Source organism: Corythoichthys intestinalis, chromosome 6 (genome assembly GCF_030265065.1).
Source record: "Corythoichthys intestinalis isolate RoL2023-P3 chromosome 6, ASM3026506v1, whole genome shotgun sequence".
NCBI lineage: Eukaryota > Metazoa > Chordata > Actinopteri > Syngnathiformes > Syngnathidae > Corythoichthys > Corythoichthys intestinalis.
Window position 1 is genome coordinate 23830822 of NC_080400.1, and position 127344 is coordinate 23958165.

Genomic DNA, 127344 nt, shown 5'->3' on the forward strand with positions numbered 1-127344 from the left:
TCACCGCAACGCAGGAGCATAACTCAGGCTTTACAGTGGCTGCTGCTGGCAGTTAAGAAAAACTTTTAATATCTCTCGTCTTCGAAGGGGGCGGAGGAGGTGGCATGTTGTATTTCTGTCGGGTACTGAAAGCGTGTGTGTGTGTGTGTGTTTGGGGGGGGTCAAGCCATCATCTAATCAAACGTGCGCTTGATTAGATGTGCCAGTCTGGCACATTCAGCAATTGAAATAGGGTCAAATTAAGTCTGAACATAATGAAAGTACAGTAATTCACTGAATAATGGTAGGGTCAATTCTATCCTTACAACATATGGGAAGACAATCTAAAATAACCTATATAACGGAAGTCATTATATAATGCAAATAAGGTTGCTTAAAAGTTGGTGGGGACAATTTGAGCATTCTGAAAAGTTGGTAGTATTATGTCCCTACCGTCTTTATGCAAACCTATACACACAGAAAAATAGAAGTGAAATCATTCATATATGAGATGGAGCCTATCCAGTCTGAATTTGGGAGGGACCGGTCAATTGCAGGCAAACGACCATTCACAGCTTGTGATTGAAGATGGAAAACTCAGAAAAAAACACAAGCAAGTGTGAATCAAGGTTACTATTGTTAGCAAAAACGAAAGAAGTGCCAAAAACTAGAATAAAAAAACATTTCCGCTAACTTAAATAAAAACGATTACAAAACAATAATAAATTAAAGTGCATTGCGCGTTCATTAAATTAATCAAACCATATTCAAATTAAAGACACTTATCCCTTCATTTTGTATTTTATTCCATATTTGGTATTTGCCATTTACAAGACAAAATTAAATTTTACTGAATACATTTTATTTGAACTAGAGACTAGGGCCGATTATCGACGCTGATATTTGGAAATTTGACGAATTTCGGTATCGGTCTTTTTTTAATCCAAAATTTAAAAATCTATTTAAAAGTGTGTTATTTCGGCTCAGATGCAGCCCACCTCTGTCCTGCCTGCTGTCTCTTGCATTAGTATTCACCCCGTCCTCTGATTGGTTAAATGATGATGGTAAATGGAGTTACACTTGTATTGCACCTTTCCACCTTTTGAAGGCCCTCAAAGCACTTCACACTGTATCGTCATCTACCTACTGGTGACGCAGCACCAGGAGCAACATGGGGTTTAGTATCTTGCTCAAGGATACTCAGACAGATACTCACTGCCATCAGGGCTTTCTTTTCTGTGGAAAATTTTTAATTCATTCATTCATTCATTTTCGAAGCTGTTTATCCTCAAGAGGGCAGAGAGCTATTTAATTTAACCTTTTATTCAACTTTATAACAGATCTGAGTCTAGGAAATTCAGGCACTTCTGGAGATATTCTTTTCTATTTGTGTGATTCAATAAACATGCTTTAGGCATTTCTATGAAGTTCAGTGTTTGGATGATTCAAATTTTAATGCCAATTTTTGAACTTTTATTGCAGATGAATATCGGCTCCAAAAATTGATTAGCAGACCCTCTAACTACTAATAATTGGTAACGGTCCTGAAAAACCCATATTGGCCGATCTCTAATTAAAACATTTTTTTCCCCTTTGAGTCTGTTTGAATCCTGCACCCTACCAATAACCAAATGTATAAAAAACTACCAAGTATTAATAAAAACTAAAGTGTTAGATTTGAAGCTAGGTTTATGTAAACCTAGCTTGGCTAAAAAGAACACGCAGGAAGTCGATGTAGCTTTTGTGGAGGTTGGTAGCAGCTCCCCCTAGCTTCTGTGATAGCAGCCTTCTTTATTCAGGGGCAAACAATAGGATGGGAGGCAGGCCCGGATCTAGGTTTACCCACCAGGGTGGGCACTAAGAAAACTTGAGGGGGCACCCCAAATGTGGGCTTTTTTTAAACCCTCTGCATTTCTCCAGGCTTGGGAACGGCGCAAGTAGGACACTGGCTTGTGTCCCGTTGAGGCTGCATTAATTTTGGGGGGGTTTGTTTTTTGTTTGTTTGTTTTTTTTCATTCTCGCTGTCGGCGTGATGTCACGATGACGTCATCTCGCATAGCAACGTGTCGCCATTTTGAGATGGGGGCACACACAGGTAAACATCCGTAGACAAACGCCTGAAATTCATATATTTCAGGTGTGTTTTGCGTCTTTTTTTCATTAAAAACATCTTAAACATGACTTATTATCAGGAGTCACTGCCGACAGACGCGAGGAGGCGATACAACTTAAAATTAGCGTGTATTGGCCTGCAAATCTGCCCATACAAAGTCGCAGCTGATAGCTGGATAAACAATCCAAAGGAATTGCCTGCAGTGGAGTTCGGTAACATCTACAACTACCTCACAAAGTCACCCAGTAAGTTGACCTTTACCAATTACGTGGAATATGTACTGTGAGGAACTAAGAAAACTGGTAGTATATACGGAGTGATCATTTCTGCCGTAACCGGTAATTTGCCTCCAAGCGTTATTTAGCTGTGAACACGTCACGGCAAAATAACCAATTCCCACCAGGCCAATAATATACCGATTGACCGATCAGAGCAGTTCATGGCAAAAGAAAAATAATGCTTTGCAAGTTGTCAGTTACGGTAATAATAAAAATGCTTAGTCTATTGAATCCTAGCAGCTAATTGGGGCAAGAAAAATCGATTAAAGTTTACTCACCAGTAATAAAATGTCAGCTGCAAACGTACAGTAAATGTGCCTGGATTTAGGTTCCCACTGGCGAGAATGGTCCACTGAACCATCTTCTCTTACTGTTCCTTAATTAATTGCTTTCAGCCATTTGCTTGTCCTTTTCTTCTCACGAGGAAGAATAAAGAACTTCAAATGCGGCTCCGAACTCTTCCTTGTGTTACAAACCTCAACACGGCAACTTTTAGTCATTCCGATGGAAAAAAAGACCGCAAATAAGACAAAAGTTCAACGCGTTTGTACTTTAATAAAGGACAGAGCAACTGCTTGTGACTTGTGTTTTGCCCCCATTTCAATATGGCGACGCATTGTTGTGGCTGGTGACATCATTAATGCCCGGATGTCCGACTGCGAGAATGTGTCTGGAGGAGAGAGAGGAAGCGCGCGGATAACAAATGAGGTTGGAAAAACAGCTTGTTTTTGTGATTGCTTGTTCGGCGTGGTTGCGGCCAACAGTAACCGTTAATCCTGCAATAAAAAAGTAGGTGAGACCAACTCTCTGTGCGTTCTCTATATCCAGTGCGACGCTAAATAGAGACTGTGCCGTCACGATAGTCGTGGCTATGAACACCTTTCTCGTATCAACGACTCTACAGACGTAGCTATGTCTAAGCAGGTTTATTAACACTCAAAAGGGTGAAACTAAAGAAAACAGACAAAACAACACAATCAAATTATGCACAATATATGAAATCGCATATGTACTGCCCTATCTGTAGCAAACTGCATATGAAAATATGAATAAACAATTAGCAGAGCGCCCGAGACGCCATTTTGCCGACCCTCTAACTCGTGGGTAATTAGCATATCACAAGTTTCATGCTAAGTAAATCTGTCTCACTTTTTTAGCACTGAAGTACACACAATTCACATATTTACGTTTTTAAACACATTTAAACAATACCTACCGGCGATGCAACCTCAAATTCAAGGCAAAGTGGTCACAGAGATGGTGCGAACTGACTGCGGCGGCCGTCGTCGTGTGATTCCCTACTGAACAACTACTGAACATCCGTGTGAGTTTCTTTCAAATAAAGTGCACATGGGATGCAGTAAATTAAGGTGTCCACTAGATGATGCTAATAAGACGTAAAAGCAATAAACCCAGGTATTCAATCACAAAACCCATCAATCTTTTATGCATAACAGAACACCGACATTTTGATTGGGTGGGCACGACTCACATCTGGGTGGGCCGTGCCCACCCTGGCCCACCCATAGATCCGGCCCCGATGGGAGGGGTTGGGAAAGTAACATAGAACATTGAGTAGACTACATGTGGGCCACATGGCCCAGGAGAAAGGAAAGGCTGACTAGACAGAAGTTATCCTATCAGGTGATTAACTATAAGGAAGGCATAAATGTTAACTGTATGCACAACAATTCAAACATAAAGTAAGACAAAAAATTTCAGATAAAATGAAAACTAATCAAAACTACCAAATCCACTCTAAGTAATGTAGAGATATTTATTCCCATATATTCGTTACTTGATGGATTCATTTCTATATTGTCTTCTTTGTGATTTTATTTGGATAAGATAAGAGTGCAGCTCTCAGCTTCTACTCTGAACCAAGGTCAAAGCAGAGAACATAACATAGCTGCTAGTTAAATTCCACTTTCTTGTGAGCCACTTCATGGGTTAACATGGGGGCCTGCCTATTCGCATTTGGAATAACATAAAGTGCATGCGTTGAAAAGTCGGGGCCGAATCTTCGAGAGAGGGCATCTGAGGCACTTGAGAACTTCTGTCCTGGCTGGCCAGCTTTTCATTGCTTTTTTCTTAATAAATGTGTTTAACTTAGGTGATGATTGCTTTCTTATTGTTCCTAAATTGTGTGTCGTTAGCTCCTGTTCATTCTAAAAATCAACTTTTTTCTTCTTCAGTAACGTTGCTAGCGAATGAAACATAGTCAGGACCCGGTGAAATGGATCCAGTTTGCTGTCAACAGTATTTAAAAGGAAACTGGTCAACCTAAAGTTAACTTGTCACACTGCCAGAAACCATGACGGATTAAGGGTTTACTTCTATTAATAGAAGGCTAGGAATTAAATTAGGTATGTTTTCCCCTGTTCTAAGTTAAGAATTCCTTGTTTTAATATAGAGGTTGAGAAAATGTTGATCATAAACAAGAAACCACAAGCCTCACAATCGCCGGTAGTTTTATTACATTCAATGATGGAAGAAGGAACAGCAAGTATTGCACTGTTTTTTTCTATCAAAGCCACGTCATGCATTCTGTAGAGCACTTGGTATAGTTGCGGCTCTTGTGAAAGTGCGAGATACAAAGACTAAAAGAAAAAAAAATTAAAGCAGGGGTCTCAAACTTGCAGCCTAGGAACCAATTGCGGCTCGAGGGGAAACATTTTGTATCACCAAGATGAGACTGATTTAATTTAATTTTATTTTAGTTTCATTCAGCAAGTATTGATGTCTTGAGCAGCTGAATAAAGTCAGGAAACCACATGGACGTCTGACATCGTCATTTCCAAGCTTAGCTCACTGTCTTGCTAGCACTTAGCTCCAATGTCTTGGCGAGAATAGTACAATGACGTGTAATACATGTTTTTGGATTTTTTTTTTTTTTTAATTTATTTGGAGGGTCTTTTGGGGTATTTAAGGGATTAATTCATACTTACACGGAAATCTGGGTTACATCGCCAGCGCAGGTACGGAACTCGTTCGTATACCGGGGAATACCTGTAATTAAAAGAAAATTAAAAATAGTAATAAAAAAAAAAAAAAAACAATAAACATACAATTTAACATGCCATGGGCAATGACCAGAACTATCACATATATACTGTATACAGTATATATATATGTATAAGATGTGTATTATACATATAGTAATAGATAGTATTATATACTGTAAATAATATTAAAAATAAAATGATTAAGTATTAGGAAATATGAATATAATTCTAGCATGATAATAATTATTCATAATAATAACAATATAAAAAATAACAAAATGTATTAAAATTTAAAAATTACTAATTTTTTTTTTTTTTTTAATGTGTAGCCTACGTATATTTTGCTATGGGAATTTTTTTTGTCGTATTTTCAATGTTCAAAATATCTTACGGCCTAACATGGCTCTATCGAATCATCAAGCCAGATTCTGAATTTGACACATGACGGAGAAGAACTTTAACAGCTCCGGCAAATATGAATGATTTTGATGAGTAAATAAGTTGCAAGAATCTTGAAAAACAGTTATATTTCAAGTGGTACTCAAAGACCTTTGTTCTTCTGTATACCATCACATCCTGTTTAAGCAGACTAACCATCTAGGTGATTAATGCAGCCGTGTTCTGCAAACTGAGGGAGGGAGGTGAGCGCAAGGAAGCGGGATAAAGATGCTGAAATAGACAAGCCAATAGAAGCTGGAGGCTAAGAAGGGAGGAGTAAAGAACGCAATAAGCCAAACTGAGTTGGACTCGAAATAACAGAGACACCCAGTCCTAGATACATAGCTTGAAAATGACCTCAGGGTTTCTAAGTAGATCTTTTTGACTTCCATTTGTGTTTACCTTTACCAGTTGCCCTGGACCTCCTGAGGAAGACTCAGGGCCGGCGCAAGGTCACCAGAAAAAGGAGGCGCGCGGCGGCCAGGTCCAGCAGGAAGCTCAAGCAGCGTCTCAGCGTCGCGATGAGGACTGCACGCAGGGCAAGCAACGTGGAGGTGCCCTCCTTCCTCCGGCAGCTGGTCAAAGAAACAGAGAAGATGGTGACTTTCTTTTTCAAAGGAGGATCAAGAGAAAAGGGAACAGAGGAGCAGGACAACTGTTATGATGATGATGACGACATGCCTAGCCCGTACCTGGAGAGGCCCATTTTGGAGAAACACGTAGCCGAGGGAGAGTCTCAGTCGGGGGTTACCTATGCAGTGGCGAGCATGCAGGGCTGGAGGGCTCAGATGGAGGATGCCCACACGTGCATGCCTCATATGAGAGGAGAGCTGAGCGAATGGGCCTACTTTGCCGTGTTTGATGGACATGCAGGGAGCACCGTGGCCCAGTACTGCTCTAGGAACTTACTGGACCACATGCTTGCCACAGGTACTGAAAAATATAATCAAAGTCATATTACAATCATAATAAATGTCATTTGTAGGGCACTTTTCCAGATGCTGTATAGTTAAAACAAATAAAACAAACAAACAACATCAGCAGAATAAAGCAATACATAAAAAATGAATTTTAGCAGGTTTGTAGCAGTTTCTTCAATGTAGGAAGGCGTGAACAGATGAGGATGGATTTAAAGAGTGAGTTCCATAAGATGGGGCAAGCAGAAGGCTCTGTGCCCACAAATTTGGTGTGTTATTTGTGGGGGCAGTGCAAGGGTGTTTCCTTTAGATGAGCAGAGGTGATGGGAGGTGATGTGGGGACTAGACATGTGCTGATTACCGGTTTCAAGGTATACCGTGGTATGAAAACATCACGGTTTTAAAACCGCAAAAATTTTCCGTCATACCATCCCTAAGGTATTTGCTGTTTTTCGTGTCCCAAAAATGCATGGAGAAATTCCTCGCTTGCAGCTGCAAAGCTCAACCCTCCACCACCGGTTGTTCCTTAGTGTCAGTGAGTCAGCTGTGCTACACCATGGCTGGAGGAGGCAAAACTCCTCAACTTTTTCTCCAATCGAATACTTCCTATGTGTGTACTTCCTATGTTAATGTATCCTATGTAGTGGTAGGAACCTCTGGGAACCTCTCAATGCGATACAAGGCTCAAAATAACGATTACTTTTTACAATACAGCGATACAATGGCGATACAACAATTATCCATACATAAATCAGGAAATCAATCTACATATTCTACGACACAATTATGAATGTTTGTTTCCGAGTGCCATCGACATCGCTAGAGTTCCAATTAGTTTTGCCTGGGAAGGGCGAAAAAAAACAAATATTCTAGGGCTGCAGCTATCGATTATTTTAGTCGTCAATTAATCGATGAACTAGTTAGTTCGAATAATCGAGTAATCGGATAAGAGCCATGAAAAATTAAAATACCTAAGGTGAGCCTCAAACGGTATAGAAAAATGAATAAATAAGGATCTATGTACAACAAAAGAACAATTGGCTAACTTACATAGCATAACACCGCAAGCTTAAATGCTATAAAACGCTTCTTTTTTTTTTCTTTTTCTTTTTAAACAATGCTCTTGACAAATGGTTCAGACACATATTCCTATTTAAACAATGGCTAAATATACATATAAACAAAATAAGATTGCATTAAAAAAAACATTAGCTCAAACAAAAACTTATGTTGGTCTTAACATGGAGCAGCTGGATTCAGCCATGTGAAATGAGATAGACTAGAGGGCAGTGTATCCACCCAAATCAATAAAACTAAATACAAACACTTTCAAAATTGACTATTAAAACACCACTTTAATTAAACGAATACTCGAAGCAGCAAAATTTAATTTGAATCTTTTTTTCTAATCGAATACTCGAGTTAATCGATTAATCGTTGCAGCACTAAAATATTAATTCCCCCCCTTCACAGCCAAAATGAATTATAACATCTAGCACCATCAATGGCAGGCAATGAGTTAACGAAGACACTATGCTAGTAGAAAATTTTGATTTAACAGCAAATTTTGCTAGCAACTCGTTAGTTCCTTCATAAGACACATCTTTTTAAAACGATATTGATTTTTTTGCGGGAGCAGATGGATAATCTATTAAGATACAAAGTATTGTGATATATCACCATATCAAGACGTTGTCACACTCCTTATCATGTGGGTCATGGGTAGTCAGTGCAGGTCACAAAGAACAAGGGTTATGTGCTCTCTATAGCAAGTTCAGGTGAGAAGGCACGCAGCTGAGTTTTTGATATATTATTTGTAGTTTACTGTGGAGTTTGGATGGAGAACCAGAGAGATTGATGTTGCCTTAGTGAAGTCAGAAAGTGATGAAGGCAAAAATTAGGGTTAATTTTTTGTCAGAAATGATTCCTAGGTTGCAACAGTGTGTTGAGAGAGACATGGTGCAGTTGTTGAAGGTGAGGGAAAAGTGACTGTCTATGATGAGAGCTGCACGGTCGATGATAATTATGTCAGATTTGTCATGGTTAAATTGAAGATTCCTTGCATCCAGGATTTAATTTCACTGAGACAGTTATGAAGTGTAAATTGGGCAGTGTCAGGATTTTTTTTTTTTTTTGAGATCTTGATGCTGTCTGCGTAGCAAACTAGCAATGAAATTGTAATCCATGTTTAGGGATGATTGATCAAGGGGGAGGACATAAAGAATGAAGAGGAGGGGGCCATGTACTGATCCTTGGGGGACACCAAGTGGTAAGGGAACAGCAGTTGTTGATGCTGATGAATTGTTGTCGGTCGATGAAATAGGACTGGAACCAGGAAAGTGCAGTTCTAGTGAAGTGTAATGAAGATCCAAGTCGGGAGAGCAGGATGGAGTGGTTGATTGTATCAAAAGCTGCGGTGAAGTCCAGGAGGATGAGGATAGTAAGTTGTCCATAGTCCGAAGATAGGAGAATATCATTAGTGAATTTAAGAAGGGGTGTTTCGGTACTATACTGTGAGCGAAACCACATTGGAAGAGTTCAAGCAGGTAAAAATGTTACAGGGCCATATTTAATATACAAAATATTAACTGCAACAATGTCAATTGCCTTTTCTTTGACACAGGAGGGGTAAAAGCAAGCGCAGACCCAGAGCAGGTGAAGGAGGGCATCCGCGAGGGATTCCTCGAAATTGACCGTCACATGCACAAACTGGCCCGCGAGGACAGCTGGGACCGCAGCGGCAGCACGGCAGCGGCCGTCATGATCTCCCCGCAACACATCTATTTTATAAACTGTGGGGATTCGCGCACTCTGCTCTGCCATGACGGCCAGCTGGTTTTCTACACGGAAGATCACAAGCCCTTCAATCCTAGAGAGAAAGAGCGTATTCAGAACGCCGGCGGCTCGGTCACGCTGCAACGCATCAATGGCTCGCTCGCCGTGTCCAGAGCACTTGGCGACTTCGACTTCAAGGAGGTGGACTGGAGGCCACAGACAGAGCAACTGGTGTCGCCAGAGCCCGAAGTGTACGAGGTTGAGCGGGCTGCCAGGGACGAGTTCATTGTACTGGCGTGTGATGGCGTTTGGGACGCCATCGGCAACGAGGAACTCTGCGCGTTTGTGCGCAGCCGCCTGCAGGTGTGCAATGACTTGCGAGAGATTTGCGCACAAGTCATCGACCTCTGTCTCTACAAGGTGAGAAGAAAGCAAATGTGCCAAAGGTGTCCTATCGTGGAATTCCTATTTTGTCCAGCTCTATAAACATAGGTTAAAATGAGTGCATGGCCTGGTTATAATTAGTAGGGGTGCACGATATCCATTTTTTGAAACCAATACAGATATCGATAACTTCCTGCTCCTCAAGGCCGATACCGATACGATAACCGATAATATATATATAATTTTTCAATGTATATTCACCTGAGTTTTTGAACACCTGTAGGTCAAAAATACTAGTGGTTGATTCAGCATAGATTTGCCTTTGACCGAACCATAATTTTCATGATGACATGAACATTATTATAATGAAAAAAACAAAGACAGAACAAAGCTTTGCATACTGGAAAAACAGGAGTGGAAACAAACGCACACATCCCAATCCGACACCGTGCCAAAAATATTATTAACAGGGCCAATAATATATTATGTTATCGGACTTATTGGGATGACGTCATAATTCCTATTATCGGACCGATAATTATCGTGCACCTCTAATAATTAGTATTTTTGAATTTATGTTATTTGTAATTTGATATGAATTTCGCAAGTCAAATCACTCTGCAAACGAGCACATTTAGATTCAGCACCTAATTATTAGAGTATATTTCCAGTTTGCTCTTGCATAACGCCCACTTATGTCAAGATAGCTACCTGACTGACAACACCAATTACTGCTTCATTCATGTCAAACTCAGATGAGTTTTTACATTTATTTGGGGAGAAATCCCTACGCATTTCAAACCCAGGATTTGACTGAGTTTGTAAATGGTACACAATGTATGCATTTCCTGGTTCTCTGACAGCGGGCTTTCATAAGTTTTCATATTATAAACACTTGGCCATTGCGAGCCTAATGTTCTTATTTTAATATTTAATTTCAGTCAGCTAAATACAGTATGAATGGGACTTCAGCTATAGGTAACAATATTGGTAGAAAAAGATTTGAAAGTATTTTTTGGCATTTTTTTGTTTTTTTTTACAAGCCCCAAAAAACTGCTTCAAACAAGAGTGTAGACTTTAGTTCAAACTCGCCAACACTTTGGAGACAAACAACAACCTTAAATTAATAACTCTAGGATTAGTTGCACTGTTATTTGGCAAAGTCACAACAAGTGATTTTATGAATGGAAAGCTTCGCATTGAAGAGAGTCGTGTGTGGACATGACAGCGAGGCATTACACTGACGTCTAATTGTAAGTAGATTAGTCCTACCTCCGTGTTGAGCGCATCAACTCGACACTATAAATAGGCGTGTGCAGTATTAAGGAATGTTGGGAGCTTTGACGACACATAGCGAGGATTAGCACTAAATGTGAGGCAGTAGCATTGCTCAATATAGTGGCATTATCTAACTCTTCCTTGGCATTCTATTTATTTCACCTGAAAAGCTTAGGGTGACAGCACTCCTGAGCCTTGCTGCTCCTCGGCTGTGCGATGACATCATCGAGGATGTTGATGATGACATCGGGCGCGAATAAGACAATTACCGTATTTTTCTGACTATAAATTGCAGTTTTCATAGTTTGGCTGGGGGTGCGACTTATACTCAGGAGCGACTTATGTGTGAAAACATTAACACATTATGATATCATTTCACATGTTATTTTGGTGTTTTTGGAGTGACACTGATGGTTTGGTAAACTTGTTAGCATGTTCTTTATGCTATAGTTATCTGAATAACTTAATAGCTATGGCCACGTTTGCATTCTGCCTCTGGCAATGTGTGTTCAATTGTATTATTGACTTTTTTATACTGAAATGCATGCTTTTAGTTTGTGGCGCTTTCATGCCCACGTGAGGGCGCACTCGCACTTGTTTACGTGAAGAAGACCGCTCACACGCCAGAAGAAGACGGACAGCTACACAGCTTGAGTGAGTGGGCGAGTTAGCGAGAGAGAAACACGGCTGCGAACCTACATTCATTGTTTATGCTTGTAAAATATCTCTACAGAGGCAACACCTGTGTGTATCATCTTTTCTGTTGTTGTTGTGTGTTTTCCACCCGCGATCGGACACTTAAAGCCAGTTGTGTGGTTGTTTGAACGATGTGCTAATGCTAGCGAAGGCCTACTAACCGTTTGTGTCCTTGCTGTAACAGCACCTAATTATCATTTATTTACGTTGAGGCGAACCCGTTTGGTATCGAGGACGAAATTGTTTCCACAGATTATACGGACGTCAAGCATCGTCATTTGGGAGTTTAGCTCGCTGTATAGCCAGGACCGAGCCGTAGCGTCCTGGTGAGGACAGTATATTCGCATTTCGTTGTTCATGCACTGTACACTTATTCAGCATGTTGTTCTCTATTGTATTTTTATATTAAAATACCTTTCAAGATGACAGATCTGTTCTATGCGTTGGATTTTATCAAGTAAATGTCCCCCAAAATGCGACTTATACGCCGGTGCGACTTATATATGGTTTTTTTCTCTTTGTTGGTCATTTTATGGCTGGCGCAACTTATACTCAGGTGCGACTTGTAGTCCGAAAAATACGGTATTTGAGTGCTCTAGAAAAAGGACAAATTCGATGTGTGATCATGAGACATTTCCTTTTTAACATTGTTAAAATTCAGTCTTACAGTCTTTTGTCTTCTGTTATATTGTATGAAATATTTTCCCCTTTTATGAAGTTTTTACATTTCTGTATCACTTCAGTCAAGCATATCGATGTTTTGCCCCTGCAGGGCAGCTTGGACAACATCAGCATCATCATTGTGTGCCTCCCTGGCGCCCCCCAGGTGTCACAAGAGGCTCTGCAGCAGGAGGAAGCACTGGACCGACATATTGACATGAAAGTAGAAGGTGCTTTCCTCAGACTCAAAAAATAAATATCATAAATTAAAAAATGTATACATTTATTCCTTAATCTATTCTCATTTACAGAAATCATTCAGATGACGCGGTCCAAATATGAAGATCCTGACCTTTTGCATGTGATTAAGTTCCTCGCTGATGAGGGGATACCAGGGCTTCCACCAGGTGGCGGTATAACCAGCAAGTAAGCGCTGAAACACATTACAATGAGTTTGGTTAATGCAGTATGTGGTTGCAACCTAAGTACACAATTTCATTTTGTCACCATTCAGGCGAGACTGTATCATCTCTTCATATCAGAAACACATCGCAGCTCCCCGGACTCACGAACCAATGGTGGGCAGTAAAAGATGCAGGAATATATATACTGAGGAGCAGAAGTATTTGCATCCCTTGTGATTTTGCAAGTTCACCCACTTAGAAAATAGGTAGAGGTCTGAAATTTCAATCATAGATGCATTTCCACTTAAAGAGACATAATCTTAAAAACTATTAAAACTCCGGAAATCACATTGTATGATTTTTCAATAATTTATTTGTAATTTACGGAGGTTCATACGTACAGTATTTGTACCCCTGAGAAAATCAGTGCTAATATTTAGTGCAGAAGCTTTTGTTTGCAATTACAGAGGTCAGACGCTTTCGGAAGTTCTTAACCAGGTTTTCACATATGCATACCTGTCAACCCGAGGCTGTTGGCAACAAATAGTGATGTATGCCCTTACAAATTGGTGACTAGTCTTACAACGTTGTATATAGCGTGCAATATCAAACAAAAATAAAACTCAGTTTTTAAAATAATAGGTAATATTGTGACATATTACCTGATGCAATCAAAGAACAATATCTTCAGCTACATCATGATTAGTAACATTTACCAGTGACTTTTGTTATAATTGTATGTAGCACTTTTGGCAACTTCTATCATGTCTTGATGGCTGCACTTCATGGCACTTCAGCTCGCAATTCAGTGTGACTTGAAAGCAGGGGTGAAAGTGGGCCAGAACGGTCAGGAACGCAGTTCCAGTATAAGATTTAGGGCCAGAACGCAGTTCCGGTATAAGATTCAGGGCCGGAATGCTGTTCCAGTACACGGTGCTTTGATTCTGAAAATATGACAACAACCGTCAAAACGCTATGTAAAAATTATTTTTAAAATGTAATCCGTTTCTACCAATATTTATTATTGATTTTAATTCACGGACGGCATGGAGGTTTCACCAGCTGCTGCAGTTATCCGAGTCTGACGATGATGAGTCACGTCAATGTGCTAATGCAAAGCAAAACGCCTGGCCTCATTTATCCGTTCAATTGGCTGACATACTGACATGTGATCAGCAGAGATGTTTAGCTCTGATTGGTTCAAATGTGTGTGTTTTCTGGAACAGCAAAAAAAAAAAAAAAAAAAAAGCTTGTTGAATTTATGCAACAAAAAAAAAGGGCAATCCAACATCAAATCGTTAAGAGCAACGAAACAGTTGAGGAGACTTATTTATCATATTTACTGTATTTTTATTTGCTATGATGGGGAGGTTCAAAACATCTTAGCTGTCAATGTGCACTTTGGACTTAAATTTGTTCATTTATGTTAGGCTAATTATTCATTTCCTTATGATTTAAAAGTCAAAGTTTGCGCGATCTTCAAAATATATTCCATTTCACTCTGCATAATATAGTCATTTGTATTTATTTTTCTGAATGTATGTTACTTATATCTTTATTATTTTAAAAAAATTAAATGTTTACATTAACTTCAATTTTAATAAATATCCTATGTTCTTAAGGAGTTAAAATTGAGATTTGGCATTTAGTATGTGAGGAAATGAGGGAAAATAAACATTAGGAGATGGAGGTTGGGGTTATTGCTGTTTTTGTTAACTTTTATTTTGCAAATTATTGAAAAAAATACAATTTTGAAAGAAAAATAAATAAATGAAATTTCTGGCGTCAGGAGTTCCAGCAAGAAATTCTAGCCACTTTCACCCCTGCTTGAAAGTAGTTTGTTAGTGTGTCCAATTATGAATTAAAAAGGTCAGTTGATAAAATTAACTTACCAATGCGATCTTTGAGTCAGGGAACATTTCTTTTGCTAATTCTGAGAAGTGATCAGCAATAGCTGCAGGCAAATTGTGTTCGGCAACAAATTGGCAGAATAAAATATCCGCTTTCGTCATTTTTCATTTTGCAGACTTCATCTTTATGAACAGTGTTGTTAATCTTACTTTTTAAAAGTAATTACAGTTACAAATTACTTCTCCCAAAAAGTAATTGAGTTAGTCACTCAGTTACCTGAATGTAAGAGTAATTAGTTACTTGGCAAAGTAACTGGTGTTACCTTTCATGTTTTTTCATTTTTTCAAAACAAAACAAAAACAAACAAAAAAAAACAGTAACCTTTGCTATGTTTGGAAGTCATTTAATGTTGTGAATCAACTGTTAAAATGGATAAAATTGCTCCCGCTTTTGCATTAGTTCTCTTCTGTCTACTTTCGACATGTGAAAGTTTTAAAAGTGTTTCATCGTTTAAAGATAGATTCAAGTCAAGATTTTGCCGATTTAGGAGTATTTTAGATGAAAGGTTACTTAGGTTCGCTAGGAAGGTTCACTACAACAGAGCCTTTCTGAGAAGTCTACTGCTTTAAGATGGCAACTGTTTACTCACGCCGCCGAGTCTGTCATTTCGCATGTAGTTCTATATGCATGTAATATCTAGGCGTAGATTGTAGGCTGTCGGCTACAGTCAGGAAATACTGGAGCCATCGAGCCTAGCATCGCGTTTGCTACAGCGTCACAACAAACACTCTTCTCTCTCCGTGTCTCGGACTTTTTTTCGTCATTCAACCAACGTAGTAACGTATAGTAACGCACACTGTCGCGTTGCCGAAACGGTGACAAAATCCGAACGGAGGAAAAAAACAGTGCACGAAAAACGTACAGATTTTGAACGCATGGCGTACACATTTAAAAACCAGTGCTCACTTGTACAAATTACGCCGAAACCGTACAATTTGACAGGTATGCGTATGGAAACGGGGATTTTGGCCCATTTTTCCACAAAAATCTAGTAGTCTACTAATCTCTGAGGTTTCAAGGCTGTCGTTGAGAAACACAAAGTTTCAGCGCCATCCAAAGATTTTCTATTGCATTGAGGTCTAGAGATTGGCTAGGCCACTCCAGAACCTTGATATGCTTTATACGCAGCCACTCCTTGGTCAGCTTGGCTGTGTGCTTCGGATCATTGTCATGTTGGAAGATCCAGCCACGACTCATCTTCAAGTCTCTGACTGAGGGAAGGAGGTTGTTGCTCAAAATCTGATGATACATTTCACCATTCATCCTCTGCTTTATACAGTACATTCGTCATGTCCCCTTTGCCGAAAAGCAGCTCCAAAGCATGACGTTTCCACCCCCATACTTCACAGTGGGGATGGTGTTCTTGGGTTAGTACTCATCCTTCTTTTTCCTCCACACACGGCAAGTTTGCACCAAAAAGTTCTACTTTGGTCTCATCTGACCACATGACTTTTTCCCATGACCCCTCTGCATCATACAGATGATCTCTGCCAAACGGGCCTTCACATGTACTGACTTCAACGTGGAACCTTCTGAGCAATGCATGATTTCAAACCATTGCACCGTGGTGTTCTACTGAAACTAACCATTGAAGCTGTGCATCCGGCTCTCTTCAGATCATTGACCAGCTCCTGCCATGTAGTTCTAGGCTGAGCCCTCACTTTTCACATCATGAGTGATGCCCCACGAGGAGAGATTTTACATGGAGCCCCAGTCCGAGGTAGATTATCAGTCATTTTTCCATTTTCAAACAATTGCTGCAACAGTTGATCTATTCTCACCAAGCTGCTTTCCACTTGTCCCATAGCCTTTTCCAGCTTTGTGGATCTTAACAATTTTTCTCTGGTGTCTTTCGAAAGCTGCTTGGTCTTGCCCATGATAGCAGCTGGATTATGACTGACTGTGGTGTGCACAGCTGACAATATTGAGCTCAAATGGGAGGTAGGTGGATGGTTACTCATGGGATAAACATGGACTTTTTTTTAAGGTAGACTGACAACTCTTTGAGTGTCATAATTATTGCTGATTCTCAGGGGTGAGAATACTCATGAACCCCAGTAAATTAAAAATAAATTATTTTATGAAATCATATAATGTGATTTCTGGATTTTTTTTTTTTTTTTTTTAGATGAACCCTCCCCTAACCCTCTCTGAGTAGAAATGCATCTATGATTGAAATTTCAGACCTCTACCTATTTTCTAAGTGGGTGAACTTGCAAAATGACAAGGGGTGCAACTACTTCTACTCCTCACTGAATAGTCCCAGGATTTCAAAAAAGAGTTTTATGTTGTTGTTTTTTTGTCCTTTCAGGAAATCGGTGGATCAGAAGAAGATTCCAACTAAAAGCGTCAACACAGAAACTTTTTCATTGACTTTTATGCAAGATATTTTTGGGGGGGAAATGCAAAATCGACATGACACTGACCAACAAGTACTATATGCTGGGAAGCTCGTGTAGGCTGCTAATTATATCATTCTGCCTTTACAAATACCGTATTGGCCCGAATATAAGACGGCCCTGATTATAAGACGACCCCCTCTTTTTTCAAGACTTAAGTTTGAAAAAAGACTTTTTGAACACCAAATTAATTTTTATACAGAAAATAATTACAGTACATCTGAAACAAATGATTATAACAATATATTTGAGAGAAAAAGCATGTTATTTTGCCTCATGCAAATCTTAATATCTGAACATTTAAATATGTCAACTAAAGTGCAATCACATTCGTAAATGAATGGCTTTTGAAATGTAAATAAACCAATCTATAGACCCTACTCACCTACGTCACAAAATGGGCGTGTCGCTGTTTCCGGCCGCCATATTGTACCTCTTTTTTAGACCTATTCTCATTGTTTTCAATTAGTCGAGCAAGTTATAGAGCAATTCATGGAAGCCCCGGTGTTATCTGACGCTGTAAACTCATTGGATCCGTTGCATAAAAGGCGTTGCGTGGAAAAGCTTCAGTTTATCCATTCGCCAGATCCGTATTTGATGCCTAAATCGATGTTTTTCGACCCGCTGGCTTCGCCTGACATCTGATATCCTGATATTTACAACTATCTTGTCCACACAAAATCAGCCTATTCTCACGAAAGTTTGAAAAACTTTAAGAGCTTGGAGGCTTATAAATGCTACGTTGCTGGTTGGGTGAAACAGGTCCTCGTACACGAAAATTCGGCAGGAATCTTGTGCTTGGAAGGTGAGTTGCGGAATTTTCAATTCAAAATCTTTTGTTCTTGCTAACATCCACTGTCAATTCTAATGTATTTCACATCATTTGTCAATGGAGCTAGGGCTTTTAATGTTTATATGGTTTAGCGATAGCACTCTCACTATATACATATATAATACGTAATAAATATGAGGTGCGATAGCACTACTCCAAATTGTCCCTAGTTGAATGTATTTTTTGGCTTTTGACCTCAATAGTGAAATTGTAAATTAATTGTATGACAACTGTCTGATTATCCTCTTATAATTATATATTTTCAGGTAGTTCATTCACAACGTCTGAGTGTATGTTGTCGGCGATTAGCCTAGCAATGATCTTAATTGTGGTTGTCAGCCCAAAACCCTCTAAATATATATTAAATGCATCTTACCAGATATAAAATGACTACTACATAATCTGTGGTAGTCGTTTGGAGCCCAGTTTTCTCGTCGAATTGCAGCAGTCAATCTCGGTCTCCTCTTCGGCTCTCTCGGAATACGGTAAAAATTCAAGTCTCTCCGTCTATCTTCTCTGTTTTTGCAACCGACCGCCACACACGACTTCACCATTTTGATTATTAATGTTAACGAGCAGAAAAACACGCCATAATAGGAGGAATTTACGAAGCGCTAATGCATTAACATGACTAGTATCCGGACAACATGGCGCGGGGGCGTGGCTGTGTCGTCACATGAGTAGGGTCTATTGTGATAAAACAACAAAATTGCAATAACTGCATTAACCATCAAAGTAAAGTCTAACTGTTAACTGTAGTCTTGAAACAAATCTGAATAAGGAAAAACATTGCAATAAAATAATGCAAACTGGTTAACCTTGAGAGTAGCTGAGATCTGTCATGACTAGTGCTGCAACGATTAATCGATAAACTCGAGTATTCGATTAGAAAAAAAAGATTCTAATTAAATTTTGCTGCTTTGAGTATTCGTTTAATTATTGTGGCGTTGTTATGGTTTATTTTGAAAGTGTTTGCAAACAGTTTTATTGATTTGAGTGGTTACACTGCCCTCTAGTCTGCCTCATTTCACATGACTGAATCCAGCTGCTCCATGTTAAGACCAACATAAGCTTTTGTTTGCGCTAATGTTTTTTTAATGCAGTCGTAATTTAGTTTATGGGTATATTTAGCCGTTTTTTTGTGGGAATATGTGTCTGAACCATTTGTTAAGAGCATTGTTAAAAAAAACAAAAAAACTTAACATTTTATAGCATTTAAGCTAGCGGACTTTTGATATGTAAGTTAGCCAATTGTTCTTTTGTTGTACATAGATCCTTATTTAATAGTTTTTTTATACCGTCCGTTTGAGGCTCAGCTCAGGTATTTTAATTTTTCATGTTACTTATCCGATTACTCGATTATTCGACAAACTAGTTCATCGAATAATCGACTACTGAAATAATCGATAGCTGCAGCCCTAGATATGACAGAACATCACTTCAATGATATCTGGCGCCATCTTGCGTCGTGAATGGGTATAACGTCTAGACCGCGAATATAAGACGACCCCCACTTTTTCAGTCTTATTTCAATGCAAAAAACACCGTCTTATATTCGGGCCAATACGGTATATTTACATTGACCATGACAGGTATTTGTTTAATGATTTGTTTGATAAAATGGTTGATAGAGAAACTGCTCTTTGTATAATGTAGTCAACTTCTATTTTATGGAAGAAAGCTACCAGTAAATTAAGGTTCTTGAAGCATTTTAACTCATTGGCTGCAATTGTCGGCAATAGATGTTCAATCTATTTCAAATGGATTTTATGTCTAAGACTGTCAATTGCAAGTTAAATATTACAAATATAAATGGATTTCCTTGTATATTTTAGGGAATCTGAATATGAATTTGCGTAATTAAATTATGTGTGAATATTTCAATGCAAATACTATAGGTAAATGTAAAATACTTTAACAACAAATAAACTTTACAAGTTTCTGATTGTCTTGTATTGCATTTCCTGACTTAAATAAAATCCGCTTGAGTTGAGTTCCCACCCAGTTAATAGTTGTCTGTCTCCATGTCCTGTGACTGACTGGTGACCAGTTCAATTAGTCTATAATTTGTGTTTCCATCTCATGTCAGCTGGGATAGGTCCCAAAACTTAATTTTGGATACACCTCTTATAGTAGATGCATGCCAAACGATGTGGCCCATCAGTGTATTAAGGCTCTATCAGTGATGGAGTGATAGAGCAAGAGTGATAGTTCACTGTACACAAGCACAAGAAACAATATGCTCTCCGCACGCGGCGTATCGTGGTCTTGTGATGACATACGGCAGAGACAATACTCTCAAGAAGTTAACACAACGGTGCCAAGGTTCAAAAGGTGACAAGAAAGGCACAACAGGGTAAGAGAATACATGGGAGAACTCCGGGAAGGAGAGAAATACCGGGAATTCGCACAAATGTTTAATAAAGTGAATGACAGGAATGTTTAAGTTGTTTTAATTAGGGATTATGAATTTCAGTATATGTAAAACTGCTGAGGAAAATACACAGGCTTTTTGGAGCTGTGAAATTCAAGGAATTAGTGTACTCCAGGGATGAACAATTTTTAGAATATATAAAAATTTCAATTTGATTCACCTTTTTCTTCAAAACTAGTAGTGCAGAATTTGGAGCAAATGAAATGAACTTTTCTAAAATGATGATTTTGATATTAAAAGATTAAGTCGTTGAGCATTACTGTAACGTAAAACTCCTTGAAAGCTAAGTCTCAACTCTTCTGAATCCAAACCACAGTCATTGTTCAAATACTTTTGAGTCTGACAGACAGATGAGTTGTCATGTGTCTTCAGAATGTGTTGTGAGGGTGTGTGGTGAGGATCACCACCTGTGTATTAAGTGACTCAGCAGAGCCTTTATTGGATAGAGTTTTCTTCTCATCTCCTCACTTCACAAAAGTCAGGGCGGCAAGACCACAAGCAAACAAAAGTTCTACAAGAGAAGAAATCAAAGAGAAACGATAAGGTGAGTAGCAACTGTGTTTGGTTGTTTTTAGTCAACAAGAAGTGTAAAGTGGAGTGAAGGTTTAGATTAGAATTTGTGTGAAAATGAGATATTATAAAAGCGACTGATAAGTCAACAGCTTGCGGGCCAAATCAGTGTTTATTTCAAACTAGGAGTGGGAACCTCTTGGTACCTCACGATATGATACGCGATACAAAGCTCACGATAACGATGATCTGACGATATGGCGATACAACGATCATTGATACATTGGTCAGGAAATCATTTTAGGATATTCTACAAACAACTAATAACCAGAAAAACAAGCTTCTGCTGTGAATTGGAATGAGTTTATCACTAGTAGACGTCCAATCCATTTGAACGTTCATTCGCTGCCATCCCTCCCACTTCAAACGGATTGAACGTCTATGGCCGTCAGTGGCAGCCAATGCTATGAGGTAATTTTGGGCCATTTAAGGTCATTAACCTGTTGATTTTCAGTTATTTCCTGTTGATTTTGGGGTATTTTATGGGTCACTTCCTGTTTATTTTGAGTTACAGAACAGGAAGTGACCTGGGAATCACCCAAATGAATAGGCAGTGACTCAAACTCAACAGGACTTGACCTGTAAATGCCCTAAAATGAACAGCAAGTGACCTGTAAGTGCCCTGAAAATCAGACAGAATGACTGAACGCTCTGGTTTCGAATGAACAAACGTTCCCAAGTCCGAATGGATTGGGCGTCAAGCACCGTCAATGCAGCCTTAGAGTTAATTGAGACACTATTATGGTGGAAGATTTTGATAGCAACTTGTTCGTTCATTTTTATTTATTTATTTATTTTTTTACATTGACACCTTTTTAAAACGATATTTCGATTCTTGGCAGGAGCATATCGATAACCTTTTGGGATACACAGTATCACGATATATCACCATTTCGATATATTGTCACACTCCTACTGTGTATGTTATCGTGACAAGCCAGTGGCAGGGGTAGTGGGGTGGGGGGGTCCCTGCCCTGGGTGGGGGGGGTCCCTTCCCTATAATGGTCTGTTGCAATGGTCTGCAAGTCTGTTGACAGCCCTGATTCTAAGCATTAGGAATTTATATAATAAAACAGATACAATAATCAAATAAAATTGTCAATAATAATTGGCTTAAAGTACTTTTTTTGCTAAGGGTACTTGGAGTGTTACGCCTATTAAATAATATTTTATAGAAGGAAGATGTGCATTTTAGGCTATTTTATGCTTTTTTAATGTCTTAGAAAGCCACTTCAACTTCAGATCTTTTTGATTTGGGGCCAGGTCATTGTTTTTCTACGGTTCTGCATTGATATGCAATTGATTGCAATTTTCCATTGTGATCAAGATTATTTAATTACAGAGTCTGTAATTATTATTTTTTTAAATTCCTTATTATTTAATCACTTATATTCTATCTAACAATTATACCAAGAAGTGATAGTACTGAAAGTCTATTTGTTGAAAATAGCACAATGGTGGCAAATGACCTAGACAAATTCATTGGAGGCCTTCACCACAGTAGTGGAGGTGATTAAAACACCTGTAAGAAGCAGGAAATAACGGCAAGGACGAGGAATGAGTAAATAACTGTTTCTTCTAACCTGCAGTCCAGCGCCATGCCCCTGAACGTCGGCGACACCGGTTACGGAAGCGTGGCCGGCCCGGGACTCTCGTCCAGCGGGGCCGCCAGCTCTTCGGAGACGGCCGCTTTACTCGTCCCGGAGCCTCAATTTGGAGAGGAGGCGCACGAGTGGCGGCCCATGAGCAAGGAGGAACTCGAGGAGTCGGCGGGCGGGCCGGGTTGGAGAAGGCTCCGCTGGTACCTGGTGGTACTCTTCTGGCTGGTGTGGCTGGCCATGCTGGCTATCGCCGTGGCCGTCATCTTGACCAGTCCGCGGCCCGTAGCCACGCCGCTGGCCTGGTGGCAGGAGTCGCTCTTTTTTCAGCTACAGCCTGACCTCTTCACCGGGACGCCACCAGGGAGTTCAGGGGCCGTCGAGGGTGAGACTTTAAAAAGCTTTTTTTGTGAAGTGAGGCTTAACCTCCTAAATCGCCCATTAATGATAATTGGCTGGCAACCAATTCAGGGTGTCCCCTGCCTACTGCCCGAAGTTAGCTGGGATAGGCTCCAGCACCTCCGCGACCCTCGTGAGGAATAAGCGGCATGGAAAATGAATGAATGAATGAATAAATCAGTGGTTATTGTTGAATGAAAGGACTGATTGACGTGTTCTTTGGAATTCAGAATGTAGTTGTTATTAGATGTTTTCTGCCCTCTAGTGGTAGAAATTGGCATGCCATTTGTAAAGCGGCACATGCTGAAAATTACATTTTCTCACATTTAGCGCTACACAGTGTTTAAAACGTGGTGTAAATTTTTTGAGTCACTTTTTTTTGCGCATTTACAACATTATTTGAGAGGATTATTTAGCAACTTAAATATTCATTTTTAAATAAGAAGTTTTGTGCCTTAATGTTTAAATCCAGAACAAAATATTTAATTTAAATCTTAAATTTATATCCTAAATGCTAAATCTGGAAACGGTTAGAACTAAATATTTAGCTTAATATGCAAATTCACATGACTTGAGACCGGAAGTAACAAAATAAAAGCTGGAGTACACACAATGCTCTTTAAATAGTTTCTCTTAAATATGTACAGTATTTTACCTTGCCTGGTATACTAGACTCACCGCTGTTCCAGCGATTGAGTCTGGCGACAGTCCGGCGGATCAAATTCCGAGGGCGGAGCGAGCAACAGCAAACAGACACTGGAGTGGACCAATCAGCGACGGGCAGACGTGACGTTGTTAAAGCGACAAGTAATTAGCGTGAGCAGAGAATGGAGACGTTTATTCAACATGGCTACCGCGAGCCATGTTGACTGTTGTCAATGATTTGTGTCGATGTGTTTTTGGTAATTTAAAACTGGTTTTACCGCGGATTGGAACATATTCTCGGCTCTCCCGTTCGCCATCTGTGTCGCTGTAGAGACGACTTTCGGCGCGCAAGAGTGATGTAGTAGTAGGCCTAAACTTTAATTTATTGCAAGGGCGTAGGTTTGGTCTCAACATTGGTAGGGACGATATAACCTGCATGTACAATTTTTGCGAGGGACGGGACATCAATAAGACCCAACAGATTGGGTGAACGGGGGTCAGGGCTATATTTCTCACAAATGTCAACCTAATTAATTGACTAAATGATTAATGCAAAAATAAATCCGTATTGATATATACTAACTTTCACATGTTCAGGTGACATACAGTTTGATTCAAACCTTTGTTTTCATATACTACTAAAGAAACATTTTGAAAACTTCCACAATAAATGTCTGGATTTTATTAGCAAATTTTAATTGCAATATTTAAACATAAATTAACATACACAATGAATACAAACTTGTTAATAACCTCTTAAATAGCCAGGAAAAAAAATAAACATTTTTCTTAAGACCACTCAACATTGTCCAAATAAATAACAAAAAACTTCTTAGCGTAAAACAAAAATAAATAAAACTGGAGCCTTCCTTCAGGTAAAACACAACTGCTTTTGTCCACAAGCCAGCCAAACTTAACCAAAAATGGAAACTTTTTACTTCCATTTATGATTAATGTATGATTATCAGAAAAAATGTCTGCATAGGGTGCAAATAAAACTATTTTTAATTAAATAGTGTAGAAAATAGATATTTTAAATAAATGCAAGTCATCAGCCAATCAAACTTGCATTTGAGGGGTCAAGTGGACCAGCACATTCAGCCAGTGAAAAGGGGAAAGTGTCAGTCTGAACATAATGAAAATAATTCACTTAATAATGGTAGGGTCGATTCTATCCTTACAACATATGGGAAAACAATCTAAATGACCTACATAAATGAACTCATTATATAATGCTAAAAAGGTTGCTTAAAAGTTGGTGGGGACAATTTGAGCATCCTGAAAAGTTGGTGGTGTTATGTCCCTTCCGTCCGTATCCAAACCTACGCCATTGATTTATTGCCTGCCATTGACAACAATAAACTAGAAGGACTGGCTGTTAATGCTCATGGTTCAATGCCATTGACGTCTACTGGGAGGTCTAGCAGCAATCATTTGCTGACAACCTCTGCCAGTAAAAATGGATTGGACGTCTAGTGCCGTCGATGGCAACCAGTGAGTTAACATTGATAATTCTAATGCGTATATTATGCCCAGAGATAAAAAAAAAAAATGAGTTGATTGATCTAATGGACTAATTTGCCGTGTTAAACAGAATTCGTATTTAAACAGTCCCCTTTTTATCATGCTATTTGCATTATGACAAGTTAATACTGTAATTGTATTCATATAAGAATGACATGAGCTCACCTACAAAATCCTATGACCGCAAGAGTTGCTTTTAAAATAACCACTCTTGATGACCTGTTATTGTTATGTAACTTGATGTAAATATGCTCACCGCAGAAGGAAACCTTTGTCGTGTGAGATAAACCAGCCCGATAAAAGACATGTCTATATTGCGTAGGAAGCCGTAGCTACTGGTTGCTGACAACTTCCTGTTGACGTAAATAAATAACCTCCCCGCCAAAAAACAGCAGCCACTTTCAACCACATTCAGTGCAACAAAACCCTCCAAACAAAAAGCCAAACCCAATCACTCTAATGCTAGCTTGAAAACCTAAGTCAAAATCCTGAACCCACACTTGAACCTTTAGTTGAATAATAGTTTGGAACTTGGTAACCCAAGTTTAAAATTCTTGAAACCCAAAGAGTAATCGCTAATCTTTGCCTGAAACTAGTGTTGCACCGATACTGGTACGAGCATCGTTATCGGTACTGATAAGGCACTAAAAGACGTTATCGGTATCAAGATATAACATGCCTATGATGTGTAATATTTACTTTTCTAGTTCTAGTTTGCTAGCTGCTGGTCGCCCTAACCAAGATGGCCGTCAAAAATAACTCTATTACAGTATTTTGATTACAGTAGCAGCTACTGTATGTGAACCCAGTCTTTTCATATGCTGACATTTCTACCCACATCGAAAAGCCCAGCTGCAAACTTTTAAGATGGAACAAAGAGGCGGACAGGAGTGTGACAATGAAGCCAACTTTGTGTCTTAAAAAAGCGGGAGTATGCTTTTAATGGTGGCGTACGAATAGTGAACATTCAAATTTTGCCCTCCACTTAAGAAAATTGTGGTTCTCTTAGGGGTGCAACGGTTCAGTTAGCCCACGGTTCGGTTTGAACCTTGGTTTTGGGATCACGGTTACGCTTCGGTTTCGGTTTGCGTTTTGCATTTTTTTTTTTTTTTTTTTTTTTTAAACTGCCTTTATTTTGCTTTTAAGAAAATGAAATAAACACTTAAAATGTAAACATTTTCGACCGTTAAAATGCCTCTTAGCTCTTTGGCTAGTGCAGTGACTGACTACTGAAATACACACACAGTAGTAAAAAAGTTACTTGGCAAAGTAACTGGTGTTACCTTTCATGTTTGTTTGTTTTTTTTTCATTTTTTCAAAACAAAAAACAAAAAATATAGATTAACCTTTGCTATGTTTGGAGGTCATTTAATGTTTTGAATCAACCATTAAAGTTGATAAAATTGATCCTGTTTTTGCATTAGTTCCCTTCTGTCTACTTTCGACGTGTGAAAATTTTAAAACTGTCCTTTAAAGATACACTGAAGTCAAGATTTTGCCGATTAAGGTGTATTTTAGATAAAAAGTTACTTAGGTTCGTTTGGAAAAGGTTCACTACAACAGAGCCTTTCTGAGAAGTTTACTGCTCTAAAATGGCGGCTGTTTACTAACACTACCGAGCCTGTCATTTCGCATGTAGTTCTATATGCATGAGATATCTAGGTGTAGATTGTAGGCTGTCAGCTACTGTCAGGAAATATTGGAGCCACCTAGCCTAGCATCACATTTGCTACAGCGTCACAACAAACATTCTTCCCTCTCCGTGTCTCTGACTTTTCTCGCGTCATTCAACCAACGTATTAGCGCACATTGTCTCATGCCGAAACGGTGACGAAATCCGAACGGAGGAAAAAATACGTAATGCACGAAAAACGCACAGATTTTGAACGTAACATACGGCGTACACATTTAAAAATCAGTGCTCACTTGTACAAATTACGCCGAGACCGTACAACTTGACAGGTATGAATTATAGTGGACCGTCACAGGTAGTAGCACTCTGTAGCATGGGACGTCCAACTATCAGTGGTCAGGGCGAAACTATGTGCTTTAGCGAAATCATCTTTGATGGCTTTGCCTGCCATTTCATAAATGTCGGGGATTACGTTGTTGGAGAAATATGTCCGCTAGGGAACAATGTAACGCGGGTCAAGCATTGCAAATAAATTAAGGAAGCCCGCCCTGTGTTTTCACTGGTGTCATCTTCGGGGTTGTCCTGCTCTGAGAAAGTGATATCTGTGGGTGATGCCGGCTGAGGTGCCGGAGTCATGTTATAAGTGCTGCCATTAGCATAGGGAACAAGCGGTGAGCAATGCTTGCAAATTGTTTTTGTTTTTTGTTTTTTTCAATATTTTCTCTCCCTCCGCATTGTAGTCCACAGGCAAACCGAAATGTTGCCACACCGCAGATTTGAAAGAAGCCGGTCCTTCCTCAAAATTCGGTCTCTCCACTCCTGCGCTCGCCATAGCTTTTTGTTTTCTTTCTTGTTTCACTTTCACTTCGCTCGTAAGCGAGGGAGGGTGTTACTCGGCTTCTATGACACAGGTGCTTGACAGCGTTCGGACATTTACTTGCGGGCGGGAATTTCTCCACAGCGGTGCTTCACGACACACACAGGCACACAGAGCTCGACCAATTCATTCCACAAGCTTTCGGAATAAATTATTTGCCAAACGGAAAAGGCGTGGTTCATAAAAGCGTATTGAACCGTACAGGGCGCAAACCGTTGCACTGCTAGTTCTCGTCTCATTTTGTTGGCTGATCAGTTAAGTTTCTCATTCAAACGAGAACTTTACTCATCCAAACGAGACGTTACTCGTCCAACTTCTCATCCAAACGAAAAGAAAAAACTTCCCCTGATGTCTTTTTAGGGGATTCGTAGTATTTAGTACAATACTAAAAGGATAATATATATATGTATTCTGCATTTTCAAAAAATGTTGTATTGGCATTAGACGATGTCTGAATCCATTCTGGAAGCCCAAAAATGATATCAGTGCAACAATACTTGAAATCCTAGCGAGGTGAGCAAACCCTAGTTTAAGACCCTTAAATTGGCTTGAACCCCTAGATTTAAAACTTAAGCCTCGTTAAAACAATTGCCCTGATAAAGTAAAAAAAAAAAATGTTGGTGATTTTGTTTAGGTCTGCAGCAATCGATTGTTTAAGTAATCGATTAATCTATTGATTAATTAGTTTGAATAATCGAGTACTTTAATTTTTGCACTATAAGGCGCACGTGACTATAAGCCACCACTCACCAAATTTGACACGAAAATGACATTTCTTCATAGGTAAGTCGCTCTGGACTAAAAGCTGCAGCTGTCCTCCTTGTATTATGGGATATTTACACCACAAGATATTAACTGGTAACACTTTTTTGACAGCAGCATCATACGAATGTCAGAAGACCAAATGAACCACCTGAATCTGAACCAAATGGCTGCAAAGCTTCATTGCTTCAAAAAGCTTCATTTGGCCATCTGTGCTTCCTTGGGGAGACATTCAACCTCTGCTGCCACCTGCTGTCAACACTGTTGTTGTCCAACATGCCTCCTAGCATGCATTGCAGCGCTACAGATTTAAATAACAATCAAAAATTCGTGTTCTGTGCTAATTCTTTCTTCAATTACTGTTCCAGTTGTTTCATTAATTGCTAGTTATGGTATTTGGTAACACTTTATTTGACAGTGGCGACATAAGACTATCATTATTATGACATGACACTGCCATGAGCTTTAATGAATGCTTATGACAAATGTCATTTTGTGTCATCCGGCAAATTATCTCGCTTTTGAATAGATGTAAAAGATTTGAGCTGGACATAAATGGATTTAGTGACATAATTTGCGCTATGATACCTAATGACATCTGTCCTAAGCATTCAGTAATGCCCGTGATAGTGTCATGTCACAGTTATGACGGTCATATGACGCCGCTGTCAAATAAAGTGTTACCTATTAACCCAAATAGATCAGCAAATAAGCCGCACTGGTCTATAAGATGCATGATTCAAAATTAAGGGAAAAAAATAGCGGCTTATAGTCCGAAAATTACTGTAGTCGGATCCCGAACATTTAATGCGTTGCAGAATAAATATTAGGAGATGTAAAACAAAGAAGTGTTATGCTTGCAATAATATTTATTTTGGCTTGCTGAGATTGCACTTTGAAACGCATTGAAAATGAATACAAAATAAAACCCTGAGTGTTTCTTCAAACGCTGTAGAATTGCACATTCATTTCACAAGCACAATAAATGCATTTAAGAATTGTTCAAATTCGCCTCCCCAGCCAAGCCGCACGGAAACAGCGACAGCCAAAACAAGTGCCGCTCGGCTGATGCTGCCTCGCGTGCGCCAACCGGGAAGGTGGAACGTCGCGCGTTCTCTTCTTATTTTAACCCTTTGTACTGACTCCATGTTTCAAAAGTTTGAAGAAGACTCACCGAAAACAGGTTGACAATTTATTTGTCGACAATGGTCAAAAACAAGGCAAAAACAGATGACGGAGGGACAATTCTGGATCCGAAACAAGGCTACATTTTTCCGAGCAGCAAAAATCTGTGTTATCTCAGTGTCCAGTGTTTTTAAGTCCGTGATGTAGTGGGCCGGCTGAAGGTGGGTCCGGGCGTTGCTTTGGGATCATCCCTCTCTGGCCGGTTTCAGGCTGTTTAGGTTCGTGCGTGGATGGGATGTGGTTGCCACAGCGACCGACGATGGTCTTGACGTCCCAAGCGCCTTCTATTAACTTTGTTATCCGGGCTGGCACTACTTGTTGTCGGACAAAGAGCTTTTGTCCTTGCAGGACTGATGTGCAAGTTTTGGTGCGTCAATCTTGCTCGTGGCACACACGTTGGGCTTCTATGATAAGATGGCGTTGTGTATCTATTCCGTTTCTTCAAACTATGGTGTGCTATTTATTTTACATTAGGTTTGTTAGAGTAGTGCAGTCTTACAGTGAATATGAGAAATAATACTATTCCCTGATTGATTCTATTACGTGTGTTCGAGTAATGCAAACAGTTAGACGGTGCCTATGAGAAACGGTACCATTTTTCCTTTTCCCCCTCATGAGCGCCGATAAGGTGATTCACTTTACTGTGTTCAAGGCCACTGAGTGAAGTCTGCCTAAACTATAGTTAAATGAATGTGTTATACTAATGCAAACAATTATATGGTGTGTGCGAGAACGGTACCTTTTCCCTTCAGAATAAATTTAAATACCTAAGTCTTTCTTCAAACGCTGTAGAATTGCACTTTTATTTCACAAGCGCAATAGATGCATTTAAAAATAGAATACCTGAGCTTAGCTTTAAACGGTATTTAAAAAAATAATTAAATGCAGATCTAAGTACAACAAAAGTACAACTTGCATAGCAAACGTCCGCTAGCTTAAATGCTGTATGTTTTTTCTTTTTCTTTTTTTTTTCTTTTTTTTTTTTTTCTAACAAAACTCTTAAAAATTGTTCAAACGAATATTCCTACCAAAGACTGCTAAATATTCTTCTAAACTAAATGAATAACTAGCTAATAAACATATTCGCTCAAACAAAAATTTACCTTTTGTTGGTTTTAACAGGGAGCAGCTGGATTCAGCCATGTTAGATGAGTTATGTCATATTCACTGTTGCCACTAGTAGGGCAGTATATCCACCAAAATCAGAACAACTAAACGCAAAACTCTTTCAAAACAAACCATTACAACGCCACTCTAATTAAACAATTCCCAAGAGCAGCAAAATTTAATTCAAACCTTTTTTTCTGATCGAATTACTCGAGTTAATCGATTCATTTTTGCAGCACTAATTTTGTTAAATGTAAAATGGCGAGGTTACATGATTAATATACCTTACTTGTTTTTCTTTTAATTACAGCACTGTGTGATCAACTCCCTTACCTGAAGTCTTTGGGCATCAGTGCTCTGGTCCTGAAGGGCTTTTCTGACCCCTTGAACACTACTGAAAATGGGGAGCACCCAGCGATTCTGCCTTACGTCCAACATCTGCTTAATGAAAGCAATAAAGCAGGTGAGTGAGACAAAGGCTTTTGGACGGAATGGTTCAGAATTCTTCCTTGGATCATTGGTCACGTGTTCTCTCAGGCTTCAAACTGGTTCTGGACGTGTGCGACGTGCAACATTTTGGAGATCAGAAGGTTGAAAGTGAAGGAACGTCAGACGACGCACAGGTGTATTGTGTTCTTAAAGGGAACCTCGGACTTAAAGACTTCTTGGCTCTAATAAGCCACAATTGTTCTCTTATTCCAAAATATATCAATAGAAACGCATAAAATGTTGCCATTAATTTTAAAATCTATAATTATTTTGTGCATGTTTTAACTGACAATGGTTGTATGTCTCCTTGTGCCCTGCAATTGGCTGGCAACCAGTTCAGGGTGTCCCCTGCCTACTGCCCCGAGTTAGCTGGGATAGGCTCCAGCACCTCCGCGACCCTCGTGAGGAAAAGCGGCATGGAAAATGAATGAATGAATGAATGTTTTAACTGACGGAGGGCACCATGTTCTATGCGTTGGCCTGAACTAAGAGAATAGCTGTGCTAGCTAGAAAGTGAAGCTAGTATGACTACTAGCATGATTTTGTCACATTCTGCAGCTGGTCAGATTGTTTTGATACAGAGCTGTGGGATGAGTTCCCGACATCATACCTGCATCCAATTCCAGCTCATCAGCAGTGTCTTTAAACCGTTCCTAGGCAGGTTGCTGCCATTTGACAGTTTGTATTCTCTATCCCTTTTTTGCTTGCCTTGGTTTTTTACGCGGCGAGACATCCAACACATGCGCACATCGTTTAAAAACGGAGAGTAATTACTACTTATGTTTTTGTTGAGTCTTGCATTACCTTCTCATTGCCTCAAAATACTTTTTGCATGTGTTTCCTTCTCATACTTAGTTTTAAGCATTGTGTTTTCTTGTGGTAGCTTTAAAGCAGATGTGGATGTGTTAACCATATGAGTCAGATAGTGTATTTAAACAACCCTTATTTGATGTGTTTAAGTATTTTCTTAAGGCAGATTTAGTTTGTTCTGCCTGTATGCATCTAAAAAAAAAAAAAACAAGCTGAAAGCGCACGGTAGTACTTTTGGGTGTCAAATTCGCCTCTTGTAGGACAATTTGCCAGAACACCAGTTTTGTCCTACTCTCGTCTCGTCTCATCCCGTCTTTCCTGTTCATTTTGCTTTTGCTGCTCGTTTTGTGAAATATCAACAGTGCTGTCACGTTCATTAATGATCCTCTTGGGTTCAAATTGAAAGGGATGAACAGATGACACATTTATGTCGCTACTAGTCATAGTCTGGAAGCCCGGCAGCGTAGTCCAGTGACGTCACCGCGCTGTGGGGTTAACAACAATGGCGACCTACTAGTTAAACTAATTTTACAAAAATTGTACAAAACAAAAACATTAAAATGGGTTTTAATATCAAATTATTTTAACTCATACTAACGTTTATCTTTGAAGAACTACATGTCTTTCAATCCGTGGTTTCCTTTAACATTAGTACTCTTTTAGAAGTGTCTAATTTACTAAAAGTGTGTTTATATTCTCACAGTACGCACTTCGCTTCTGGTTGAGTCAAGGCGTGGCAGGGTTTTTAATCTGTGACACAGATGCAGCCTTTACACAAAAGGTTAATTCTTTTCACCTGTAGTGATTTTATTTTGAAATCATTGAAAGTCATTTATTTGCACTGTAGTCTCTCGTGCAGTGGAGACATATTTTGGAGGAGTTCAGCAAAGAAGATGAAGAGAGGTATCGTTGCATAATTAGTGGACAAATTACGTTTACTTTATGCTAAAAGCATGTTTATATTTTTTAGGATCGTTGTGGTGAAACAAACGCGAGAGGTGCTTCCTCCACTGAAGGTCTCCAGCCAGCACCTTAATATCACCTTGGTGGACGTGGTGCTGAAGACGGTGCTGCCTGAATCGCCTGACCTGCCGTCAGACCAGCAGGTGGCAAACGCCATCGAGACTCACCTCCAGACGCCTGAGGACACGTGGCTTGGCTGGATGGTGGGAATAGATTATAAAACCCTGCCATTTGACCATTTTAATCTTCCCTATGTTGAAGACTCTAAAGTCAACTTATCTGTTTTTAGATTGGATGCAAAGCCCGGTCTGACTTGAGGAGACTGCTGCTGGTGTTGCTCATGACACTGCCGGGGTCGCCTGTGGTCCAGTACGACCAGCTGGAAGCTGCACAGGTTTAGTCAAAACTCTACATTTGAATTCCTTTTTTGAAATACTTGAAATTGAATATTATTTTTGTATTTTTTCACTCGGGGATCATCGCAGGGAGGAAATGGTAGCGAATTGCCTGATTTCACAGTGAGTAAAAGCATCATTTGTACTGTCACGGTTTGAACATTTATGTAATTTAGGGATCTACCACAAGAGGGGGCCAGCGTTGAATTTGGCCTAGTTTAGCTGACAGGTGGGGTTTCTTCTTCCTTTCAGCATAAACTCAAGTCAAGACATTCAGAAATGTCCCTCTTCAAATCTCTGAGTCACAGCAGAGCGCGTGAAGAAGCGCTCCTCTTCGGAAGTTTCACTTTTCTTCCCTTCAACAAGTCCTCAAATGCCACTGAGTCCTCTTCCTCCTCACTTCCCATCCTGGCCTTTTTACGCTCGTGGGGCTGCGTCCACTTCCTGGTGTTACTCAACGTCGGGCCGGAGGTCCGCCCACTGAACCCTACCTGGGCGCCCAGCCTGCCCGAGGCTGGCGTCTTCGTAGCCAGCTCGGCGATGGACCGCTTGGGCGCCGTCACCCTCGACAAATTGGTGCTACAGCCGCGGGAAGCTGTTGTGGTCAAGCTGTTTGAGCCAGGGAGCTACTCATAAAGTCCTCATAAATTTAATGACATTTTCTTAAATTATAATCTATGAAATGTGTGCTGTTGTATAAGTTAAATAAAAAGGATTTCATCAAAAGCTTGTTTTTCATGCTAAAATTAATCTTGTGACCTTTTAAATCTTCAATCCAGTGGAACATAGTGAAGCTGTTAAAATGACTCTTACAAAAAAAACAGCAGCATCACTGACTTTCACGCACCATACGGTGAAGATAATGGCATTGAAAATAAGGCGAAGGTTACAAAAACAAAACAATTACATTTGGCGGAAAACACAGACAAGACTGAAAAAGCAGTTTCTGCCTTGCACTCCTCTTTAAAAGAAAGTGCTGTATTGTAAGCCAAAACAACTGTTGTTTGATAGAACAATATGTCCATATGCTGCCATAGCAGATTCATGGCGCATTAAGCCCCCGAACTTTTTAATCTGTCTGTTTTACCCTGAAAACCCCCGTTTACAGATGTCGCGCAACCGCTTTTGTTTTAACCTAGCCATAAAAAGAAGGTAAGTCATCGTATTTATTATTCAAAATGTCTGTTATTTTTAGCTTAGAATCAAGAATTGATGTCTAATATTTGGTTTAAAAAGAAAACGACTTTAAAAAAAATTATTCACTTGCATATTTTAAACTTTTAAACAAATTACTTCACAATCAAAAAAATTGGCGTCTGTAAAAGAAGTCACGGCTATCTACCTCATAACTATCGCTTGATTGTATTTTTTCCCGTTACTGTCGCATTTCCCCCCCAATATTTTAGATGATAAATATTCAATCCAAACAAATTTTGAAAAATAACATTTAAAAGGGTAAATATATGAAAAAGAAAATCTCGACCACTCCTTGTCTGCAATTTTTGCATCGCGATCCTTGTTATATCACCATGTTTCACCCATAAAGTCCCCCCAAAATCCAGCTGTGGCCATTCACAGCTGTGTCTTGACACTCGGTGATATATGCTACATGGAGTTTTTTGATCGAAACAAGGTAAGTACGCGATTATATCTCGTTAAAATTGTGGCGTCTTTAATTCTGTTCTCATGTGCTCTCGCCTCCAGTTAGGGTTTTCCTGTTTTTTTTTTTTTTTTTTTTTTTAATGCCCCCCTGTTCAAAATTTTTCTCCCCCCAGAAAATTGAGATTTGAAGCTTTCCAATGATGTATCACACATGCATATCAGACAATTTTGAAATTTGGCCAAACTGGGGGTCTCAGAGTGGAACTTCAAGTCACCTGAGTGTTTTCCGCCATATACATACTTGCATTTCAATACTTATTCTTGGGTAACATTTTATTTCACATAAAAAAAATCTCATTTACAGATCAAATTCTACATTCTAGCAGATTTACAAAACTGGAGCTTGGATGTCATGCTAAAAAGCCAAAGTGAGTGTACAAAATACACAAGCTGGCAACAACAAAGTAGCATGAATACAATTTTGAAAGCTATACTCATCACACCGAACAGCTGGCTAATGTTAACATAGGGACTTTAGGGGAAAGAAGCTTTAATTTTCTTGGGTGCATCTGTTGGTGAGAGACACAGTGAATAAAATTGTTTGGAAACACTGATTTGTAAGAGGGGAATTCTAGGAAGTTCGCGGGGATGACGTGAAGGAAATCCCAAGCTTTAACCCTGAACACTGAAAGATAAACATTCGCGTTAATTCCTCCCAGTTTAAATGAATTGAACGTCTATCGCTGCAGAGGTGGATAGTAATGCGTTTCATGTACTACGTTACATTTACACTGAGTAGTTTTACTAACCATACTTTTTACCTCAGTAGATTTGTGAAGAAAAAAACCCTACTCTCACTCCGCTGCTTTGGACTACACAAATCGTTACATTTTTCCTCTATATTTTTCATATTAGATTAGATTTTTTCTTTTTGTTTTGCCAGCGATGCAAGGAGTAGCTCTACCAATTTCACCAATGAGACGTCACAACAATAATTACATGACTCCATTATACAAATCAGACGCAAGCTTGCTGTTCTATGATCACGCCAGCAGTTGTTGTGTCGAGTGGTGTCTTTAAAGCACCGTAAAAAATGTATTTGACATAGAGCGTTGCACCCAACATGATTCGAAAGTGCGGATTTTAACCTCTCCCCCGATATTAATTTGGCACCGATTGACCACGGAAAACCGGAGATCAGGTCCATTTAATTTAATAGTAATTATGAAGGAACTATTCACCATTCAAACTAGGAACTATTTTCTCTACTAGAGGGCACTCATGCTCTTTGGACGAATAATGCTTCATTTGTCATTTATTTTTCTCTCGCCGGAATTCAAATTTTTTTGTGTGTGTTTCTTTCGCTTAATGTGGTTATGTAATGGGTTATTGTACAGTATCATTGTAACAACAGTTTATATAGATAACTACTGAGAAAAAAAAAATCAAATTTTTAAGCAGTTACAATGTCACTCATTACTTGAGTATTCTTTTCACTGGATACGTTTTTTACTTGTACTTGACTACATTTATTGGATGACTACTTTTACTTGAGCAATATTATTTTGATATAACACTCATAAGCGGATTTTAAGGGGGGGCCAGGGGGGTGTCATTGCATGTAATTGACTTTTCCTATATATACGTATGTAAATATATACCTGTATGTATATACACACAAAAGTTGTAAAGCAATAAAATTGCAACAAAAATGAATGAAATGAACAAAAAAACATTTTTATAATGGGTCGAAATTATTTTTCGAGCACCTTAGACAGTCATTTGTTTTGCATATAATTTAATATCTATATTATATATATATATACTGTATATATATGTATATACATACATTATAAGGAAAAAGATATTTTTAAAAATGATTTTTCTCGTTTGACTAAAAAAAAAAATATATATATATATATATATATATATTTTTTTTTTTAAAGCAACTTTTTAGGGGATCGAATGATTTAGACACAAATGTCCTAATCATAATATGGCTCAAACACAAAAAGGATTGCTTCAATTGCTTCAAAAAATTAAGTGTTCAAATGCATATTTTTCAATCTCAAATATTTTTTCGCATTCAAAAACTTTTTTGTATGATTGAAATGTTTCTTTTTTTGATTGAAGTGATTTTTCTTATTGATTGAAATGTTTTTGAAGCAACTTATTTTTTGATTGAATAATAAAGAGAGAAATGTCCTGGCCAAAAATGTGGCCCAAACACAAATCAACATTACTTCAATCAAAAAGTTGCTTTAATTAAACAAAAACAAAACAAAAAAAACCTTGACTTCAATCCAAAAAAAAAAAAAAAACAGAAAAAAAAAAAATCAAAGAAAAATAGTTTTCACATGCTTTTTGAGTTTCAAATTTATTTTTGTATTCAAACACATTTTTTTTTTAATTGAACCGACTTTTTTTGGGGTTGAAAATATATATTTTGATTGAAGGAACTTTTTTTTCTTTTTCTTTTTTTGATTAAATAATAAAGAAACAAATCTACCTCCATATGGCTTCGCCCAGGGGATACAATTTTTGACTGGGGTAACTACATTGGCACGACACCGGTGGGCGTGCCAAATTTAATGGATGACGATCTTGGCGAAAAGTATTGCTTAAGCAGCCTGATTTAGAATTCCCCTCAAGAATGATGGGAAACAAAGCGCTCATTGTCAACTTATTATTTTAATTATTCTTTTAAGTCAATTTTATTGCTGACACTGTGTTTTTGGGGTCATCAACATGTTGTGCCCCCCTGCCCCAAAAGTCAAACTCTGCCTATTGTAACGCTACTCTTACTTGAGTACAATTTTTGGCTACTCTACCCACCTGGCATGTACTGAGACAAATACTATGACATAATTCGAATGTTACTTAACCATAACTACAGTGTATGCGTTTTTAATTCATTTAGCATTCATTAACGTGGTATTTATCTATGTATATTTATATAAAAATATTTGTTCAAATGATTAATAATAATTTTAAAGATTGCTAACAGCCTACCACAGTCCCTGAAAGGTTTGAATTGTAATTTCACCAATTTGAAAAATATTTCCAAGTCCCTAGGCAACGTTAGCGGTAATTAGCATGAGAGACCAATTTACCAAAACGAGGTAAATTCTACCACACCTCCCGCGAAGTGTGAACAAGTGTAAAACTGGCGTTCAAGCTTTTGCTAAATTTATTGAGCGGCTGTCTGATGCACCGCTGCAAACGTTATAAAGAAACAAAACAAGCTCTTTGCACCCAAAAGGTTCACCCACTGACATAGACACACATCATTTCACTTTATATCTAAACAGTGTACATGTTTCACCAATGAAACACTTGCAAATTAATTATTCATACACAAGATGGGCAAAGTGCTTTCAAATGGACCATTAGTAGACCTTCACTATCTAAGTTTTTCATGTCCTTTTTGGTCATTTTAGGATTGAATCAATGAAAGAACACTGTAAACATTCATGCATATAAATTATATATATATATACACACAGGTAATTGACTGCCAATTACAGTGATAGATGTCCAATCCATTTTGACTAGACGGTTCAAATGTATTGGACGTCTATAGCTGTCAATGGCAGTAAAACAGTTAAAAAGTAAAAATGGGGAGGGGCAGTCAGTCTATTCAAGGAGTCAGTGTGGCTTGTTTGAACAGTGCAAGTCCAAAGATGTCGAACAAAGTATTTTTAGTTCATCATTTACCAGGCGACGTGGGTAAGCCCGCATAATAGCCATTCTGCGTCAAGTCAGGAGCATGACGTTGAATCACGTGGCCCTCCAAGGACAAGGGCATGGCAACGGAGTGAGATGGGGTCTTGACGCCGGCCCCCCGGCCAAAGCGGCAGTTCAGCAGTGAGCGCAGGTGTCGTAAAACGGACTTGCGGCAGATGATGAACACCCACGGGTCCACGATGGGGTTGAAGGCGTAAAAGCGGAAAGCAGTCAGGTTCTCCTTGTCGTCGCTGAACGGGTGGATGGCGTTGATGAACCCGGCAAACTGAGAAGATGGGAAGCAAGTGTCAGCATGGATTGTTTTTTTGTTTTGTTTTCACACAATACAACAAAGACAAAATATATTCAGGGATAAACTAATAGTGTTGGCCAAAGATATGCTCTTTTGTTAAAAAGTATTGTATTCCTTTATTAAAAGTCAAATATTTCTGAAACAAAATTGTCAAACATCTCAAAAATATTTTGTATTTTTTATTGCCTTAGGTGAGGGGTTGGCAACCCGAAATGTTGAAAGAGCCATATTGGACCCAAAAAACATGTCTGGAGCCGCAAAAAAATTACGATCCAGTAGCAATTTGATTTTGTGAAGGTTTTCAGTTTAATTTTGCTATTTCCAATTTGCTATGTTAATAATTGTGATGTTTATTTACCACTGTTGAAATTCGCCTCCCCAGACAAGCCGCACGGAAACTGCGACAGCTGAACAAAGTGCCGCTCTGCCGATGCTGCCTCCGCTCGTGCCAACCGGGAAGGCGGAACTTCGCGCGTTCTCTTTTTATTTTAACCCTTTGTACTGACTCCATGTTTCAAAAGTTTGAAGAACACTCACCGAAAACAGGTTGACAATTTATTCGTCGACAGTGGTCAAAACAAGGCAAAAACAGTCGACTGAGGGAACCAAAGCAAGGCTGCATGGCAAAATGTTTCCGAGCCGCAAATCTGTCTTATCTCAGTGTCCAGTGTTTTTTAAGTCTGTGGGCCGGCCGACGGTGTGTCCAGGCGTTGCTTTGGGATCATCCCTCTCTGGCCGGTTATCGGCTGTTTAGGTTCGTGCGTGGATGGGATGTGGTTGCCATAGCGACCGACGCTGGTCTTGACGTCACAAGCGCCTGCTATCAACTTTGTTATCCGGGCTGGCACTACTTGTTTTAGGGCAAAGCGTGCTGGTCTTTGTCCTTGTTCGTTTGTCGGGAGGACTGATTGCCAGAGTTGGTGCGTCAATCTTGCTCGTGGCGCACACGTTTTGGGCTTCCGTGATAAGATGGCGTTGTGTATCTATTCTGTTTCTTTAAACTATGGTGTGCTATTTATTTTACATTAGGTATATTAGAGTAGTGTAGTTCTACAGTAAATATGAGAAATGATACTATTCCCTGATTGATTATATTACGTGTGTTCGAGTAATGCAAACAGACGGTGCCTACGAGAAACGGTACCATTTGTCCTTTTCCCCCTCATGAGCGCCGATAAGGTGATTCACTTTACTGTGTTCAAGGCATGGAATGTGTTATACTCATGCTAATAATTATATGGTGTGTGCGAGAACGGTACCTATTCCCTTCACCACTTTTCGTCTCACTCCGAAGAAAGAGGAAAACTACGATCGGCCCGCCATGATTTTTACATCATCAGCCTTTGTGTTGTGACCCGGGAATTAAATGTCTGCTTTTGCACATGCCGCATCTCGGGTAAGTCCCAGACATTATACTAAGACGCTTTCCGGTAAATGTCCGTATTATCTCTGTGTCAGTCGACCCGGGAAATTGTTCTCGCACATAAGGGCTACCCGTTCAAATCCTGGGAATTGGGTACAGTGCCCTCCATAATTATTGGCACCCCTGGTTAAGATGTGTTTTTTTAGCTTCTAATATATATATATTTTTTAATTCAAATAATATGGGACTTTAATGGAAAAAAAGAAAAATCCAACCTTCAATACAAGTGCATTTATTCAGTGGGGAAAAATCCCACGTAAAGAACTAATTATTTGACATCAAATAATGTGTGTCACAATTATTAGCACCCCTAGTGTTAATACTTTGTACAACCCCCTTTTGCCAACAAAACAAGGTCTGGGGACTGAGATGGCCATGGGAGGAGCTTGATTTTGTGTCTGGTGAACCATTTCTGTGTAGATTTGGCCATATGTTTAGGGTCATTGTCTTGCTGAAAGACCCAGTGACGACCCATCTTCAGCTTTCAGGCAGAGGGCAACAGATTTTGATTTAAAATGTCCTGGTATTTCAAAGCATTCATGATGCCATGCACCCTAACAAGGTTCCCAGGGCCTTTGGAAGCGAAACAGCCCCAATGTCGGATAAAATAGGCCCAGACCTTGAAGGGTTAAACGAACTTGAGGCCTACCACGCAAAAACCAACTGACCCTCATACAAAACAGGAACTGCGCTGCGACTGCAGTCACTGTATGTAATAAAGTGTGAGAATCTGTACTTCACCAAGATTAACAACTCTGCATTTTGGGATCAGGAAAATGTCCAAGTCAGATAGTTGTGGACACATTAGTGTAGTTCTCCCGTTATACCGAAAATGTTGCCTGCACCGCAAGCCATGCAGGCAGACAGCAGCAGCTGGAAGCTCAAACACAGCTGCTCCGTGAAGAGCATTTCTCACCTCATTCTTCAGCTCCATCAACAATTATCCATAACCTTTGTGGGAAAAAACAACAAACCCTACAATCCTTGATGATGGATTTTTTTTCAGTACTGGTGTAAATGTTTCCCTGTTGCTAGGGCCTTCAATGTGAATTAGGTGATGACAGAGAAGTAACAGTGGGAGTAGTTCTACCCTGAGTACACACTTATACTCACATGGTTGTGGTTAACCATGACAAGTCGAAGGAGTGTGAGGGAACTGCGAGGCATAAGCGACCCTCTATTGAACTAGTGTACACAACTATGGAAGTTGTCATCTTGCATATGTCACATGGTGCAAAAAGTGGAAGTACAACAGCAAATGTGTACTCAGTGATGTCAGAAAGTCCACGTGGTAATTTGAGGTAATGTTTACCTTCTTCAATGTCATAACAATAAAAAAGGTCTGTTAATTGTCATAACCAGAGTGCCAATGTGGTGCTTTGGTCAGATGTTCCAGCCCACACATAAAACAATTTTTGTAATAAGAAAAATAGCAACGCATAGTACTGTAGTGATTAAAACAGAAACACTTTTTCAATCGCTACATTGTTTTTTTTTTCCAGCTTTCAATTCAAATGTCAGTGGCAGTACATTTTTTAAAATCTTTTAGTCTTTCTTTTCTTCTCTTTTAACACCATAACAAAGATTATTTTAACTTCACTGACTGGTGCTGCAGTGTTTATCAACGCCCCCCCCCCCCGCACTATAAATCACAGTAATATTCGAGGTTTGACTTGAGCTGCAACTGACAGTTGCGAAATAGGCGCTGTACCTCCAGAGTTAGCAGAGCTCTTCCGATGTTTTTTTCAAGGTATCTGATAAATACAATTTCCCCAAAAATGCGATAAACTTCAGTGCGATTTATGTTTTTTTCCTCCTTGTGCATTTTTGGTTGCTGCCACTTATACCCTGGCAGAACTTGTCAATAAAATATGGCACTGATCATAGAAATATCACCGTTGTACTGCTGTCCTAAGTCAACTGGATGCACCTCTAGTTTTGAGGTTAGCAAGTTTAATGTTACGTTAACTGTTGGAGGTCAGACCTTTAGTAGCAAAATTAGTGGTGCTTCCCCCCACCTCCACAACATTAACGTCCGTTTACATGACTTACAGTGGCTGCTGCTGGACGAAAAAAAACCAACAACTTCTAATATCTCTCCTCTCCGAAGGGGGCGGCATGTTGTCGACATGAATATGTCGGAGTTGTGTGAGTATGTCTGTATGTGTGTATTTGTGGCGGGATGAGGGGCTTCAAGTCATCAGCCAACCAAACGTTTGTTTGAGGGGGGACAAGATAGACCGGCACATTCAACAAGTGAAAAGGGATAAATGGAAGTCTGAACATAATGAAAACAGAGAAATATCACTGTTGTACTGCTTTCCTAAGTCAACTGGATGTACCTCTAGTTTTGAGGTTAGCAAGTTTAATGTTACATTAACTGTTGCAGGTCGGACCTTTAGTAGCAAAATTAGTGGTGTTTCCCCCACCTCCACAACAATAATGTCTGTTTACATGACTTACAGTGGCTGCTGCTGACTGTAAAAAAAAAAAAAAATTCTAATTTCCCTCCTCTCCGAAAGGGGCGGCATGTTGACGACATGAATCTGTCGGAGTTGTGTGAGTTTGTCTGTGTGTGTGTGTTTGTGGCTGGATGGGGGGCTTCAAGTCATCAGCCAACCAAATGTTCGTTTGAGGGGGGGGGGGGAATGGACCGGCACATTCAGCAAGTGAAAAGGGATAAATGTAAGTCTGAACATAATGAAAACATAGAAATATCACCGTTGCACTGCTTTCCTAAGTCAACTGAATGTACCTCTAGTTTTGATGGTTAGAAAGTTTATTGTTACGTTAACTGTTGCAGGTCGGACATTTCGTAGCAAAATTACTGTTGTTTCCCCCACCTCCACAACATTAACGTCCGTTAACATGACTTACAGTGGCTGCTGCTGGCCAAAAAAAAAAAAAAACTTCTAATATCCCTCCTCTCCGAAGGGGGCGGCATGTTGTCGACATGAATCTGTCGGGGTTGTGTGAGTATGTCTGTGTGTGTATCTTTGTGGCGGGACGGGGGGGCTTCAAGTCATTAGCCAACGTTCGTTTGAGAGGGGAAAAAAATGGACCGAAACATTTAGCAAGTGAAAAGGGATAAATGTAAGTCTTAACATAATTAAAATAATTCACCTAATATTGGTAGGGTTTATTCTATCTTTACAACATATGGTAAGACAATCTATATATTTGAACTCTTTACATAATGAAATAAAGTTGCTTAAAAGTTAGTAGGGACAATTTGAGCGTCCTGAAAAGTTGCTAGTGTTATGTCCCTGAATAAAATTCTCTCACAGCCACATACAAAGACCATTGGAAGACTTTCATGTACATTATTGTACAAGTAAACATAAAATCAGAACAACGTAAGTAAAGCATAAAATGAGATAACATGTTGTACCATTTTCCTAATAGACACATAGTTATTACCGTATTGGCCCGAATATAAGACAGTGTTTTTTGCATTGAAATAAGACTGATAAAGTGGGAGTCGTCTTATATTCGGGGTCGAGACATTATACCCATTCACGACGCTAGATGGCGCCAGATATCAATTAAGCGATGCTGAACTTGAGGAGCTACTCTCAAGTTTAACCAGTTTGCATTATTTTATTGCAAGGTTTTTCCTTATTCAGATTTGTTTCAAGACTACAGTTACAGTTAGACTGCACTTTGATGCAGTTATTGCAATTTTGTTGTTTTATCATGATATATTCGTTTATTTACATTTGAAAAACCAGAAGCCATACATTTACGAAATAGATTGCACTTTAGTTTACATATTTAAATGTTCAGATATTGAGATTTGAATGAGACAAAATAACATGCTTTATCTCGCAAATATATTGTTATAATCATTTCAGATGTACTGTAATTATTTGCTGTATAAAAATTAATTTGGTGTTCAAAAAGTCTTTTTTTGAACTTGAGTCTTGAAAAAGAGGGGGTCGTCTTATAATCAGGGCCGTCTTATATTCGGGACAATACATTATTATTATTTATTTTTTTTTTTTTTAATGGGCGGGGCGGGTTGTGGGGGCAAATACTGACACCAAAGAAAAAAGGAAAATGGCAATAACAGAAAAACCAAAACAAAAAAATGCCATGTGACCTGACGGTGAAGTTTGGCCAGTGACGAGCTTTCAATGTCAGTCATTGTATTAAGCACTGCAACAAACCATGTGCTTCTTCCACTACATACCACCGTTTGTTATCCTACGAGTATGTGTCATCATCCATCATCAAGCACTGCCAGAAAGCTCCTCATGAGCTATGCCACTTTGCACTGTTTGGCTCTGTCTGCTCATGCCACCCAGCCTCTGCGCTATGAACATAAGGCCACCAATCACATCTGCCAAAGGCGGCGGGGACACGAGCGATGAAGTGTCATGTTGTCTTTAAACACCAGAGTACGAATGTGTTTGGCCTGAGACCGAAGAGAACGAGGCCAATCAAGACACAGCCTGAAGTCCATACGAGCGAGTGCCAATTGGAAAGTACACTGTTTGTTTTGTACTGTGCACACATGCAAAGTCATCTATCATCCTGTCATCTTCCACCAGCATACACAAAGTATTCTACATGTTCAACACAAATGTTTTTTTTAAACTCCCGCGATCATTTGGCCAACTTAACCATAAATTGTTCTGTTGGATGCTTTTCAAAATCAGTGGGGTGCATAAATTAAATAAGTAAATAAATCAGTGGGGCCGTTGGTTGTACATACTCGGGTTCGGTGAAAAGTTCAGGCAAAGATCACAGCGGAAAATGAAGTAAAAGTTAAATATGGAAAAATAATTTAAAAAATATATATTTATTAATGGAAACCAGAATAAATCATTTTAGATACATTAATGTATCACAAGCTTTTATAGCATATACTTACTGGGGGTAGGAGGGGGCGGGGGGTAAAAAGCAAAATTAAGACAATAAATTATTAATTAATAAAAAATAATAAAAATAATAATTGACTAATTCAGTCCAAGCCACCTTAGTTAAAATATTTTCAAACCATAGAAACTTTTAATAAAAAAAAAAAAAAGAAAAAAAAGACAATTACAGAAGAATTGAACCTCATATCATGAAACAGGTTATATATTCTACATTCTTCAAAGTATCCACCCTTGAGGTGTTTCCAAACTTTTGGCCTTTACTGCAGATACATATATATTAGGGCTGTCAAATTTATCGTGTTAACGGGTGGTAATTATTTTTTTTAATAAATCACGTAAAATATTTTACGCAATTAACACATGCACGGAATGACCCTTCATGTGTTGCCTCTAACAGTTTACAATGACGCCGTTTTAGCACACTGAGAGCAAAAAGGCAACGATATGGGAATGGACACAGGCATTCATTGGACCGGGCCTTTTATAGGCTTAAGCTTTAGCAACTCTTTCACAACAAATATAAGGCGGAAAACACAGACAAGACTGAAAGACCAGTTTCTGCTCTTGCACTCCTCTTTAAAAGAAACTGCTGGATTTTAAGTCAAAACAACTGTTGCGTTTGATAGAATAATATGTCTATATGCTGCCATAACAGATTCATGGCGCAATAAGCCCCCAAACTATTTTTAATTTGTACGTTTTACCCTGAAAACCCCTTTTGTGTCAACCTAGCCATAAAAAGAAGGTAAGTAATCATATTTGTTATTCAAAATGTCTGTCATTTTTAGCTTAGAATCATGAAATGATGTTTAATATTTTGTTTAAAAAAAAAACGACTTTAAAAAATTATTCACTTGCATATTTTAAATTTTTAAACAAATTACGTCCCAATGAAAAAAATTGGCGTCTGTAAAAAACTCACGGATATCTACCTCATAACTATCGCTTAATTGTATTTTTTTCATTACTGTCGCATTTTCCCCAATATTTTAGATGATAAATATCCGATCAAAACAAAGAAGAATTGAAAAAAAAAAAACGTTTAAAAGGGTAAATATATGAAAATGAAAATCTCGACCACTCCTTGATGTCTGCGATTTCTGCATCGCGACCCTTGTAATTGGACCATGTTTCACCCATAAAATCCCCCCAAAATCCAGCTGTGGCCATTCACAGCTGTGTCTTGACACTCAGTGATACATGCTACATGGAGTTTTTGGACCGAAAAAAGGTAAGTACGCGATACTATCTCGTTAAAATCGTGGCGTCTTTAATTCTGCTCTTGTATGCTCTCGCCTCCAGTTAGGGTTTTGCTGTTTAGAAAAAAATAATAATAATAAATAAAAAAATTAAATGCTCTCCTGTTCAAAATTTTTCCTCCCCCAGAAAATTGAGATTTTAAGCTTTCCAATGATGTATCACACATGCATATAGGACAATTTTGAAATTTGGCTAAATTGGGGGTCTCAGTCTCAAGTCACCTGAGTGTTTTCCGCCATAAGTATTTTGACGAACGATGAGGGGAAGAATGACAAGAAACAATTTTCTCTTAACACGCTTAAGTGAACACAACGCAGAAAATACTGGATACCATTTGCAGCCACCACTGACAGTCATGGTTGCCCCACTTCCCATCATGCATTTGGGCGGTCCAGTTAAGTCGCCACAGTATCATTTAGTACAGACATGTCCAAAGTCCGGCCCGGGGGCCAAATGCGGCCCGTGGACAAATTTCATCTGGCCCCCAGCCTCTGTCATAAAATCAATAACGTCTGGCCCGCACACAGACTTAATAAATTGGTCAGCAGTACTGCTACCAGCATGTGAAGTAACCTACACACAAAATGCTGCTCCTCATTTACCCAGTAAAATGCAGAAGCACTCTAACATTACCCTGTGTGACCCTTTCCTCCCAATTTTCTAAAATGGCGACAATCAACAACAAAAAAAGAAAGTTGACTGCAACTGCTGACGCTTCATGGATAGGTGGAAATTGGACTATTTCTTCACCAAAATATGCAACAACTGTGTCTGCCTCATTTGCAAAGGGACAGTCGCTGTATTTAAAGAGTTCAATGTGAGGCAATATTACCAAACAAGACAAGCTGACATGTACGACAAAATTACAGGGAAGATAAGTAGCGAAAAATTGAAGCAACTTGAAACTAGTTTAATTTTACAGCAGCAGCATTTCGCAAGAGCCCGAGAGTCGAAAGAAAATGCCACAAAGGTTAGTTGCAAGATTGTTGAAATTATTAATTTAAAAAAATAATAAAGCAAATGTGACACACAGAATGGCTTGCTAAAATTTGCTTGAATATATTGTTCTACGTAAAGGACGTCAGCAAAGGTCGGCCCCCCACATTTTTACCACACCAAATCTGGCCCTCTTTGCAAAAAGTTTGGACACCCTTGATTTAGTGAAAGCACAACAAAAATAATATTCCTATCGCTCAAAAAAATGATAATGTTCACAAAAAGTAAAGCTCAATGCAAAGAGAACTGGCATTCCAAATCGAAATAGCTATGCAAAATACGTATAAAACTCAGACTTTGGTGAAACTCTATTCAAACATTTCGTTTGGCGCAACAAATACATACTGTAGATGGCAATATTAAGTCACAATATACAAACTATCAGAGGTCTCGTACGTTGTGAAGTCAACACACAAATGATCGTGAAGTACAATGGAAACAGGGATTAAAACGAAAACATTAAGAGGGGTTTTAATATAAAATTACAATAACTTGTAGTCATATTTATCTTTTAAGAACTACAACTCTTTCTATCCGTGGATCCCTTTAACAGAAAGAAAGTTGATAATGTTAATGCCATCTTGTGGATTTATTGTTATATACTGTATATTATGTTGCATATTGTTATTTATTGTTAGAATAACAAATACAGTACTTATGTACAGTATGTTGAATGTTTATGTCCGTATTGTGTCTCGATTAAATTTTAATCGTTTGACAGCCCTAATATATACTATTCTAGTATATAGTGTATATACATATATGTATGTTAGAGAAAAACATATTTTTTTAAATGATTTATTTTCTTTGATTGACAATTATTTTTTTTTGTTTGTTTTGTTTTTTTTGATTGAAGCAACTTTTTGGGGGATTGAATGATTTAGTCACAAATGTCCTAATCATAATATGGCCCAAACACAAAAAGGATTGCTTCAATCAAAGAAAACTTTTTAAAAGAAAAATTAAGTGTTCAAATGCCAAATTTTTCAGTCTCAAATATTTTTTCGCATTCAAAAACCTTATGGTACGATTGAAATTTTTCTTTTTTTTGGATGGAGGTGATTTATCTTATTGAAAATGTATATATTTTTTAAGCAACTTATTTTTTGATTGAATAATAAAGAGAAAAATGTCCTAGCCAAAATGTGGCCCAAACACAAATCAACATTACTTCAATCAAAAAGTTGTTTCACTCAAAAAAAAAACTTGACTTCAATCAGAAAAAATAAAATAAAAAATAATCAAATAAAAATAGCTTTTACATGCATGTTTTTGTTTTGTTTTTTGAGTTTCAAATGTATTTTTGCATTCAAACACATTTTTAAAATTTTTTTTATTAAAGTTACTTTTTTTTTGGTTGAAAATATATATTTTAATAGAAGCAACTTTTTTTGATTGAATAATAAAGACACAAATCTACCACCATATGGCTCTGCCCAAGGGATACAATTTTTGACTGGGGTAACTACATTGGCACGATACCGGCGAGCGTACCAAATTCAATGGATGATGATCTTGACGAAAAGTATTGCCTAAGCAGCCTGATTTAGAATTCCCCTCAAGAATGATGGGAAACAAAAAACGCTCATTGTCAACTTATTATTATAAATAATCGTGTAAGTTAATTTTATTGCTGACAATGCGTTTTGGGGTTATTAACATGTTGTGCCCCCCCCTCACCCTGCCTATGCGTGGCGTTCAGGTGGGTAGAATTAATTGAATATAATGTACTGTTTTGCTCCTGAGTGTGTATTATCACCAGGAAATTGTCCTTGTAGACACTACAAACGTGCTTGTCTGTCAGTGTTCATTAAAACAATTTTAAACCTTTTGAATTTTACAGACGAAAACATTTTGAGTTAACGTCGACTAAAACTAGATGAAATTCGTCTTGAGTTTTCGTCAACGAAAACTAGGAGAAACACATTTTCAGATGATCAAAATATGACTAAGACTAATAATAAGTATTTTCGTCCAAAAGTCTTAGACTAAGATGCCAAAAACAACACTGAATACAAAAAAGCAACTATTCAGCTAATGAATCATATATTAACAGTGTTGTTAATAACGGCGTTACAATATAACGGCGTTACTAACGGCGTTATTTTTTTCAGTAGTGGGTAATCTAATTAATTACTTTTCTCATCTTGGCAACGCCGTTACCGTTACTGAGGACGGAAAGGCATGCGTTACTATATTGGTCGAAAAGTCTGAGGGAGACGGACTCACCGAGACGACAGAGCAGAGCAGGAGCTGGGAGGAGGCAAGAAAGTTGTGACGCCGAACAAACGCGATGCTAGGTAGCTCCAATAATACATGTTGTAGCCGATAGCCGGACAAACTACGCCCGCATGTTATGGTAGATATGGTAGACATGGTAGATATACCATGTACTGTATATAGATATAACTAGATGCAAAATAACAGCCGCCATCTTAAAGCAGTAGGCTTTTTAGGACGGCTCTGTTGTAGAGAACCTTCCTCGCGAACCTAAGTAACTTTTTATCTAAAATACTTCTAAATCGGCAAAATCTTGACTTGAATCTATCTTTAAATGATGAAACAGTTTTAAAACTTTCATATGTCGAAAGTAGAGAGAAGGGAACTAATGCAATAATGGGAGCAATTTTAACAACTTTTAACAGTTGATTCTGGGTAAAGGGTAAATTAGGGTAAAGAATTGGGCTCGGGCCAATTGTACCAAAAACCTCCACAAAAAACTTCACATAGTGTGGCCAATGTTTTTTTTTTTGAGGGGAAAAAAAAAAAGTAATTATCACCAATTACTTTGCCAAGTAACTGATTACTCTTACATTCAGGTAATTGAGTTAGTAACGCAATTACTTTTTGGGAGAAGTAATTTGTAACTATAATTAATTACTTTTTTTCAGTAAGATTAACAACACTGTATATTAATCATTTGAATAATTTGCATCTGAGTAATATAATTGAATGATTCGTTAGCAGTCAAAACCAAGATTTTCGTTAATTTAAAAGAAGTCCAGTAATTGTAATTGGCTAAAAAGCTTCCTAAATTAAACAAGATCCAATTCACTTAAAACAGAAATCGAACCAGAGAGCTAATGTTTTTCCCATCTCATGTATGTGATTAGTGCGCTTTTACCTAATGAAGCATCCGGTGACTTTCCCCTCTTAAATGCCACGGTACACAGCAACCACTGCAGCACTACCCAATTAGCAAACTCATTAATGAACATTTAACCATAATCATTTTTGGCTGTGCGTCATAGCAACCATGACTCTGTTTGTGACGACACCTCCGAGACATCTGGACACACTTTGTACGAGTCACTAGGTTTGGATGCTTTGTTCTGGTCTGAACGAGTCATACAAGCAGGCAAGTACGCCCGCGATTTTCAAGAGCATGCTAATGGATGTCTGCGTGTTTGGCATGAGCTCCACTGTCTGTAATTTCCCCAACTCGAGTCTCTGGAAGAGTCTTCACTACATGTGGTTCCTGATTCTTTTGTACTGTCCAATCAATAGGCAACACACATACTTTCCTGGCCTTTTAGTGAACATCATTTACAACAGCATGTGGAGGTTAAGATCCATTTAAAAGCATACTTTAACTACTACCACAATACACAATGGAATGAAAGCCAATACAGAAGCTGCATTCCGAACTCTCCTTTCGAAAGATGATAGTGAGATTGTATCCCTTTTCTGTCAGGAAAAGCTAAACTTTAAAAAGATTGAGACATGACAGCCATTTTTTAAACGTTTCGGGGGGAAAAGAAAGCAAGGCTATTTACGTTTTTAGGTGGGTCGACAGAGCACAGGAAATGAATCGTTACCACGGGTGAAAGTGGGCCAGAACGGTCAGGAACGCAGTTCCGGTATAAGATTCAGAGCCGGAATGCTGTTCCAGTACATGGTGCTTTGATTCCGAAAATATGACGGCAACTGTAAAAATTCTATGTAAAAAAAACAAACAAAATGCTAAGATGCCACACATGCATTTCATCTCCAAGAAAAAAACAATCTACCAACATCAGATTTACATACACAACAGTAACCATAATAAATTGCTTGTGTAGCTTAATTCGTTTTCCACCAATATTTATTATTTATTTTATTCCATGGACGGCATGTGATCAGCAGAGATAGTTAGCTCTGATTGGTTCAAATGTGCATGTTTCCTGGAACAGCCCCCCCAAAAAAAAAAAAAAAAAGGTTGTTGAATTGATGTGACAAAAAAAGGGCAATGCAACATAAAATGGCTCAAATCTCTAAGAGCAACGAAAGAGTTGAGGCTGCTTATTTATCATAATTTGTTTTATTTGCTCTGATGGGGAGGTTCAGAACATCTTAGCTGTCAATGTGCACTTTGGACTTATTATTTGTTCATTGATGTTAGGCTACTTATTCATTTCCTTATGATTTAAAAAAGTGAATGCGCGATCTTCAAAATATATTCTATTTCACTCTGCATGATATCGGTCATTTGTACTTATATTTCGGAGTGTATGTTACTTATATCTTTATTATTAAAAAAAAAAAAAAAAAAAAGGAAATGTTTACAACACTTTACATTACTTCAGTTTAATATATATCCTATGTTCTTAAGTCGTTAAAATTGAGATTTGGCATTTACTATGTGAGGAAATGGGGGAAGATAAAAATTAGGAGATGGAGGTTGGGGTTATTGCTTTTTTGTTAACTTTTATTTTGCAAATCATTGAAAATATAACATTTTGAATAAAAATCAGTTTTTGTATGTTATAGAAATAACTGTGCTAAAACAGTTTTCTTTGCATTTCAGTAGTTTAAGAGGTTTGAATCCCCCACCACCAAAAAAAAGAAAGAAAAATAAATAAATAAATAAATAAATACAATTTCTGGCTCTGTGACGACCTTTACGTCGGGGAGTTCCAGCAAGAAATTGTAGCCACTTTCACCCCTGATCGTTACTAGTTTCCGAATTCGTAATAGGTAATTGAAATACGGAAGCGTGTATTTGTTGTTCCTTGATGAGGTTATTTAACACAGGTCGGGATATTTAAAAATACTGAAAAAAAATAACTGAATTCGTTTTCCCGAAGTTTGCATTAGTGTAATGTGGATGACAATCTTCGGCAGATTCTTAATGTACAGCTGCTTGGGGGTCTTTGGCCTCATGGTGCCAGTGGTGCTGCAGTTTCGAAACCTTATGTTAATGCACCTGGAAAAATTCTGCAGACCTGAGCCACAATCATATAATCTTGGAGAGTTAAGCATAACCGTGTAACATTAACAAAAAAAAAAAAAGGAACAGAAATTGGCTTGTCTGGTCTGGCAGCAGCAGCGGCACGGTAGCTGAGTGGTTAGCACGTCTGCCTCACAGTTCTAAGATCAAGGGCTCAATCCCGGGCTTCGGCCTTCCTGTGTGGAGGTTGCATGTTCTCCCCGTGCCTGCGTGGGTTTCCTCCGGGAACTCCGGTTTCCTCCCACATCCCAAAAACATGCATGGTAGGCTGATTGAACACTAACTTGTCCATAGGTATGAGTGTGTGCTTGAATGGTTGTATGTCTCCTTGTGCCCTGCAATTGGCTGGCAACCAGTTCAGGGTGTCCCCTGCCTACTGCCCGTAGTTAGCTGGGATAGGCTCCAGCACCTCCGCGACCCTCGTGAGGAAAAGTGGCATGGAAAATGAATGAATGAATGGTCTGGCAGCAATCATTCGATCGCTGCAAGCCCTCCCAGTCAAAATGGATTGGACGTCAGGCTCTATTAATGCTATTAAAGGTGAGCATTCACACTCAGTTCCTCCAGTTTAAACAAACTGGATGTGAATATTTGTCAAAGGCAGGCAATGTGTTAAATAATATTAAATGTAATGATTTTCATTCCATTAATTCTGTTTTATTAAGTTTTATTCATACTATTTAAAGGATTAATAATAATTTTAAAAATTACTTAATTTTAATTGAGATCTGGCATCCACATACAGTGGTATGAGAAAGTATCTGAACCTTTTGGAATTTCTCACAATTCTGCAAAAATCACCATCAAAAGTGATCTGATCTTTGTCAAAATCACACAGATGTAAAAACAGTGTCTGCTTTAGCTAAAACCACCCAAACATTTATAGGTTTTCATAGTTTAATGAGGATAGCATGCAAACATTGACAGAAAGGGGGAAAATAAGTTCGTGAACCCTCTGCCTAAGTAGACTTAAAAAGCAATGGAAATAATTTTTTAACAAACAATTTAAGTTAGGTGTGTGCACAATCACTGATGAGTGGTTTAAAACTGCCCTGCCCACTGTAAAACGCACACCTGGTAAGAATTGCCTTGATGAAAAGCATTATCTGATGTGCATCATTGCTTGGTCAGAAGGGCTGTCTGAAGATCTGCGATCAAGGACTGCTAATTTGTATAAAGCTGGGAAAGGATACAAAACCATCTCTAAAAGTCTGGATGTTTAACAATTAACAGTCAGAGAAGTTGTCTACAAATGGAGTTTGACACTGTTGCTTCTTTCCCAAGGAGGGGCCATCCACAAAAGATGACTCCAAGAGTTTAGCGCAGAATACTCAGAGAGGTAGAAAAGAACTCTAGTGTGTCTGCTAAACACTTGCAGAAATCACTGGCACAGTCCAATATCTCTTAGCACACATCAACTACTGTATATGTAAAACTAAAGCCAAAAAATGGTGTTCGTGGGAGGACTCCACAGAGGAAGCCAATGCTGTCTAAAAAAACATTGCTGCTCATTTAATGAGGGGTCTCAGAGCAGAACTTCAAGTCACCTGAGAATTTTCCGCCATACCAAAAGTTGATATTGTGGCCTACAAGACCCAAAATGTGATGTTCACAATTGTGAACGGCAGGCGTTTGTGGGATTTTTTTTTTTTAATTACAAAAAATGGACACTTGTTTTACAAGGGGTGAATAAATGGGGTAGGAAAAAAAATGACAATGGAATGCATTTAAACTAAGCAAAGAGGAAGTGATGTTGAAACCAGGCACAGTCAAAGGAGAACAGGAAAGGGAGGTACTCAATGTTAAAAAAAATATACGTATATTTTGAGTTTTAAAAAATCAGCTAGCAGTTCCTCTGCACAAAGGTTTAGGTTGGCCTCTCCTGTACAATGAAAAGTTCCATTCAGATATGTATAATCATAAATCTATGATATATTACTGCAAATATTTATATACAGTATATGTATACAGTATGTGTGTGTATATATTTACTGTGTATGATTTGACAGGTAAAAAAAAAAAAATCCCTACGACTCAACATTTATATTGTAATCACTTACGGCTCATTCCCTTGTGTTCTTGCAATCTGATACTGTAGTAGTTAACTCATACGCTGCCATCCAATTGGACATCTATCACCATCACTAGCAATTTAAGAGCAAAGAACAGTGAAGGATACTTCCGAGGAAATCAAAGTCCTTCCCACCACCATGCATGGTCATGTAAGCTGGTAAACATTAGCTAGGCTTCACTGAGCCCCATAATCCTCAAACCACAGAACCTTTCACAGTGCATGGTTGTAATTATCCTCCTTTGTTTCCCTTGACTTCTTTGTTGCCTGCATGACTAAGTTGCGTAATGTAACATCAAAATATTTTGGAAAGAAAACACAAGCTTTTTCACACTGATACACACATTGATTTTTTTTTTTTTCCTGAACAAAAGTTTTGGACCACCCATCCACGCATTTACGATAATGCTTATTCCGATTTAATACAAATCAGTTTTGTTATGTACAGCTTCATTTCTAATTAAGTTTTATGATCGACTCAGTTAATTTCAATTATATTCAACGCTGACTTTCAACGCTGTAATATTAGATACTATTGTGGTTACAATTTCGTTTGCAGATCAATGACAATTATGTGACCTAAAATATTACCTAACGTTTCACTTGAGCTGGACTAAAGGATATGTCCACTTCAGGCAACTGGATGCGTAACATTTTTGTGCCACAAAGTCACATGAATGCCATTTTTATGCTTCGTTTATGTTTTTTATTTGTCATGAGGGTGTTGTATTTCACGGCTACGTGTCTCTGCCAGCTTGTGATTGGCTCATGCTCACACAACTAAATACCGACCAGGCTCTGATGCAAATAAATGTGGTCTTGAACTATCGTAATTTTCGGACTATAAGCTGCTACTTTTTCCCTTCAATTTGAATCCTGTGGTTTATAGTCCAGTGAGGCTTATTTGGTTATTTTTTTGGGAGGGCAAATAGGTAACACTTTATTTGGCAGCAGCGTCATAAGATTGTCAAAACAACGTCATAACTATGACATGACACTATCATGGGCATTACTGAATGCTCATGACAGATGTCATTAAGTGTAATCCGGCAAATGATGTCACTAACTCCATTTATGTCCAGCTCGGATATTTTATTCAAAAGTGAAATATTTTGCCAGATAAAATTAAATTGCATCTGTTATAAGCATTCATTCATGCTCATGACAATGTCATGTCTTAATTATCTTTGTGTCTAATGACAGTCTTATGGCGCCCCGTCAAATAAAGTATTACGAAATACCATAACTAGCAATTAATGAAACAACTGAGACAGTAACTGAAGAAATAATTACCACAGAACATCAATTTTGTTTGTTATTTACATCTGCGGTGAAATGCATGCTAAGAGGCATGTTGGACAACAACAGTGTTGACAGCAGGTGGCAGCAGAGGTTGACTCTCACCCCCAAGGGAGCAGTGATGGCCAAATGAAGCCTCTTGAAGCATGCTAGTTCATTTGGTGTTATGACAGTCGTATGATGCCGCTGTCAAATAAGTGTTACCAGTTAATATCTTTTGGTGTAAATATTAGGGCTGTCAAAATTAAAACGTTAACGGGCGGTAATTAACTATTTTAATTAATCACGATTAAATATTTGACGCAATTAACGCACTTGCCCCGCTCAAACAGATTAAAATGACAGCACAGTGCAATGCCAACTTGTTACTTGTGTTTTTTTTAGTTTTGTCGCCCTCTGCTGGCGCTTGGGTGCGACTGATTTTGTGGGTTTAAGCACCCATGAGCATTGTGTAATTATTGACATCAACAATGGCGGGCTACTAGTTTATTTTTTGATTGAAAATTTTACAAATTTTATTAAAACGAAAACATTAAGAGGGGTTTTAATATAAAATTTCTATAACTTATACTAATATTTATCTTTTAAGAACTACAAGTCTTTCTATCCATGGATAGCTTTAACAGAATGTTAATAATGTTAATACCATCTTGTTGATTTATTGTTATAATAAACAAATACAGTACTTATGTACCGTATGTTGAATGTATATATCCATCTTGTGTCTTATCTTTCCATTCCAACATTAATTTACAGAAAAATATGGCATATTTTATAGATGGTTTGAATTGCGATTAATTACGATTAATTAATTTTTAAGCTGTAATTAATTCGATTAAAAATTTTAATCGTTTGACAGCCCTAGTAAATATCCCATACTACAGTGAGGACAGCTGCAGTATATAGTCCAGTGCGGCGTATCAAAGAATAAATTCTGTTTTCTTGTCAAATTTGGTGGGTGGCGGCTTATAGTCAGGCGTGCCTTATAATGCAAATATATGGTAGTTACAAAATCCAAATGCTAAGAATTGCCACGCTATGCTTTAATGATTGGCCATGTAGGTCGCTAAAGGGTTAAATAAACTGCAGTGTTTCTTACTAAACTCCATCACAAGTCTAGAGGGATGCAGCCAGCAGGAATCGATGGCAGATTTACTCCTGCTTCATCTTCCGCTGTAGCATCAAAACTAATACATTCGGCCAAAGTCGATAGCTTTTAACACAGCGTTGATGTAATAAACGTCTATTAGCAGATTAGGAAGAGGCTGATGGTTTTAATGGGGGTTGGAAGTTGGGTATGTGCCTGTTAAGTGTGTCATTAATCAAGTCATGAGTGGAAAAAAAAAAGAATAACAGTGAAATTGATGGTCTTTTACATTAATATACTTTTTAATCTGTTGGTAAAAGTTATTACAGATAATTCAACAAAACTTTGGATGTAGGAAATCCTCTTTTTTTTTTTTTTTTTTTTTTAAATTTGACATGTCTTAATCATTTCATCACAATTCAACAGTCAAGAGTGGAGGAAACCACTCTACATCCATGTTCAGCTCTTTTGAAATTCTACAGAAAAATGAGTCAACCTCTTAGTTTCTGGGAAAATAGAGAATGCAGAAATGATAATTGTTGAGAAACTGTTTGTGACCCACATTATAAAAGAAGACGTGCAGTACATGCCTGTGGGAACCTTAGGAGCACTAACTGGCATCAAAAGTTGGCGTTAACATTAGCAATATGGGTGTGACAAAATATCGAAATAGTGATATATCGTGATACTTTGTATCCCAAAAGGTTATCGATATGACCTGCCATGAATCGAGATATCGTTTTGAAAAGGTGTCAGTGTCTAAAAAAAAAAAGATAAAAATGAACCAACAAGTTGCTACCAAAATCTTCCACCATAATAGTGTCTCAGTTAACTGTAAGACTACATTGACGGTGCTCGATGCCCAATCCATTTAGGCTAGGTTCATACTACAGGTCTTAATGCACGAATCCGATTTTTTCGTGTTTTTCCGACTCGAGTCAGGCATTAACTTGACGGTCTGAACGGAACAAGTCGCATAGAAGTGGACCATTTCAAATCCGATCTGAGTCACTTTCGTGTGTCGTTCAAATCCAATCTGGGCCACATTTTTTCAGAACGTGACTGGCGGTCTGAACTGTCAAGACTCCCAAATCGGAATTCATGCAGCAATTACGTCAACAAAGAGCAAGAGACACGGAGGACGGCAGCCTTGTAGGCATTAGCGCCTAGCTTGAACTATTCTTTTAAGCACGAAGCAGGCTTGACCACAGTCATAAAAAAATAAAATGAAGAAAAGAATAAGCCTTACAATTTTCATTCTGTGCGCCAAATGAGCAATATTTTATTATTGCACACATGGCCGAGTCGGGGCAAACTGACACACCCACGTCATTTCACGCACACACGTCAAGGCTCATGTGTGTGCATGTATGCGTTCTATCAGTCCATATAAACTTTGAACATAAGACTAAACGGGGATTATTAATGTCTGTTATTTGTAGAGCTGGGAATCTTTGGGCACCTAACGATTCGATTACGATTATGATTCAGAGGCTCCGATTCGATTATAAAACGATTATTGATGCACCACCCCTCCTTTTTTTATTTTTTTTATTTTTTTTATGTTTTGTACATTAGTTCCAAAATTGTTCAAAAATCCTTTCAGGCTAAACTAAACTATTATTTCAGTATCAAGTTAACATATAACAGTAAACAAATATACAAAAATAACAGAAGATAAAAAACTCTAGTCCCCATTCTGTATCAGCAGCTTTAAACTACATTCAATTAATTTAATGTTGTGAATCAACTGTTACAGTTGTTAAAATTGCTCCCATTATTCCATAATTTCCCTTCTGTCTACTTTTGTCAAAGTTTTAAAACTATTTCATCATTTAAAGATCGATTCAAGACAAGATTCTGACGATTTGGGAGTATTTTAGATAAAAAGTTAATTAGGTTCGCTACAACAGAGCCTTCTGTAGAGGTCTACTGCTTTAAGATGGCGGCTGTTTACTTACGCCGGAAAGTGTCATTTCGCATCTCTTTTCAATAATACATGTTCTAACACCGACGTCGTTTGACATTTTGTATCTAGTTCTACATATATATGATACCTACTGTTGCCGTATGTTTGTAGCAACTAGCAACTGGGCGTTGTTTGTAGCGAATGTCAGCCGCAGTCAGGTATGATTATTTTTTTTATCTAGCGGCATGAGTTGAACATGATATTTACTCTCGGTCTGTTCCTCATTGTGTCCAAAAGACCGTGCTGACTGTGTTTTACTTCCGCTTTACCTGGTATAATTCAATGATCGGAATTCGGATACTTGTTAATCGTTCTCGAATCTTCCACGGCCGAATCGCGAGTAATCTAAGAATCGGAAATTTCGTACGCCTCTAGTTATTTGTGTTCTCTTTTTGGAAATCAAAATATGATCACTCTGGAATGACATACAGCTAGCATGTGTAATTTGTTTTGATGCTTCTGCGCATGCGGGTCGCTTTGCTGAGCGCATCTCGGACTGCGAATTAGTGCGCATGCGTGATATTTGAACGGTCTCAATGGGCAAAGGCAGTCTGAACGGGCACACCCAAAAAACAAATACAGCAAAAAATCGGATTTATGCATTAAGACCTGTAGTATGAACCTAGCCTTAGACTGGGAACGTTTGTTCATTCGAAACCAGAGGATTCACAGTCATTCTGTCCTATTTTCAGGGCATTTACATGTCACTTGCTGTTCATTTTAGGACATTTATAGGTAATTTTCTGTTGAGTTCGAGTCACTGCCTATTCATTTGGATGATTCTCAGGTTATTTCTTGTTCTGTAACTCAAAATAAACAGGAAAAGACCCATAAAATACCCCAAAATCAAAAGGAAGTAACTGAAAATCAACAGGTAAATGACCTTAAATGACCCAAAATTACCTCATTGCCTGGCATTGGCTGCCACTGGCGGCCATAGACGTTCAATCCGTTTGAAGTGGGAGGGATGGCAGCAAATGAACGAATGTTCATATGTGCCACCCTCCCAGTTCAAGTGGATTGGAGGTCTACTAGTGATAAACTAATTCCAATTCACAGCAAAAGCTTGTTTACTGTTTATTAGTTGTTTGTAGAATATCCTAGAATGATTTCCTTACCAATGCATCGATAATCGTTGTATCGCCATATCATCAGATCATCGTTATCGTAAGCTTTGTATCGCAAATCGTATCGTATCGTGACGTACCAAGAGGTTCCCACTCGTAGTTAGCAACAAGCTATTTCTTGGCGATGGTGAAAACTGGGTTCATACCCAACGATTTTCATAGTCTCATATATTTGACTAAAAGTCAGATAGAGGTTTTAAACCCCTTTCAGACATGGCCTAAAGTGTTTTGGCAATTCAGACTTGTGAACAGAATCTGCTAGGTCACGCAGTAGTTTTCCACCTATTGGCCTAGTCAAAATTCCAGATCATTTGCGGTAGGTGTTGTTGTCGTAATACAAGCTGTAATGGTCTGCACAGGTAGAGATGCCCAATTGGAAAGAATGCAAAATATGACAGCTGGTCATTTAGGGCTGAGGAATAGATTGTTAAAGGTTTAAATGGAATGTGTTCGGAAGTGGAATTGCTGGTTTAGGACAGCATCACTACCAAGTTATGAAAGATGGGTGTGCATTGGACAAAAACAGTGTGTGGTTAAATGTGTGTTAATATTGTGCTTTCATATATACAGTGCCTTGCAAAAGTATTCGGCCCCCTTGAATCTTTCGCCACATTTCAGGCTTCAAACATAAAGATATGAAATTTAATTTTTTTGTCAAGAATCAACAACAAATGGGACACAATCGTGAAGTGGAACAACATTTATTGGATAATTTAAACTTTTTTAACAAATAAAAAACTGAAAAGTGGGGCGTGCAATATTATTCCGCCCCTTTACTTTCAGTGCAGCAAACTCACTCCAGAAGTTCAGTGAGGATCTCTGAATGATCCAATGTTGTCCTAAATGACCGATGATGATAAATAGAATCCACCTGTGTGTAATCAAGTCTCCGTATAAATGCACCTGCTCTGTGATAGTCTCAGGGTTCTGTTTAAAGTGCAGAGAGCATTATGAAAACCAAGGAACACACCAGGCAGGTCCGAGATTCTGTTGTGGAGAAGTTTAAAGCCGGATTTGGATACAAAAAGATTTCCCGAGCTTTAAACATCTCAAGGAGCACTGTGCAAGCCATCATATTGAAATGGAAGGAGCATCAGACCACTGCAAATCTACCAAGACCCGTCCGTCCTTCCAAACTTTCTTCTCAAACAAGGAGAAAACTGATCAGAGATGCAGCCAAGAGGCCCATGATCACTCTGGATGAACTGCAGAGATCTACAGCTGAGGTGGGAGAGTCTGTCCATAGGATAACAATCAGTCGTACACTGCACAAATCTGGCCTTTATGGAAGAGTGGCAAGAAGAAAGCCATTTCTCAAAGATATCCATAAAAAGTCTCGTTTAAAGTTTGCCACAAGCCACCTGGGAGACACACCAAACATGTGGAAGAAGGTGCTCTGGTCAGATGAAACCAAAATTGAACTTTTTGGCCACAATGCAAAACGATACGTTTGGCGTAAAAGCAACACAGCTCATCACCCTGAACACACCACCCCCACTGTCAAACATGGTGGTGGCAGCATCATGGTTTGGGCCTGCTTTTCTTCAGCAGGGACAGGGAAGATGATTAAAATTGACGGGAAGATGGATGCAGCCAAATACAGGAACATTCTGGAAGAAAACCTGTTGGTATCTGCACAAGACCTGAGACTGGGACGGAGATTTATCTTCCAACAGGACAATGATCCAAACATAAAGCCAAATCTACAATGGAATGGTTCAAAAATAAACGTATCCAGGTGTTAGAATGGCCAAGTCAAAGTCCAGACCTGAATCCAATCGAGAATCTGTGGAAAGAGCTGAAGACTGCTGTTCACAAACACTCTCCATCCAACCTCACTGAGCACGAGCTGTTTTGCAAGGAAGAATGGGCAAGAATGTCAGTCTCTCCATGTGCAAAACTGATAGAAACATACCCCAAGCGACTTGTAGCTGTAATTGGAGCAAAAGGTGGCGCTACAAAGTATTAACGCAAGGGGGCCGAATAATATTGCACGCCCCACTTTTCAGTTTTTTATTTGTTAAACAAGTTTAAATTTTCCAACAAATTTTGTTCCACTTCACGATTGTGTCCCACTTGTTGTTGATTCTTGACAAAAAATTAAAATTTTATATCTTTATTTTTGAAGCCTGAAATGTGGCGAAAGGTTGCAAGGTTCAAGGGGGCCGAATACTTTTGCAAGGCACTGTATATGGGTCGTTGACTTCGTTGACAGAGTGCTATTTAGAGTTGCCTGATATTGGTATATCGGGTAGCCAACAATATTGTTGAAAAAAAGCATTTCAAAATGATATCTGATAATATCGACATCGGTATTAGGCTAATATGCATGCTACCCTCAAAGTGAACGTAGAAGCCTTCTGCCATTGTACAAGGGCTGGTCACAGCTTAGCGCAGCAGTTATGCTTAATGACCATTAGAGTCTGCAAACCAAGATACATGGGATTTGTGCAAAAACTTAATGAACAATAAACGCATGAATTAGCCATACTATTTGAAGTCCACGACCCCATATATCGGTATTGGTTTGATATCGGTATCGGATTTTTGGAGTTGGACAATATAGGGATATCGGTAAAAAAGTAATTATCGTGCTCTTAATTAACTCTAGTGCCATTTGTGTCCTCAGTATAAATTGAGCTGTATTTTCACTAAAGTTGGAAAAATCATTCCATTTATTATTTTTTTTTTACCTGTATTATCAATTTCCGTCTGTTATAAATTCAAGGGTACAGGCTCCTAAACCCCAATTTTAAAATTCAGTTTCCTTGTGGTAAAGGCCTGTTATGGAATTTTGCTATGTCTACCGTGTGTTTCATTCAAATTGAGTCTAAAAAATAACTAATATTAGTAGGGAAAAAAATCCAAAATAATTATGATTTTATTGTCCTGGATAATTTAATCGTGTGTTGTTTTTAAATTGAAATATATTACTTAATTTGAAAAGAAAAACAAAAAAAGGTTTTCTGTTCGTCCTCAGTGTCACTGTCCACTCTGTTGTTAGTGTCCATTTAATAAAATTACCCATTTTATAATGACATCACTCTTTGATAACATCACACTAGTGGCATGAAATTAATTGTTGGTTAGCAATTAGATTTTTTCCCTCCTTTAAAAGTCAGATTTTCCAGTTTTATGAAGTACCCTCAGTGTGGTTGATCATAATTTGTCCAACCCTGTTCAAGCTATACACGTATCAGAGAAATTAATTGAATCAAAAGGTTTCAATTTCAAAAGGTTTATGTCTAAAATTATAGATTTCACATCAAGTATCTAAAATCATGTTAGCCATTATAATAGCAAAGCTAGGCTGAGGGCTAACTTTAGCATAAATTGTCCACTCTGTTACGTCCAAATGACACCCTACATATACTGTATAAAAATATATACAGTAGATAGATTTTTTTTTTAATAAACCTTCTTGAGAACATGTCATTGTTCATTCTGGTTTTAAGGTCCACTTCTAATGAGTCACTTTGCATGTCTGAAAGCAGCGAACCAGGGGTGATCCGGCACGGCCCTGTCTGAAAAGACATATTTGTGAAAATTGCGGGTCACACCACATGTTAATGCAGTGGTTTTAATGTCTGACAGTCTCTCTTAATGGAGTCTAAGCGCACTCCCATCCTGTATATCAAGCTCGTTAAGTGTGTGTGATCGTAACCTTAGTCTCAAATAATTTTTTGTCTAGTCTTGGACTTACAACAATATCTCAAGTTAACATTTGCAGTCATTAAACTCCTTTAAAAAAAAAAAAAATGCACGCAATGTTGTTTGGAATTGCGTATAAATAGAGTGCCGGACAGAGTTTGTTACACTAAGTTCAGACTGCAGGTTTTAATTCACAAACAAAATTTTTTTGGGTCATACCTGAACTTTTTGTGCTACTGTTTTCTATAGTGGCCTGAAAAGTGTTGCACATGTGTAAAGAGCATAAATATGCTAAGCAAAACAGCAAAGTGCTGTACTGTATATTTAACATGGAAGCCTGTAATTTCACTGTCCTAGAATTTATATCTTTAAACTCTTGAACAAAGGAAGTAACCGCATGACATCGAGGATTTTTCTTCGACATCCTCCTCGTTTATTGAATTTTTTCTGCTACTTCATCCTGCGTGTACAAATTGACGTCATCAGATGCCGCCTGAATTTCAACTTCAGGGTACTGGACAGTTCACATTTTGAAAACTGTGGCTCATATCGGATTTCAGGCCATATACAAAAGTTACCTTGATCGGATTTGAAAATACCTGCTTCTACAGTGCTAGCCAAAATTGCCACCCCTGCAATTTTGTCAGATAATGCCCTCAATTTCTCCCAGAAAATGACTGCAATTACAAATGCTTTGGTAGTAATATCTTCATTTATTTTGCTTGCAATGAAAAAACACAAAAGAGAATGAAAAAAAAACTAGCGTCACAGCCTGTGATGCTCCAGGTTGTGACGCTACACGCAGGGCATTCTTGGAGGCAGAAGTATAACGCGCACGCTTTTCAAAATCAACAATGGCAAGATGACAGATACTTAACCATGGCCAAATGTTGTTGTGCTGCACTAAGCAGTTGTATTTTAAACACAGAATCAGGGATTAATGTGGCGGTTGTGTTTTGCATGCTGTTGCTGAACGGGCCGTGTGAGAGTGACAGTGGCAGAGACAGTCGGAGCCTCTTGGGTTGGCCGTTTCGTGAGTCTCACTCTCCTGGACGTGCTGACAATTTGACAGTCACAAAGTCACGAAAGTGAGAGCGAAAACTTGCCTGTGTGACGCAGTTCCCCTTCGTGGTTTAATTTTCCCCTATGCATTTTTTATATACAGTGGGGCAAATAAGTATTTAGTCAACCACCAATTGTGCAATTTCTCCTACTTGAAAAGATTAGAGAGGCCTGTAATTGTCAACATGGGTAAACCTCAACCATGAGAGACAAAATGTGGGGAAAAAAAACACAAAATCAAATGGAATAATGGAAAATAAGTATTTGGTCACCAACAAACAAGCAAGTTTTCTGGCTGTCAAAGAGGTCTAACTTCTTCTAACGAGGCTCCACTCGTTACCTGTATTAATGACACCTGTTTTAACTCATTATTGGTATAAAAGACACCTGTCCACAATCTCAGTCAGTCACACTCCAAACTCCAATATGGCCAAGACCAAAGAGCTGTCAAAGGACACCAGAGACAAAATTGTAGACCTGCACCCGGCTGGGAAGACTGAATCTGCAATAGGTAAAATGCCTGGTGTAAAGAAATCAATTGTGGGAGCAATTATTAGAAAATGGAAGACATACAAGACCACTGATAATCTCCCTCGATCTGGGGCTCCATACAAGATCTTACACCGTGGTGTCAAAATGATAACAAGAACGGTGAGCAAAAATCCCAGAAACACACGGAGGGACCTAGTAAATAACCTCCAGAGAGCTGGGACTACAGTAACCAAGGCTACTATCAGTAACACAATGCGTCGCTAGGGACTCAAATCCTGCACTGCCAGACGTGTCCCCCTGCTGAAGAAAGTACACGTCCAGGCCCGTCTGCGGTTCACTATAGAGCATTTGGATGATCCAGAAGAGGACTGGGAGAATGTGTTATGGTCAGATGAAACCATCTCTCTTGGAGGAGAAAGGGTACTGAATTGCATCCGAAGAACACCATACCCACTGTGAAGCATGGGGGTGGAAACATCATGCTTTGAGGCTGTTTTTCTGCAAAGGGACCAGGACGACTGATCTGTGTAAAGGAAAGAATGAATTGGGCCATGTATCGAGAGATTTTGAGTGAAAATCTCCTTCCATCAGCAAGGGGATTGAAGATGAGACGTGGCTGGGTCTTTCAGCATGACAAAGATCCCAAACACACAGCCAGGGCAACAAAGGAGTGGCTTCATAAGAAGCATTTCAAGGTCCTGGAGTGGCCTAGCCAGTCTCCAGATCGCAACCCCATAGAAAATCTGTGGAGGGAGTTGAAAGTCCGTGTTGCCCAACGACAGCCCCAAAACATCACTGCTCTAGAGGAGATCTGCATGGAGGAATGGGCCAAAATACCAGCAACAGTGTGTGAAAAGCCTGTGAAGAGTTACAGAAAACGTTTGGCCTCTGTTATTGCCAACAAAGGGTACATAACAAAGTATTGAGATGAACTTTTGGTATTGACCAAATTCTTATTTTCCACCATGATTTGCAAATAAATTCTTTAAAAATCAAACAATGTGATTTTCTGTTTTTTTCCCCCACATTCTGTCTCTCATGGTTGAGGTTTACCCATGTTGACAATTACTGGCCTCTCTAATCTTTTCAAGTAGGAGAAATTGCACAATTAGTGGTTGACTAAATACTTATTTGCCCCACTGTACTTCAGTTCAATATGCATTGATTAGGGAGGGAGCAACCCCGCCGCTGGCTGAGCGGCGACTTAATTTATGCTTCATTACGTGCTCCCTCCCAGGAGGGAGGTATACCCTCTTCTATTTGTCCAATCAATGAGTGCAGCTTTTGTCCACATGATGCTACTCAGAAAGTTTTGTTGGCACAGTGTGAATGCCGAAGCTTTTCAACAAGTCATTTGCAAGTGTTGATGAAAGGTAGCTCTCCAACCAGACCCTGGTCCTCTTGGTCTAATGTGAAAGCGCTATAAAACAAGTCTTTAGATGTGATCTATGTGGTTTAGATGGACATCTTACAAGAGTCTTTTCCAAACATTTTTAGTCTTTGGGTGGGAGCCCAGCATATGTTTGCCCTGGGGTGTTGACACAGGCGCAGTCGGATATAAGCAGAAGGCAGGCAAGAGCATGAAACGCAATATAATATGACAATGATAAGGATCTGACATGACTGAACATAAAAAAGACGAGTTGCCAACTAAATGACTGGCTGAAGTAGCAGAAATTTTAAATAAAAGAATACCAAATAATTAATTTGACGAATTGTGCTATACCAGTAAATAGTGAGCTCATGTGGCCTTTTGAACTATTCACACGCTTTGATCAACAGCGCTTACGAAATTGCCAGTCTTTTCAATAGTCCTTCGCAGTGGTTTTTTTCGTTAACGATGACAATGATGGAAACATTTCGTTGACGACCCTATTTAATTTGACGGTGACGTAATAATAAGCTAAACACGTTTTGGATGACTAAAACATTTGCCAGTTTATGTCTGATGAGATGACACAAAAATGCTAAGTAGTTTCTGTAAGATGTTCACAATGCCTGACATTTTTTGCTGATTGCGCGTGTAGTTTGTTACAATGAATCCTAGCCGTGTTTGGTCATATTAAATGTACTGACATCTCCCCGCAATATTTTTGGTAAGATTATCGTACCGTTGGAATCTGATACCGTGCCATGTATAGTTGAATCATCATCACAGATTTTTTTTTGGATTACTCTAAAATCTTAGAATTTTCATTGACTAATTGCTTTTGAGTTTTCATCGACTAAAATTAGCACATTAACACATTTAAAAATGATTAAAATTATGACTAAGACTGATAAGTATTTTTCGTCCAAAAAACCTAAGATTAAAACTGGAACGGCTGTCAAAAAATGCTGGTCGTCAGTATGTGTTTTTCGTTTCGTGTTTTTTTTTTTTTTTTTTTTTTTTTTTTTTAAATCGCAGTTTTAGTTCAATTCTAGTTACATCAGTTGGGAGTTGAACAAATTTTTGTCCATAATGAAGAATCCAAAGCATCATCTAGTTGTCGAATAGAATCTAATATTTGCCATTTTTGAGTTTGCCAAACTGAATGTGCAATAGCATTTCTGGTCAAATAAATGACATTATACAGTAAAGCAGAGCACTAACTAACAATGCTAACCAATTTAGTACTACAGTAATTATATATATTAGAGGAGTTCCCCAAAAAAATCGATTATTGCATGCATTGCGATTCAACACGTGACGATTCGATTACGATTCATAAAGGTTCAAAAACGATGTTTTTCCTTCATAACTTTATGGCAGCCGCTCGTAGCAGAACGAAATTCAAGACACGTCTGCTGCCGGGCACCGTTAACAGGCGTGCCCACGTTATGATGGATGCTGCTGGTTACTGAGAGAGAGATTTACTCCTTTTTAAAAGACTGGAAAATAAATTTGTGTATGAGAGAGGCAGGTACAGAAGTGCAACCTGGTGGTCGCGCTTTTGTGCGCAAGTTATTTTTTTAGAGCAAGAGGGGAAGAGAGATAGTTCGTTGCTCCTTGTCATTTAGATGTCCAGCAGTAGTTTTAAGGCATTTCAATTGAAAAATGTCCTGAGTGTGTTGCTAAGACCCGTGTGCATCTAAAAGAGGTGAGTACACGAACCCTCTTGTACTGTTTAGCCTTTATTGTTGTTGTTTTTGAGATGATAATAGTTAGCGACGAGCGCTAAGCTAATTAGCTAATTCGCTAACGTGTATTTCATATGCAGAACGTGTAAAACCATGATTAAGTACAGCGGTAACACTACAAACATGCAAAATAGTACAGAATCCTGTGAAAACAAAGTATATTGGTTAAAAGAAGTCTTATTTCTAAAGACACTTTGTTTCCAGAAAATGTTGAATTAATTCCAGCTGTGTAAATTTTATTGTATTGTTGAGAGAAATAAGTACTCCCTTTAAAATGGCTAATGTTTTTGCACTTTCTTGTAAGAAAAAAAAAATAAGAAAGCAGCTTAAGGGCAGCTTTTTGTTGTATTGGCATGTTTCCATCGTTCCTGTTGAATCATTAGGATATTTTGAATAAATATTGGACATAAATTTGTTTGGCTACTGTATTAAGTAGTAATGTACGATGCATTGATAATCGTGATAACCGCGATCATCTTCAATACCACGATCATCGTTTAATAATCGGATCATAGCACCCTGAATCGTAATCGAATTGTGGTGTGCCTAAGATGGCACACCCCTAATATATATACAGTGAAAAAAATAAGTATCCTAACACTCTGTTATTTTGTTTTCCCGCTTAGAAATCATGGAGGAGTCTGAAATTTTCATCGTACGTGCATGCCCACTGTGAGAGAGATAATCTAAAAAGAAAATCCAGAAATCACAATGCATTAGGTTTTAACAATTTATTTGTGTGATACAGCTGCAAATATGTATTTGAACACCTGTCTATTAGGTAGAATTCTGACCCTGAAAGACCTGTTAGTCCGCCTATTAAAAGTCCACCCCCACTCCATGTATTATCCTGAATCAGATGCACTAGTTTGAGGTCGATATCTGCATAAAGACACCTGTCCACCCCATACAATCAGTAAGACTCAAACTTGTAACATGGCCAAGACCAAAGAGCTGTCCAAAGACACCAAAGACAAAATTGTTCACCTCCACAAGACTGGAAAGGGCTACAGAGCAATTACCAAGCAGCTTGGTGAAAAACGCTGTTGGAGCAATCATAAGAAAATGGAAGAAGCTAAACATGGCAGTCAATCTCAATCGAAGTCGAGCCCCAGGTAAGATATCACCTCGTAGGGTCTCAATGATCCTAAAAATAAGAATCAGCCCAGAACTACACGACAGGAGTCTGTTAAAGACCTGAAAAGAGCTGGGACCACTGTTTCCAAGGTTACTGTTGATAATACACTAAGACGTCATGGTTTGAAATCATGCATGGGACCGAAGGTTTAGCCTGGAACTCCAGACTCACCGCTGTTCCAGCTCGAAATCGTCTGTGCAATCAGATTTGTTTATTTGCGTGACATGTTCTTAACGAGCAACATCACTCTTGCGCATCGGAAGTCGTTTTCGCAACAACACAGATGGTGAACGGGAGAGCCGAGAATATGTTCCTATCCGCGGGAAATTCAGTTTTACATGACCAAAAACATTGAGTCGCTAAAACCAACAGTGTGTCTAGCGCTAGAAATGTGAAATAAACTTCTCCACTCTCCTCGTATGGTTACGTCCTCACGCTAGAGTTTCTTGTCACTTTACCAACGTCACGTCCGCCCATCGCTGATTGGTCCTCTCCGCTGTCTGTTTGCTGTGGCTTGCTCCACCCTGGGAATTTGATCCGCTGAACAGTCGCCAGACTCTATAGCTGGAACAGCGGTGAGTCTGGAGTTCCAGGTTACGAAAGATTCCCCTGCTTAAACCAGCACATGTCAAGGCCCTTGTAAGTGTGCCGATGACCATTTGGATTATGCAGAGGAGTCATTGGAGCACGTTTTGTGGTCATATGAAAGCAAAATAGTACTTTTTGGTTATAATTCCACTAGCTGTGCTTGATGGAGGAAGAATGATGAGTACTATCCCAAGAACACCATCCCTACTGTGAAGCATTTGGGTGGTAGCATCATGCTTTGGGGGTGTTTTGCTGTGCATGGGACAGGACGAGTGCACTGTATTTAAGAGAGAATGACTGCCCTGTATTGTGACATTTTGGGGAACAACCTCCTTCCCTCTGTCAGAGCATTGAAGATGGGTCGTGGCTGGGTCTTCCAACATGACAATGACCCAAAGCAACAGCCAGGAAAACCATGGAACGGTTCCATAAGAAGCATATCAAGGTTCTAGCATGGCCTAGCCAGTCTCCAGACCTAAACCCAATAGAAAATCTATGAAGGGAGCTCAAACTCCGTGTTTCTCAACGAAAGCCCAGACACCTGATTGATCTAGAGAAGATCTGTGTGGAGGACTGGGCCTGGTGAAAAACTACAAGAAAGGTTTGACCTCTGTAATTGCAAACAACGACTACTGTACCAAATATTGACATTGTTTCTCAGGTGTCCAAATACTTATTTGCAGCTGCATCACACAAACAAATCGTTAAAAAATCATCAGTTATGATTTCTGGATTTTTCTTTTTAGATTATCTTTCTCAAAGTGGACATGCACCAACGATGAAAATTTCAGACCCCTCCATGATTTCTATGTGGGAGAACTTGCAAAATAGCAGGGTGGTCAAATACTTATTTTCTTCACTGTATATACTGTATACTTATATATGTGTGTGTGTGATGGGGGTGGGGGTGGACATCAGATATCCAATGCAATTAACTACAAGGCAAATATTTCACCCAAAAAATAACATCCTACAGTCATATTTTCACATAGTGTTCCCAAAACAAAAGATTAACTAACCCAAAACACAGAAGACCAATCCTTGCTTTCTAGTTTGCACCATCATTCATCAAAAACTTCCTGCTCAGTCCTCGCCATTTACTGTAATGAAGCCTTGAGGCCGCCAAACTTCATTAAACTAACGAGCATTTGTTCTTCAACTCAATATGGTCAAAGCACAAATTCCAACTAATCATTTCTGCAAGTCAATGTTTGCATTCATCTCGGCAAACATGAACTGTTCGTCTATGCTGAATGGAGGATTAAATGTCCTTTCACAATGAAGGTGCATTCCGAATTGTTTAGAACACTTTAGGAGAATCATCTTTCCTCTCATTGAACTTTTCTTTTTTGAATTGGCAGGCAGCAGCTGCAGTGCGACAAAAGTGCACAAAACAATGCTGACCTTTCATAGCTTTTGACTTTCACCTGAGCCACGCCCTCTGCAAAATGCATTCAGAGTAAGACCTTTTTGTCTTATGTGAGTGAACTGTATACGTAATATGTTTCTGATATCTACGCACGTCAGAGGCCTTCATTTTTTTTCAGATTTACTCTTTCAGCAAATGCACATGCTTTTGTTTATGTACGTCTGCTTGCTGCTTAGCTTGTCAAGTTTTCCAGATTTACGAGGCGCTAACCTCTCGTCGAGGTTGCTATTTGCACAATCGTATCATACCGCAAGCTCTTCTTCCCACACAAGCATCATTTCCCCACATTCATCTCATGGAAAAAATATATTTTCTTCTTCTTTATGTTTTTTTTTGGCAGCAAAAAGAAAGAAGAATAGAGTGTGGAGTGTAGGTTGTGATGTCTTTAATGTAACAAGAGAAGCAGCAGTAACCGCAATATAAATACGAGTGTGGATTAATTTGGACTTGCAAAACAAATGACTGAATGAGGGTTGATGATGTTTGTGATATGAACAAGAGGAGCAGTGAGAGTAATTACCACTTTTGTTCAGGACATTTTGTTCCCTGATATTTAACAAAAGAACTAGGGATGTCCCGATCCGATTAATTAAAAATTATATTTGTTTTTCTGCTTCATGCTCGTACAGCGCCACAGCCTCTGACCCTCTCTCCTGCTAAGCAGTGCGGCCAATGTCCAGCTTGCATTTGGCACCTTAAGTTAACAATGATTGACAGGTTCGTAGCTTTGATCTTGCCAGAGAAGCTTGGTAGCTCTATAATCAAAGGCACAAATGTATCTATCATTGTTAAGCTGTGGCAACTCATTGTGTTAGTGAGAGTCTATTCTCAGCAGTGTGAGCGTCAAAGCGAGAGTGGATTTGTGTGGACTCACTCAATGAAGCATTTTATAAAGACAAGCATTTTTCTACTTCATTCTTGCTTAAAAATCATTCACATTATGAAGGCAGCCCAGTGGGACAGTAACATGTTTGGAACTTTTGTTAAAAAAAAAAAAAAAAAGATCTGTATCGGATCAGGACTCTGTATCGCCAGATCCTTAAAATCAGGTGAAAAATATGCAATCGGGACATCCCTATAAAGAAGGGTAAAGGATAACGTTGGATATTTTGAATATGTTTCCAGAAAAACTGAAATACCGTAATTTTCCGAATATAACGTGCACTTTTTTCCCCAAAATCAACTTGTAAAATCATGGTGCGCATTAGACACAGGTACAGGGATGGAGACAGAAATGTATATATATATATATATATATATATATATATATATATATATATATATATATATATATATATAAACCGATATTTTTTTTTTTATTGACACGGCCATGTTGTGTTGAAGAAACATGTGGCGATCTGTTGCCGACCATTACGGTACGTGACGTCACCATTTTGTTTCGGTAATACTTCACTCTGATCGGTCGAATGATTTCGTCTGTGTTAAATTCAGCTTTTTTCACTCTTCATAAAGCACATAATTTAGTTTCTTTGACGTTGATTGCAGCTCCGCAACTCGGACCATAACAAACATAATAACACAGACTTCCTATGTGTGTCCGTCAACTATATCTGTCCCTCGGGAAACCCAAACCCAAATAACAATAGTTCCTATTGTTATTGTCGTGTCGACAGCGATGAGCGCTCTCGGATTTCCGACTTACGTTCTCACTTTCATTTTACCGTATCAATCCACGGAAGAAACATGTATTCATCATAATGAAACGAGCAAGTTATACAGCAGCCTTTAAAAGAAAAGTTATATCTCTTTTGTTTTCTCCTGGATTCTGGTAGGTTGAAGAAGTTATCAGATCTTATTATTACAGTACATATTGTCAGTTTACGGTAATGTTTTGAACTACCAATGTGCTATACTTGTGCTGTGTTTCACCAGCCAGTAAAATTACATTTCTGTATCTGTACACGAGCTGTTTTCTTGTATTCTTCTATTTATTGGTGCTAAAATTAGGGTGCGTGTTATACACTGGTACAATAATTTTTCCCTAGATTTTACAAGTAAATTTGGGGTGCTCTTTATACACGGGTGCGCCTTGTATTCGGGAAATTACGGTGTTTAATTCATTTTTTGCTTCTGGGATTTGTTTTAAATTAGGAGTTTAGCTTGGACAGCTGGGTGCATCTTTGCAGTCATTCTCAAAGTGCAGTGCACAGTGATTCCTTGTAGTGCTGCAAAAAAGAATCGCGGAATTAAGTGTCCAAACTGTGAGTCAGATTGTAGTTGATTTGACTTTTAATTCACGACGGCATATTGTCTTTGTGCAGTTCAGTTGTATTTAACTTTGAAGTACTGTACAATACTTTGAGAATTGTTTTAAAACTTTTACTTTGTTAGAATTGATGTTTTAACCACTTTTATGCCAGCAACACAATGCATTTGCCTCGCATGTTATTTTTTTTCCACCTCAGCCTTTCTTTACAAAAAGACCTAATGAATCTCGTTACCGCGACTCGATTATATTGGCCCTTGCACCAACTCCATGTGGGACAATGTCGTTTGTGGGATGGCATCATGCAGCTCTAATTAAGTTAATATCGGTGCGCTGAATTGAGTCACTCACACGGAAACAGCACTAATGGAACACTGTCATCCTGACACTAAGCATGAATGATTCAGCAATTTTCGATCCTTTTAATGATTCACGCAAGCTAGAAAAAAAACAACAACAACAATGGACTACTTTCTTCAATAAACAATCTTTCCTAAATAAAGGCAGTTAATGATTTATGAGTATAATCAACCCCAGCGCTTTTAACTCACACTTTATTGAGCTGAATATTGACTGGTGGTTGCCATGTGAACAGCACGGATGCTAATGGTTGAGCTGGGTGGTTTATTAGTTTGTACCTGTCTTTAGCATGATTGTGATACAGAAAACAAAAGTGCATTAGCATTAGCGATCGTGCACTCCCAGGCCCTAACATAGAAAATGGACTGATATACATCACAGTAAAAGGGTGTCAATGGCTTACCGTAAATTTCAGTCTACAAGGGGTACCTGACTGTAAGCCGTCTCACACCAAATTTGACACGAAAACGACATTTTTTCATAGATAAACTGCACCGGGGTATAAACCGCAGCTGTTCTCACTGTCTGATTGAATATTTACACCAAAAGATATTAACCGGTACGATTTTATTTGACAGCGGCATCATAGGACCAAATGAACCACAATGAAGCTTTAAACCAATTGGCTGCAAAGCTTCATTACTTCAAAAAACTTCATTTGGCCATCACTGCTCTCTTGGGGGAGACAGTCAACCTCTGCTGCCACCTGCTGTCAACATTGTTGTCGTTCAACATGCCTCCTAGCATTCATTGCAGCGCTACAGATGTAACTAACAATCAAAATTCATGTTTTGTGCTAATTATTTCTTCAGTTACTGTTCCAGTTTCATTAATTGCTAGTTATGGTATTTGGTAACACTTTATTTGACAGTGGTGCCATATGATTGTCATTAGACAATCATAATTATGACAAGAGACTGTCATGAGCATTTATGAATGCTTATAACAGATGTCATTTAGTGTTATCCAGCAAATTATCTCACTTTTGAATGGATGTAAAAGATGTAAAAGCTGAATGAAAGACATACATGGAGTTAGTGACATAATTTGCCCGGATGACACTTAATGACATAAGCATTCAGTAATGCCCATGATAGTGTCATGTCATAGTTATGACGTCTTATGACAGTGTTATGAAGCCACTGTTAAATAAAGTGTTACCTTTTAACACAAATAAATCAACAAATAAGCCGCACTGGACTATAAGCCACAGGATTCAAAATGAAGGGAAAAAGTAGCGGATTATAGTCCGAAAAGTACGTTAATTACATAAAAGCAGCAATTGTAACCAATTTCTTCAATATTATTCGTAAACTTTACAATGAAACACTACAATGAAGACTTTGTACCTCTATGCAGTTTGATCGCCATCACAAAGCTATAAATGTATTAGCTCAATGACGCTGACTATAAAATACTGCCCATGAACTAACCTCCTGTTTCGCAAACAAATCAAAAGTTCTTTCACAGGCCATCTGTGGCAATATCACTCAGCTGCGATTGGTTAAAGCTGTTAGAATTCTACAAGCTGTCAGCCAAAATAACACGATGAGCATCAAGGGGGTTTTGTTTTTCACTGGAAGAAAAGATGGTTTAAATCAAAGGTGGCTTATATTTTACATTCGAGTCATCAATGTGACAAGCCTGAGAAAAAATGAATCCCAATAGAAAACTCCTGAAATAGACACTTCCTTAATTCTGCTCCCACACTGTCCAAATAGCTCTTGTGCATCCCTTTTTCTCTTGTCCTTCCCCTCTTAAATACAAACTTATATTTAAAATAAAAACATTTAAAGGTTTAAACACACATTCTGGGAAACAAATGAAATTACATAAGTTTATTTCCTAATTTGCTTCTCCTCAAAAAAAAAAAAAAGTATGCCAAATTAGTCACCAACTCTGGAATGCAACTCTCATGTTGCATGTTAGACTGTAAAAATAGCAGGAGAAGAAGCAGAAGTGCTCCTTGCCATTGCACAACATGGAACGAAATTGCAGAAACCCCCATTGTTGCAAGACATGGCAGTGACTTTGCACAGTATGACATAGCATAACACAAACTGTCTGAACATGACTACACACTCACAGATGCTACGCAATTACAAATAGTAAGTGTAAGTGTGCATTAGTAGCAGTACCCTTTTAAACTTGATGGGATACCCTTAATAACCTTAATGCTAATTAAAGAAAACTATACACCATACATGAACTAACCAGTACATAAAAAAAAAACGTAATTTTATAGAAAGTCTTTTTTTCCCCCAGGACTAACTAAATCATAATATTATGATAACTATGCGAAAGCAAAGAAAGATAGTATTATTTTAAGTTTTCAGTTTAGAATACAGTGTTACCTCTACATACGAAGTTAATTCGTTCCGAAGTTAACTTCGTCTAGGACCTTGTTTGAAATGGTCGTATATTGAGAAGGATTTTCCATTAAGAGTACATTACAATTCCGTTAATTTGTTCCACAGGCCGAAAGCCTACACTAAATCTTTAATAATTACTGCTGGAGCTATCGCAAATAGAAATTACACAGATGAAAACAAGTTATAAATAAAAATCAGAATAATATTATAATAATAGTAATAATAATAACAATACCTGCAGACAGTACGCGTGTTGTCTTGCACAAATTCTAAAATGATAAAAAAACCTGACGAGCTGGCAATTTCTTTGGCGACGTTACAATAATAATAATTGTCATGTTAATTTATATAGAATGGCAAACGGAGGTTGGAGGAGGACCGTCGAGATCGTAAATATTCTACGCCCGTATTGTCGAGATCACGGACGTGCACACCTCGCTCATATTTTTCTATCATTTCCATCTTCATTTCAATGGTAAGCATCACCTTTTCACTTTTTTTTTAACCACCTGGACCAACATTCTTGAACCTATGTTGATTTCTCTCTCAAGAAAATCAGCCGTGTGTCTGTCTTGCGAGAAAACAAAGAAACTGCAGCGCAGTCACAAATCGTCCTCTTTTGAGCATGTCGTAAGATGTAGAAACAAATGGCAAGTCAAATTTTACGCCGGATGTCGAAAAGATTGTGTGTCGAAGCAATTGTATGTCGAGGTATCACTGTGTATATACAGTGCCCTCCATAATTATTGGCACCCCTGAAAAAGATGTGTTTTTTAGCTTCTAATATATATTTTTAATTTATTCAAATAATATGGGACCTTAATGGAAAAAAGAGAAAAAACCAACCTTCAATACAAGTGCATTCATTCAGTGGGGAAAAAATCCCACATAAAGAAAAAATTATTTGACATCAAATAATGTGTGTCACAATTATTAACACCCCTGGTGTTAATACTTTGTACAACCCTCTTTTGCCAACAAAACAAGGTCTGGGGACTGACATGGCCATGGGAGGAGCTTGATATTGTGTCTGGTGAACCATTTCTGTGTTCAGATCAGATCTCAATCTTGGTCTCATCTGACCAAAGCAGTTGAAGCCTGGGACCGTGTGTATTTTTGTGTGAGACCAAGATTGAGCTTTTTGGCAACAAACACTCTAAGTGGGTCTGGCATGCCACGAAAGATGCGCATGCTGAAAAGCACCTCATGCCCACTGTGAAGTATGGGGGTGGGTCAGTGATGCTGTGGGGCTGTTTCGCTTCCAAAGGCCCTGCGAACCTTGTTAGGGTGCATGGCATCATGAATGCTTTGAAATACCAGGACATTTTAAATCAAAATCTGTTGCCCTCTGCCCGAAAGCTGAAGATGGGTCGTCACTGGGTCTTTCAGCAAGACAATGACCCTAAACATATGGCCAAATCTACACAGAAATGGTTCACCAGACACAAAATCAAGCTCCTCCCATGGCCATCTCAGTCCCCAGACCTTGTTTTGTTGGCAAAAGGGGGTTGTACAAAGTATTAACACCAGGGGTGCTAATAATTGTGACACACATTATTTGATGTCAAATAATTTTTTCTTTATGTGGGATTTTTCCCCACTGAATGAATGCACTTGTATTGAAGGTTGGAATGTTCTCTTTTTTTCCATTAAGGTCCCGTATTATTTGAATAAAAAAGCTAAAAAACACACCTTTTTCAGGGGTGCCAGTAATTATGGAGGGCACTGTTTATATATATATATATATATATATATATATATATATATATATATATGGGCAGCCAAACGATTAAAATTTTTAACCGAGTTAATTACAGCTTAAAAATTAATTAATCGCAATTCAAACCATCGATAAAAAATGCCATATTTTTCTGTAAATTATTGTTGGAATGGAAAGATAAGACACAAGTCGGATATATACATTCAACATACGGTACATAAGTACTGTATTTCTTTATTATAACAATAAATCAACAAGATGGCATCAACATTATTAGCATTCTCTTAAAGTGATTCATTGATAGAAAGACTTGCAGTTCTTAAAAGATAAATGTTAGGGACAAGTTATAGAAGTTTTTATTAAAACCCCTCTTAATGTTTTTGTTTTATTAAAATTTTCAATCAAAAAATAAACTAGTAGCTCGCCATTATTGACGTCAATAATTACCCCATGCTCACTCATTGTGCTGAAAGCCATAAAACCATTTGGACCCAAACGCCAGCAGAGAGCGCCAAACACCAAAAAACAAGTAACAAGCGGACATTACAATGCTGTCATTTTAATCTGTTTGAGCGGGGAATGTGCGTTAAATGCGTCAAATATTTTAAAGTGATTAATTAAATGAATTACATTTTAATTACATATTATACACACACACACACACATATATAATATATATATATATTTTTTTTACTACAAGGCACAATGGATTTTAAGGCGCACCATCAATAAATTAATATATTTTCATAGATAAAGAAGATGAGCCGTATTTGTCGGTTTTCTCTGGATGAGTCGCCGTCTCGGCGAGTAGAAGTGACAGCAGCGCGCAAACGGCGAAAGAGTAGGCTGTGTGACGTTGTGTGTGACGCAGCTCCGTGACCTGTTCAAGACGTAGCTTTATTGAGTGTGCAAAAAAAAAAAAAAAAAAAAACTTTATTGGGTCGCATGCCTGAAAAATTTGAATTGAACTGAACTACTTGTCAATATTTTTTAAAATACTTTTTACAATGTTATATTTTTTTTTCTTCACTATAATCTTTTCTATTTTATGTAGATGTGTGTTCGAGAAGCTTGATCGCATGAACGTATATACTTTTGATAAGGTGATGTGTACAACACCTAACTTCACAAAGAGATATCCTCCAAACCCTTTTTGTGTTAGATGATGTATATAATCTTTTTTCTCACTATTTTGCACTGTATATAACCTGTTTTGACCATAGTATGTGTAAAGGCCAAAAACGCCTATGACCATACCTGCTGTTTGTATTGAATTGTCAAACATAAAACTATTCAATCTTATTTTTTTCTATTAAATGTTTATCCTAACAAGTTGAATAAATATTATCAAGCTTCAAAACGGTTGGTCGAGCATGTTTGATTGTCAATGGGACATCAACATTACAAATTTTGAAAAAAGATGTTGGGATTTTTTTGTCTTTTTGGGTCCAAAATGTGGATTATAATTGGTCATTGAAGAAAACAACAGTTTGGACATGAAGTTCAAGGTGTCCTGAAAAAAGGGACCCAACTTGGCTATTGTAAACATTTTTTTCTTTGAAATATAAAGGCAACATCAAATGCATGCAAATTCGGCCAAAATAGGCTTAGGTGTTAAAGGGTTAACCAAGAATCAAGACTGTTTTACGTCAATTTGTATAATGAATTCAGGGATTTAAGCATTAATTCACAAGAATTTTCACTGGAAAAGCTCTGTTTACATAAGGCGGCCGCTAGCTACATTCACTAACAGATTAGCATTGTACTTCAACATATTTTAGTATAATAAATGCAAACTGCACTTTTTTTTTTTTTGCCTTTAAACAAGAATCAAGACTGTTTTACATCCATATTAGGGGTGTCAAACGATTAACATTTTTAATCGAGTTACTCACAGTTTAAAAATTAATTAAATGTAATTGCAATTCAAACCATCTGTAAAATATGCCATATTTTTCTGTAAATTATTGTTGGAATGGAAAGATAAGACACAAGACTGATATATACATTCAACATACTGTACATAAGTACTGTATTAGTTTATTATAACAATAAATCCACATTAAATCCACAATCCAGCATTGTACTTCGACATATTTATGTATACGTTTTTTTTTTTTTTTTGGCTTTAAACCAAGAATCGAGACTGTTTTATGTCCATATCTATAAAGAATTGAGGGATTTAAACATTTATTCACAAGAATTTTCAACGAAAAAAGCTCTTTGTCTGTGATTCCACTCGGTCAGCTTTGACGGCCTCGCCAAAAATGCAGGCCCCCTATATATCGGCCCCGCGCCCTGTGTCCCGTCACGACATTATAGTCTATGAACACACTGTATTTGTTTTTTATCTTTAAAAATATTATTTTCTCTATTAGTTATTTTATTGTTGGGTTTAATAAATGCGTGTCTTGAGCGCTTTGGTAGTATAATGCAGTGATGCAGACATAAACGATTATAGATTATACTGTTAGTGTTAGGATGGCTTTAAAATGCATAAATATTTGTCATTTCAGTACAGTAGTTGCAATGCTCCATCAAAATAGGTTGGAGGTCATTAAGCGCAAACAAAATTCGCACAGGATTATAAGGTGCACTGTGAATTGGGGGGAATTGTGCGCTCTTTGGGTGTGCTTATTATGTCTTTGGGATGATGAGACATAGAGGAAACAAGCTAGGTGGTTGTATTTCATTTGAACTTGTTTTCCCCAACCTGGCAATTTGAATAGGTTGGTACACTCCCCCTAAAAAAAAAAATCTTGGTATTTTGTTTCTTTAACAATGAGGAAAATATATTTGGAAAAAATGTCAGCGAATTCATGGATCTGCATGCCGTGAAATTTAAATATCTTATAATACACTGTATTATTTTTATAACAGCTCATGGTAAGCAGGTATCCGAGGACCCAAGTTTGACAACCTCTCCCTTAGAATACAAAAATGTCAGCGAATTCATGGATCTGCATGCCGTGAAATTTAAATATCTTATAATAAATACACTGTATTATTTTTATAACAGCTCATGGTAAGCAGGTATCCGAGGACCCAAGTTTGACAACCACTCCCTTAGAATACAAAAATGACAATGAAATTATGAGGCCATACCACACTTTAATGTCTTGTGTCACTGCAAGACCTTTTCCGTGCTAGTATTTCAGTTCATCAGAGAGGCAACAGGTTAAACAGGGGGAAACCACGTTGTCAGTTGAGAATGGGTAAAACTTTGAGAATGTCTTAATGAAGGTGTTGTTGTTTTTTTAATTACTATTATCGCCCTCAGGTAACGATGGTGCTGTGCCTTCTTTACTACTCGCAGGGTGTCTAAGGAGCATGTAGTACACGCATACTGATAAAAAGAGTGTTCTATGCTAAAAATCAATTGAAATTATGAGCATGGCCTGATTTTGTGAGCAGATTAATAATCAAGGTCGGGTGAGGCCAGCAGGAATTGCTGGAGGAAGCCTAGAAGGTCACTGAATAAAGATCAGACTGTTTATTACAAGAACTCATTTCTACAATGGGAAATATTTTTTTCCTATCTCTTGTGATTAGTCTAACTACTGTTGGTTAGCTGCACTAGACTGCCAATGAGTGTTTAAGGGTGTCAAACTTTGTCTTTGTCACAGGTTACTTTGTAGTTAGTTTTTTCTTGGAAGGGCCATTATGTTCGCCAACCTATACAAATGTATGATGGCCTCATATTATATGAGGCTAGGTTGGTATAGCTTTATACAGTATATGTCATTTACATATACAGTATCAAAAAAATGAACGATAGTTCCAGACTTCTTTTTTTTTTTAATGGGAGCCATATACTTCATAATGTATTGACAGGACACGCGGCGCTGGGCTGATAAATAGGGGGCCTGCATTGTTGGCGAGGCCGTCAAAGCTGACCGAGTGGAATTACAGACAAAGAGCTTTTTCGTCAAAAATGTTTGTGAATAAATGCTTAAATTCCTGAATTCTTTGCAGATATGGACGCCACAAGTAAAAAGTTTCTATAAGTTGACTCACCAAGTAAATTCTGTATTCATGTTTCCACTTATTTTCACTACATTACTGATAAATACAGTAGTTCAGCGACTCACTTGTGCAATCACAAAATTCTTAAATATTAATAATTCAATTAGGGCTGTCAAAATTATCGCGTAACGGGCGGTAATTAATTTTTTTAATTAATCACGTTAAAATATTTGATGCAATTAACGCACATGCCCCGCTCAGACATATTTAAATGACAGTACAGTGAAATGCCCACATGTTAATTGTGTTTTGTGGAGTTTTGCCGCCCTCTGCTGGTGCTTGGGTGCGACTGATGTTATAGGCTTCAGCTCCCATGAGCATTGTGTAAGTCAGGGGTCCCCATCTGCTGGGCCGCGGACCGGTACCAGTCCGTGGCGCATTTGCGACCGGGCCGCAAAGAAAAAAATAATTTAATAACGACACCATTATGGCCGAATGAACCCTGTGCTCCTGCTTAACACACCAATATCTGTCTACTCTAGATATAATACTACGGGATAGATTACAAGGTTGTCATAGAAGTCCATTGATTGGACTGCTAGCAGTACATCTTGTTTGTGTATATATCTATGTGCGCTTGTGCTCGATCATAGCGTATTACTAGGCCGCGGCGCAGCACATTTGTTCCCGGAAATAATTAGCCCCCACACGAGCGAAGATAACAGGAAAACAGATGTCTTTGGAAATATTTTTACGGCGAAAAGGGCACCTCATGAGCCTACAACCTCGAAGACCCACGAACTGCGAAGGAGTGGATTCGTGACCCGTTTGTGAATAAACAGAGAGATCGCAAATGACGGCGACCTTATTAAACGTACATTTGAGACAACAACTCTACCGAGGTTCTGGATTAAAGTTATCCTGGAATATCCTGACATCGCGACAAGAGCGTTGAAAACCTTGCTACAATTTCCAACATCGTATCTTTGTGAAGCGGGCTTCTTAATTAATGTTTAACGACAAGGCGAAGTCGCTAATGGTGAGCGCGGTGTGCAGCTGTTGTGTGAAGGTTACATGGCAGGATGAATCTGAGGAGAACTTTTCTACAAGTCCTTCCATGATCAAACGTAAGTTAATATTCCTTTCTTTCAAGAAAGTTTGTAGTGTTTACTTTGGAATCGCTGCATTTGCGCATTTTGCGGCTATGTTTAACGTTACGCGCATGCGCAGAACTGCATCGTTGCAATTTTTGATGGGTTGCAAAATTTGTCAGAACACCGGTCCGTGAAAAAAAAAGACCCAAATAACACCGGTCCGTGGTGCAAAAAAGGTTGGGGACCCCTGGTGTAAGTAATTATTGACATCAACAATGGCGGGCTACTAGTTTATATTTTGATTGAACATTTTACAAATTTTCTTAAAACGAAAACATTAAGAGGGGTTTTAATATAAAATTTCTGTAACTTGTACAAACATTTATCTTTTAAGAACTACATGTCTTTCTATCCATGGATCGCTTTAACAGAATGTTAATAATGTTAATGCCATCTTGTTGATTTATTGTTATAATAAACAAATACAGTCCTTATGTACCGTATGTTGAATGTATATATCCATCTTGTTTCTTATCTTTCCATTCCAACAATAATTTACAGAAAAATATGGCATATTTTATAGATGTTTGAATTGCGATTAATTGCGATTAATTACGATTAATTAATTTTTAAGCTGTAATTAACTCGATTAAAAATTTTAATCGTTTGACGGCCCTAAATTCAATACATAAAGTTCTAGCTGAAATTATAGAAAGTTAATTCAAAACAAAAATAGATTTAATAATGATTTGTGTTTTTTTAATGGGGAAATCAGCAAAGATAACTGGTCGCATAAGTGTGAGTAGATAAAAAATTGGTTTGCACTGTGTTATATTTTAAGGGGCAAAAGACCCATTTGTAGGCAGTCTAGGGACTTGCTTAGTTTTTTTTAATCTTTAAAAAAAAACCAAAAAAAAACTTTTTTCATATTGTCTTGATGCCTGTTAAAAATTAGAATGCAGTAAAAACATTCTGTTAACCAACCACTCCATGTACTTTAAAACAGGAATTGGCAATAAAAACACTCCCAACATTTTAACGTTTTTGAAAGTGATGAAAATCTGATTTTTCTTATATTAATATTAAGTTGATGAATACGATTTACTGTATATTTGTGGGCCAGAAAAAAATAAGTAGTGGACCAGATCTGGCACCAGAGCTTGAGTTTGACACCTGCAAGTTCAGCGGGAGGGCAGGTGTTAATTACTGTGGGACTTGAGGAATCCAATTGGGTAGAGGGGAGTCTTAAGTCAATGTAAACCAGCAATCATCATCGTACTCTAGAGTTAGTTATGGTGTGCCACAAGGATCGGTCCTCGGGCCCATCTTGTTTACGCTGTATATGCTTCCTCCTGGTAATATCATCAGAAAACATAGCATTAACTTTCATTGTTACGCTGACGACACACAACTGTATTTATCAATTAAACCTGAGCAGATCAGGCAACTGGACAAACTAAGCACCTGCGTCCGAGATATACATAAATACCTGGATGAGCAATAACTATCTTCTACTTAATCCTGAAAAGACAGAAGTCCTTATAATAGGCCCGAAAAGTGTGAGAGACTCTTTAGCTGCCCAGATAGTCACTCTGGACAATGTAAGTGTAGCCTCCAGCACCACAGTTAAAAACCTAGGAGTTTTATTCGACCCTGACTTATCGTTTAAAGCTCACATTAAACAAACCTGCAGAACGGCCTTCTTTCACCTGCGCAACATAGCCAAAATTAGAAATATTTTATCTAAAAGCGATGCAGAAAAATTAATTCACGCGTTACATCGAGATTGGATTACTGTACCTCCCTACTTGCAGCTTGTCCTAAAAGTTCTCTAAAAGGTCTTCAGCTTGTCCAAAACGCAGCAGCAAGACTTTTAACAGGAACCAATAGAAGAGAGCACATCACCCCTGTGCTCCAGGCCCTTCACTGGCTTCCAGTCGAGTTAGAATTAAATTTAAAATCCTCCTTCTTACATTTAAGACCATTAATGGGTTGGGGCCATCTTATCTCACCGATGCCCTGGTTCCATACCGCCCCAACAGAACACTCCGCTCTCAGAATGCAGGTCTACTGGTAGTTCCCAGGGTTTCTAAAAGTACTGTCGGAGCTAGAGCCTTTAGCCACCAAGCCCCTGTTTTATGGAATCAGCTTCCAGCTAGTATTAAAGAAGCCGAGACAGTCTGCACATTTAAGATTAGATTAAAAACGTTCCTATTTAACAAAGCTCATGGTCAGGCTAGTTGAAGTCGGAGTAGACTCAAAGTTTAGTCTAAGCTGCACTAGAAGCTATAAAGCTGGGGGAAGTACAGCCACTGAGTTCTGTCTCCTTTTTCTCACTCTACCTACCACTTATCTTACTTTATTTCCATTTTCCAATGTTAATACCTAGTTGTCTAGTCTCTTCATCACTAGTCACCCGGCTCCCCCTCCCCCCCCCACTGGGGAGGGGCTATTTTTCAGCTGCAGCCTCCTGACTTTCCGCACCCCACGCTGGATGGACGTCCTCGTTGCTACCACCGTCTCATCTGGCTAGATGGACCGCTTCTTGTTCTTTTACTCCACTGCATCTTTACGGACTGTAACTTCGCCTGCTAATTCCTATTAGCGGTCCTGGGGCTTCCTGTCTATCCGTCCTGGGAGTGGATCTCTCCTGACTGTGGTACTCCCCAAGGTTTCTCATTTTTCTCCCGAAGACTCTGGAGTTTTTGGAGTTTTTCCTTGCCGACATGGAGGGTCTAAGGATGGGGGAAAACCCAGGACTTGAATTTATTTATTCATCTTTGTTGCTTCATTTGCTGTTTCTGATTGTGTATCATATTGCCTCTGCAAAGCTGTTTGAGACAATGTTGTTGTGATCTAGGGCTATACAAATAAAATTGAATTGAATTGAAGTCAATTGGCCTGAAAGTTATTTAAGGCTGAGCTGTAGTCAAAGAGCAATTTAAATGGGAAAACTTGGGTTTGGAGTTGAAGATGTTTGGTTCACGTGCAAATTACCAAGTAAGATGACAATTTTCAGTGGCCCTAAAGCATTTAAAAAAAGGATATTGGTGGGCTATTCTGACAGGTTTAAGCAAAGTAAAGGGACGAAGCTTTAAAATGGATAACGTTGCTTGCAGTCGCTATTTGAGCAAGTGTACCAAATTTTCTGATGAGGTACTGAACGTTAATTCCATGTAATTTCAAGGAATCCAAATTCTCGTCGGCTCTTTTCTTAGCAAATACTATACAACTTGATCCTAACAGGAACCTTACTAATTCCTGGAAAGGAAACTAATTGAATGTCGGGTAAATAATTTCCTCGTTAAAAATAAGCGGTACAGAAAATAAATCAAATAATGCATCATCACAACGTCTACATAAACCCTTTGTAGTCCTGATAGCCAAACACCAGATGCTTTCTCACACATCTGTTTTTAAATAGTGTAAATCCTTTTTGTGTAGGCCACATTGCTGCAGCTGTCATTTGCATGCGTTCTGGCAGAAATGTGATTGCATTTTTGGCGACGCCCACGTGATTATTATATACAAAGTAGGTCTCGGGAGTCAGTAAAAGCCAGGTTGTGAACATGAGAACAAAATGATCAAGCCGTCACATAACATAAACATGGGAAACGGGGATGATCCAGCCTTGGAACGTCACCGGCCGATACATCGCGTGATGTCAGTGAAATTCCCTACTTGACATGTATGATCTCATGCAGGGTATTGGTTTCAGTCTTTACCACAAAAAGTTGAGTGAGCAATAGGGAGCAGGAATGAGCGCTTTTCAGTCTTCCCATAAATGACCTGCACATAAACTCTTTGTGATCACAGCCTTGAATTAGATTTGTATTGACAAAATGTAGTTTTCCTGGACTAAATGTGCTCTGGCTTGTGTTTGAGGTCATGGAACAGATCTTGATTAACCTGATTACCTGGTTCTCCCTGCACACTCCTTTCAAATAGACACAGTACCTACACATAACATCACAACTACACTGCTGGCCAAAAGTATTGGCACCCCTGCAATTCTGTCCGATAATGCTCAATTTCTCCCAGAAAATGTTTGCAGTTACAAATACTTTGGTAGTAATATCTTCATTTATTTTGCTTGCAATGAAAAAACACAAAACAGAATGAGGGAAAAAATTAAATCATTATCATTTTACACAAAACTCCAAAACTGTGCCGGACAAAAAGTATTGGCACCCTTTGAAAAATCATGTAATGCTTCTCTAATTTGTGTAATTAACACCACCTGTTACTTACCTGTGGCAATAACTGAATCACATTTGCAGCCAGTTAAAATGGATTAGAGTGGACTCAACCTCTGTCCTGTGTCCTTGTGTGTAGGCATGGAGAAAAGAAGACCAAAGAACTGTCTGAGGACTTGCGAAGCAAAATTGTGAGGAAGCATGGGCAATCTCAAGGCTACAAGTCCATCTCCAAACACCTGAATGTTCCTGTGTCTACCGTGTGCAGTGTCATCAACAAGTGTAAAGCCCATGGCACTGTGGCTAACCTCACTAAATGTGGATGGAAAAGAAAAATTGACGAGAGATTTGAACGAATGATTGTGCGGATGGTGGATGAAGAACCTCAACTAACATCCAAACAAGTTCAAGCTGTCCTGGAGTCTGAGGGTACAACAGTGTCAACCTGTACTATCCGTCGGCATCTGAATGAAAAGGGACTCAATTGTAGGATACACAGGGAGACCCAGAGACATAAAAAAGCCAGGCTAGAGTTTGCAAAACTTACCTGAGAAAGCCAAAAACATTTTGTAAGAATGTTCTCTGGTCAGATGAGACAAAAGTAGAGCTTTTTGGGAAAATACATCAACATAGAGTTTACAGGAAAATAAACAAGGCCTTCAAAGAAAAGAACACGGTCCCCTCAGTCAAACATTGCGGAGGTTCCCCTATGTTTTGGGGTTGCTTTGCTACCTCTGGCACTGGACTGCTTGACCGTGTACATGGCATTATAAAGTCTGAAGACTCCCAACAAATTTTGCAGCATAATGTAGGGCCCAGTGTGGGAAAGCTGGGTCTCCCTCAGAGGTCATGGGTCTTCCAACAGGACAATGACCCAAAACACACTTCAAAAAGCACTAGAAAATGATTTGAGAGAAAGCACTGTAGACTGCTAAAGGGGCCAGCAATGAGTCCAGACCTGAATCCCTTAGAACACATGTGGAGAGATCTGAAAATGGCAGTTTGGAGAAGGCACCCTTCAAATCTCAGAGATCTGGAGCCGTTGGCCAAAGAAGAATGGTCTAAAATTCCAGCAGAGCATTGTAAGAAACTCATTGATGGATACCGGAAGCGGTTGTTCGCAGTTATTTTGTCTAAAGATTGTGCTACCAAGTATTAGGATGAGGGTGCCAATACTTTTGTCGGGCCCTTTTTGGAGTTTTGTGTAAGATGTAGTGCTGTCAAAAGATTAAAAATTTTAATCTATTTAATCATATGTCAACTGTGTGATTAATCATGATTAATCACATTTCCCTCGGGATGAATAAAGTTGCTCTTCAGGAAAAAAAAATGTAGGAAAATACTATAATTGACTTAAAATTTGTTTTCGGATGAAATATATGATGTATGAATGAATTAATATTTAACCAAATAGAGTTCTAAAATTTTATTTAACAACTCAGCTCGTATAAAATAAAATTGTCAGTATTATACAGAAAAGAGCTTAACAGATTAAAGTGCCTCAGACTAACAATGTGGTTCAAGTACCGTTTGGCATATTGCCCAAAATTAACTGCCAACTTAAAGAGCAGACAAGCACAATACAGTAACAATAGCTAGTGTTTCAAAAAATGTGTAAACGACTTGTCTGTTAAATTAAACATTTCACACAAATAAATGCAGCAATTTGCAGTTTTACACTAAATGGCCTGAAACCTGTGTGAGATTTTTAAAAATAATAATAATTTGTCAAATTTCACACACTTAACTGAAAAACATTACACTAAAATGTGTGTAAAGGTGTTTAGAAACACTGCTTAAGTTAGTTTTTTTGTCCAGTGGTCTCCTGTCAGTGCAACAAACATAACTCTGACTAGTTGCTCCACCTTCGTTGCCGTTTCATTTTCAAAAAGTTCATGAATTTTTGTGGCAATAGTTGCCTGTGAAGGTGTTCTGTATGTTGGGTCGCCCAATGCTATCTGGATGAGATTTTCAAGGCCCTTGTCTTCGACTAAGTTAATGGGTCTACAGTCTCTGGCTACCCATCTAGCGATAGCAGTAGTCAACCAACTTGCTATCCTTTTGTTGACAAGTCCGAGTCCACACTCTGCCAGTGTAGCTTGATGACTGCGGCTTGTGTTTGCAGTGTTCGCGTCATTGCTAACACTAGCGAAGATATGCTTTGCCCGAAGGTGGTACTTTAGGCTAGTTGTGCTTTGATGGAAGAACAGTTCATCACAGCAGTATGTGTACACAACTTTTGTTTTATCCAGATTTCCATTAGGCAGCTTTTTCAAACGGAATTTGCCATGGAGCAGTCCTGGGTCATCATCCTCACTCATCGTGGCTGGCTGTGTGAGCGGTAAATTGTGTGTTTTTTTTTTTTAATTAATGCGTTAATATTCCCAGATTAAGCATGGTCGTTAACGCGTTATTGCTACAGGCATAGTAAAATGATAATGATTTTTTGTTCATTCTATTTTGTGATTTTTCATTGCAAGCAAAATAAATGAAGATATTACTACCGAAGCATTTGTAATTGCAATAATTTTCTGAGAGGAATTGAGCATTATCTGAGAGAATTGCAGGGGTGCCAAAACTTTTGGTAGCAGTGTTTATCTATCTTCTTTGCTGTACTAGATTCCATACTGTTTACCTTACAATGTAGGAAAAAAAATATTTATTCTAAAATACTTGGTGCTGAGGTTACCGGAATTTTAGCATTAAAATAACAGGAAACCTGTAAAATTTGTGTAAAAATTGTATTGTGCTTCAATCAATGTTAAGGGTGTAACGGTACATGTATTTGTATTGAACCGTTTCGGTACGTGGTGCTCTGTTCGGAACGGAGGCATACCGAACGAGTTTCTGACGTAATGTAACCCTTACTTTTCGAGGCTGTGAGTCGATCGGGTTACATTTTCTTTGTGTAGATTATATTTACTCCGTCTTCTCTACTATAATGAGGACCAACACAGTAGGACAGTATAACCCAGAAACGTCAACGGCACGACAACGTGGCTGCCGCGAGAACGCAGTGAAACGCGGGCGTTAAAGTCAATCAGCCAACGCACACCAGTCGCAGTGCGGCCGCGTGTTAGACGCGTCCCAGACGCGGCTCAACACGACGCACGCGAAAAGAACGAAGAAATTTGAGTTTTTCACATTTTTTTAACGGTGTAATTCTGGGAACCCGAACTGCCAGTATTTTTCTGTGAATTTTATGTTGTTGTTTTTTAACAGTCATACCAGGAGGGTCAACATCAGAATTATGGATTTCAGTCCTACAACTTTGATAATACATGTTAATTAATATCTGTCAAATTGTTATAAAAAACTCTTTTTGCTCTATTTGATACGGTTATGGTTAATATCTTGTCCAGTTGGTTGGACTTTAAAAACATGACAAAAAAAATCTTAAATAGCATTATTATTGGAATTAAAACCATATTTTTTGATGATTTGACTATATACAACAATTTGGCAAAGCGCAGATGATGAGAAATGAGTCTTTAAATCTGCCTTATAGCTCTTCCTGTCATTATAGCATTCTCCACCTTGGTGATGACGTCAGAGAATGAGCGATTTCAGCAGATTTAACATTGTGCCCAATGGAGGAGGAAGCGTTTTTCTGCGATTCTGGTTCAAGTGTGGATCTTTCAAATGATATTGTCAATCCAGAGGAAGCTTGTGACATCGAGCCATGTATGTTTTACTCGTATTTCGAGGAGGAGGAACATTCAGAACGAGAAAAGGCGAGAGATGACAAACACAAGGCTGATGATTAGAGCAGAGAGCAAAATGTTATCATTGTTTTTATCTCTTTACTCCAATATTTTTACAGGACATCCTTTGTATCTAAGTATTTTTCCTCAATTGCTAAATAAATTGTATGGTTATGAGAAATAACAGTCTTGTGCTCAATGGAATCTGAAATATTAAAAAAGGCATTTACTCAGCACGACAGTGCTAAATTACTGCATAATGGTCAAAACTGCAGATTTCTTTAGCCTCCCGAACAGTATTTTATGCCACCGGGGTTAGTCAGGCTCTTGTCATTTCCCTGCAGTGACTCAGAGCCCGAGGAAAGAGCGTAAACAAAAGAGTAGTTTGAGCGCTAGTCTAAAAGCTAACCCAAAACGAGTGGCTCTCTTCCAGGTCCCCTCCTCGTGTTTCGAACACAAAAAAATCACACAAAACTACCCCGACTCAAGTCATACACGGCAGCTTGGGCGATTGCCTTCACCGATTGGCCAGCCCCTGGCGGCGTGCAAGTTTCAGCTCGTCGTTCCCCTGCTGCAGCCCCGGCAGAAGTGCTTGTCGCTGGGGACGCAGCAGGGGAATGGACGCTGAAAATGGCGCATTCTCGGCGTCAGAGCATGTGGCTGCCTGTGCCCAAGCCGTGGATAGCGCTCTCTCGGAGGGCAAGCGAAGAGGGCAGAGATGGTTGGAAGTCTCGACACAATTAAGAACCGGAGACGGGAGCGCGTGGCACTCCTTCTCAGTGCACAGAGAGTATTGTCAACCACAAAATGCAAGCCACCTCCTTATTAAAAAGTGTGCCATTATTCCAGTAGTTGACATGATATAAAACATGTAGCTTACTCATTCCCTCGTCCGTCTAATGGTCCCTCGATTGTCGGACTTGTTTAACCCATTCTTCACGGTGAACAGGATGTTTTTGAAACCCAAAAAGGATCACACCAGCTCCCAAAAGCCTGCAGCACATTGAGCTGGCGCGATGCCAAAAAAAATAAACGAATTAATTCGCAAAATCAGATGAATACGCAGTCTTTCTCATACAACAGTTTGGCTGCATAGTGAAGATGATGTCACTCATTGACATCACATCCGCCTTCTTCCTCAATCCGAGACTGTGACCAGAAGGCTCTCATTTTTATAGCACAGTATTAAATAAATTGAATAAATATATCGATCGCTTCTGCACACATCCAAGTGGTCCATTTCATTCAGCAGCATAGAATTCTGTGTGTAATATGAAATAAACATGCTTTTTTGTGTCACAGGCATTTTAAGGGAGATTTTATTTATGCAGTAGACTGAGAGAAGCAAGATATTTTTTATCCATGGCATTACGTAAGCTTGTTAACTGCTGCTGTCAATCAAAACAATTATTCTGGTAAATGCATTCTTTTAGCCTATCCTACAGAATTGGAGTACTTATGTTATGTTACCTCTACATGTATGGTAACTATTTATGTTTTGAACTAGTAGTGCGCAAACCATGTCAACATTCCATTTGACAAGCATATGAAGCAACTCTTGCCTTCTGTTTAACAACAAATCAGTCATGCAGTGACACACACAGACGCAGAGTAAGTAAAATGTGACCTCACCGTCAGTGGCAGCGAGCAGACGGCAAAGATGACGGTGATGAGCGCCAGCAGTACCAGGTGGTCCATCTCCTCCTCGCCCCTTCCGAACAAGGGCAGGCTCAGTTTCCTCCTCCTGCCCGTGGATTGGGCTGATCCTCGCCGCATCAACTGACTGCGGTGCATTTGACAAAGGCTTACAATCACCGAGCCATTGCAAGCGAACACAGCAAGGATGATCAACGCCATGAGGGTGGAGTAAGTGAGCGAGAAGGCTTGCACCCGGTCGGCGTTGGCGTCCCCCGTGGCATCCATGTCGATAAAGCACCACGTCCCCGGGCAGTACTGCCTGAACTTGCCGATGCCCCCCAACGGCAGCAGGCAGAAAGCTAAGGAAAAGAGGTAAATGATGACGAGGGTCACCTTGGCGAAGCTTTGACGGATGTGCACCGAGTAAAAGTAAGGGTGGCTGATGGCAAGGCAGCGTTCCACGGCCATTGTGCAAAGAATGAGGGTGGGCGCCAGGCCGAAGAAGCTCATGGCAAAGCCGAAAAGCTGGCACAGGTTCTCGCCACCCAGGCCAATGAGGGACACGTTGCGGGCATAGCAGATGAAGACAGATGGACTGAGTAGACAAGTGCCCAGCAGGTCTGTGAGGGCGAGGCCCGTCACCAGGATGGAGAATACTGACGACGTGGAGCGGTGCTCTTTGCGGTGTACCCCCAAGATGAAGAGCGCCAGCAGGTTCCCAACCACGCCGGCCAAGAACATGATGATGCTTGTCGCCGGTTTGCTATCACCCTTCACTGTGAGACTCACATTGCACGGGAGATCAGGACACAGTCCGTTGCAAGACATGCTTGCATTCATCTGCGAGTCACTGGGAGGAATCTAAGCGGCTCCCAGATGTTTAGTGAGGCAATGGTGCAATCTTGGTTTCATTTGGAGGGTAGGGATTGTCCACATACTAAAAGTAACCAGAATGTTCTCAGCAAAGCATTCTGTGGGTAAAAGAAAAAAAAAGTTCTTACTGCATGAAAACAACTAATTAAGAATAGGCTTTCGGTTGATATTTATAGGTGAACCTGAAATGCAATGTAACCTTAACAGGAGAATGTAATTTGATTTCTGTAAACGGCTCGGAAATTGATGAATGTATATCATCATGTTAAAAACACACCATTGACTAGCATAAGCGCTCTTCTCGTCATATAATGGTTTTGTGGTGTTTTACTGTTGAACACACAGTCCTCTTGTATGTCTTTTTGTCCTTTCTGTGGCTCTCTTTATGACTGTCGCAAACTATTGGCCACTTCCTGTTTAGAGCATTGAAATTATACTTTTTTTTTTCTCTACCATATTAGCATTATTATTTTTTTATGCTCTAAAAAAAGTATACAACATGTATGATGCAGTGCACCACTGATTTTGAGATTTTAAGGAATTGAGCAATTACGCTGCACTACAAAATATTACTGTATGGGTTACATTGCAGCAAGTGTAATCTGTTCTAAAGACAACAACCACAACAAAAAGATCTATCTAAGTCACAGGTTTCTGCTATATACAGTACAGAGGATTTCCACAACATACAGATACAACCTACAAGTCCTACATAAAATTCTGCAGGGTGAGAGCCTAAGTATGTAAGCCACAAAAAAGTAGGTTAAAACCAACAATGTATCTTTCTACATATATCTATGCCAGCAGTTACATCCTGCACTATGGCAGAAGAAAATTATTCAGTGTATCTTCGTTTTCATTCATACAACAGAATAATAGCTTTGTGACAGGCCCAGATTTTCCAAGTAAATTGAGTCACGACCATTTCAGCATGCATACTTTCTGTGACTGTTTTGTTTTGATTTTTATGTTAAGTCCCAATAGACGTTGGCAGACACTGCTGTAAAGTAAAACAGTAGTTCAACACTGCTCTGGACGCATTATTCTGCAAAATACAACTCTCTCATGGCCTCTGTCCCTGATGCTGCATACCGATTGCCTTCAGTTATCCCCAACCTGTTCTCAATCCACCCCCTCATGGCCCAGCCAATAGCCCTGATTCACTCTACAATTAACTTGTGTATTTAAAGCCCTGTTTTCAGTTCCACTCTGTCAGACTGTCCGTGAAGCCCGCCTGTTACCTGCCTGTCTAGCTCCCCAAATCTGACTGTTGTTGCTGAATCTGGATCCGCCTGACCGCTGCCTTCTCTCCTACCTCAGTAACTCGACCTGCATTCTGTTTTTGGAACCCCAAATTCTGCTTAGCCCTTAAAAGTACTGCTGCCTTCTCTTCACCTACCCTGCTGTTCCCTTCAATTAAAAAAAAAATAAATAAATTACCGTCTAAACGTGATGCATTTGTGGTTCTCTTCTGTCTGGTCCATGACAAAAGAGTTCAGACCATAAAGTGGCCAATCCTATATCAATAACGACAAAATGATCAAAAATGTTGCCCGTAGTTGAACATGGGAACACCAGGAAACCAACACAAACATATTTCAGAGCTGCTTACTACTGGTTACTAGGCAGAGCAGCTGCTTACTACTGGTTACTAGGCAGAGTTCACTGTTCAACCAGAATTTTGCCCCCCCCCCCCAAAAAAAGGAATATATACAGTATTTTATATATCACTAGGTTGTTTGAATGACAAGTTTGGAGCTGACAGTTAAAAAAAAAAAGTACCCCACAACATTAAAGACATTTAATAATTATCCAAAATACAATCACTCTGTATTGAAGATCAGATGCAGCGGTAACTCACTTTTCCATGGTGGTGTAGTTGTGAAGAGCGGTGGTTGAGTCCACATGTGAGCCACGCTCAAAAGACGATTGAAGTTTGAAAGCAGCGCTCAGCAACGTACTGTTTGACTGTGTTTTTACCCGCCCAGACATACACACACACACACATACAGACTCACTCTCTCTCTCTCTTTCTTCCTCTCAGCCCGCCTTCTGTCTTACAGACACACCTATAGTCTTTGTAACACTGTTGCACCAAAAAAAAAAAAACAGCATACAACAGAGAACAGGAAGCATAGCAATGCATGTGAAATACAAACAACAGAAGTTAGGTTTTTCTGATTTTATAAAGGCAATTAGCAGTGTTGTGCATGAACGCGTTCAATGAACGATTGTTCATGGACACGTTCATATTTTGAGGGAACGTGAATTGAACATTGAATATTCTGTCTCATGAAAGTTACTCTGAACGCTCTCATTCATAACCTTGTTCATGAGTTCAGAATTAGAGCCTTTCCAACTAAACTGCAGATAAAGCCATAGGCTGAAAAACACTATTAAAAAAAAAAAAACCTCAATAGGAGAAACCTATCCAACCTGGCTGGCAACCCAAGCTGCCTGTCATAGCTGTGTTGTTTTAGCAAATATGGCAGCTTTTGCTCCCGAAGCTTTTATGGTGGCGAATAAGCATTGTTTTACATTCAGTAGGACTCTCAAAACTATCCAAAGTTGCTAAATAAACCAGTCACATCATAAACATACATGTGCAACATGAATACAGCGTAAATAAATGCTTCACGGCACGGGGAAGATGTTAACGGTGAGAGAGCGATGTGGAGTCGAGTTAAGCACAGCCACATGGCGGGGCCGGATGTATGGGGAGGACGGGGTGGGCCCAGCCCACCCAGACGTGAGTCGTGCCCACCCAATCAAAATGTCGGGAATATCTATTGTAGCGTCGCACTGGATATAGAGAACGCACGGAGAGTTGGTCTCACCTACTTTTTTATTGCAGGATTAACGGTTACTGTTGGCCGCAACCACGCCGAACAAGCAATCACCAAAACAAGCCGTTTTTCCAACCTCGTTTGTTATCTGCGCACTTCCTCTTTCTCCTCCAGACACATTCTCGCTGTCTGACATCTGGGCATTAATGACGTCACCAGCCACAACAAAGCATCGCCATATTGAAATGGGGGCAAAACACGGGTCACAAGCAATTGCTCTGTCGTGCATTGTAGTACAAACGCGTTGAACTTTTGTCTTATTTGCGGTCTTTTTTCCGTCGGAATGACTAAAAGTTGCCGTGTTGCGGGTTTTAACACAAGGAAGAGTTCGGAGCCGCAATTGAAGTTCTTCATTCTTCCTCGTGAGAAGAAAAGGACAAGCAAATGGCTGAAAGCAATCAATCGAGGAACAGTAAAAGACAGTTCCGTGGAACATTCTCGCCAGTGGGAACCTAAATCCAGGTACATTTACGTTTGCAGCCGACATTTTATTACTGGTGAGTAAACTTTAATCGATTTTTTTGGCCCCAATTAGCTAATAGGATTCAATAGACTAGGCAGTGGTTATTATTACCATAACCGACAACTCACAAAGCGTTATTTTTCTTTTGCCGTGAACTGCTCTGATCGGTCGATAGGTATATTATTGGCCTAGTGGGAATTGGTTATTTTGCCGTGACGCGTTCACGGCTAAATAACACTTGGAGGCGAATTACCGGTTATGGCAGAAATAATCATTCCGTATATACTACCAGTTTTCTTAGTTCCACACAGTACATATTCCACGTAATTGATAAAGGTCAACTTACTGGGTGACTTTATGAGGTAGTTGTAGATGTTTCCGAACTCCACTGCAGGCAATTCCTTTGGATCGTTTATCCAGCTATCAGCTGCAACTTTGTATGGGCAGATTTGCAGGCCAATACACGCTAATTTTAAGTTGTATCGCCTCCTCGCGTTTGTCGGCAGTAACTCGTGATAAAAATAAGTCATGTTTATGACGTTTTTATGAAAAAAAAAGACGCAAAACACAGCTGAAATATATGAATTTCAGACGTTTGTCTACGAATGTTTACCTGTGCGTGCCCCCCATCTCAAAATGGCGACATGTTGCTATGCGAGATGACGTCATCGTGACATCATGCCGACTGCGAGAATAAGTAGATGAACGAAAATAAATAAATAAATAACCCCCCCAAAAAAACTCATGCAGCCTCAACGGGACACAAGTCAGTGTCCTACTTGCGCCGGTCCCAAGCCCGGAGAAAGGCAGAGGGTAAAAAAAAGCCTGCATTGGGGGTGCCCCCTTAAAATTTCTTAGTGCCCAATCTGGTGAGTAAACTTAGATCCGGGCCTGCCACATGGTATGATCTGTGTTAGGAGAACTTTTCTTCGTGTGCGTCCAGGACCAAACGTAAGTACATATTCATTTTTGGTGTTTACTTTGGAATCGCTGCATTTGCGGCTGTTTGTAACGTTACGCATATGGCAGAACCGCGAAGTTGCAATTTCTGATTAGGTGCAAAATCTGACAGAACACCAGCCCAATACCAACATTTAAGCAAATGTCACAAACAGGTCAGTACAGACGCGGATTTGAAATAGAATATGAAGATGAATCTGACAGTTTCAGTGTTAAAGTAGATAAAAGAATTGCTGTATGTGGTTCTATATCGACTGTCAATAATAGCTTACAGCAATTATTGTGGAGAAGAAAGTAGAGAACAAGTCATTTTTCTGAACTATAAACTGAACATTTCATTTTAAAATGTGAACTCCAATTTGAACTAGTTCATGTGGAAAATGAACTTTCCCAACACTGGCAATTAATATGGATCTAAAATCACACTTTAATATACAGTACAGTGGTACCTCTACATACGAAGTTAATTTGTTCTAGGACCTTGTTTGCAAGTAGAAATGGTCGCATGTCGAGCAGGATTTTCCCATAGGAATACATTATAATTCCATTAATTTGTTCCACAGCCCGAAAACCTACACTAAATCCTCAATAAATACTGCTGGTACTATTACAAATGGCAATTAAACATAGCAAAACAAATAGGTTATGAATAAAAATCGGAATAAGATAATAATAATAACAATAACTAGATACATTTTGAAACTTTTTTTTTTTTCCGGAAAATTGCCGTTTACGGGCGAACGGAAAATTTTTCGGGGCCGTTTGCAAAATTGCCCGCGTCACACGAAAATTCCGGTCGTGCCGATACTTGAACGGTGCTGATCGGTGCTATGGTTCGGGCTGCGCGGCGCGCCGAAAAAACGCGGAGAATAAGATGAATTATAATAATAATAAGAAGAAGAATAATAAAGTTGCAGAACAGCATTACCTTGGCCTTTCCAAAGGAAAGACCCAGGTAATAATAATGATTCCTGTAAATAATGTAACTAATCGGATTCTATTGTGGCGGACACTTTTTGCTGTACATGAACGCACCGCGGGGCTGACGTCACAGTAGAGATAATACTTTCGTTTTCTTGAGAGCACAGTCAACTGCGGAGAACAATGGGCGTTTTGTGTTGGATAATTTCTTAAATAAATGATAAAAACGTGACGAAGCTGGCGATTTCCTAGGTGATGTTACAACAATAATAATTGTCACCTTTACTTAAAAACACTGGCGAACGTGGTCGGAAGAGGACCATGGAGCTGTATTGTTGAGCCAGTTCACGGATGCGCACCCCACGCTCATATTTTTCTATAATTTGCATCTTCATTTCAAAGGTAAGCATCACTTTTTTTCTTGTTTCACCAACTGCACCAACTTTTTTGAAACCTTTGTTGATTTCTCACGCAAGAAAATCCGCCGTGCGTTTGTTTGCGGTGCTGTCAACAAATGGCAAGTCAATTTTACATCGGATGTCGAAAATATCATGTGTCGAAGTTATTGTATGTCGAGGTACCACTGTATATTATTTCATATCACAAATTCACAATATGCAAAAAACGCAAATAAACGTATAAGCTCTAGAATACAAATAATTTGGAGCTGTCAAATAATCAAATAACATGGTAAAAAGAAATAAGCTGTAGTTTCCAGAGATGTTGATTTACTGTAAATCAGAAAATCCATCCTCATTTCTTTGATCCTGCCTGTAAACTACTGCACCATGCTCATACATGCAACTCCGAAAATAGGATTAAATCATTTTCCTAGTCGAAACAAGCCAGTCAGCCATTGCGTTTGCCATTATATCATCAGAATATGAAATTATTTTTCTGGAAAATCTGCTTCGAAAACGAATTTTTGATCATATCTCACATTAAGGCAAACACGACACAAAGCCAGTTTGCTGTTGGGCCAAAGTGTGGGACCACAGGAATGGATGGAATAGATTTATTATGGACTTTAACATCAACTGTGATAAATCATGTCAAAGCTGGAAACAGTCATATTTCATCCTGCTTGTCAACTTCACAGTTGAAATGTCAAGATTTTGAATTTCCCCAACTCTGTGTTTTGCACAGGTGTTGAAACTTTAATCCTCAAAGTTTCTTTTTTACATTCTGATTTTGTTCCTCCTGCCTATGCTTTCTGTATTTTTAATGACAAATTAAATTACAAATTAAAAAAATATTACGAGGAAAACCGGGCAACTAGTCATTACTGTACATTCAAAGGAACAGAAAAAAACTATAGTTTGTACATGTCAAGCAATTTTTTTTCCCATATTCATGTTTAGTTCTGTTTGTTTTATATTTAGCTTGGAAATCAAGGTCAATTGCATGTGACATCAAACAAATTGACTTTTTACTGTCATTTAATTTTTTTCAACTGCTTGTGGTGGAGTGAGTCAAATTTCCCTGCCACCACACTTCGCTCAAATCACTTGCAAGTCAAACAAAAACTAGAGCCTCGGAAGATTCGGATTTCACCTATATCAACTCACTACTGCATGTCATCATAAAATATATTTTAGTGTATAAATTCAACTCAAGAATGACATTTATGTAGAATGGTAAGCCAATATTCCTATTTGTGTGTAGCTTGTCTATTACCATCACTTGTTTGCTTTTTACGGCAAGCAAACTGCAAGAAAACAGCAAGCAGGCGTGAGACAACTCGGGAGAAAAAACCCCACAAACAAATAGAAATGATTGTAAGTAATCAGATTTTGCCTTGCTTCCTGTCTCTGTTTGTATAATTGACCAAAAACGCAATTAGAGCAGGACTGTGCCAAGGTTTGCTTCATGGGGATCAGGTTGCTAAATTGTACTTGTCATGTGAACACTCATCTTGAAGCACTTGGATTATTTCGATGAGTTGAACATTGTGTTATTCCTGTGTGGATTTTCCCAGTTCATGGATGATGGGCTGGCACGGTCGAGCGAGACATGCTCAAACACGTTTCCAAAAACACGCAAGAAAGTGGATCTTTGCAAGTTCTGGTTACAGTATTACAACGTAGACGTCGAAGAGGATGCTGTTAATATGTCTCCACGTTCCAGAGACAGGAAATGTGCTTAACGAAACTAATGGCAAGGCTTTAATGGTATATTTAAAAGATCGAATGAAAGCCAGAGCAATAAACTATGGGAAGCAGAGTGGAATCCCAGTATTTCCTATTGGAAACAATGTATGTGAACATGGCACAGTAGTAACTTAACCCCTAGTTCTTTATCACTGCCCTAGTGGCTCCCTAGATATTTTTCTAAAATGTTTGAAAATGGATGGGTGAGGGAAATTTTTTTGTTTTAATATGAGTTGTCTAGGAAGACAAACATGACACAAACATTCTGCTAATTAATATTTCAATGAAGTTAAGCTTGGGGCGGCATCGTGCAACAGAGTAGTCATGTGGTGCGACATTCTCTAAAGCAGGGGTCTGGAGCCAAAAACCAACATATTTTAAAATGTGATTCCACAAGTGCCATACTGTGCTTGTCTATGTGTATGCATGTACAGTGGGGCTAATACAGTGCCTTGCAAAAGTATTCGGCCCCCTTGAATCTTGCAACCTTTCGCCACATTTCAGGCTTCAAACATAAAGATATGAAATTTATTTTTTTTGTCAAGAATCAACAACAAGTGGGACACAATCGTGAAGTGGAACAACATTTTTTGGATACTTTAAACTTTTTTAACAAATAAAAAACTGAAAAGTGGGGCGTGCAATATTATTTGGCCCCTTTACTTTCAGTGCAGCAAACTCACTCCAGAAGTTCAGTGAGGATCTATGAATGATCCAATGTTGTCCTAAATGACCGATGATGATAAATAGAATCCACCTGTGTGTAATCAAGTCTCCGTATAAATGCACCTGCTCTGTGATAGTCTCAGGGTTCTGTTTAAAGTGCAGAGAGCATTATGAAAACCAAGGAACACACCAGGCAGGTCCGAGATACTGTTGTGGAGAAGTTTAAAGCCAGATTTGGATACATAAAGATTTCCCAAGCTTTAAACATCTCAAGGAGCACTGTGCAAGCAATCAGTGAAATGGAAGGAGCATCAGACCACTGCAAATCTACCAAGACCCGGCCGTCCTTCCAAACTTTCTTCTCAAACAAGGAGAAAACTGATCAGAGATGCAGCCAAGAGGCCCATGATCACTCTGGATGAACTGCAGAGATCTACAGCTGAGGTGAGAGAGTCTGTCCATAGGACAACAATCAGTCGTACACTGCACAAATCTCGCCTTTATGGAAGAGTGGCAAGAAGAAAGCCATTTCTCAAAGATATCCATAAAAAGTGTCATTTAAAGTTTGCCACAAGCCACCTGGGAGACACACCAAACATATTGAAGGAGGTGCTCTGGTCAGATGAAACCAAAATTGAACTTTTTGGCCACAATGCAAAACGATATGTTTGGCGTAAAAGCAACACAGCTCATCACCCTGAACACACCATCCCCACTGACAAACATGGTGGTGGCAGCATCATGGTTTGGGCCTGCTTTTCTTCAGCAGGGACAGGGAAGATGGTTAAAATTGGATGCAGCCAAATACAGGAACATTCTGGAAGAAAACCTGTTGGTATCTGCACAAGACCTGAGACTGGGACGGAGATTTATCTTCCAACAGGACAATGATCCAAAACATAAAGCCAAATCTACAACGGAATGGTTCAAAAATAAACGTATCCAGGTGTTAGAATGGCCAAGTCAAAGTCCAGACCTGAATCCAATCGAGAATCTGTGGAAAGAGCTGAAGACTGCTGTTCACAAACACTCTCCATCCAACCTCACTGAGCTCGAGCTGTTTTGCAAGGAAGAATGGGCAAGAATGTCAGTCTCTCGATGTGCAAAACTGATAGAAACATACTCCAAGCGACCTGCAGCTGTAATTGGAGCAAAAGGTGGCGCTACAAAGTATTAACGCAAGGGGGCCGAATGATATTGCACGCCCCACTTTTCAGTTTTTTATTTGTTAAAAAAGTTTAAATTATCCAATAAATTTTGTTTCACTTCACGATTGTGTCCCACTTGTTGTTGATTCTTGACAAAAAAATTAAAATTTTATATCTTTATGTTTGAAGCCTGAAATGTGGCGAAAGGTTGCAAGGTTCAAGGGGGCCGAATACTTTTGCAAGGCACTGTAAGTATTTAGTCAACCACCAATTGTGCAAGTCCTGCTACTTGAAAAGATTAGAGAGGCCTGTAATTCTCAACATGGGTAAACCTCAACCTTGAGACAGAATGTGGGGGGAAAAAACAGAAAATCACATTGTTTGACTTTTAAAGAATTTATTTCCAAATTAGAGTGGAAAATAAGTATTTGGTCACCTACAAACAAGCAAGTTTTCTGGCTGTCAAAGAGGTCCAACTTCTTCTAACGAGGTCTGACGAGGCTCCACTCGTTACCTGTATTAATGGCACCTGTTTTAACTCATTGTCGGTATAAAAGACACATGTCCACAACTCAGTCAGTCACACTCCAAACTCCACTATGGCCAAGACACAAGAGCTGTCAAAGGACACCAGAGACAAAATTGTAGACCTGCACCCGGCTGGGAAGACTGAATCTGCAATAGGTAAAACGCCTGGTGTAAAGAAATCAATGGTGGGAGCAATTATTAGAAAATGGAAGACATACAAGACCACTGATAATCTGCCTCGATCTGGGGCTCCATGCAAGATCTCACACCGTGGTGTCAAAATGATAACAAGAACGGTGAGCGAAAATCCCAGAACCACACGGGGGGACCTAGTGAATGACCTACAGAGAGCTGGGACCACAGTAACTAAGGCTACTATCAGTAACACAATGCACTGCCAGGGACTCAAATCTTGTACTGCCAGACGTGTCCCCTTGCTGAAGAAAGTACACGTCAAGGCCCGTCTGCGGTTCGCCAGAGAGCATTTAGATGATCCAGAAGAGGAATGGGAGAATGTGTTATGGTCAGATGAAACCAAAATAGAACTTTTTGGTAGAAACACAGGTTCTCCTGTTTGGAGGAGAAAGAATACTGAATTGCATCCGAAGAACACCATACCCACTGTGACACATGGGGGTGGAAACATCATGCTTTGGGGCCGTTTTTCTGCAAAGAGACCAGGACGACTGATCTGTGTAAAGGAAAGAATGAATGGGGCCATGTATCGAGAGATTTTGAGTAAAAATCTCCTTCCATCAGCAAGGGCATTGAAGATGAGACATGGCTGGGTCTTACAGCATGACAATGATCCCAAACACACAGCCAGGGCAACAAAGGAGTGGCTTCGTAAGAAGCATTTAAAGGTCCTGGAGTGGCCTAGCCAGTCTCCAGATCTAAACCCCATAGAAAATCTGTGGAGGGAGTCGAAAGTCCGTGTTGCCAAATGACAGCCCCAAAACATCACTGCTCTAGAGGAGATCTGCATGGAGGAACGGGCCAAAATACCAGCAACAGTATGTGAAAAGCTTGTGAAGAGTTACAGAAAACATTTAGCCTCCGTTATTGCCAACAAAGGATACATGACAAAGTAGTGAGATGAACTTTTGGTATTGACCAAATACTTATTTTCCACCATGATTTGCAAATAAATTCTTTAAAAATCAAACAATGTGATTTTCTGTTGGTTTTTTTTTTTCCACATTGTGTCTCTCATGGTTGAGGTTTACCAATGTTGACAATTACAGGCCTCTCTAATATTTTCAAGTGGGAGAACTTGCACAATTAGTGGTTGACTAAATACTTATTTGCCCCACTGTATGTATATTTATAAACATACATTGTATATTCTATGTTCTTTTGCCAGCTTTTCAGAGTCCGTTTTGTAAGCACTGTTTCTCTCGTGAATGCATTTGAATGCATTACATGGGAAGCAGAGTGTGGTCACGCTCTGCTTTTACGAGCAGTTGCCGAGTTGCGATTGAAATAAATATTGAGAAAACGACAAAGAAAGTCTAACATCGTTACTTGGGTTGTTACAATCGTTGCACAGTTGTGCACTCACCACAAGAAAAATAACAAATAGAAACATAGTGTGAAGCCTCATATATTTCCTGGAATAGGAAACCACAATCTGGGACGACCAGGGGGACGTGTGCGTAACAGAAGAGACTAGCAAAGCATTAACAAGTGATATTCTACTGGCTGGAAAAAATGATTTTGGTCATTTAAGGACTTCCAAACAGTCATCAACCAAGCAAAAACAGACGGAGCCTTTCGGGGCAGTCGTTTCATGAGTCTCGCCCTCCTGGAAGTGGCAACAATTTGACAGTCCAAAAAGACACGAAAGTGAAGCGCCTGTGTGACTTGGGGTACCACGCGGTTCCCTTTCGTGGTTTAATTTTACCCTATGTATTTTTATATACTCCAGTTCGCTCGGCATCGAGTCGGGAGGGGCCGGCCCCGCCGCTGGCCGAGTGGTGACTTAACGCACGAGGCGATCTCGCGCATCTCCGCGCGACCCGACTTGAAGCATATTATTGCGACGCACATTTGAAGTGTCCAAGATTAATGTGCGAATGCGCCATCAGCTCATCATAGCTGGTTCATGTCAAGCGAGCCGGCGGGTTCCCTATTTAAGATGATGGGTTGGCAAAGAGCTATATGCGCTCATCAAAAGAGCCATATATGGCTCGCGAGACATAGGTTCCCGACCACTGTAGGGAAAATATTTAATCTTGAAGGCTCATTATGTATTTGTAGCCAACTTACTCATTTGGATAGTGGCTAATATAGATACATACAGCATGTGTTGCCTTAATTACACTCATCAGCCACTTTATTAGGTACACCTGTCCAACTGCTTGTTAACACTTTCTAATCAGCCAATCACATGGCGGCAACTCAGTGCATTTAGGCATGTAGACATGGTTTAAGACAATCTCCTGCAGTTCAAATCGAGCATCAGTATGGGGAAGAAAGGTGATTTGAGTGACTTTGAACGTGGCATGGTTGTTGGTGCCAGAAGGGCTGGTCTGAGTATTTCAGAAACTGCTGATCTACTGGGATTTTCAAGTACAACCATCTCTAGGGTTTACAGAGAATGGTCCGAAAAAGAAAAAATATCCAGTGAGCGGCAGTTCTGTGGGCGGAAACGCCTTGTTGATTCCAGAGGTCAGAGGAGAATGGCCAGACTGGTTCGAGCTGATAGAAAGGCAACAGTGACTCAAATAACTACCCGTTACAACCAAGGTAGGCAGAAGAGCATCTCTGAACGCAGAATACGTCCAACTCTGAGGCAGATGGGCTACAGCAGCAGAAGACCACGCCGGGTGCCACTCCTTTCAGCTAAGAACAGGAAACTGAGGCTACAATTTGCACAAGCTCATCGAAATTGGACAATCGAAGATTGGAAAAACATTGCCTGGTCTGATGAGTCTCGATTTCTGCTGCGACAACGGATGGTAGGGTCAACAACATGAAACCATGGATCCATCCTGCCTTGTATCAACGGTTTAGGCTGGTGGTGGTGGTGTAATGGTGTGGGGAATATTTTCTTGGCACTCTTTGGGCCCCTTGGTACCAATTGAGCATCGTTGGAACGCCACAGCCTACCTGAGTATTGTTGCTGACCATGTCCATCCCTTTATGACCACAATGTACCCAACTTCTGATGGCTACGTTCAGCAGGATAATGCGCCATGTCATAAAGCTGGAATCATCTCAAGACTAGTTTCTTGAACATGACAATGAATTCACTGTACTCAAATGGCCTCCACAGTCACCAGATCTCAATCCAATAGAGCATCTTTGGGATGTGGTGGAACAGGAGATTCGCATCATGGATGTGCAGCCGACAAATCTGCACCAACTGTGTGATGCCATCATGTCAATATGGACCTAACTGTATGAGGAATGCTTCCAGCACCTTGTTGAATCTATGCCACGAAGAATTGAGGCAGTTCTGAAGGCAAAAGGGGGTCCAACCCGTTACTAGCATGGTGTACCTAATAAAGTGGCCGGTGAGTGTATAAGGCTTATATAAGGCTTTCAATATTTTGTTGCTACAGACATACTTATTTTTTGTTTGATTGGTCCAATATGGCTCTTTCAACATTTTGGGTTGCCGACCTGTGCCCTAACCTAAGTGTGAAATATAGCTGGGCTGATGTGATGAAGGTTGGATACCACTGCAGATAGTCCGGTTAGAACTATAATTATGCCCGTCCGAATTAATGAGACCAAAAACTTGCTCTTCCTCAACAATGCTTTATTTCTCTTCTTTCTATTGTTAACGTGGGTCTTAACTTTCGTTAGGTGGCCAAAATATGCCTGATCAGAAAAACAACAAATTGCAACTCACCACCAGGGGGATCCAAAACACGCAACATGCAAACCTGGCATTTTTAACAGCCGCCCCCAAATTTGTGAAACAGATTTGTGTCAATTTAGGCCAGCTAGGTGTCTTCGTCTTGGGGGAAGGCAGGTAGTCTGATCAGACGAGCCACCGGTCGAACAAAGAGTTTGTCCTTAACTTGAACTTCCGCCACCCGAACCTTGTTGTCTCTTCCCGGCATGATGGTCTTGACTGTTCCGACGGGCCAGAGGGACCTTGGAGACTGTGGGTCGGCCACCATGACCACGGTTCCAACCTTGAGGTCGTCTTTGTCCTCTGTCCATTTGTTGCGGGTCTGCAGAGTGGGTAGGTAGTTTTGTGTGAAACATCTCCAAAACTGGTCACTAAGGATTTGACTGTGTCTCCACCGCTTTCTGCTCGAAAGATCTGATTTGGGGTAAACCACCAATGGCAATGCTGAATCGTGCCGCCCCATTAGAAGAGTATTTGGTGTAATGGGGTCTGGATCTGCGATGTCTGATGACACATAACCCAGAGGTTTAGAGTTTAATATTCCTTCGATCTCCACTAGCACAGTTCTTCGCACTTCTTCAGGAACGACTTGCACTCCTAAGGTGGTGCGAAGAGCTGATTTGACAGATCGGATCTCTCTTTCCCAAACTCCACCGAAATGTGGTGCCTTTGGGGGATTAAAGTGAAAGTCAATTTGCTGTGAAGACAGTTGGCTTTTCAAAAGAGGGGCAAGTTCATTGAAGGTCTGCTGTAATTCTGCATTGCCTCCCTTGAAATTTGTCCCTTGGTCAGAGTAGACTTCATGCGGTTTGCCTCTCCTTGCAATCAGTCTGCGCAAGGACATCAGGAAAGCATCAACGTCCAGGCTGGTTAGAAGGTCAATGTACACGGCTCTGGTGGTTAGACATTTATAGAGAATACCCCAACGTTTCTCAGTTCGCCTCCCCACCTTAACCTCTAGGGGGCCAAAGCAGTCCATACCTGTAGAATAGAATGCTGGATGATGAAGTCTGAGGCGAGCTGGGGGCAAGTCAGCCATTTTTGGGGTTTCTGGTTTTGCCCTCCATTTTTGACATTCTGGGCACTCGTGCTGGAGCTTACGCACTGCTTGTCTGCCTCTTAAAATCCAATAGCGCCTGCGAATCTCCGCGAAGACCCGCTCAGCTCCTGGATGACGTAGCTGCTGGTCGTAGGTCTTGAGAATAAGCTTGGTGATGTGGTGGGCTGGATCAAGTACTACTGGATGAAGAGAATCTGTAGTAAGATTACAGTGGCGGAGACGACCACCAACTCTTATCAATTCCATTTCTTGATCCCACTCTGGTGACAGCTTCAACAGACGACTATCGGGACGTACAGCTCTCCCAGCCTTTAAATGTTCCACTTCTATTGGGAAACTGTCGCACTGTGCCTTTCTCAGAATTGTTAGTTCAGCCTGCCGGTAATCTTCTGCAGATGGACTGTAATCTTTGTTTGCCGCCCCGTGCAGGCTGCGAGCAATGGTCTCTAACAATTCTTGGAAATGTCCGAATTGTTGTGGATCAGGTAGCAGATGAGCTGTGCAGTTTGAAATCTGGCCACAAAACACAGATTTCCTCATCTCTTCGGGAATGTCATTATTTAAAATGACCGGTTTGACTGGCCACTTGGAATGATGTTGCTTTAGGAAATCTGGACCTTTGTTCCAGTGGTTGTGGTTCTTAAAGTAGGCCAGAGTTTTTCCACGCGTGATATCATCTGCCGGGTTGTTTTGTGAGTTCACATATCGCCATGCCATTGGGTCGGTGAGCTCCTGGATTTCCGCTATGCGGGTCCCGACGAACACCTTATAGTTACAGGACTCTGACTGCAGCCAAGTGAGGACTGTTGTGGAGTCAGTCCAGTAGATGTACTCATTTATCTCCAGTGTGAGCTCTCTTTTCAACATCGCTGCAAGTTGAGCTCCACTTAATGCACCACAAAGTTCAAGTCTCGGCATTGATAGCTGTTTTTTCGGTGCCACGCGCGATCTAGCAGCCAGAAAGGACACTTGTACATTATCTTGATGGGTAGTGCGGAGGTAACTCACCGATCCATATGCCTGCTCTGAAGCATCACTGAATATGTGAACTGTCCTAGTGCAGGTGGAATGATGCGAGGTGGATTCGGTGTAGCACCTTGGAAATGAGATCTCGGTGAGTTGGGGAAGTTCGTTTTCCCAGGATGTCCAAGCTTTGAGCAAATCCTCAGGCAAATTGGGGTCATCCCATTCTCGTTTTTTCGTCCAGAGTTTCTGTACTAATATTTTGGCTCTGGTGATATATGGGCTGATGTATCCCAATGGGTCAAATTGACTGGCAAGCACCTTGTAGATGACTCTCATAGTAGGCTGCTCTCTGATGGAAGGGGCTGGTTTGTAGCACAACGTATCCGAACGACAATGCCACATAAGCCCTAGTGCCAACTCTTGAGGGTCGTGGCTGTTTTGGGTGAACCAGAGTTTTGTGCTTTCTGATGTGCACTCGAGAGGTAGGTGTTTGATTACCTCTGGGTGACTGGTTGCCCACTGACGAAGTTCAAAACCGCCTTCTTCCAGTATACGACGTAACTTGTTGGCGAGGGACTGTGCCTGTTGGACTGATGGTAGGCTCTGCAGCCAGTTATCGACGTAGAAACAACGTGTAACTGCTGTTCGGACATCTTCGTTTGACTCACTATTGTTTATCACGTGAGTTTGCAAAGCAAATGTGGCACAGCAGGGGCTCGAAACAGTTCCGAATGGAAGTACTAACCACTGGTACACTTCGGGGGCTTCATTGGTTGTGTTCCGCCAAAGAAACCTTAGGTACGACTGGTCTTCGGGCAGGAGGCGTACCTGGTGAAACATCCCCTTTACGTCACTGCTGATGGCCACTTTATTCTCTTTGAATCGCAACAAGACTCCTAGAAGACTTGAACTAAGAGTGGGACCAGGAAGTAAGTGATCGTTCAAAGACAGTCCTTTGTACTTGAATGAACAGTTGAATACTATTCGATTCTTGGCGTTATGGGTTACCATATGGTGGGGAATGTACCACCCAGGGCTGGAGTCAACTTCAGTAGGTAACAGTTTCTTTATGTAGCCTGAATTAAGGAGTTTGTTGATTTCCTCCTTATAGGCTACAATCTTCATTGTGTCCTTTGCCAACCTTTTCTCTGTACTACGTAAAAGGCCAAGTACAGCTTCTTTAGGTGCTTGGAGCTGGGGTAGATTCTTTTTCCATATTAAGGGTGTTGCATACCTTTGGACACCGTTCACTTCCACTCTGGTAGTTCTCTCCGCCAATGTCTTCAGTGCTTCTGAGTCTTCTCTTGATCTTGTAACAGCCTTTTCACTGCGATAAGGCAAAACATCAAGTTGCCATAAACGTTCAACATGAGTGAAGAGGTCGGCTTGAGGTAGATGACCGGAAGTAAAGAAGCAATGTGCAGAAGGAAAAGCACTATTTAGGTGCCTTGATGGGCCTTGTAAGGTCCATCCCAAGATTGTCTTGACAGCTGCTGGACCATCTGGAGGCCCAAGGCGGACTGGCTCTATTGGAAGGATGAGGTGTTGATGGTCAGAACCTATCAAAAGCAGTGGCTGTGCTTGGTCTATAGCAGGAATTGGCAAGTCTTTAAGGTGTAGATATTTTCTTCTGAGGGTATCTATTGGGTAGGAGTGACTCCCCAGAGCAAGCTTCTTGGCAGTGAAGGCATTGCGTATTTCATAGTTTTGACTTGGGTTGGTGGCAGATGAAAGTGTGAATGATACAGAGGAACCGTGGACAATACAGACGTCTTGTCGTACAGTTCTTAGATGCAGATCCTCAGGGCTCTCGTGAAGTCCTAGGGCTTGGAATGCCTCATGGAGGAGAATGGTTCGCTCTGAGCCATCATCAAGCACGGCGTAGGTATCCAGCGCTGTATTTCCATTTTTCAGGATGACTCTGATGACTTTAAGCAGCACTTTGTTGCTACTCGTAGGTTTATCCACATATAGTGTTTCAACAGTGGAGCACATTATTCCAGTGTTGTCATTACCGACTGGAATGCTGGTTGTGGGGCTGTGATCTTGAATTGCATTATTTTCGTGGAGCACCTCTAAGTGTTTTCCTTTGCACTTCTTGCATCTTGCCTTTAGAGTGCATTGTGATGACAAATGTTCACGCCCGCATCTCCAACATCTCTTGTTTGAACGAATCCAGTTGTCTATTTGGTCCTTCGTTAGGATTTTAAAGTTTGTGCACTGGTTAAGAAAATGTTGGGTTGTATTACAAAAGGGGCAGAATTTTGTTGGTTCTTTTGTATTTTCTTTAGATTCATGCTTAGACGGCCTCATTTCAGCTTGCTTTAGCTCACTACTGTGAAACACAAAGCTGCCCTTTGGTTGAGTCTCTCTTGGTTGCTCTTTCCTTGTGAAAGGGCGGTCTCTGCTGGACTTGTTGGAGAACTGCAAAATGTCTTCATGAACCCTGACTTCATACTCCAACCAATCTGATAAATGTAATAGAGTGGGGATCGGTGTTCGGAGAGGATTCACGTGTCTCTTGAAATCTGCTCGGAGGTGATGTGGCAACTTAGTTAATATTCTGGATACGTGTGAACCACATTTTAACTCTGTTTGCCCAAGATCACCTAACTGAAACAACATCCCAACCAGGGCACGCACCTTTAAAGCAAATTTCCGGAATGCCTTGGTATCACCGCTTCTGATGTTTGGCTCATCCATAAACTCGGCGATGCGTTTCAGTGCTAACTGGTGAGGCTGACCGTATTGTTCATTGAGAGCATTCATAGTGTCACTGTAGGGGTAGCAGCTGCTACAGTATGAATCAGCAAGGAGTAACGCTTCCTCCAACTTGAGATGATCCAGCAAAATCTGGTATTTGAACTGCTCTGTAGCATCTCGCGGCAGAAGATTATCAAGAGCAACTTTGAGGCGAGTGAACTCTCGGGGGTCCTCATGCACAAAATAGGGAATGGTTGGGGTTGGCCCTCGATATGCATGTTCGTGCTGTGTGCTGTACCTCGGAGGTTCGTATCTGCCAGCAGGTCGATCATAGTGATAGTGACTAGAATGTCTTTCATTAGGATAAGTTGACGTGTGGTTCCTTGGGTCACCTGACTCATAATTGTAGTCATAATTATGAAAACGTCTCTCATTATGTCGTTGGTGAGATCTTTGGAAGTAGTAATGTGAATTTATGGATTCACCAAAGCGTTGGCGTGGACTCTGGGACTCACGACGACGTGAGCGTGGACTCGGAGACTCACTGTGGTGGGTGCTGCGTGGACTCGGAGACTCACGATGGCCTAGGCGTGGACTCGGAGACTCACGATGGCGTCGGCGTGGACTCGGAGGCTCACGATGGTGTCGGCGTGGACTCGTAGGCTCACGATGGCGTCGGCGTGGACTCGTTGGCTCACGATGGCGTCGGCGTGGACTCGGTGACTCACGATGGCGTAAGCGTGGACTCGGTGACTCACGATGGCGTAAGCGTGGACTCGGAGACTCACGATGGCGTTCGCGTGGACTCAAAGACTCTTGATGACGTCGGCGTGGACTTGGAGACTCACGATGGCGTCGGCGTGGGCTTGGAGACTCACGATGGCGTCGGCGTGGACTAGGAGACTGGCGTCTGCGTGGACTCGGAGACTCACGACGCCATATGTGTGGACTCTGGGACTCATGACGGTGACTGCGTGGACTCTGAGACTCACGACGGTGTAGGCTGCGTGGACCGGGAGACTCACGGCGTCGACCACGTGGACTCTGGGACTCACGACGATGACTGCGTGGACTGGGAGACTCACGATGGCGACTGTATGGACTCTGGGACTCACAGTGACGTAGGCTGCGTGGACCGGGAGACTCACGGCGTCGACCACGTGGACTCTGGGACTCACGACGGTGACTGCGTGGACTGGGAGACTCACGGTGGCGACTGTATGGACTCTGGGACTCACGGTGGCGTAGGCTGCGTGGACCGGGAGACTCACGGCGTCGACCACGTGGACTCTGGGACTCACGACGGTGACTGCGTGGACTGGGAGACTCACGGCGGTGACTGCGTGGACTGGGAGACTCACGATGGCGACTGTGTGGACTCTGGGACTCACGGTGACGTAGGCTGCGTGGCCCGGGAGACTCACGGCGTCGACCACGTGGACTCTGGATCTCTAATCCTTTCATGTTGACCTCGTTACATGTCTGCGCTGTTTCCTGCATGCTCAATGGTTGTGCTGCTTGTTCGTCGGTGATGCAGTTGGCAATATTTTCTTCTTCTGATGAGCCATTTTCTGAAGAATCTATATCTTCTGATTCTTCCTCTTTGCTATCTCGCATGACTTTGTAATCCTTTAGGTAAACTGGAAGTTGAATTGAGCGTTTAGGTCTGTTGTGCTCATCTTCGGCGGACATTTGTCTGCTGTATTTATCCATCCGACTCGAATGGACCATGTGAAATATAGCTGGGCTGATGTGATGAAGGTTGGATACCACTGCAGATAGTCCGGTTAGAACTATAATTATGCCCGTCCGAATTAATGAGACCAAAAACTTGCTCTTCCTCAACAATGCTTTATTTCTCTTCTTTCTATTGTTAACGTGGGTCTTAACTTTCGTTAGGTGGCCAAAATATGCCTGATCAGAAAAACAACAAATTGCAACTCACCACCAGGGGGATCCAAAACACGCAACATGCAAACCTGGCATTTTTAACACTAAGAGCTGTGCAAAATGTTACAGTGAGAACAGATAAAGGGGGGGTGGGGGGTTACAAAAAAGTTGTTTACTCATGTGCAAAGATTTTTATGAAACTGAGACTAGCAAAGCATGAACAAGTGATATCATACTGGCTGGAAAAAATGATTTCGGTCATTTAAGGACTTCCAAACAGTCATCAACCAAGCAAAAATAAGGAACAACAAGAACTAAGAAACTTCAAAGGCTTATATAAAAAAGAAAAAAAAAGATCTGAATGAAGTGCAGATGAAGGATTCCATGGTAATGCAAACTGTTTAGTTGGGCAATATGGCAGTGGAATAACTTTCTGATTAGTCCGTCCTACTGTGTCCCTACTGATGTTGGCTTCGTATAAATCAACAATCCTTTAAACCTTTTTTTAATTTAAACTTTCAATCAAATGACTGACCTCCAAGGCTCACCGAGTTCCCCTTTTATTACTTCCCATTAAATGTTATATTGTTTTTTTTTATTATTTAAAAATTGAAACTTGAGCAATACACGTCTTTTATACTTTAACGACCGATCAGAACTGATTTTTAAGGTTTAATCAGGCCCACCAACAGTCCACTAACACACTATTCCAACTTAACTATCCTGCAATCTATGTTGAGAAAGGAAAGATAAAAAAAAAGTAAAAAGTTTAACAGGAATTTTGGTGCAAGTTTTACACCAGCCTGAAACAAACAAATCCATTTAACAAAAGACAATAACTGACACAAAATTTAACTTTGGTGTTGAAAGATTACAGAAGACAGACTACTAGAGTGCTAGCGTGATATTAACACTGGCAGGACTTCCCCAATCCTGCAGACAATTTACAGTCGAACACTACACAAATGGAACTAGCCAGTGCTGATTCAATTTGAGGTCATCCAACTCCTAATGGAATCTGAGGATTCTCTTTCTGCTAATGATGGCAATGAACACCTCTTTAAGAGGAAGAATTATGCCAACAATAACATATTTTCTATGGTTATTTAATTAACAGTGGAGCCCTCACAAGTAGTAAAATTTAGTAAATGGAGTTACACTTGTAAAGCGCCTTTCCACATTTAAGGCACTCCAAGTGCTATATCCTCATTCTACTGATGACACAGCAGGAGAAGCAAGGTGGGGTTCAGTATCTTACTCAAGGATACTAATAGAGGAAGTCGCCAGGATGGAGAATTGAACTCCTCCAAGTTGGGGAACAACTACTCTACCGCTGAGCCATGCCGTCCGACGCCAAAATTTGGCGTCTAGTCAGTAACAGTTAGGAGTTTTGTGCAACAACTGTATTTCGAACATATGGAGGGAACAATTCGATACAGCAGTCAACCTTACCACAAAACATTCATGCTACTTCTATAAATGTCAGACATTATTTGGGACAAATGAGTGACACTTTAAATGGTAGCAACATGAATTTGAATGTGATTGGTTATTTTGCAAACAACTCAATTTATGAGAGGGTGTGTACATTTGTTGCATTGCATTATTTTAGTCATTTTTAATTCTTCTCATTTTTTTTCCACTTAGCTTTACACATCACATTAGATTTAATAGATTTGTTCTTTATCTATCTGTTCATAAAGTACTACAAGTCAGCAGTGTGTTGACGAAGTCAAAACAGCAAAATCAAGCCAGAGAAATCCACGGAATCTCCAAAAATGGATTCAGCACGACGTAGATGCAGGACAGGTTTGTCAGGTTTTTAATCATTTATTTGAAGACATGTGCAACACAACACGCCTACTATCCGCCGCAGTTGACGCCAACAACAACAGAACATTAAAAGACAGTAAAATCTCTACCGCACCTATACGTCACGTCAGCCACGCGCTGCGTTCAAGTACAGCACACAAAACACATCCACCACATTAGAACTAGATTCGTTACATTATTGCAGGAATTATTATTCCGATCTTTATTTATAATTTATTTGTTTTGCTATGTGCAATTGCCATTTCTAATGGTACCAGCAGTATTTATTAAGGATTTAGTGAACGTTTTCGGGCTGTGGAACGAATTAGTAGAATTATAATGTATTGTTATGGGAAAATCCTGGTCAACATACGACCAATTTGACTTACAAACGAGGTCCTGGAAAGAATTAACTTTGTGTGTAGAGGTACAACTGTATGTGTGAATATGTGGTTATAGGGATTATTTAATCAAATACACATTGTTGGGGTGATTATTAACGACATGTCTACCATAGTTCCAAGTTACATCATTTGAATCTCTGCTCCAATCTTCCTGTGTGGAGTTTGCATGCTGCATGAAACAAACTACATATAAAAGTACGTATCCACAATTCTCAAATACCAGGTTTTTATGACTTAGAAATGTGACCATTTCAGAATTTTTATTCACAACTAATCTGTAACCTCTATGACTGAATTGAGAAAAAAAGCGAAAGAAAACAGTCACCCCGCAACCACCATATTTTGATGTGCCTCTGATTCACGCCAAATAAAGATTGGGAGAGATGACGACTGCTCGGAAACACCTGTTTAGTACATTACAAATCTGGACAGGTTAATTGGAAACACATGAGAGTCAAAATGGCGTATCGCAAGCAACAAGTCACTTCCGCTCATTAATATTCATGACATTAGCTACTGTTGCTAAGTCGGGACAAGCCACCGTTTGTCCCTAACAGGGAATGAATGGAAATCGTGTACGAGGGAGACGTTTACAGAGCTTAACCTACCAATTCTCTCCGAAAATGATGTGCCTGGTGCCAAATTCACTGGCAAAGATGTGGAAGAACATAAAAATGTTCAGTTAAAGAGATGGCTTGAGTGTCGAAGGCTGAAACAGACGGAAAAAAACGAGCCTTTGCTTTTTTATCGACGCGACTGACAATGACATTCTCCTGTTTCAACAAATTATCCTTTACCATCAGCCCTGTCTTTCTTATATATCCTCTGGTTGTCCTACGTCTTACCCAGGCATGAAAATGGGTCAGGGGTTAAAAAGGTGAGAAGGGTGTGGAGGAAATGTGTTCCAGTACACTGTACACCCTAACAAAATATTGAGCTCTGTCGACCCACCCTGTGTTTCAGCAGGGCCGTGCAGAGACCGGTGGAGGGGCGGGTGCTCGTTAGAGCTGGGAATCTTTGGGCACCTAACGATTCGATTACAATTACGATTCAGAGGCTCCGATTCGATTATAAAACGATTATTGATGCACCCCCCCTCATTTTTTATTTATTTTTTATTTTTAATTTTTTAAAAATGTTTTGTACATTAGTTCCAAAATTGTTCAAAAATACTCTCAGGCTAAACCAAACTACTATTTCAGTATCAAGTTAACATATAGCAGTAAACAAATATACAAAAATAACAGTAAATAAAAAACTCCAGTCCCCATTCTGTATCAGCAGCTTTAAACTACATTCAATTAATTTAATGTTGTGAATCAACCGTTAAAGTTGTTAAAATTGCTCCCGTTATTCCATAAAAAGTTTTAAAACTATTTTAAAGATAGATTCAAGTCAATATTTTACCGATTTAGGAGTATTTTAGATAAAAAGTTAATTAGGTTTGCTTGGAAGGTTCGCTACAACAGCCTTGCAGGGAAGTGTACTGCTTTAAGATGGCGGCCGTTTACTAACGCCCGCATCTAGCTTTTTGTAGGTGTGCTGCTAACGCTACCAAAGCTATAATGCATCTAGTCCTATATAAATGATATCTACCGTAACATTATGTGGATGTACTTTGTAGCAGCTTTTCGGCAGCAGTCAGGTATGTTGTTGTGTTTTTTTTTTTTATCTCGTGGCATGAGTTGAGCTAGAGCCGTGAGTTGAGCATTGGCAATTACACGAGGGGCCGGGTAATGAGAAGCATGATGTTTAGCTACTCTCGCTCCGTTCCTCATTGACCGCGCGGCGCGCTGAGTGTGTTGTACTTCCGCGCGGCGCACTGAGTGTGTTGTACTTCCGCTTTACTTGGCATATTTCAATAATCGGAATTTGGATGTTTGTGAATCGTTCTCGAATCTTCCAATGCCGAATCGCGAATAATCTAAGAATCGGAAATTTTGCACACCTCTAGTGCTCGTAGATCAAAAGGGGCACATGAACAAGTATTTCATACACCTTAAAACAACATAACTTCAATTTTAACCAGTTTTAGATAATCATTGGCTGCGACTGTGTCATACTTAAATTGGGAGGGGGCAACGGTGAATAGAAATCAAAACTGTCATCAACACTTTCTGGCTGTGACTGTCAGTCTGCCTCTTTTCTTCCTTCAACCTCTGCATCAAAACTTCCTTCCTCAACTTGTTCATCTGAGAACAAACCACAACAGATGGTCACTGAGCCACCAACAGCACAGTTTTCTCAAAACTATTATTTCATTATTATCCATACTTAACAACTCTAGCACCTAATGATTAATAAAGCAATGACATAAAATCTTACAGAAAAAAAACATTGTAATTGTGTTTATAATTGTATTTAATACCCGACTATCCTTGCAAACTTGTTCTTACCAGGTCTGCTATTCACCCAGCTGATGAGGTATCCACTGCCTTTAGCAGCCTCATCCAACTCCTTTTTTTATCCCTCAATCTCCTTTCCCTACAAGGCATGTCTATGGAATGAAATATAAGTATTTAAAAAAAAAAAAAAAAAACAGACTCCCCGGTGGCTTTTAGTTTTAAAGCTTTCTTAATTTCTTTCTCTCTCAATAACGATGGAGGTAGATTTGTGTTTTTATTATTCAATCAAAAAACAAAGTTACTTCTATCAAAAACAAAGTTGCTTCAATCAAAATACGGTATATACTTTTAATCCCAAAAAAGTCACTTCAATAAAAAAAATTGTTTTTGATTGCAAAAATAAATTTGAGACAAAAAAAGCATTTGAAAACTTTTTCTTGATTGAAACAAATTTTTCCATTGAAGTAATGTTGTTTTGCCTTTGGGCCACATTTTGGCTAGGACATTTGTGTCTTTATTATTCAATCAAATAAGTTGCTTCAAACAAAAAAATAAATATAAAAAGAAAAACTTTGCACATGTGTCAATCACAGTTTAACAAAGCCTGAGAGGGTTTGAGTAGACTCACTATGAAGCATTTAATAAGGGCAAGCATTTTCTTACTACTTTATTCTTGTTTAAAAATAATTTGGTGGGGCAGTAACATGTTTAAAACTGATCATAATTCTTACATTTTGAAGTGCTTGAAAACCATTTATAAATGATACTTTGGTGAAAAAAGTGAAAAAAAAAACATCTTATATATATGTATCTTTTTTCCAATGTAAAATCTGAATAAATACATTGAACACGCACCAAAAAATGGGGGGGGGGGGGGGGGGGGGGGGGGCGCTACTTCGCGGTTTTCACTTATTGCGGCGGGTTCTGGTCCCCATTAACCGCGAAAAACGAGGGATCCCTGTATTTCTGAAAAGCTTTAAGAAGCAAGAGTCATTCCCACCAGTCGTCAGGCCGGTGTTGTACCGACACCGGCCGTCAGCTCAAGTCCCAGCCGAAAATAACGCATCTCAGGCGGAGGACGGGAGCGATACGAGGCGCCCCCCTCCATCCGAGAGCATGCCGCTTAATTTGACTCAACAGTGTGTTTCTTCGTTTATATTACCGCTAAATACACAAGCTTGACGCCAACTTAACGGGAGCTATTTTTTTTCATGGGAGATTTGGCTAGCTCTGACAGTGTTCAACGCAAGCTGCAACGCATGGCAGTAACTTTTTTTTATATCGCAAAATGTGAAAACGATTGAAACTATTACTCACCAAATTCAATCTGCTGGCAAATACAGGCAAGTGTGTATGCTGCGCTCTGGTCTGCCCCGGTGTGGATAAGGCCTGCTTTTTGTTTTCGCAGCTTTGCAATGCAACCAAAGGCTCTCCGAGCACTCCATGTACGGAGTGCGTGCGTTTGGAATAATGGAACGCAGCTTGGGCCGATGATTGGTTCTCGTCAGCGAAGCATCCAGAAGGATTTGCTGACTGTCCAAGTGTCACTTTTTTAAAGAGCCGATTTCTTAAGTGCTCAGTTTACGTACTAAGTTAATCACATGATGATAATAATAATAATAATTAAATAAAACCTCCCGACCCCCCCCCCCCCTCCCAAAAAGAATTTCTCCTCGGATCTACGCAATTCACGTAGGTCGCCCTTTTTGACTTCAAAACGGCAAATTTCGCTGAAAGGTGAGAGATTTTCATGCCTGTTACCGTTCTTGGGGGCAATTTAGTTAGCTTTGTGTAGCGATCGCAAACTCAGTGACAGCCAACGAACACTTTTAATTTTTTCATTGATAACAAATCTTAATTCTATAATTTATTACACTTCCCCCTTACTAAAGTTTTTTTTATATATATGTACAACAGAAACAGTAACAGTGGCAGTCAGATACCATTGTATTTCTGTTCAGGTCATTCCGTGTCAGACAGAAGTAGTATGGCACAACGTTACGCTACAAAAATAAGTTATAAATATCAAAATGGCTCACCTCTTTGTACTCTGAAAGACCATGCCAACCCAACAAAATGTTTACTGCATATGAAATGTGAATGGATTCACCGAGCTGGTGTTAAGTCCGCGCAAGATGATTGAAGTTAGCAGTGTGTTGACGAAGTTAAAACTGCAAAATGAAGCCAGAGGAACTCAGGGAATCTCCAGAAATGGATTCAGCACGACGTAGATGCGATTGTATGATTGTTCTTATCACTTTGTTGACCATTCGTGGACAAAATTAAAACAACCTGTCAGCCAGTGTTAACGTGAGGTGTAGATTGATACCGGCCACTTGAGTGACCAAAATGAGATGAAATTACACATTATATTCCATTTGCCGAATGCAGAAGGGCTGACACGGATTTTGTTGTTACAAGGAGATACAACAAGGTACGTACATATAAACAAAAATAGTATTTATTTCTTTTTCATTGCAGATATTGATCGCAATAAAAAAACATATGGACAACATGATTCCATTTCTTGTTTTATTTAAAACGATTGGTGCATGTGCAAAACAGGTTAATAAATCACAATTTATAAAATTATTTGAAAAAATAGCTTATGAGAATGTGATATCAGTCAGCAGGGCTCCGGAGCGGCCTGAGAGCCTCGCCAAACTTTGAGCCGACATTACGCTTACCCTCGGCGGCATCCAGACGGGCTTTATCCCGCTGTCCTCGGTAATTCCAGCTACAATAGCCTATCTTAAAGTTGCTGCAGTTAAAAAGCTCGTAGTTGGATCTTGGGATCGACCTGATGGTTGGCCGCGAGGAGAGTCCTCCTCTCCAGCCCCAGCCAGTCGGCCGCCCACAGGAAGAACACACAGTCTCGACATTTATCCATCAACGTACAGTACAGTACATGAGGCACATCAACTTATCTTCCCTTACCTAATGTTTTCCACCTGTAAACAAACGAACAAAAAACTTGTAACACTTGCTTTTATGTGTTGACATAATTGTGCCATCTACCGTATTTTTCGGACTATAAGTCGCACTTTTGGGGGAAATTTACTTGATAAAATCCAACACATAGAACGGATATGTCTTATTGAAAGGCAATTTAACCCTTGAGAGTCGAAGGACGCGCCGGCGCGTCCTCAGCGCACGTCGTCTTTGAAGCGCCCTCACGTTTTAATTACGTCACCCACATGCCGTTGGTTGGTCTCGTTTTAAAGTGCGGAAGTTGCGGTTTACTCTCGTTATTATTTGAAGTCAATCGACCAACTAGAACGTGAGATATTGTCATTTAAGTTTTATAGTTTTATTGTCCTCTCAAAAAAACATTAAAACGCTGCATGGATCATTTGTTTATGTCTATATTTCCATCATTTCTAGTCCTTTTTCAAAACGGAAGCTCCATGAAAAAAACACAAATCAAACGAACCCTTTCGAAGTCACAGTGGAAGCACAAAATGCGTTTTTTTTTTAATAAATATAACTGCGGTGCGAGGTTCAACCGAACGAGAGGAAGGAGTGTTCTGAAGCAGCGAGGTGGCGAGCGACGGCCAGTTGGATACTGCTGGATCGAGCAGCGACTTTGTGTGACTTTGACAATGAACGGAAAACTAAATTTAGCACAAGCAATTGTGCTTCTGATCAACTTGAGGAAGAGGATGGTCCAAATTCGTCATCATCGTCTTCTTCGGAAGAGTCCTTGAGTGAAGAGAGTGACGGATTTGAACACGTGGGTGACGCCATCGACGAGCAGAGGTAAACCAACTCACTCTTTTTTTTCATGCTGAAAACGTTTCTTTTGAAAGTTTCTTTTGATATCGCAAGACAAAGTTAATTTTGATGCAATATAAGTGTGTGTTTGTGTATATAATAATAAAATGTGCACATCAGATCAAAGTCGTACGTGCACTGTGGGTATCCCAGGCAGGAATTTATAATTTGTGGTGTTCTTCTTTCTATATGAAGATTAGGGATGTAGCACATATTCAGCTATGGTATTCTTTCTATTGTCATACATATAGATTTCCATTATTATTTATTGCTGTATATATTTTTATTTTATACTTTATTATTTTCATAAATACTGACTTATTTTCATGTACATTTATAGTGACAATGAAAGTAAAGTGAAATGAAAATGGAAGGGTGGAAAGAGGACCGACACCCCATGGAAGTGTGAGCTGTGTGATGTAGCCGTGTCTAATTCCAGGACGAAACTGCTTTTCGGAGTGGCATGACTGAAAAAAATTTAACTTGTTTATTGTAAATATTTTTGAAAATGCTTTTCCCCCCCAATGTTATATATATATTTTTTTCCCACATCAATCTTCTCAATTTGTGTATATAAATGTGTGTTCAAGAAGCTTGATTGTGTGTACATAGTTTTCATCAGGCGATGGGCCGCAATACCTAAACTCATAAAGAGATGGCCTCTAAACACTTTTTGTGTTAGATGGTATATATTTTTTCACTGTTCTTCACTGTTAGGTCTGCTGTATATAACCTGTTTTGACTGGAGCATGTATAAAGGCAAAAAACGCCTATGGCTATACCTGTTGTTTATGTTGAATTGTCAAATATAAGACTATTTATTCTAAATTTTTTTGGTTGAATGTTCATCCTAACATGTTGAATAAATATTACAAAGTTTCAAAACGGTTCGTTACGCATGTTTGGTTGTCAATTGGACATCAATATTAAAAATTTTGACAAAACGATTTTGGAATTTTTGGTCTTTTTGGGCCCAAAATGATGATTTATAATTGATCAGTGAAGGAAACAACAATTTGGACATGAAGTTCAAGGTGTCACAAAAAAAAGGGACCAAACCAGGCCATCGTAAACAATTCTTTCTTTGAAATATAAAGGCAACTTCAAAGGCATGCAAAATCAGACAAAATAGGCCCAGACCTTAAAGGGTTAAAATAAAAAATACAATAGAGAACAACATGCTGAATAAGTGTACAGTATGATAATGTTACATGATGCATGAACAACGAAATGCGAACGTGGCCAGTATGTTAATGTAACATACTATACATAAAGAACTTGCTAACAAGTTTACCAAACAATCAGTGTCACTCAAAAACACCGAGATAACATGTGAAATGATATAACGTGTTAATAATTTCACACATAAGTCGCTCCAGAGTATAAGTCGCACCCCCAGCCAAACAGACAAAAAAACAGACTTATAGTCCAAAATATATGGTACACGTACTGATTAGCAACAGGGTAGCAGCAGATGCAGTAGTTTTAGTAAATAATATTAAAGATCATCATAACTCCAACCATCGTGGTCATAACAATATCAAAGGCAACAAGTCGTTTCATGCGCAAGATTTTAGCTTTAGTATTTTTTGAGCACCGGACACATGATGATGCATTGATACCTTCCAAAACACAGCGGCAACATTGCTACAAAAACACACGGTTTTCATGGTGGCACGAGCTTGGTTCCACATCTGCCTTCATGAACTTGTTGTCCTCCCCTGTCGTGACGATGGCAGATGGATGCGGTATTTTCAAATTGTCTTTTTTAAGGAATTTTGATGAGTAATGTTACCCCAGCTCCACTGTTGTTTTCAATAGAGAAAATCTAAAACAGAAGTTGCTTGCAGATATAAGGAAGCAAAGCGGAAGTACATCGGAAACTTGTCTATAGTCCAATTATTGCATTATATGAAACAATAACTTAGCTTTTCTGAAGAGATTTTTTTAATACTACTCTCTTTCAGACCTTCTAAACCTGGGTGATTAATTAAGAGCCTCCTCTTCCCTGTGCTATCAAAATAACAGTTCGTTAATGGTGTCAGAAAAGTCAATTGACAGTTGGTCAAACATGGGGTTTTCTTGGTTTTTCCCCTTCCTGCTGACTTGAGGAGCTACAATCTGTCAAAGGTGTCTTGTTTCATTTTGAATGTCACTTCCACAAGAATGATTTTATTGTACAAACTTGATATCAGAAAATGAATCAAAGGGGCATTCCAACAAAGAAAAACAAGTTTACCATATGGCCTATATAAATGTTAAACTCACCATAGTCGAGTGACTAATGACAAAAAAATACTAATACAAATTTCTAGGTTCATCTTAAAAGGAGGTCAATACACTTAAAGAGTCTCTCCTGTAGTTTAAGTCCAATAAAAAAAATATAAAACGATTTAGAATTGTATGTCGTACATTTAAAAAAGAACCGGTATACGGCGGGGGTCAGTAACCCATGGCTCTAGAGCTGCATGCGGCTCTTTAGCGCCGCCTTTGTGGCTCCCTGCAGCTTTTTCAAAAATGTTTGAAAATGTAAAATGATGGAGGGAAATAACAGTTTTGGTTTAAATATGGTTTCTGTAGGAGAAAAAAAAGACGACACAAACATTCTTCTTATTCATTAATATTGTAATGAAGTTAACTTGAGGCGGCATCGTACCACAGTAGTCACGTAGTGCGTCATTCTCTATCGGATTCACTGCAGAGAAAATAAACATTTACCATAGTTTCCGCACTATAAGGCGCCGGAGTATAAGGCGCACCTTCAATGAATGGCCCATTTTCAAACCGTTTTCATATATAGGGTGTACTGCATTATAAGGCAGATGGAGCTGAGCTAAACAATGTCATGCCATGATTAACTAATATTAATCCATGTATAAGGCACATTGGATTATAAGGCGCACTGTTGGCTTTTGAGAAAATTCAAGCCTTTCAGGTGCACCTTATAGTGCAGGAAAATAAACTAATCGTGAAGTCTGTATTTGGAGCCAATTTAGTCATTTTGAAAGTAGGCCAATATAGATACATACAGTATGTGTTGCCTTCATCACAAGGCTTATACAGGGTGACCCAAAAAAAACGGGCCCCAACTCTAATTAGGCCCCGTTTCTTAGTGTTTTGTCCGGATGAAATGAAACTTTGGTCATAACTAGTTTATTATATTCAAAACATCACATCAAAACACTAGGGTCTTTGGCCTTTTTTTCTCCGTTCTACAGCATATGTTCTAGATGGCCTCCATTTAGCTCCATGCATTTCTTGAGGCGCAGCACGAAGTTGCCCATGACGTTCTTACAGACTGAATTGGTAATGGCTCTCATCTCCTCCCTGATGGCTTTCTTGAGTTCTGTGATGGTTCTGGGTTTCCCTGCGTAGACTCTGTCCTTAAGATAGCCCCAAAGAAAAAAATCTGGGGGGCTTAGGTCCGGGCTATGGGGTGCCCACTCAAAATCAGTCTTGAGACTGATCACTTGGCTTCCGAAGTTCTCTTTCAGCCAATCTCGGGACAGGTTTGAATTATGAGAACTTGCTCCGTCTTGCTGGAACCAGAACTTGCTCATGAGCGACGGGTAGATGGTCTGGAGCTCATTCTTGAAGGTTTTGAGGACCTCCACATACCGCTCCTTGCTGACTGTCACTGCTGCGCCAGATTCTTCGATGAAGATTGGTCCAATGATGCCTCTGGCCGAGATTGCAGCCCACACCGTGCACTTAGGAGAGTGCAGGGGCTTGGTGGTTACTTCATTAGATGAAGCCCACTTCCATCTTGATGGAAAGGCGAACTCCAAGACAAATGTCTTCTGGGGGTCCTCCAGACCCAATGAAGTAGCGCCTCAAGAAATGCATGGAGCTAAATGGAGGACATCTAGAACATATGCTGTAGAACGGAGGAAAAAACGCCAAAGACCCTAGTGTTTTGATGTGATGTTTTGAATATAACAAACTAGTTATGACCAAAGTTTCATTTCATTCGGACAAAACACTAAGAAACGGGGCCTAATTAGAGTTGGGGCCCGTTTTTTGGGTCACCCTGTATATAGCATTCAATTTTTTGCAGTTCCCGACACACACACACACATATACTGTATATATATATATATATATATGTATATATATATATATATTGTGCTCGAATACGGCTCTTTCAACATTTTGGTTTGCAGACCCCTGATTTAGGGGTTCCAAAAATACATTTCACAGAAGGTGGTCTGTATTTTGAAGTTGACACCAGGAACTTAAATTTCCCTCAGGCTTTCGATTGATGATTTGACAACAAGATTATGGTCGTACCTCCCACTTGACTCCTTGTTTGAAAAGTGTATTTTAATGGATATTAATTTTTAGGGTGATCTATGTAAGGTTAGCACTGCTGGCCTATACGAAATGTAGCACTGTGAATGTCAACGACTGTTTGTGTGGTGCTTATTCCCCCCTCCTCTGTTTTTGGGGGTATTGTTTCCCCGTGCATTATGCCAACCTGCTGTAAAATTCATATCATAGAAAATGTAATCTGTATGCAGCTTGGTAAAACAAAAATGAATTTGAGGTGTTTAACGCATGTATGAATGATGGAAAAAGTTTTATCTCAAGAGTGCTACAAAACGCATATGGCAGAGACAGATTATACTGTATTTACAGGCATTGGGCCCAAGGCTCTTTTGTCCAACTTCATTTGTTCAATTTCATATTTAATTGCTAACAGGGGGGAAAAACATGAAATTACAATGCTTTTGCTTTAATTAGATATGACATTAGATCTTTATCTGGAAGTGATAAGCCTTTAAAAAA

The 127344-nt window shown here is 39.5% G+C and overlaps 4 protein-coding genes across 6 annotated transcripts; 2 read left to right on the forward strand and 2 right to left on the reverse strand.

The window, feature by feature from the left end:
• Positions 1-6128: 6128 nt before the first annotated feature.
• On the forward strand, positions 6129-19858 carry ppm1na (protein phosphatase, Mg2+/Mn2+ dependent, 1Na (putative)). Its single transcript, XM_057838706.1, has 6 exons — positions 6129-6743; positions 9354-9925; positions 12636-12753; positions 12835-12949; positions 13038-13101; positions 17150-19858. Exons 1-6 carry the CDS (start codon positions 6335-6337, stop codon positions 17180-17182), a joined length of 1311 nt encoding a protein of 436 aa, XP_057694689.1. The 5' UTR covers positions 6129-6334; the 3' UTR covers positions 17183-19858.
• A 2713-nt stretch (positions 19859-22571) lies between these two features.
• si:dkey-202g17.3 (4F2 cell-surface antigen heavy chain) lies at positions 22572-34164 on the forward strand. Of its 2 annotated transcripts, none has more exons than XM_057839519.1 (9): positions 22572-23056; positions 31114-31266; positions 31341-31426; positions 32806-32883; positions 32962-33005; positions 33073-33268; positions 33355-33459; positions 33551-33583; positions 33713-34164. In XM_057839519.1, the coding sequence occupies exons 1-9, from the start codon at positions 22672-22674 to the stop codon at positions 34094-34096; spliced, it is 1464 nt and encodes a 487-aa protein (XP_057695502.1). In that variant the 5' UTR covers positions 22572-22671; the 3' UTR covers positions 34097-34164. The 2 variants fall into 2 exon arrangements, with proteins under 2 accessions (XP_057695502.1, XP_057695501.1); XM_057839518.1 differs by having other exon boundaries at positions 22573-23056; positions 32950-33005; positions 33713-34163.
• A 2849-nt stretch (positions 34165-37013) lies between these two features.
• On the reverse strand, positions 37014-96045 carry ptgir (prostaglandin I2 receptor). 2 transcript variants are annotated; one of them, XM_057839823.1, is made up of 3 exons: positions 95917-96045; positions 93177-94153; positions 37014-39074 (listed from the first exon to the last, which is right to left on the reverse strand). In XM_057839823.1, the coding sequence occupies exons 2-3, from the start codon at positions 94020-94022 to the stop codon at positions 38772-38774; spliced, it is 1149 nt and encodes a 382-aa protein (XP_057695806.1). In that variant the 5' UTR covers positions 94023-94153; positions 95917-96045; the 3' UTR covers positions 37014-38771. The 2 variants fall into 2 exon arrangements, with proteins under 2 accessions (XP_057695806.1, XP_057695807.1); XM_057839824.1 differs by lacking the exon at positions 95917-96045 and adding an exon at positions 95496-95660.
• An 11359-nt stretch (positions 96046-107404) lies between these two features.
• On the reverse strand, positions 107405-114044 carry LOC130917729 (uncharacterized). The gene has a single exon (XM_057839391.1). The coding sequence runs from the start codon at positions 114042-114044 to the stop codon at positions 107691-107693; it is 6354 nt and encodes a 2117-aa protein (XP_057695374.1). The 3' UTR covers positions 107405-107690.
• Positions 114045-127344: the final 13300 nt, after the last annotated feature.

Excerpts from the sequence above, each read along its gene's own strand:
- ppm1na (XM_057838706.1), top strand. The coding sequence starts at position 6,335 with ATGAGGACTGCACGCAGGGCAAGCAACGTGGAGGTGCCCTCCTTCCTC. Across the intron at positions 9,926-12,635 it reads TCGACCTCTGTCTCTACAAG|GGCAGCTTGGACAACATCAG; the intron begins GTGAGAAGAAAG and ends TTGCCCCTGCAG. Across the intron at positions 12,754-12,834 it reads TATTGACATGAAAGTAGAAG|AAATCATTCAGATGACGCGG; the intron begins GTGCTTTCCTCA and ends TCTCATTTACAG.
- si:dkey-202g17.3 (XM_057839518.1), top strand. The coding sequence starts at position 22,672 with ATGCCCCTGAACGTCGGCGACACCGGTTACGGAAGCGTGGCCGGCCCG. Across the intron at positions 31,267-31,340 it reads TAATGAAAGCAATAAAGCAG|GCTTCAAACTGGTTCTGGAC; the intron begins GTGAGTGAGACA and ends GTGTTCTCTCAG. Across the intron at positions 33,584-33,712 it reads GCGAATTGCCTGATTTCACA|CATAAACTCAAGTCAAGACA; the intron begins GTGAGTAAAAGC and ends TCTTCCTTTCAG.
- ptgir (XM_057839823.1), bottom strand. The coding sequence starts at position 94,022 with ATGAATGCAAGCATGTCTTGCAACGGACTGTGTCCTGATCTCCCGTGC. Across the intron at positions 39,075-93,176 it reads TCTGCTCGCTGCCACTGACG|TTTGCCGGGTTCATCAACGC; the intron begins GTGAGGTCACAT and ends CCATCTTCTCAG.
- LOC130917729 (XM_057839391.1), bottom strand. The coding sequence starts at position 114,044 with ATGGATAAATACAGCAGACAAATGTCCGCCGAAGATGAGCACAACAGA.